At 38.5% G+C, this 144,179-nt stretch overlaps 1 protein-coding gene and 1 pseudogene across 2 annotated transcripts; one reads left to right on the forward strand and one right to left on the reverse strand.

The window, feature by feature from the left end:
- Window positions 1-611: 611 nt before the first annotated feature.
- Window positions 612-64,679, forward strand: FSIP1 (fibrous sheath interacting protein 1; the record flags this gene model as incomplete). Its single annotated transcript, XM_082617912.1, has 9 exons — window positions 612-737; window positions 8,939-9,125; window positions 12,496-12,650; window positions 16,397-16,490; window positions 30,687-30,785; window positions 32,823-32,947; window positions 34,434-34,544; window positions 42,296-42,454; window positions 64,457-64,679. The coding sequence occupies 9 exons, from the start codon at window positions 612-614 to the stop codon at window positions 64,661-64,663; spliced, it is 1,263 nt and encodes a 420-aa protein (XP_082474038.1). The 3' UTR covers window positions 64,664-64,679.
- A 41,976-nt stretch (window positions 64,680-106,655) lies between these two features.
- LOC309802394 (cyclin-dependent kinase 4-like) lies at window positions 106,656-107,779 on the reverse strand (annotated as a pseudogene). Its single transcript has one exon. The product of its transcript is annotated as a cyclin-dependent kinase 4-like (transcript).
- Window positions 107,780-144,179: the final 36,400 nt, after the last annotated feature.

The following is a 144,179-nucleotide window of genomic DNA, read 5'->3' on the forward strand; positions in this document are numbered from 1 at the left end:
GAAAGCCGGTCCTCTAGTAGAGAGAGTAGGTTCAGTTCTCTGTTGTTTCGAGGCAGAAGTAGAATCATGGGTTTTAGAAGGGGAGGGTTGATAGAAGAGTGGTCACCTGGAGATTAAGTACTCCATGAAAATGCAGTACCAAGGAGGAGAGGAAAAATCTGGGCTGAGAGAGAGCCCTGGCTGAAGGCTGAGCTAGAATAAGGAAGGTAAAACCCGAAGAAAGTAGAGGCCTTGGCAGATTATTACGATGAAGCATGAATCTTGGCTGAGGGCTGTGGTGCTCTGTAAGTGTCTTCGTAGGCCAAGGACACAGTAACTGTTTCTCTCGGAGGCACAGAAGGCCATTGAGATGGTGTTCACGTCTGCTTTCTTTTTTAGCCACTTTCAGAATCTGACATCCTGGCAGCATGTTTTTTCCACCTACGGTGACATAAGATGTAATGATCCATAGACACAGACATCTTTTGATGAAATTAGGGTACTGTGACTTTGGTAGTGACATAATCCTTATAACAAAGGCTCTGAGTTCACTGCCTATTAACACTGATGAAACATTTAAACATACAAGTCATAACTTGCTTGAAATTTTGTTTGTTTGTTTCAGGATATCAATGGATATTATAAAGGGAAACTTAGATGGAATTTCAAAACCAGCCTCAAATTCAAGAACACGTCATGGGAACAGAGGTTCAAATGCTTCTTTGGAGGTGCTCTCACCGGAACCAGCATCCTTCAAGGTACTATGCTGTTTAGAAATGATATAAACTACTTCTTCTGATCTATAGCAATTGATAAACCAAGGCTGTTGTTTACATCCCATTCTAAGGTTCATCTTTAAAGGGTGTGTTCTGGGCGCACTCAGATTTCTTGGATTTTACTTTAGATCATTTAATGTGAAAACACTGTTTCCTTCTTTACCTTCTCCTCTTTTTTCTTGGGGGGGAGTTATGGCTTATTTTTTCACGATTGTACTTTGTTAATGCTCATTTATTAACTTTTCTTCTTTTATAAGAAAGCTTTGTATTCCAACATCTACTATGCCACCATTGACTCTTATTATGAAAAAGATTCAGTAATTTAAAAAATAGAGTTTGGATAAAAACCACATTGTATATGTTAATAGGTACATTACCTGGTCTCTTTTTCTTTTCTTAAAATATCTAAACTTGATGTTTTTTTTAAAGAATCTGCTTTTCCCTCTGTGATGGGGGATAATTTATTTTAAGGTTGTGGGAAACAAAAATTTTGAAACTTATGGTGAAAAAGTTTCTTGCAAGTTTGTGAATCCTTTCTCACTTTTGACTTACGGACTAGACTCTGCATTATGAAACTCTTAGACTTTTTGTCTATCATGATTTAATGCTGGAAATAGAAAGCCTTCTAGACATTTCCAGCAGAAAGGGATTGAATACAAGAAATTCAGTTCCTCAAAAATCAATGGAAGGCCAGCGAAACCATACGAGGGGACTTCCCTTGGATTATTGGTTCCCAGGTCACACCACCATATCCAAAATCCGGAGATCTAAAAGCTGCTGCTTTTCTGTTGCTGCTTCTGACACTGCTACACATCCCTCAGAACCACAAAACTGGTGACTAGACGTGCAGAGATGACTGCCTTTGATATTTCTTGTCAATTTCGTATCAGGAGCTTAGCAAGATGGCTTCTATCTCATTTCTGTGGTAAAACTTTTGTGCAGATGTACCTATTTGGATGAAACTAATACGCATCCAGAACCCAACCTGCAAGCAGCTTTGTAAAATACAGTTTTTAGCTTAGCTGTCTGTTTTGTTTCATCTAATCCTGCATCATTACTATACTGTGTGTTAACTCTTGTAGCATTGTAATAATTCTTTTTTTGTTTGTTTGCGGTACGCGGGCCTCTCACTGTTGTGGCCTCTCCCGTTGCGGAGCACAGGCTCCAGACGTGCAGGCTCAGCGGCCATGGCTCACGGGCCCCGCCTCTCCACGGCATGTGGGATCTTCCTGGACCGGGGCACGAACCTGTGTCCCCTGCATCGGCAGGCGGACTCTCAACCACTGCGCCACCAGGGAAGCCCTGTAATAATTCTTGATATCTGGTGGGATGGGTCTTCCCATCATATTCTTTTCTAGGACTGTCCTAGCTATTCTTGGCTTTTTGTTGTTTTTATATTTTAGAACAGTTTTTCAAGTCCTGTGAAAAATACTGTTGGGGTTTTGATTAAAATTGCTTTGAATTTTTAGATTAATTTGGAGAAAATTTCTAACTTTATGATATTAAATCTTCCCATCTATTAACATTGTATCTCACTGACTTCTTTGCTTCTAACTTAAAAATTTTACATACTGTAAAATTCACTCTTTTCTGGTGTATAGTTCTGAGTTTGGCAAATGCATAGAGTGATACTATCACAATCAAGATATAGAACAGTTCCATCATTACCTCTCAATTCCCTCATGCTGCCCCTTTATAAACAATCTCTCCTACTCTTAATCCCTGGAAACTCCTGATCTGTTCTCTGTCCCAATAGCTTTTCCTTTTCCAGAAGGTTTAATTCCATTCCACATGAATGGAATTAAAAAAAAATATGTAGCTTTTGCATCTGGCTTTTGTCTGTTGACACAATGCATTTGAGACACATCTATGTTGTTGCTTGTATCAGTAGTTCAAGCCTTTTTAAAAAATTTTTTTTTATTTTTTTATTTTTTATTTTATTAGTTTCTGCTTTATAACAAAGTGAATCAGTCATACATATACATCTGTTCCCACATCCCTTCCCTCATGCATCTCCCTCCCTCCCACCCTCCCCATCCCACCCCTCCAGGCGGTCACAAAGCACCGAGCTGATCTCCCTGTGCTCTGCGGCTGCTTCCCACTATCTATCTACCTTACGTTTGGTAGTGTATATATGTCCATGCCTCTCTTTCGCTTTGTCACAGCTTACCCTTCCCCCTCCCCATATCCTCAAGTCCTTAAAAAACTAAAAATAGAACTACCATATGACCCAGCAATCCCACTACTAGGCATATACCCTGAGAAAACCATAATTCAAAAAGAGACATGTACCAAAATGTTCATTGCAGCTCTATTCACAATAGCCCGGAGCTGGAAACAACCTAAGTGTCCATCATCGGATGAATGGATAAAGAAGATGTGGCACATATATACAATGGAATATTACTCAGCCATAAAAAGAAACGAAACTGAGCTATTTGTAATGAGGTGGATAGACCTAGAGTCTGTCATACAGAGTGAAGTAAGTCAGAAAGAGAAAGACAAATACCGTATGCTAACACATATATACGGAATTTAAAAAAAAAAAAAAGGTCATGAAGAACCTAGGGGTAAAACGGGAATAAAGACACAGTTCAAGCCTTTTTATTGCTAGTACTGTTCCATTGTGTGGGTAAACTACAGGTTGCTTATTCATTCCCCAGTCAGGAACATTTGGGTTGTTTGCAGATTTTGGCGATTATGAGTAAGGCTGCTGTAAATATTTGCATATTGATTTTGGGGGTGTGGTGGGAAATAGGTTTTTACTTCTCTTGGGTAAATGTCTAGGAGTGGGATTGCTGGGTTGTATGGTAAGTGTATGTTTAACTATAAGAAACTGTCAAACTGTTTTCTGTTCTCACCAGAAATGTCTGAGAGTTCCAGCTGCTTTGCATCCTTATCAGCAGTTGATATTGTCAGTTTTTTTTTTTAAGCCATTCTAATAGGTATACAGTAGTATCTCATTGTTGTTTTAACTCGAATTTCCTTGGTGACTAATAATGTTAAGTATATTTTTATGTGCTTATTTGCAATCCACATCTCTTTTTTGGAAAGTGTATGTTCAAAAAAATTTTTTGTAAATTGGGGTATAGTTGTTTTACAATGTTGGGTTAGTTTCTACTGTACAGTGAAGTGGAGTTCCCTGTGCTATACTTCAGGTTCTCATTAGTTATCTATTTTATACATATTAGTGTATATATGTCAATCCCAATCTCCCTGTTGATCCCACCGCCCCCCACTTCCCCCCTTGGTGTCCATAGGTTTGTTTTCTACACCTGTGGCTCTATTTCTGCCTTGCAAACCGGTTCATTTGTACCATCTTTCTAGATTCCACATATATGGGTTAATATACAATATTTGTTTTTCTGACTTACACTCTAAGTTGTGTTTGTTTACTTATTGTTGACTTTTGAGAGTTCTTTATATATTCTAGATAGAGTTTTTTGTCAGATATATGATTTGCAGATATTTTCTCCCAGTCTATAGCTTGACTTTTCATTCTTTTAACGGTCTTTTAAAGAGCATTTAAAATTTTAAGTGCAATTTATCAATTTTTTTTTCTTTTGAGGATTGTGTTTTTTGGTTATATCTAAGAACACTTTGTCTAACCCAAATTCCCAAAGATTTTTTCCTATTTTTTTCTTCTGAAAGTTTTATAGTTTTATGTTTTAGATACTTGTGGCCTCTCTTGTTGCCAGTGAGAAGGCTTTTGTAAACCCAATATTCATTCCAGTGTGGGTTGTCTAGTTTAGATATTTTTCTCTGGTCGCTTTATTTTTTTTTCCCTGTGTCTTTGGTATCTATTATTACTCACCTAGGTATGGACTTATTTATCTTTCTGGAGACTAGTACTTCTTCAATATAATGATTTGTATGTTTCATTTTTTTTTTAAAAACTTCTTAGCCATTGTGTTTTCACATGTTTCAAATATTGCCTGCATTTTTTTTCTGTTTTGTCATCCTCAAAATGCAGTTAAATGTCTGTTGAACCTTTCTCTTCTATCCTTCATGTCTCTTAAAAATTTTTTTTTTAATTCATTTATTTCTCTGTGCTTCATACTGGGGAATTTTTAACATGTATTTTCTAATTTTGGAATTCTTTCTTATACTATGTCAAATCTGCTCTTTAATTCATCCATTGAATTTTTAAGCCTAATCATTTTTTTTTTTTTTTTTTTTTTTTTTTTTTTTTTTGCGATATCCGGGCCTCTCCCTGTTGCGGCCTCTCCCGTCGCGGAGCACAGGCTCCGGACGCGCAGGCCCAGCGGCCACGGCTCACGGGCCCAGCCGCTTCGCAGCATGTAGGATCCTCCCGGACCGGGGCACGAACCCGCGCCCCCTGCACCGGCAGGCGGACCCCCAACAACTGCGCCACCAGGGAAGCCCCTAATGATGTATTTTAAATTTCTTGAAGTTCGTTTTAGTTTATTTTCAAATCCATCTGTTCTTTGTAAAACCTTGATCTTGTGTTTTTGGGGTTCTTTTTTATACCCATTAAAAATATTTATATGATTACCTTTATCAGCTTTTTAATATCTTAAGTTCTTTTGTTTATTCTGATTCTTGCTTATTATTGGTCATGTATTCATGGCTTTTGACCTTTTAGAATGTAAGCTTTAATTTTGGGAATTTTATGAAGCCTGATTTGAAACTATACCGTCCAGAGCAAGTTTCTGTTTGCTTCTACCAAATGCCTCAGAGATATTACTGGCATGAATCTTTTGTGTGTGTGTGTGCTAATTTTTCATCTTTAAGCATTCCAGAACATATGAATGATATAAATTGGAATCCAAACCCACATGAAGCATGACCCTGTGGTTGTACATTCTCAGGGAAGAGATTTCCCACTTGGAACCCAGACACATTTTTTGTTTGTATCCTGTGCTTTTGGATAGATGTATTTTTCTAGTCTACCCTCTCACCAAGGAGGCACCTTTTTGAGGGATCCAGCTTCATGGAGCAGGAGAGGGAAGGTTCCTGTCCATCTTGTCTTGCATGGTCCCAAGGCTTAGTTTCTTAGCTCTGTGTGGGTGTTAAAGCCCAAGCCCATAGCTTTCTGAGGCCAGCACATCCTCATTTGCCTGTCCTTGTTGCTCCTACCCCACCCCCACCAGGGCAGCTACTTGAAGGATTTACAAGCTTCCTATTTCAGCTTTCAGTTTCCTTTTAATTTCTGTTCACTGGCAGTTTCCCCAGGGTTCTTGTGAACTTACCTATGCATTTGTAAGTAGATGGAAGGTTTCAGTTTATTCAGTTTTCCATATAGCCGAAACTGGAATCTAAAAACAATTTTAGATTCTTTAGTCTCAAGCTTTGTGATTATAAGCCTAAACTCTGGAGTCATGGTTCAAAATAGGCTCTGATGACCACATTTTATGTGATTTTGGGCAAACTACTTCAACTCTCTGTGCCAGTTTCCTCATCTGTTCAAAGGCCTAATAATACTATCCACCCCATAGGCATGTTTTGAGGATAAAATGAGATGAAATATCTACAGGTTTTAGAAGTGACTAGCACCTAGTAGGTATTCAGTACATCTTAGCTAATTGGCCTCAATTCTTTAACCTAATTGGTTAGTCCTTCCCATGTTTTTATTCGCAGGATTCAGTGTAAAGTCGGGCACATAGTAGGTATTCACATAATATGTGTTCGACAAATTTAGAATGACAGTTTTACCATTTTATGTAGGTAGGGTAATATACAAAGACCTGACAAATTTTAGGGTAGCAAAGCATTAGTATTTCTGCTTACGTATCCCTGGGTGATGATTTTTTTAAAAGTAGCAACTTCACAATATTGACACACATGTTTTAAAACATAGATTAATATTACTTCATTCAAGGCTTATTTAAAAGTAAAATATCAGCAATCACTTCAAGTCAGATTTTATGTGAACCCACTAAGCTATAGGTCAAACTCTAGCATATTTATTAATCAACAGGGACTTTGATACTTATATCAAAAGCAAGACGTCCTAAAAGTTGTGATTTGTCTTAATCGAATTCATGGAAAATCAGTAAGTTTCACCTTAGGTTGCAGAAGAAAGCCACAGGTATGCCGCAGGTTGACTGCTGACTGCAAATGATTCAATGTCTATAAAACCTTATACATTGTCTAAATAATAAATAAATCCTGGTATTTTGATTAATTTTATTGCTCATTTGTCTTTTATTAATTTCTTACCCCAAATTTCTGTATAGCAGAAAGTAAGTTTAAAATGCTAGAGTTTTAATGAAATTTCTGTAGTGATATATTTCTCACTCTGAGAATTTTGGTTTATTGTTACTTCTGAATATTTTTCTTGAATGAGCCAATAGTTGCAATTGGTGTAAACATCTCATGGCTTTCAGGTAGGGATCTAATTGCTAGGAAGGGTTCTTATAGGCTATTTACCTTTCCTGGACTAACATGGAGGTATGAAGTGGGGGACACAGAGCAATGAAAAATGGAGGTTGAATGTTGCTTTGAGAATGAAGAAGAAAGAAAAATCATACACTTAGGCCACAGGGTAGAAGATCAGGAGGGCTGGGAATAGAGAGGCCAGTGGGCAACAGGATGGGGGAGATGGTTGGTGCTAGTGGGGTGGGGAACTACGGGTAAAATTGTGAAATGGGCAATATTTGCCTTTTGTTCTCTAGTTTCATCTTTTTCTGCCTCATTGCTTCCCGCTCATCCTAAGAGTTAGGGTCATATGGGATGATACATGTGAAAGATCTTTGTGTATCCTGAAGTGTGGTATCCGAGTATGTTGCTAATGTCTACTTATGTTTCCCCTGTTTAAAAACCCATTCTCAGGGAAAGGTCAACTAGATTCATTTATGCCAAGATAGAAATTACTGACAGGGCTCGTGTGACCTCTCCTAGCAATTTCAGCATTTTCACAAAACTATATAGCCTTAAGGATTTACTGGATATTATGGAGTTTTAGGCTTTACCCTGTCTTTGACAGAAGGATATTTTTCAACAGGGAACCTTCTTTAACACCTCCAAGATCGCATAAAGTAAGCATTGTTTTGCTTATTATAAATTGGGTCTCCACTAGTTTCATTCCATACTGGATCTGTTTTCTTCTCTGTTATATCCGGGTAGTAATGCCTGTATCATTGTGAGGCGTGAACGAGGTAGTGTGTCTAAAGTACTTAGCACAGGACCTGGCTAATAGTTAATGCCTCAGTCAATGTCGGCTATGATTTTTATACCACTGGCTCAGCTCATTTCTGCTGGGGCTTATGTCCTAGTTCAGGTGAACATAGATGCTCGTGCAGTCCTGTATCCCTGGCAGTTTAATTCTTAGCACTGTCTACCTTCTGTCCTGGAGATTCACAAGGGGGCACAGATTACAGTGGTGGGGTGTGGACCATGAGCATAAAAGCCTCCAAGGGCTGACCCCTGAAGGGCTGGAGCAGACAGTCCCTCCGTTGGAGGGGAAAGGTACTCATCTCAGCAGTGGCTGACCTGCTGTCCCTGAGGTTTTGCCTCTCCCATGGGCTATGTTCACCTCCACTGTGACTCATTGCCAAGCACAGCCCTCAGGGCCCTATGATGCCTGTTTTTTCCTGGTGCAGCCATGGATGTCTTTTCTTGTTCTCTCTCAGGAAAACACAGCTGCACCAAACTGGTGTATTCAAAATGAACTTTGCTAAAATGGAAAGAAACCAAAATGAAATAGAAAAACTGTAAATAGCGTAAAAATAAATTATTCAGCAAAGCACACGGTTATGATTTGAAGAACTCCATTAGAAGCACGTCCCAGTTCAGCCTGTTCACTTTGCAGCTGTTCAGTAGCCACGTGTGGCGAGTGGCTATTGTATTGGACAGCCCAGCTCTAGACCCTTGACTCTCCATCTGAGGGTAAGCTCAGAGAGCAGGGGCCATCATGCTTCAACCCCCAGAGCTTGGCAGATAGCAGTTCTCTTTGGGACTGATTCCTGACCCTTCTCTGTTATTGCTAGAAATTGCTGGAGAGTGGTGCATATTACTTTGGTGCAAATGTTTTAAAATTTAATTGTGTATTTAAATTACATTTAATTAAGTGTCATATTTGTAGAATCATTTAATGCTACTATATATATATGTCCTCACGTATACTTACATTAGAGTTAAAATAGTCTAGAAATTTAAAATTAAAAAAATATTTTTTTACTTTTACTTTTGAAAACTGTTTCTTTGGAAATAATTTTTAGGTTGATACTGCAATCAATTTGAACTCTGGTAAAGAAGGCCACTCAGAAGGCAGTAATAATACAGAGGAAGGTAGAAACGGTAATGATGATAAAGGGGAAAACTACTCTGAGAAAATAAAACTGGCTGAAGAGGGATCAGATGAAGATTCGAACTTGGTTCAGCATCAGATAATCCCTGAATGTTCAGGTAGGATAATCACTTGGCGATTGGCTAATGATAATTACAGATGCTATAGTTAAAATATTAGAATTACATATTTATTTTATCAGCTAAGTAGAAATAATAAAAAATGAGACTTTTTTTGTGAGCAAGCAAATCACCAGTTTTCGTTTATAAGAATATTAAGAGTTCTTAAATACACTTAGAAAAATAATAAAATATGTCATTTAATAAAATTGTTAGTGTAGTCATTTTACATTAATCAAGTAGGAAGTATTTCTGCATTTTAATGACATTATTTATTGATCTTTTTGAAAATTGTATAATAAAATATATCCTGTAATTTATAAATGCCTTTTAAGGGATAATCCCATTTGATCTTAATAACTTTTGGATTTTAAGAGACTCCATTATTTCATGGGTATTAATACTGGTATTAATTAATACCGGTCAGAGTGGATTAGAACAGCAGTTCTCAAAACATGGACTGAAAGAGCCCTGGACCCTGAGACCCTTTTAGGGACTCTGCAAAGTCATAACTACTTTCATCATAATACTACTGATATATCAGTGATATAATTCATTGTAATATTGAAATAATGCTGTTTGCCTTTTTTCCTATTGAATTGTTGGTTTCACTGATGGTACAAAAGCAATGGTGGGTAAAATTGCTGGTGCTTTAGCATGAATCAAGGCAATGAATGGCACCAAATTGTACTAATAGTCATTGTGTTCTTCAAGACCTGGCATGGGCAGAGAAAAGAAATAGCCAGTGTCACGCAAGAATGTCCTTGATGGAGCAGTAAAAGATTTAAATTCTATTTAATCTTGACCTTTGAATACACATCTTTTTAATATCCTGTGTGGTGAAATGGTAGGTACATATACAGCAGTTCTGCTGTGTGCCAAAATGTGAAGTTTGTGTTGAGGAAAAGTACTGGTGTGATAATTTAAGTTGAGAGCTGAACTGGCCACTTTTTAATGGGACACCAGTTTTACTAGAAAGAATGAGTGACAGATCATCTATTATCATTCAGACTTAGGTATTTGGCAGACATTTTTAAAAAAATGAACTGGGCCTGTTATTTCAAGGAAAACAACTGACAGTATTTTATGTCAATGATAAAATTTCAGCTTTCAAGTGAAAAATTAGAGTCTTGGAAAATTTGTGTATGTCAACGTGAGCTTTACAGCTTCCCAATACTTAGACTTTTCTGATAAAAATTGGTGACAATATTAACAGATGTGATTTTTTTCATATTGTATACTGAAATGCATTAATATTTAAATATTTGAATATTTGAATATTTAATTCAGTGAACCACTATTTTCCAAATAATCAATGCAGGATAAAAGATCCATTCAACATGAAAGATCCATGGATTTATGGAACAAATACAAATACAAAAAGCTCACCGATAGGGTTACATATTTCACATTACAACTAACCTTTAAGAAACTACCCCTTGTCCAGTTTTGATATTAGTATCAAGGAAGAATATCCACAATTATCTGAAAAGAGTATTAAATTTCTCCTCCCCTTTCCAACTACTGTACGAGGCCAGATTTTCTTCATATAGTCAATACTTTAACTGAAGCAACAGATTACAATAGATTGACTTTGAAGCAGAGATGAGAATCCAGCTGTCTTCTATTAATCCAGATACTAGAAATTTAAAATATTGCCATTCTTCTCAATATTTTTTTTGGAAAATTTGGTTGTTATAAAAGTGTTATATTTATGTTAGCATGTAATTAGTAATACCATGTTTATTATTTTAAAATGAATAAATACATATTTATAATATTTTTCAGTTTCGATTTCTAATATGGTAATTATCAATAGATGTAACTCACATAAACAAAAGGTACTTTGAGTTCTCCATAATTTATAAACTGTAAAGGGAAGCTGAGCTCATAAACTTTGTGAACTGTTGAGTTAGAGTATGTTTGGGATGAGATCAGCTCTTGGGCCAGGTGACTCAGGATTACAGTTATTAGGAAACAAGGTATTAGAGTTGAGATTAGCTATTGGCCCCATTTACAGTGTATTTGTTTATACTGTTTCCGTACTGCAAGAGTTACTTCAAAATGCCTGCTGGATAGACCACCCATGTACAATGGGGCCTGAGAATGCTAGGGCTGGTGGTTGGGAATTAGAACTAGAGGCTGTTGCATTTGACGTACACGAGCCATATGATTCATAGGGTCTCCTTATTAGTAAGATTAGTATTGTTTTTGGATAAGCTTATTCCCTCTAAACATATCTCCTTTTCTTTTAAGAGGAAGTGATATACATTATAGGGAAACATCACTGGGCTCTGTATTTACAAAAGTTGCAAAACTTGGCTTTCCTTTGCATAATATGCCATTTCTAATGATCTAAGCTGGGGTGGCTGAGACTTTAGAACTTGAGCATTTATGCTCATTGCCAGATTATCATCTTTCATCAGACCTTACAGAGGAAGTATCTCCTGGTGGTGAAGAGCTTTGGCTCTGCAGTCAGACAGATTGGGTGGAAACTGACTCTGGCATTTACTAGTTATAAGATGATACATCTTGGACATATATGTAACTCAGTTACAATATACCATCTTGCTGGTTTATGGTGAAGATTACATGAGATAATGAATGTAAAAAAGCACTTAAGACTGTGCCTATCAGGTAACTGTAAATGTTAGCTGCTATTATTAATATTATCATTAATCATAATGATAATTATTAATATTATTCATAATGATAAGTTAAAACTTGAATGACAGAAGCTCTAAAGAGTTCCTAATTTCAAATAAGTTACTATCAATTATGCACAATTCAAGAACATTTTTAGGTACTTTAGGAAAATAGAACAAATGGGAGAGGCACAGATTAAAGGTGTTAAGATACACTGTGTACTTTTCTGATTTTGTTTCTAACACGTTGGAATCACTCTGCGTCTCTATGACATGCTACATTTTACTGTAGCTATCTGTGTACATGACTTCTCTTTCAGTTAGTCTGAAGCAGCTTTAGGATAGGGTCTTTGTCTTATTCTTTATTTGTTAGTTATGAATATAGAAAGTATAGCAGAATGAAGGAGAAAGAATTTGGGATTTAAAATCATACGAGATCCACTTCTGAATTCAGTGCTATAATTTATTAGCTATTTGAAAGGACCCAGTTATCTCAACCGTAAAATAGAGGTAAATGTCTATTTCACAGGGTTGTTAGATAATTATGTGAAAAAAATATGTGAAAGCACCTTGTAAACCAAGATAAATGACACCAGTGTTAGTTATTACCATCAGCCATAAACATTTGTTGAATGAAAGAACAAATAGTAAAAACAAAACAAGAAGAAAAAAGCTTTATGATTTCACTAAACTTCAAGCTCATTCCTACTTTCAACATAATGTAGATGAATCCGAATTAAAAGCATTAGATTCTCAACTTCAAGATGCTATTCAGAAGATGAAGAGGCTTGATAAGATATTGTTGAAGAGACAACACAGAGAAAAAGAAATCAAGAAGCAAGGTCTAGAAATGAGAATAAAGCTGTTTGAAAAACTTAAGGTAAGCATTGTATAATCTTATGCTGACATATGAGAAACAACTTCCTCTAAGATGAGTAAGAAAAGCATGGACTCTGGTGGTGTTAGTGTGGTCTGCCTTAATTTATTTGGTGGAGGTTGGGCAGTGGTGTGTATATGTGTGTGTATGGGGCAGGGGGGTAGTGAGGGAGATAGTTTTCTGGAACTGGAGAAGGTGATTTTTCAGGATTCCGGATTTCACGCACTGCACTGGGCATGTTCATTCCCCGTGGACAGTGGACAGGCATCACCATAGGCCTCTGTCACCAGTGTCAGGCCTGGGTCCTCCATCTCTGGAATAGAAAGGGATCTGGTGCCTACCTTCATCAAGTATATATGTCTGCTTTTTCTTCAGTGAGCTTACAATTTGGACATAAGTACACAAATACACAAAAATTTAACCCCCCTGGTTACCATTATTATTTGAGTAAACTTTTGTGACAAACAAGCAGGAAGTTGACTATTTCACATGCTGGTCAGGCTGTCTTTGGGGAGCTGTAAAATACTTGTGGCCTGTGACCACGCTCTATCTGCTTATGTCTCAATGAACTCTCCTTGGCCTTCTTGGACCTTTTATTCTCTGTGGTATTGAGGGGCGGAAGTTGACCACATGTTGGCACTGACTTGATGCATAGCCATTGGCTCATATTTGAACTTTGCCCCTCAAAGGAGAGCACTTTTAAGGTAAGGAACATTATAATAACAGATTGGTTTTTTTATTTTGAGTGGACATTTATTTATTGCAGAAGTGGGATTACAACAAATGGATGGGCTAATTAAATAGTGCAGGGACATAAGATAAATTTAGCTTACTATCTCACATTAAAGTCAAAATTAAACTCCAGGTGGGGTCACTGAATGTGCAAGCCAAAACTATAAATGCTTTTTTTTTTTTTTTTTTTTTTTGCGGTACGCGGACCTCTCTCACCATTGTGGCCTCTCCCGTTGCGGAGCACAGGCTCCGACGTGCAGGCTTAGTGGCCATGGCTCACGGACCCAGCCGCTCCGTGGCATGTGGGACCCTCCCGGACAGGGGCACAAACCCGTATCCCCTGCATCGGCAGGTGGACTCTCAGCCACTGCGCCACCAGGGAAGCCCCTATTTTTAGTTTTTTAAGGAACCTCCATACTGGTCTCCTTAGTGGCTGTATCAATTTACATTCCCACCAACAGTGCAAGAGGGTTCCCTTTCTCCACACCCTCTCCAGCATTTGTTGTTTGTAGATTTTCTGATGATGGCCGTTCTAACTGGTGTGAGGTGATACCTCATTGTAGTTTTGATTTGCATTTCTCTAATAATTAGTGATGTTGAGCAGCTTTTCATGTGCTTCTTGGCCATCTGTATGTCCTCTTTGGAGAAATGTCTATTTAGGTCTTCTGCCCATTTTTTTTTTTTTTACATCTTTTCTGCCCATTTTTTGATTGGGTTGTTTGTTTTTTAATATTGAGCTGCATGAGCTGTTTATATATTTTAGAGATTAATCCTTTGTCCGTTGATTCATTTGCAAATATTTTTTCCCATTCTGAGGGTTGTCTTTTTGTCTTAATTGTAGTTTCCTTTGCTTTACAAAAGCTTTTAAGTTTCATTAGGTCCCATTTGTTTATTTTTGTTTTTATTTCCATTACTCTAGGAGATGGATCTAAAAAGATCTTGCTGTAATTTATGTCAAAGAGTGTTCTTCCTATGTTTTCCTCTAAGAGTTTGACAGTGTCTGATGTACATTTAGGTCTTCAATCCATTTTGAGTTTATTTTTGTGTATAGTGTTAGGGAGTGTTCTAATTTCATTCTTTTACATGTAACTGTCCAGTTTTCCCAGCACCACTTATTGAAGAGACTGTCTTTTCTCCATTATATATCCTTGCCTCCTTTGTCATAGATTAGTTGACTGTAGGTGTGTGAGTTTATCTCTGGGCTTTCTATCCTATTCCATTGATGGATATTTCTGTTTTTGTGCCAGTACCATAATGTCTTGATTACTGTAGCTTTGTAGTATAGTCTGAAGTCAAGGAGCCTGATTCCTCCAGCTCTGTTTTTTTTCCCTCAAGACTGCTTTGGCTGTTCAGGGTCTTTTGTGTCTCCATACAAATTTTAAGATTTTTTGTTCTAGTTCTGTAAAAAGTGCCATTGGTAGTTTGATAGGGATTGCATTGAATCTGTAGATTGCTTTGGGTAGTATATTCATTTTCACAATATTGATTCTTCCAATCCAAGAACATGGAATATCTCTCCATCTGTCAGTATCATCTTTAATTTCTTTCAACAGTGTCTTATAGTTTTCTGCATACAGATCTTTTGTCTTCCTAGGTAGGTTTATTCCTAGGTATTTTATTCTTTTTGTTACAATGGTAAATGGGCGTGTTTCCTTAATTTCTCTTTCAGATTTTTCATCATTAGTGTATAGGAATGCAAGAGATTTCTGTGCATTAATTTTGTATCCTGCTACTTTACCAAATTTATTGATTAGCTCTAGTAGTTTTCTGGTAGCATCTTTAGGATTCTCTATGTATAGTATCATGTCATCTGCAAACAGTGACTACTTTACTTCTTTTCCGATTTGGATTCCTTTTATTTATTTTTCTTCTCTGATTGCTGTGGCTAAAGCTTCCAAAACAATGTTGAATAATAGTGGTGACAGTGGGCAACCTTGGCTTGTTCCTGATCTTAGTGGGAATGGATTCAGTTTTTCACCATTGAGGATGATGTTGGCTGTGGGTTTGTCATATATGGCCTTTATTATATTGAGGAAAGTTCCCTCTATACCTACTTTCAGATGGGCTGTTTTTGAAAAATTCCTCCTTGTTTAGTTGACTGACTTCCTAGGAGATTTCCCAGGCAATGATATGAATTAATAATAAAGTGATTAAGAATACATTTTTACAAGGTTCCCAGGAAAACCACTGGGATGGAAAAAAGCAATGTATAAAATGCAGTGCTGCGGCTTCCCTTGTGGGAAGAATACGCCTGCCCATGCAGGGGACGTGGGTTCTAGCCCCGGTCCCAGAAGATCCCACATGCTGCGGAGCAACTAAGCCTGTGTGCCACAACCACTGAGCCTGTGCTGTGGAGCCCATGAGTGACAACTACTGAAGCTCACGAGCTTAGAGCACATGTTCCACAACAAAGAGAAGCCACCGCAATGAGAAGCCCGCATACCGCAACGAAGAGTGGCCCTGGCTCACCACAACTAGAGAAAGCACATGCACAGCAACGAAGACCCAATGCAGCCAAAAATAAATAAATAAATTTATTTTAAAAAATTCAGTGCTTTAAGTTAGAGAAATAATTTGTTTAAATTTTAGCAGGAAAAGTTAGTCTGTCAGTTATTTCTGTTGGATCTCTAAGCAAATTTTTACTTGCTTGGAAATATAAATTATAACTGGAATCATAATAAAATACAGTATCAATTTTAAAATATCTGAAACTGTAATTTGATGATGTATCTTTAGGTTACTCATTACTTATAGAAACATTAAACAGAAACTTAAGAAACTTTAAACAAGGTAATTATATAATGATAGACATAGTCCAACTCTATCTGGGAATACTCATTGACAGAATTTTGAGTGAACAAGAAACATTAACAGATTCCCTAATTAAAGGAATAAAAATGATCTGACTTTCTTGTTCGTATGTACAGGATTGGAAACCATATTGGAATTTTAAAAAATATCGATGAATATAGTTGCCTTCATTTCCCATGTTTAAACTTTTACTTCTCTTTTATTAGTCTGCAAAAAATGGTGAAGCTTTACAAAGTAATGAGGAGATGGAAAGTACAAAAAACTTTCTGGCTTTAACTGCTGTATCAGAAGAAACTGTTGGTGAGTAAAATTGATTCATCTTTATTTTTATCTCAGGGTCATAGAATATTTGGATTAAAGTAAAAGTCCCAATTCAGTTATCTTTTCTTTTTCTTTGTGAGTTTAATTCTTCTTTAGAGGAAATGATGACATTGGATAGGACTATATGGAACTACTCTGAAGTTAGGTATGTTTCAGAGTCTTCTAGTGTTTGTGTCTGCTCAAGGGTGAGGAGGACAAGGCAGTGAAAAATCAGGAAATAGACAAAGTGTATCTTTGCCTTTACTTCCTGACTCTTAGATGCCTCTACACACCCAGTTTGTGCAGTCCCCTAACTGCCTGGGATTGTCCCATGAGGTGTCTCACTCAGGCCTCTGCAACCTTTCATAAAAATCCATTACTGATTTGTCCTTTCCCTGTTCTCTCATAGTCTTGGTTTATGAGACCAGCCAGTTAATTCCGTGCATATGTTTCTGCTTCCCCCACTTGTGTGTATGTAACAGTTGACCCTTGAACAACGTGGTGGTTAGGGGCACTACCCCTGTGCAGTTGAAAATCCAGGTATAACTTTATAGTTGGCCCGCTGTACCTGCAGTTCTGCATCCATGGATTCAACCAACCAAGGATTGTGTAGTACTATAGTACGCATTTATTGAAAAAAATCTGTGTATAAGTGAACCTGTGAAATTCAAACTTATGTTGTTTAAGGGTCAGCTGTATATTTGTGATTCACCTCCTCCTCCTCCTTCTTCTTTCCTTCTTTTCTTTCTTTTTCTTCTTCTACAGAAGTACTGTGGAATCATATAACTTATTTTAACTTACTTACTTAGTAATGAATGTTTTAGTGATTGGGAAGAGTTGGATTTTTGGCAGGACACTTTTGATATCCTTTAACCAACATCATCTAAATGGTCATATAGTATCACTTGGGCATTAGACTGGCTCTAAGTAGGGGTCCCAGGAGTGGGATTGCTGGATCATATGGTAGCTCTGTTTTTAGTGGGGTTTTTTTTTTTTTTTTTTTTTTTTTTTTTTTTGCGGTACGCAGACCTCTCACTGCTGTGGCCTCTCCCGTTGCGGAGCACAAGCTCCGGACGCGCAGGTTCAGCGGCCATGGCTCACGGGCCCAGCCGCTCAGTGGCATGTGGGATCTTCCTGGACTGGGGCACAAACCCGTGTCCCCTGCATTGGCAGGTGGACTCTCAACCACTGTGCCACCAGGGAAGCCCCTGTTTTTAGTTTTTCAAGGAACCTCCATACTGTTCTCCATAGTGGCTGCACCAATTTACATCCCCACCAACAGTGTAGGAGAGTTCCCTTTTCTCCACGCCCTCTTCAGCATTTATTATTTGTAGACTTTTTGATGATGGCCATTCTGAATGGTGTGAGGTGATACCTTGTTGTGGTTTTGATTTGCATTTCCCTAATAATTAGCTATGTGGAGCATCTTTTCATGTGCCTGTTGGCCATCTGTATGTCTGCTTCAGAGAAATGTTTATTTACGTCTTCTGCCCATTTTTTGATTGGTTTGTTTGTTTTTTTGTTATTGAGTTGTATAAGCTATTCCTTTATTTTGGAAATTAAGCCCTTCTTGGTCACATTATTTGCAAATATGTTCTCCTAGTCTGTATGTAGGTTGTCTTTTCGTTTTGTTGATGGTTTCCTTTGCCGTTCAGCATCTGTATTTTAGAATGCAGGAGCTAAATGCTGATTTCACCACTGAGGCATTTCTAAGAGGCCACACTTGCTGTGCTTGACTCTGGAGCAAGGACTGTAAAACAGGCCACTCTGTAAAGGGATCCATGGTGGCCTTTTGACATTAGCCTTTTGGTCACAGAGTTCACTACTGAGTGAACTTTCGGCCTTAGAAGGCAAGACTTGTTTTCAGCTGGCCTTTCTTCATGAACAAATCTGAACTATCCTATACATTTAATTTTAAAAGCCCATGGCAGGTCCATTTGGTTAAATCTATGGAGCTCACAGTTGTGTCTCTGGAGTCACGTGACTACTGTAGGCCCTGTAGACATTTACAGTCATGCTAGATTAGTACTGATATTCTAACATGGAAACTTCTTAGACTTCATGATCTGAAAGCTGTAGTTACCAGAGGCTTGGAAGCTATGGCCAGAGAGAGTCATTGCTTTAAACATTACCATGTCAGAGTTTCAATTTTTAGATTTCGAATTCTTAGTCAATTATTGTGTACTGGCAGTGTTTATCGTGTGCAGAGCAGATAAGGTGTGAGAGTAGGATCAGTGTGAAAGGAAATGGGGATCAAAGACGCTTTTGGGTAAATCAAGTGTCTGTCGCCCTTCATTCTTGCTGCCGTCTGTCTTGATTAGCTCACGCTTGACTAGTTCACCAGAATGAAGAGACAACACTATTGTACTCCTGGTTCTTCAGATTTAATTAGACTTTTTTGGTGGCTGGCCTTTCATAGAAGACAGGTTCCTTAATGGAGTGTCTTGCTGGCTCTTCACATCCTAGGCATGACAGCAGTCACATATATCTGGTCTTTAAAGATCTTAAAACCCAAAAGAGATAGCATTTACTATAAACTCCATTATTAGCCTAATTATACATTTTTTTTAACATTTGACATAACATAATTATTACCTTATTCCAAAAGAGGTAACGTTTGGAATCTTCAGTTTATGAAATGTGTTATTAGCAAGTAGGAAAGAAATGTATGAAAGAAATGCATAGAAATGAAAGAGTCCAATTTTACCACCTAGCACTGATTTTTGATAGTCTCATATTTCTACTATTACAACATAGCTGCATATCATGAAATGGTGTGACCCTGCTTATTATATCTGTTGCGTCCTGAGATTAGTTTCTTTCCCAGGTTATTCACTGAACTTCAACTACCCCTTTTAATTAAAAATGTAAAAATTTTAAAAATTAAAAAATTATTTTGATCAAGCCTATGGATAGCCATAAATTTTAAAGTAAAGTGTTTCTTATAAGGCTTATTATGAAAACAGAAATCTTTTGTTCTCCTTTCCTCCATGATCATTTTTTTCTTTGTTCCCAGGAAAGCTCAAAGTCCTGGTAAATTGTCCAGTAGGTGGCGGCATCTAGTTAAAATAGTATTTTAAAAGCATCTCTTGAAGAATTTAGAGCCAGGCTTATTTGGACTTGAATTTTAAACACAAATCTATAAATACCCAAACCTACTTTTTGCTGTTCTTATTTTTTCCCTTTAAATGAAGGTAGAAATCTTAGGATGAGTGTTCTTCTTTATTTCTCCCAGTCATTTCCTTAACTTTCTTAAGAGTAACTGGAGGGACTTTGGGCTAGTGGCAGAATGGCAATTTCCAATCTGTTTTCCCACCCCCTAAACACAAAATGCATCCTTTGGGGATGTTATAGTCCCTTTATAACATCACAAATAAACAATACCAAAAAAAAAAAAAAGAAAAGATACTTGTTGTGTATTTAGTTTTATTTATAGGAACTAAACACAAATGGGGCGTTGACTTTATGAGAAAATGATAAACACCACATTAAATTGATTTCTTTTTAAACCACATTTTGACTTCATAAACCAGAGATAATATCCTCAAGTACTGAGGTTTCAAAGTGGACAGTATTGCACTTGCTAGAGATTTCAGAAGCATTTTAAAAGTCTGTCTCACCACATTTTTGAGGGATCACTTTAAAGCTTTTCTAGAGAAATGTGAAAATCATTTACCGTACCAGGAGTTTTCCCTTAGTTTTTAGCATTTATCTGATGGATAGAGGTAGAATTCACTACTCTCTGAGACAAATATATCTAGTGATAGGATTGCTTGTTATCAGTGTTTTGGATAGAGGTTATTCTTTTTTGCCTTTGTCACTTTTGCCCTTGTGTTTCCAGCTCCAATGTATAAGTACATGTAAGCACAAAACAGTGGCACTTTAATCAATCAGATTTCTCAAAATTTGCAAATACCTCTTTCAAAATGATTTTCTGTGAAATTCAGGAAAACGTTGCTTCTGCTCTTGCATGTTAAGATTAAATATTCCAAGAAAATTTGGTAGTCTCTTTCTGCTGTGATTTGCAGAGGGCTTGGGGAGATAATCATGTAATTGTGCTGACTGGTACAGCTAAGGATTTTTTTTTTTTCCGCTTGCGGTACGTGGGCCTCTCACTGTTGTGGCCTCTCCCGTTGCGGAGCACAGGCTCCGGACGCGCAGGCTCAGCGGCCATGGCTCACGGGCCCAGCCGCTTCGCAGCATGTGGGATCCTCCCGGACCAGGGCACGAACCCACGTCCCCTGCATCGGTAGGCGGACTCTCAACCACTGCGCCACCACGGAAGCCCCAGGATTTTTGGGTTTTAACCTCTGTTATGTTCTCAGTATTGCTTAGCAATTTCTCTTACATTCTCCAAAGCGGCTCTTCCAAATTGTTACTGTGTATTTAACCTCCCATCCTCTTATGCAAGTCCTTTACCCTGGCAGTCTTAGGGTTCAGAGAAAATGCACCAACTGGTTCGGAGTCCCTTCCAAATTCTTGCTTTCTGTCTCCAAATTGCACACTGACTGTGCTCCTCTACCCTCCTCCCTCTTCCCTTAGAGGGAGGGTAGGTGCTCTTCTTCTCCAAAGCCAAAGTCAATAATGTCCCATCCCCTTCACTCTACTCCTGCCTCCTGATCCATCAAGTTTTCTGTCTCTTACCTAGAGCTTCATTCTCTTGTCTCCTCTGGGTCCTTCCCTTCAGCTAACCAGGCTTAAATGTTCTGGCCCTAAAACAGAATCAAAGAGCCATCAAACCAACAAAACGTACAAATAAAACCTCCTCCCTCGGTTCGTCCCCCTACTCCCAAACAGGTACCATTCGGTTTCCCTCCTCTCCTTAAAGGTCAGACTTCTTGAGAGAATAGTCCACACCTACTAGTGCTACTTGGTCAACTTCCATTTACTTCCCAACTGTATTTTCTCCTATCACACACACTACAGAAACTATTTCATCAGTGGTCCTCCTAAGTTCTAAATCTAGTGACATCCTCCCAATTTTCATCCTATTTGATATCTCTGTCGCATCTGACACAGTTGACCACTCATAGAATAGTAACTTTTTTTTTTTTTTTTTACTGGATTCATTATTTCCTGCTGGTTCTCCTCTCCCCCTCCTTATTTCCCATGGTTGAAACCTATTTCTTTTGTATATTTTCGCTATCTTGGTTAATGGTTTCATCATCCACCCAGTCTTTGTGATGGCTAATTGTATGTGTCATTTTGACTGGATCACAGGATGCCCAGATGTCTGGTTAAACATTATTTCTGGGCGTATCTGTGAGGGTGTTTCTGGAAGAGACTAGCATTTGAATTGGTAGACTGAGTGAAGTGAATACTGTCCTGATTGTGGGTGGGCATCATCCAATCCTTTGAAGGCTTGAATAGAACTAAAATGTAGAGGGGGGAGGGATTTGCCCTCTCTCTGCCTGACTGAGTTGGGACATTGATCTCCCCTGGCCCTCAGTAATAATTATTTTATTTATTCTAATTATCTTTAGTTGTTTGCTTTGAGTCTTGTTAGTTTATGATCACCTGGAAATAATATTAATTTTAAACACTTATTCCTATTCTGAGAACTTTATAAGGACACAGTGTTGAAATTTATTCAATGTATTTCAATATCTATTTAAAGTATTGTAAAGCTTTTTCTTCTTGACAAACTTAATTAATGTTTCAAAATTAATAGATTTAAATACCAAATTAGTCTTTTATTCCTAGGTTAATGTATTTCTTGGTTATGGGGGATTATTATTTTAATTTAGTACCAGATTTGAATGGCTGAATTTATTCAGAATTTTTGCATCTGTATTTATAAGTGAAATTAGCTGTGTGTGTGTGTGTGTGTGTGCGCATGTGCGCCCATGTGCATATATGTCATGGTGTAGCAGGTAGAGGTGGGGTTGGTGGTGATTGTGTGTATGCTTTGTCAGTCTGTGTTAGCTTCATAAAATGAATGGGGCTAGCTGTCCATTTATTTCTAAGCTTTGAAACAGTTTATATAACATGGGGATTATCTGTTCCCCCCAAATTTGAAAGATTTCACTGGAAAAGCCATCTGGTTCAAATAATTTCTTGGAGGCGATTCTCTGATTCTTTTCTCAGCTTCTTTCATATTTACTATTGTATTACAGTTTACTAGTCTTCTGGAGTCAATTTTGGCAATATGTCCATGTCATTGAGATTTTAAAGTATCCATTGCACTGAGATTTAAAATTTTACTAATAAAACTTCATATAGCATTCAAAAATGATAATTCTCCTTCTTATTGTTTATATGTCCCATTTCTTATTTCTAATTTTGTTAATTGTTTGTTTCTCTTTTTAATCTGGAATTTTTGTAAAGTTAATTTTTAATTTTAGCACAGTTTTAAATTTACAGGAAGAATGTGAAGAAAGTACAGAGATTTTCCATATACCTACAATGAGTTTCCCTTTTATTAAGATTAATATGGTACATTTGTTACAATTAATGAACCAATATTGATACATTATTATTAACTAAAGTCCATACTTTATTCAGGCTTTCAGTTTTTACCTCATGTTCTTTTCCTGTTCCAAGATCCCATCCAGTATACCACATTACGTTTACTCATGTCTCCTTAAGCTACTCTTGGCTACGCACTTTCTCAGACTTCCCTTGTCTTTGATGACCTTGGCAGTTTTGAGGAGTACTGGTCAGGTATTTTGTAGAATTTCCAGCAGTTATGACTTATGTCATGGTTTTCACATGATTAGATTTGTATTGTATGTTCTTGGGAGGAAGACCATAGAGTTAAAGTGCCATTTTCATTACATCCCATCATACTATCAATATAACTTATCACTGTTGATGTTAACTTTGATCACCTGGCTGAGGAAGTATTTGTCAGGTTTCTCCACTGTAAATTTTCTCAATAGTTCACCTTTTCCATACTGTCTTCTTCAGAAGAAAGTTACTATGCGCAGCCCATACTTAAGGAGTGGGGAGTTATGCATCACTTCCTTGATGGCAGAGCATTTACATAAGTTATTGTGAATTATTCTTTATTTTTATTTTTAAATTTTATTTATTTATTTTTAAAATTTGGCTGCTCTGGGTCTTTGTTGTGGCTGGTGGGCTTCTCTAGCTGTGGCGCGGTCTCAGTAGTTGTGGTGCGCAGGCTTAGTTGCCCCGCGGCATGTGGGATCTTAGTTCCCCGACCAGGGATTGAACCCCTGTCCCCTGCATTGGAAGGCAGATTCTTAACCACTGGACCACCAGGGCAGTCCCATTGTGAATTATTCTGCATGGGAGATTCATCTAGTCTCCTTATTTATTTATTTCACCATTGACTTGTGGATATTTGTTTACACTTTGGATTATTTTATTGCTCAAAATTTTACAGCTTTGACCACTGGGAGCTTGTTCAGTTGGCTCTTGTGTCCTTTTGTCATATTTCCTCCATTGTGAGTTTTGTTTTGCTGTTGCTGTGAGCACTTCCTCACTTTCTGGCTTCAGACTCATCTTCTATATTTCTTACCTGAGTCCTAGAATCAGCCGTTTGTCCAGTCAGCTGGTTCCACTTATTGGAGAATGATACTAGAAACCAGATCTGGATGCTAGGTGTGCTTGCTGTTATTGGGGAGTTGTTAACTCTAGGCCTTCTGAGAAAGGAAGTATTTGTGTGTATGCTAACCTGTTACACACTTACCTATAAATATTTCTATGTGTAACCATCTGTATCTGTATTAGGTTAAACATAGGTTCATACTTATGTCTCTGACTTTATTACCCCATGGATCATTCTAGCCTTTTCTCTTGCTTATCTGTAACCACCACTCCAACAGTGAAACACCTGGCTCTCATCAAAGGCCATCCATTTACTTAATTGTTCAATTCTACTGTATGTGTGTAGTGATATCAGAATTGTTGACCTGTACTCCACAGGACATAACCTCATCAACTGGAGTACAGAGCTCATGTGCAGTTTCTGTTGCCTTTAGTCTTGCAAATTCTACTCATTTCCACAGTTACTTAAAGTGAGCATTTTTCCCTTCACCCCCTCCAGTGAAATTATTTCATACATTGATAACACAGATTGTTTTATCAAATTCTGTATTTTTTTTTTCTTTTTTTGGTACGCAGGCCTCTCACTGTTGTGGCCTCTCCCGTTGCAGAGCACAGGCTCCGGACGCACAGGCTCAGTGGCCATGGCTCACGGGCCCAGCCGCTCCGTGGCATGTGGGATCTTCCTGGACCGGGCACGAACCCGTGTCCCCTGCATCGGCAGGCAGACTCTCAACCACTGAGCCACCAGGGAAGCCCTCAAATTCTGTATTTTATCCTGGGATTCTGTGACGTCCTAAATAATCTTTTGAAAATTGCATACATTAAGGTTCACTCTCTGTGCTGTGAAGTTATAGGTTTCCAAAAATGTATAGTGTCGTGTAACCACTGTTACGGTATAATACAGAATAGTTTTACCACACTTAAAGATCCCCTGTGTGGATGAATGGATAAAGAAGATGTGGCACATACATACAATGGAATATTACTCAGCCATAAAAAGGAATGAAATTGAGTTATCTGTAGTGAGGTGGATGGATCTAGAGTCTGTCATACAGAGTGAAGTAAGTCAGAAAGAGAAAAACAAACACTGTATACTAACACATATATATGGAATCTAAAAAAAAAAGAAAGAATGGTCATGAAGAACCTAGGGGCAGGGAATAAAGATGCAGATCTACTAGAGAATAGACTTGAGGACACGGGGAGGGGGAAGGGTAAGCTGGGACAAAGTGAGAGAGTGACATGGACATATGGACACTACCGAATGTAAAACAGATAGCTAGTGGAAAGCAGCCACATAGCACAGGGAGATCAGCTTGGTGCTTTGTGACCACCTAGAGGGGTGGGATAGGGAGGGTGAGAGGGAGGGAGATGCAAGAGGGAAGAGATACAGGGATATATGTATATGTATAGCTGACTCACTTTGTTATAAAGCAGAAACTAACACACCATTGTAAAGCAATTATACTCCAATAAAGATGTTAAAACAAACAAACAAACGTCCCCTATGTGAATCACCATTCAACTCTCCCTTCTTCCCCCAAACCTCTAGCCACCACCGATTTTTTTACTGTCTCTAGTTTTGCCTTTTCCAAATGTTGTATAATTGGAATCATTCCGTATGTAGCCTTTTTCAGAGTGGGTTTTTTAACTTAGCAATATACAGTTAAGATTCATCCATGTCTTTTTGTGACTTGATGGCTGATTTCTTTTTGTCACTAAATATTTTTCTATGGACGTACCACTGTTTGTTTTTCCCTTCATCTATTGAAAGATATCTTGATTGCTTCCAGTTTTTGATGATTACGAATAAAGCTGCTTTAAACATTAGTGTGAAGATTTTGGTGTGGACATAAAATTTCCATTTTGGGGGTAAATATGTAGGAGCAGGATTGCTGGATCATACAATAAGTGTTTAACTTTGTAAGAAACTGCCTGTCTTCCAAAATGGCTGTACCATTTCATATTCCCACCAGCAAAAATGAAAGTTCCTATTGTTCTGCATCCTTGCCAGCAGTTGGTATTGTCAGTTTTTTGGATTTTAGCCATTCTAATAGATATATATTGATATCTCGTTGTTTTAATTTGCCTTTACATTTCCCTAATGACAAAGGATGTTGAGTATCTTTTCAGGTGCTTGTTTGTCATATATATATTTTCTTTACTGAGTTGTCTGTTTAGATCTTTTGCCCATTTAAAAAAATTGGATTGGTTGTTTTCTTGTTGAGTTTTAAGAGTTCTTTGTATATTTTGGATACAACTCCTTTATCAGATATGTGTTTTGCAAATATTTTCTCCCAGCCTGTGGCTTGTAATTTCCTTCTCTTAACAGTATCTTTTGCAGAGCAGATGTTTTAAATTTTAATAAGCTTAACTTACCAATTTTTTCTTTCATGGATCATGTTTGTGGTGTTGTATACAAAAACTTAACACTAAATTGAAGCTCATATAGATTTTTATCCTGTGTTTTCTTTTAGAAGTTTTATAGTTTTGCATTTTACATTTAGGTTTATAATCCAGTTTGATTTAACTTTTGTGAAAAGTATAAGGTCTGTATCTGTGTTCTTCTTTTTTTATTTTTATTTTTTGCATATGGACATCCAATTGTTCCAGCACCATTTGTTTAAGAGATTATCCTCTCTCTATTCAACTGTTTTGCTCTTTTGCTAAAGATTAGTTGACTATATTTTTGCAGGTCTATTTCTGAACCCTCTATTCTGTTGCATTGATCTATGTGGCTCTTCTTTTGCCAATACCATGCTATCTTGATTACAGTGAGTGTTTTCTCTTTTTAAAATTATACTTGAGGATTTTTCTTTTTATACCTTTGTGAACCAGTTTTGAATTTCTTTGCTAATTCTAGCAATTATCTTTATTTCTTTTCTGAACTTGTTATTGTTTTCTCTAGCTTCTTCAGTTAAACTAGTTAAGCTCATTTTATTTTCTCTTAAAATATGTGTCTGCTAGGGTTGCCATAAAAAAAATACCACAGACTGGGTGGCTTAAACAGCAGAAACTTATTTTCTTACAGTTTTGGAGGCTAGAAGTCTAAGATCAAGGTATTGGAAAATTCGTTTTTTGGTGAGGTCTCTCTTCCTGGCTTACAGACGGCCACATTCTCACTGTGTCCTCACATGACCTTTTCTCTGTGCACAAGGGAAGAAGAGGAGCGGGGTGAAGATATCTCTGGTGCCTCTTCCTCTTCTTGTAAGGACACCAGTTCTATTGGATTAGTACCCCACCTAATAACCTCATTCAACTTTAATTACCTCCGTAAAATACAGCCACACTGGGGGTTAGGGCTTCAACGTATGAATTTTGGGGGGTTGCAGTTCAGTCCATAACAATATGATAAAAGCCCCATTGCTATGAATTTGTTTCTGCATATAGATTTAGCTCTGTACTACATTCTTTGGTGTATGGTATCATCATTATTCTCTACAGGTTGTTATTGTACTCTTATTTCTTCATTGACCTTATAGTTAATTAGAAAGTTAATTGCTTTTCCCTTGTTCTCCAGGGATTTTTTTAAGCCCTCTGTTTTAAAAGCCAATGTGGAAATCTATAACACTGTGGGCATTGTTCTGATATTTTGAGTTTATTGAAATTTTCTCTGTAGTCTAATAGAGTGGTTCTTAATTGTAGGGGACATTTGGATGTGTGCATTTTTGGTTGGTGTCATCATGTGCAGTGGGAAGAGGTCTGTTTCTACCTAATTGGGGCAAGTGAGAACTTCTGGTTCTCTTCTATGCCACAGGCCAGCCATGCCATTGTGTGTCATATATTTCTCTGTGTGTGTGTGTTGGGGTCGGGGGGGAGAGAGAGAGGGAGGGAGGAAGAAAGGGTGAATATATTAGGCCCTGTCTTCCTCTAAATATGCCACACTGCCATTGCTGCTTTGGAGCTGTCAGGGATAGGTGTGGAGCACTGTGTGTGGAGTCTCTTCCCAAGTTCCAGGTATGCAGTGGGGCAGAGCCCATAGGGCTCTGGTTTTCCCATTCTCTTTGGTGATCTCTATCCAACTCCAGGATTTCACCTCCAATGGGATGAGTGCCAGGGAGCAGCCTCATGTGTGTGTCACTTGTGTCTTCTGCAAACTCATCCCCTCTGATGTTCTTCTAGGTCCTTCCCATTGTCTGGGATGGGCTTTCTTCTCTAGGTGGCAGGAAGCAACTTAAATCAATCCTGCAATCTTCCTCTTTTAAGACTCTTGTTAAAAATTGCACTCAAAACTTCTGAAGATTGTAAAGCACTATAAAATTGAAAGAGTCTTTCATTCAATAAAAAAAAGTTAATAAAAAAATTGTGCTCAGTCTTTCAAGGTCTGGCCCTTGGTCTCTCAAGGGAGATTTTTTCCCCCCAGATCAATGTTTGTAGTGAGGAAATGTGAAAATTTTCCTATTAACTTCTAATTTTGATATAATTTCAGACTTAAAGTCTGAAAAGTATGAAGAATTCTCAAATACCCTTTACGCAGATTCTCCAAGTGTTAACATTTACCACATCCTCTGTCTTCCTGTCCACAAGAGGACACACAGATGCACACAAATCAGGAAATAAGTATCGATACAATACTATTATCCAATTGACAGGCTTTCTTCATGTTTTGCCAATTGTCACACTAAAATCCTTTCTAGCAAAAGAATATTCAAGATAATGCATTGCATTTAATTGTCATGTCTCTTTAGTCATTCTTTGTGTTTTATGACATTAGTATTTTGGAAGATTATAGGCCTGTTATTTTGTAGACTGTTGCCCAGTTTGGGTTTGTTTATGTTTCCATATATTGGGTTCAAGTTATGCATTTTTGGCAGAAATCCCACAGAAGTGGTACTGTGTTTTTCTCCATGAATCATATAAGGAAATGCATGATGTTGATTGTTCCGTCACTGATGATGCTAACTTTGATCATTTGGTTAAGGTGGTGTCTGCCAGGTTTCTGCACTGTAAAGTTACCATTTTTCTTTTTGTACTGAATAAGTTATCTCATGGAAGGATACCCTGAGGCTATTATCCTGTTATTCTTCAAACTTTCACCCATGAGTTTTATTATCCATTGATGATTCCTACCTGAATCAGTTATTATTATGATGGTCACCAAATGGTTATTTTCTAATTCCATCATTTCTTCTACATTAATTAGAATGTTTTTTTACTCTAAGGAAGAGCTTTCTAATGGAGGACTTTTGGAATTTAGAAAATTCCTTTTCTCTCTCAAGGAGTTGAGCTCCTGCAGTTGAATGTCTGCCTTTTACAACTGTTGTCTTTTAAACTCAAGACTGAGCTATGAGGCCTTTGTTCTAGGCTGTACCCATCTTCTGTCTGAGGCAATGACTACCCTGCGACTATGGGTGAAGAGCCACAGGGTCACACGAATGATTTCAGCCTAGGAAAAACCCCTGGGTTTAAAAGCTTCAGTGTCACCTTGCTGTAATAGTTTTTAGCATTGCAAATTTTCATATTTTTGTGTCTTTCTAGGTACTTTAGTTTAAAATTGAGTGAAACTGCTATTAAAGAGGAATTATGTGATCAAAAATAAATATATTACCATTTTGGATATGTGATGCAACTTAAACCAATAACAGAATGTTGCCAAATTGCTGACTTGATGAGCCTGCTTTAATGAATATTTTAAGACCCCTAATCGTAGTGGTTGCAAAACAAAGTTTGAAAAGAACTTTAAACCTTTTTGCTTTTTGAGTAGCTTACCCCTCTCCCTGCAAGGCTTATACCACTAATTTGCTAGATTAACTCATCAAAGATTATACAAGGATTATGGTTGTAATGTCAATCCTGGTGATGCCAGATTATTATGAATTCCAAATTAGGGAATTGGATTGATGAATTTGTTTTTACTGTCAGAAGTTGTATGTTATGAATTTGGTGGTGTTTGTGTGTTAGGGTGAATGTATCTTGCCTGTATTGTGTCCGAGTAGATGCTTGAATCAGGTTTGTTTCAGAGGTAGGTGATGAATCCTGTAATGTCTTCAAGACTTGTCATGTTTTCTTAAGCAAAAACATTTCTATGCCATAACCTGGCAGATTCTCTCATATTAAGACAAAATGATATTTATTTATGTTAGCAGTTTCTTGTAAATATACAGTGTCTGAAATAGCTAGTAGAACATGAAACAAATTACATTAAACAAAAAGAGTTAAAAACTACAATTTCCTAATTTCTTTATGGGTATTATCCCAAGAGAATAAATAAAATAAAAGAAAGCTAACTGCTAAGTGTCTCCCCAGTTTTCTCTCTCAAACACATTCTGTCATTTTAATGACTGACCATATATCTGAAATCTTCACCTTGGGGATCTAAAATAAAAAATAAAAACACAAAGTTATGCAGTGTGCACATTCTCCGTATTAAGAATATTAGACTTTGGGTACATTATCTCCAGATAATTAATGTGATATTTTAGTGCGCCCTTGTACATCCTCTTTGCACAGAAGTTCTAGGGAAATTCTGTTGATTATCTTGATTGCTCTGTTTTGAGTGGCTCATGTGTACAAAGATGATTATCATTTCTACCTGAAAGTGACATTGTCTTAAGAAACATGCGTGGAGGGAATTGAGGAATATTGCAGAGAACATTAGATCTTATCTTTTTTAAAACAACTGTTCACATAAACAATTTCTTGTTTATTTTGTGTGTATTGAACCCGTGATTTTTAAATCAATAGATCCTTCTTGTTACGAGCACGAAGATACCTTTTTCTCTGTGTTTCACACTCAAGTCCCTCCAGAAGACTATGAAAACTGTATACAGAATGTCAATAAAGGTATGTGATTTTACATACTGTCGCAAGAAGATACTAGCAGTATGTAGAAATATTCACAGATGAAACGATTTGATGTGATTTAATTCAGTGGTGAGTGGAAGTAGGTGAGGTTATAGATGAAACAAGATTGGTCATTATTGAAGTTAGTTGTTGAGGGTTCATTATACCAGTCTTTCTACTTTTGGATTGAAATTTTGTATAATAAAGAGCTAAAGAAGGTCTGGGTGCAAGTAATGGAAACCTAGCTTTAAGTGAAAAAGAAAATTTATGGAAAGAATCCTGCTGGTAGACAGCTTCTTTAATTCCCAAGAGCATATCCTGTGGCTAGTCATTGAGAGGGCAATTCAATTCCAAAATCCTAGAGAAGAGACCAACTGATCTGTCTTGGGTTAGGTGCCCACCCTTGGTTCAACCAACTCATCCAACCTAGCAAGGGTTGGGGTCACTATAGGAACATGGCAGCTTCTACCCTGGATCACTACCAGGATGGAGAGGAGAAGAGGACATTTCTAGGGAGATAATCCCTACCAGACAATCTAAGGTTTTCTCCTACAATTTTTTAAAAGTATACTTTAAAGAAACTATTATAAATGTAGACAGAGATGCATTTAATTTGATTTATTTTAATGTTGTATTGTTTAAGAGAATATGAAACTTCAGCTGAATGAATAGACCAACTTATAGACTTAAAAGACTATATACAATTTGGATTATGGGAAAAAGTTATATATTTTATATCTAAGAAGGCCACTCACCAAAGAAGTAACTCATACTTTAACTATTGATAGTTTATTAAAAAAATCATGTTATTGATTAAAGAATAAAACCCCAATTATAAAGGATAGAAAAGTAAAACTTTTCTTTTGTCTGAAAAGAAATTAAATCTGGAGATCTCACCATTTTCCTTGTTCTTTTCAGCTAGTGTTATCAAAATTTATTCTTTAATTATTAAATTTGTACTGAATCTTTGATAATAAGCTGTAAATATACCAATTGACTAGCTCCCTTAATCCTTTTTATTGAGGTAACCTCTCTTACAAAACAAAGGTAACTTTTAAGTAAGCCTTGTCTGCATTGAGCTACTGACTAGTGTTTTTTTCTGTTGGACTTTAATATGGCAATTTATCCTATTTTGTAAGGTGGACTCCATTTGTCATTTAAGAAGACTCTTCTTTATGTGTAATTTTAGAGCTTTAATGAAGGATTCACATAATTTTTTAAAAAATGCTTTAAATGTGACTACAATGAAAACAAGATATTTTATAAAGGGGATAAGAGTCCACAAGTATTTTTCTGACTCTTGTCTTGAGTACTCAGAGTCTGAACAACTCAGAGGCTGACTCAAATCTCTTTTCAAAGGTTGAGAAAAACTGATAAACTGAAATGTGTTTTAGGGGTTTGTGCAGATAGGATGTGGAACATCCAGGACACTTATGCCCAGACTTTGCTTAAAAGACAGGTTTGAACAAAAAGTTTATTGTTCTGAGAGGGTGATGGCAAATTAATAGAGTAGCGGGTAATGACTCTAGTCTTTAGGGAAAGTTTTATTTCATATAAAGACTAAAATAAAATATATTTTAAAATTCCCATGACATCAGAGATTTCTCCTTTACATATATAACTTGAAGTTCTTTTTGTGTTTCCCATGATTCCAAAGGAATCAGCATAAGAAGTTTGATACAAGATAATGAATAACAAAAGAAGTTTTATGAGAACTTCATGGCAAATTATGGGTGCACATTTATCTTTTTAAGATTAAATCTCTGGGGAATTCCCTGGTGGTCCAGTGGTTAGGGCTCTGCGCTTCCATTGCAGGGGGCACGGGTTCGATCCCTGGTCGGGATCCTGAAAGGCGTGTGGCACAGCCAAAAAAAAAAAAAAAAAAATCTCTGTATGTATTAAGTTTCTGGATCTGGAATTTAGAAGTACGTCTATGTGTGTTTTATTTCTTATATATTCTAATATATGCTTAAGGTAAAATTTTAGCATACTGGACAATTATAATTCTCAAAAAATTTTGAACTTTCTTAATATTAGATTTTACGTATGGTGTGGAAAGAAATGAGTCATTGATCAAAGCAGAAAAGAAACCTTTCTCAAATACAGAAAAGATTGAGCTCAGGGGTAAACACAGCCAGGATTTTATTAAACGAAACATTGAGGTATGTACTTAGAAATTTAGAAGCCAGAATGTGGGATGAAGTGAGCTTCAAGCATGGAAATAGTTCTGTTCATTGTCTTTAAATATTTTTTTTGACCATGATGCAAGTGTATGTAATTGAAACACCGTATACAACTGATAGAAAAGTTTTATGAGCCAGTACTTAACTTCACTATTTTCTACTCCATCCTATCCTATTCTATCCCATCCTACCCCTTTTAAAATTGCTAGCTGCAACTTACTACATTTGTTTCATTATGCAGAAATGAATCTGGTTCCTGCAGTTTGAAAAACATTTATTTAGAAAATAGTTTTGGACAGTGTTTCCCAGATTTTAAATTGCATATTTAAAATCAATTTTAAAATTGTTTTATTAAAGTAATGAGACTGATTTTATAACTGGTGCATTTAGAAATTTGAATGGAAAATTCTCCTGGCAGAGTTGGAGAGGCCAACTGATTGCCCACTGCCCCTGCCCCTGCCGCCCAACTCCAGCTGAGCTTCCTGGCAGCCCATCACTTGTCTCTTGCTCTGATTAGCTCCCTGATTTAGGGGCTCAACCTTGGTCTTACAGGCCCTGCGGTCTCACTTGGTTTGTCCTTAAGGCAGACTTAGACTAACTAAGGGCACAGGAACTCCTGTATTAGACCAGAATGAGAATTAATTTATAGCAAGAAATGTAAGTATGGTGGACAGAAGGCTCATGGCAAACCACTCAGGCAGTTAAGTCACTAGAAAGCTACATTGGTGAGTATGAAGTATTAAGAGGAGAGAGTTAAGTAATTCTTCATAGTTCAAGCCTGATGCTTTTCCCACAATTAGCACGTCTTTTCCAGGCAGACTGGATTCATGGGTCAGCCTGCTGCTGTCAGGGCTGACCTTTGGGACTCTCGATTTTTCTGTGCTCCATTTTCATATGATCTGAAGGAGACCTTCTCCAGCTTGCTCTGTCTCTTTGTGCTGGCTCATTGTATGTTGATTTAGTGTTTAAGTTTCCAAGAGCAGTAAGGTTTTCCCCATATCCAAGTTCTTGCTGACACAGACAGCTGCTCCACCATATATTTCCCTTTTCCCTTTTAACAATAGTAACTGAATCTTATTTAAACTCCTGATATGATATTCTTGAAATTTAAAAGCAGTTTCATTTAGTGAATATATGTCACATAGGAAGTGGTAAGATTCCTTCCACATGTCTCAGCAAATATGTTTTTGCATTGATACATATTATATAAAGAGAGGTTTGCAAACTGCCCATGTTTTAATTTTAAACAAAATGTTTGTTGAAATGGTTGAATATCTTTGCTTGGAGAATGGACCTCTATCAAAAATTTGGCATAACGTAAAATTACCTAGCAAATGAAAATGCCTAATCTCACAAATTTTACCTTAGTGTTTCTGTATTGTAGAAGCCTCAGGTCCCATTTTTATTTTTCCTGAACTATGAATTCCTTTGAGTATTTAATATTTTCCATTCATACATTCTGTAGTTGGCCAAGAATTCAGGACAACCAGTAGTTATGATTGACAGAGAGAAGAAAAGGCTGGTTGAACTTTTGAAGGACTTGGATAACAGTGATTTGGAGCTGTCCAGTTCTGAGGTAAGTAAACTCTGATATTCCACAAGCTCTACACTTCTTAATTTTTATTTCTTTAACCATGTTATTGACCCATTAGCATAAATTTATAGTAATTTTTCAAATTATGGTGCAATATTTCTGACTTTAAAAAATCCCGTTTTGGGCTTCCCTGGTGGCGCAGTGGTTGAGAGTCCGCCTGCCGATGCAGGGGACACGGGTTCGTGCCCCAGTCCGGGAAGATCCCACATACCGTGGAGCGGCTGGGCCTGTGAGCCATGGCCGCTGAGCCTGCGCATCTGGAGCCTGTGCTCCGCAATGGCAGAGGCCGCAACAGTGAGAGGCCCACGTACTGCAAAAAAAAAAAAAAATCCCATTTTACAAGTTTATTCTTATCTAAATTTTCCAATTTATTCTTGCTGATTCATTATTGACTCTCCTATGTCATTATAAGAGTGACTACAATTGGCTTTCACAATAATAACCTCTGCCTGTGATGTGATGGGCTTGGTCATTGATGACATACAATTGTGTTTCTCTGGATCCTTTTATTTTGGACATTTCTTATTATCCCTAAACTGGTTCCATGATATTTTAGTGTAGTCTTCAGTAATCCTGAAGAGCACCATCCTGCTCCTGCCCAGGTACCACTGGGCATCTAGTTCCCTGAAGAGTCTGGGGCGAGCACAGACTGAGTCTAAGGAGGGGAAAAGCATGAATCCAGGGTGTGAATGTGGGTATTTATAGGGCCCAGACAGGTCACATAAGGAGTGTAGTGGCTCAGTGTTTGTGCTTGTTTGCATACTAAACTTATAGCCATATTCTTTTTATTTATTTATTTATTTATTAAAGTTATTTCTGAGATATACATTTTAAAGTAATAACTAGAATTATTACTTATAACATTATATGAGAACATATAAGATTTTTAGAAATTTCATGTAATGTGTGAAACATTTATATTAACATACTTCCATACAAATAACCAAAAGAAAGTTTAGTATTAGTTGTTTTTTTGTTTTTTTGCTTTTTTATACTGCAGGTTCTTATTAGTCATCAATTTTATACACTTCAGTGTACACATGTCAATTACAATCGCCCAATTCAGCACACCACCATCCCCACCCCACTGCGGTTTTCTTCCCTTGGTGTCCATACATTTGTTCTCTACATCTTTGTCTCTATTTCTGCCCTGCAAACTGGTTCATCTGTACCATTTTTCTAGGTTCCACATACATACATTAATATACGATATTTGTTTTTCTCTTTCTGACTTACTTCACTCTGTATGACAGTCTCTAGGTCCATCCACATCTCAACAAATGACTCAATTTCGTTCCTTTTTATGGCTGAGTAATATTCCATTGTATATATGTACCACAACTTCTTTATCCATTCGTCTGTCGATGGGCATTTAGGTTGCTTCCATGACCTGGCTATTGTAATATTCTTACTTCTACAAAGAAATACATTCTCCTGTGTGCCTTGAAGCTCTTAGCCTTGTTGTCTAGTTTTTAATCCCCTATGTTTAATAGAGATGATGTGGTAAATGCTGCTGGCACCCTGCCCGGATCCCTTTTACCTGCCACATGTGTGCATCCATCCCCCTGCCCTGTGCCAAGGGTGCACAGCTGCCTCCTTCCCTGGAGAATTGCCCTGGGCTAAAGGGGAGCTGACCATCCCAGGACAGCAGCCCCCGCCTCCCCTCACATCCCCTCACCTTGAGATGGGATTAGCTGTGCCCTGCAGTTTGTCCTCCACCTCTTCCCCAGGGGTCACCCAGTCTTCAGCTGAGACCACATCCTCGCCTAGCTTTGTTCCCTTGTCCTAGCCTGCTCCCCTCACACCCCTAATCCTGAAAGCATCCCCCCACTAAGTCACTTAAACAAGAATCTCTGCCTCAGGTTCCAGATCTAGGGAACCCAGCCTAAGACATGTAGGTTCAGAGGGTACTTTTTGCTCTGGGTAAAAAGCAGAGCATGTGCAGCAGTATCTGTAGCCAGTGGGGGAGAGCGTGCCAGTCCGTGGCTGCTGCTGCATGGAAATCCTGCCCAGGGCTGCCTGGATCCTCCAATTTGTCAAGAGAAGCTAGAAATTCAGATAAAAAGAAAAAAAATAACAGTTCTCCATCATTCCCACTCCAGGAAAGGCCAGTGTTGTACTGGTATATATTCCTCCAGGTTATGTATTCACAGCTGACACTGTGGTCTGTAGAAATGGAGTCTCCAGACACTGCAGGTGGTAGCAGAGAGTGGTTGTGTGTTCTGGTTTTGGCAGTCTGTTGTCACCCAGGCTATAACGCAGGATCCATCATTTCTCAGTTCTGTCACCTTGGGAAGTTATTTCTTTTCACCTCAGTTTCCCCCTAGTTCTGGAGAGAAATCTGAAGTGGTCTCACTGGCCTAGAATCAGTGTTGGCAGGGGGCTGCATTCTTCTCTGGAGGTCCTTCAATAATTAATAAGTCTCTAAAATCTTATATCTTGACAGGATCTTGGTATGCTTTTATTTCCCTCTTCTCCCCTTTCCTCTCCTCCAGAATGTATTGAAATCACCTGGAATTTTAGTTCCAGGATGTTAGAAGTTTTTCCCTTTATTTAATAAATAAATAAATAAATAAATAAATAAATAAATTTATTTATGGCTGTGTTGGGTCTTCGTTGCTGCGCGCGGGCTTTCTCTAGCTGTGGTGAGCGGGGGCTACTCTTTGTTGGGGTGCACGGGCTTCTCATTGTGGTGGCTTCTCTTGCTGTGGAGCATGGGCTCTAGGCGCACGGGCTTCAGTAGTTGTGGCACGTGGGCTCAGTAGTTGTAGCTCGTGGGCTCTAGAGCTCAGGCTCAGCAGCTGTGGTGCATGGGCTTAGTTGCTCCATGGCATGTGGGATCCTCCTGGGCCAGGGCTCGAACCTGTGTCCCTTGCATTGGCAGGCAGATTCCTAACCACTGCACCACCAGGGAAGCCCAGAAGTTTTTCCTTTTTTTTTTTTTTTTTGCGATATGCGGGCCTCTCCTGTTGCGGAGCACAGGCTCCGGATGCGCAGGCTCAGCGGCCATGGCTCACGGGCCTAGCCACTCTGCGGCATTTGGGATCTTCCCGGACCAGGGCACGAACCCGTGTCCCCTGCATCGGCAGGCAGACTCTCAACCACTGCACCACCAGGGAAGCCCCCAAGTTCTTCCTTTTAAAAATAGTATGCTTCTTATATTTTAGGAATCTTTCTCAATAGTAGCCAAATTTTTAAATCACGTCATTACCTGTGTATTTAAGCTCAACTAATTGTTTATTTGTACAAATCGTTTTTCCTGAGTTATTCTTCTGGAATTAAAAAAAAAATTCCCTGAAATAATGATGGTGTGTAGATAATCTTTTGAGTGTTTGCCTATTCAAAAATTTATTTTTTCCTCATTTGAATGATAGCTTCAAATGGTGGTAGCTAAATCCTAGATGCAAAATCCTTTCTTTCTGGAAGCATCTAGGATTTTCTCTTTATTTTTGAGTTCACAGATTTTATCAGAATGTATTTTATGTGTGTCTTTAAAAACATTTTTGTTCCTGCATGGTACCTTGTAGGTAGGCCCTTTTTATCTGAAGGTTCAAGTCTTTTTTCTGTGCAGAAAATTATCTTATTTCTTCCCTCTATCATCTCTTTTTCTTTCCTTTTGGGCTTCCTGTAAAGTGGGATATCAGTTGGGAATGGGATTGACTTCAGGTAACAGAAAACTTTATAAACAGTGACTTCAGCAAGAAGTTTTTTTTTTTTAATATTTTTTATTAGTTTCTGCTTTATAACAAAGCAAGAAGTTTATTTATTTTTTTCAGTAACAAGAAATCCAGGTATAAGTAGCTTATGTCTTCTGATCTTCTTGACCCATTTTTGTAGTGTGGTTTTGTTTTTAGGTGTGCAAGATTGCTGCTATATCTGTATGTAATGTGTTAATTTTCCAGGCAGAAAGAAAGGGGGAAAGGGAAGGAGAAAAGAGACTCCTCTGAAGTTTTGCCTCTTCCTTTGGGAAGATGTGGTGTCCCCACGACTTCCACCTGCATCTCACTGGCCAAGCTGTCATGTAGTCATTTGTTTCATACAGCTCTGCAAGCGAGCCTGGGGATTCAATTATTTCATTTTCTCTTTTTTTGTTGCAGAGGAAGGCAAGAAAGGAGGAGATTGGAAAAGGGGACTAGGTCAGTCAATGTACCAGCCCACAGATGGGTATAGAATCTCCTGGATCTCTCCTCCAGGTCTTAAAATATTTTTCTCATAATTTTTATCTTTTTTGTCATTTTGCTCATATAAGTTCATTTTACGGTTTTCCTAGTTGGGTTTCAAACATCTCTATTCTGCTACTTAGCTATGCAGCCCTCTTTTGAGATTGTTGTTATTTTTACAGTTACTATTGTTTTTAAACTAATATTTGCTGAGAGTTCTTTCTGTAAGTCCTCTGAGGAGAAAGTGTCCTTTCTTATTACCTGATGTGGGAGATAGACATTTTATACGGAGATTCTATGAAGCCATATAGGTGGTGGCACATGTTGGAATAGAGATGTAGTGGAGGAAGATGTGAATGTGGCAGGAAGCATTTAGGAACACTTTGAGGAAGGGACCGATCTACTGTTTTCTCAAACTGTACAAAACTTCTTGCCATGCTTCACATTTGCTGTAGTCTTTCAAGCGTCTGTGTGCTCATCTCTTTATGGAGTGCCCTGCCACTTCGTCTCTGACAGATCCAACCTAAAGAGGATGACTAACATGATAATTATGTTTGAATTCCACAGAACTCATGCCCGCTGGTTGTTCCTTACAGTGGTGTGTTTGACCGTATGGATGTAATATTCTCTTAAATTTCTCTAGGATAGGTAGAATTTTTAAAAGATTTCCTCCTAGGTAGGGAACTCACACTTGCAACTAATGGCTCTCCCCAACGCTGGAAGCCTTTACTGTCACCCTTCCCAACAAAATGTATTTTGCATCAGATCTTAAATTACTCACGTCTAAATCAATATTGAATGGGTGAGTCTGATTGAGGACCCTCATTACTGGTGTGAACCCTAGCTGTAAAGCAGGGTGGTACAGAGCATTTCTTGGGTTCTGTCTTAGGGAGACAAGACTCCTACACATTGCAAGTCTAGACACACACATACCATCTACTACATGTTACACATAATTTCCTTCTGTAACAGCATAAAGCATGAAACATTTAAATTTCTGTTGAATTTAATCTGCCATGTTCTTTTACCTCCAGTGTCATTAAAAAAGAATTCCATTCAAACAAGAATTTAAAATTTATTAACCAATATTTAGTCATTGATTCCATAGCTTTTTTTTCTTCGTCTGATTCTTTTTTTCTCTTTTAGGTCATACAGTATTTATATCACTTTTATTTAGGAAAACTTAATCAGAGTTTCTTATTTGTGAGTAGTTAAGTATTTTTTTAAATAATTATTTATAACTTTCATATGCCAACTTGCAAGTATATTTAAAATGTTTATTACTGTATCATTTCCTTATATGGATATAGTGTAGTCTCACTTTCTCCCTATTTTCAGACATTTGGACTTTTTGCAGTTACTCTTTTTTGTAAGTAACATGGCAAAAAACATTTTAGTCAGGGTTCTAGGTTGCAAGAAACAGAGGCAGATTTTGGTTAAAAAAACAGAAAACGAATTTATTGGAAGACTTGAGTAGCTTACAGACACAGTGGGAAGTTTGGAGGACCGGGCTTGTAAACCAGGCAGATACCAAGGTAGGCAGAAAAATGGCCCTAGAAACTCCTGAGAATCAGTCTGGTTCGGGGCTGCACCGAGGCCACCAGACACCCCCCGATAATGATCAGTGCTGCCACCTTCACTGCTATCAACACTGGATCCTCACTTCTACTGCGGTCACCATCAATCACTTCCCCACTTTCCCTGCATCTTTGAATCTCTCTCTCTCTCTCTCTCTCTCTCTCTCTCTCGCTCGCTCGCTCAAGAGTCAAAGTCCAGGGTGTTCCCTTCTGATTGGCTGAATCTAGGTCATTTGCTTGTCTTCTTGATGCCAGTGGGTAGGGAGAAGGAGTATCTGGTGGGTACCTGTTCCCTAGAGAGACTTATGCAGTATTTGGTTTCACTGAAGCAGAAGGGGAGATTGGATGCTGGGGCCAGGAAGAGACAGTGTAAGTCTTTCTGTGTAAGTTTTTGCATGTACTTCTTCTGGTTACCACTTAGGGTTTGATCCCTGGTATTAGAGTCATGAAACCAAAGTGTGTGTTGCCCTCCATCTGCCCCTTTATTCTTAGTGTTCTTCATGATTCTTCTGTCCTTGTGCTACATGCTTCCCTTTGTGACCTCACCCATTCCCATGATCTAAGGGTTTGAACCATTATAGAATTATGGGTGAGTCCAAAATACTTATTTCCAATCCAGGTCTCTATCTTGAACTTCAGACAAACATATTTAACTACCTAACATAATCTCTGGATATCCTAGGGACATCTGTGAATATCAGAAGGCCCCAAACAATTCATCATCATCATTTTCCTCCTCAAACCTACCACGTCTCTGATATTCCCTAGTTTGGTCCTTATGACCACCATCCCCCTAGCTGATAAAATCAGGAATTTGGTTTTTATCCTTGATCCTTACTCCTCCCTTCATTCTTCCATCAAATTGTCTCCAGATTCTGTAAACTCTGCTTCCTAAGTTTCTCTGGAATTGGTCCTGTGTGCTTCATTCCCAGGAAACATTCCGAGTTCAGGCGCTCATCACTTTTCTTGTAGGTTATGGCTTTTGCTTTTTAACTGGATTTTCTGCCTCCAGTCCCACCCTCACCTGCTCCAGTTTTAAAGTGCACAGCCGATTGTGTTGTTTCTCTAAGCTGCTACTAAGATTATTTCCTTTAGGAAGCATTCTCCAAACATGTTTTCTCCTTGCCCCTTCCTGTTAACAGAGGTTAGTTGACCCTCCCTGTTCTCCATGGAGCCCTGGGTTTACCAGCACTTTTCACACCTTGTTAAAATCTTTGCTGTCAAGAGACTGAGAACTCCTGAGGGCAGGAACGTGTGAGATTCATATTGAACCACCAGTGCCCAATGTAATGCCTCCCCATAGGAGGCACTCAGTACGAGGTTTTTGAATGAATGTTATGAATGGCTTTTAACCTGTTAAGAAACTAATGTTAGTTCAATAATGAGTTAGATGAACAGTTTTTTTTTCAAATATTTATTTATTTGGCTGCATCGTGTCTAAGTTGTGGCACGCAGGATCTTTAGTTGCGGCGTGTGGGATCTAGCTCCCTGACCAGAGATCGAACCTGGGCCCCCTGCATTGGGAGTATGGAGTCTTAGCCACAGGACCACCAGGGAAGTCCCTAGATGACCAGTTATGATCATGAAACCCAAACAACCGAGTCTATGTTACTTTTCAGGGACAAATTTTGAAAATAACATCTCTGTTATAGGGTAAACATGATTTCTTCCTTATTCAACATGTCACAGACCACTTTTTTCAGAGTGGAGAAATGAGAATGTTATGAGACCCAGACTGTGAGGCTAAGAGAGTTATTCCATAGGGTAGAACGGCCACAAAATGTAAGCAGATACTTTACACAGAGTTGGCAGATAATGAAACCTTAAACTATTTAATTTTTTTGCTTGCACTATCCCAAGTTAATTCTGATTTTTTAATATTTGTTTTTTTTTTGTTTTTGTTTTTGTGAGGAGCACTGATGTAGCGGTCTGAAAGGTATATTTTGGAAAAAAAATGTAGCATAAGAATGAACTGGTGATCCTTGTTTCCTTTTAGGGAGATCAGTCTGGCTGGCTGGTCCCGGGAGAAGGATACACACCTGCAGTCACCCAGCATGAGCAGCTTGCTAAAATTGATAAAAAACTCCAAGAACTTTCTGCCATTTATTCAACAATTTCCAGCTCTTCTCCAAGACCTGAACATCAGAATGATGAGGTATGTTTAACTCTAGAGCCCATAGGCTGTTCAGGTTTATGTGTGCTAAAGCTAGTTCACATAATATGACAATCTGCTTGTTAACTAAAGAGGTTTCTTCCCAGTTGCCTTTTACGTGACTGCAACTGCAGTGAAAGTGATTTCTACAACAGTGTCTATTTTCCTTTGCCAGTTTCTACTTTCTGTTCATTTTTTTTTTCAGTTGGTAATTTGCTGAGATGGGGTGAAATCTTTATTTTAATATTGTTATATCTTTATGATATAAGCTAATTTTTGATCATGATCAGGAGAGAGGAGAGGGAAGAGAATAGATACAGCACCTTAATCCTTTGAGAGCTTTACTTCTTTTTGTTCCTTTGGTTCTAGGTGTTAGCAGTGGCAGTCACCTGTCCCTTACTCTGGCACATTCTTCTAGCTCCTTTGATTTACCAGCAAGCAGTGAAGCTCACTCTGTTGATAACTTCTCTCCTGTGAGAATTTTGAAATGAGTATGTTTCCTTTCTTGATAGTTCCCTCAAATATTCTTTTACAAAGCTAACAGAGGGTGAAGAAAAACGGAAGGGTAACCACAGCTTTGGAGCAGTAAAATTCCTGTCTCCCCCTTATATTTCAGTACTTCGTGGGATCTAGTTTGGGGTTGGGTGGTAGTTTTTGCCTTAAGAGAAAATGGCTGGTCTTTTGTTATTCCACTAACCCTCTGCCGGTTTTGTAAACATATCACCAAATCATTTTCTGTACAATATTAGATGCATGTGATTTTCCTGGTTTTTAAGAAGATTTAAATAATATCAGTATTCTATAGGTAATAATTCTGCTTTATAGTCAGTCTTTTCTCCAACCTGTCAATTGAAGATTAGGGATCTGGCTTTGGGCCAGTTGAAGCTACTTCAGAGGAAAGGAGCAGTGTTAAGATGTTCCAAAGAAAGTTTGGTCGTGATGGAACCTTACAGACCCATCGCAGCTTCCTTAAATTATGTTCCTAAGGGCCAGGCACAGCTGCCTCTGAGCCCTTTACACAGCAATATGGTGGTAGTGGGAACCACTGTTTTCTGGATTGGCATCAGAGTTTTTGGAAGACAGAGAATTGGAATCTCTGTCCCTACCCAAATATACCCCAGGACTTTGACACATCAACAGGTATGCTGCTAGTTTATTTATGTTACTGGGTGCCATTTCCCAAACGGAGGAAGCCAGGATAGGGGAGTAAACTTGTTCAGGGATATTCTGTGTTCTTTTTGTGTTACAGCTGATTTCTGTTGTTGCTCTTGTTATTGTTGTTAGATATCACGGGTCGCTGAGATCTCAAAGCTGGATAATGGTCCTAAAGATAGAAAATGTCTTTTTCGTGACCATCAAATGTTATTCCTGAAAGAGAGACTGAGAATTTAGAGATTTGTTTAGCCATTAGGACTTCAGATAAAGTATGACTGTGGTCACTGTCATCTCTCTCACATTTTCAGAGTTCACATTTATGGTTTAAATAAAATATTTAAAAAATAATAAAAGGGAAAACCAGTATATTACTTAGTTGTTACATACTGATATTATATATTTTTGTGTGAAACAGTATATTTAGAGAAGAGAGAAAACTGCATTTTGGGACTCTCACTGGCTGCAGAAACAGAAATGTAACATCATAGTTGTTGAAAAGAAATAATTAGTGCTTCTTGTATGCAAAAAAGAGTATATTTTGAGGTTTCATTCAATTTCCTGTTGGCATTTCCTCATTCCTAACTAAAACCAGCATTGCACATTGAATTTTCAAGCCAAAAATGAAAACATGGCAAATTATTTTACGGATATTGTTATTATTATTTTTTAACATCTTTATTGGAGTATAATTGCTCTACAATGGTGTGTTAGTTTCTGCTGTATAACAAAGTGAATCAGCTATACATAAACATATATTCCCATATCTCCTCCCTCTTGCATCTCCCTCCCACCCTCCCTAGGTGGACACAAAGCACCGAGCTGATCTCCCTGTGCTATGTGGCTGCTTCCCACTAGCTATCTATTTTACATTTGGTAGTGTATATATGTCCATGCCACTCTCTCACTTCATCCCAGCTTACCCTTCCCCCTTCCCATATCCTCAAGTCCATTCTCTACATCTGCATCTTTATTTCTGTCCTGCCCCTAGGTTCTTCAGAACCATTTTTTTTTTAGATTCCATATATTTGTGTTAGCACACGGTATTTGTTTTTTTCTTTCTGACTTACTTCACTCTGTATGACAGACTCTAGATCCACCTACCTCAATACAAATAACTCAATTTCGTTTCTTTTTATGGCTGAGTAATATTCCATTGTGTATATGTGCCACATCTTCTTTATCCATTCATCTGTCAATGAACACTTAGGTTGCTTCTGTGTCCTGGCTATTGTAAATAGAGCGGCAGTGAACATTGTGGTACATGACTCTTTTTGAATTATAGTTTTCTCAGGGTATATGCCCCTTAGTGGGATTGCTGGGTTGTATGGTAGTTCTACTTTTAGTTTTTATTCTTTTACATCTTTATTGGGGTATAATTGCTTTACAATGGTGTGTTAGTTTCTGCTTCATAACAAAGTGAATCAGTTATACATATACATATGTTCCCATATCTCTTCCCTCTTGCGTCTCCCTCCCTCCCACCCTCCCTATCCCACCCCTCTAGGTGGTCACAAAGCACTGAGCTGATCTCCCTGTGCTATGTGACTGCTTCCCACTAGCTATCTATTTTACGTTTGGTAGTGGATATATGTCCATGCCACTCTCTCACTTTGTCACAGATTACCCTTCCCCCTCCCCATATCCTCAAGTCCATTCTCTAGTAGGTCTGTGTCTTTATTCCTGTCTTACCCCTAGGTTCTTCATGACTTTTTTTTTTTCTTAAATTCCATATATATGTGTTAGCATATGGTATTTGTCTTTCTCTTTCTGACTTACTGCACTCTGTATGACAGACTCTAGGTCCATCCACATCATTACAAATAGCTCAATTTCGTTTCTTTTTATGGCTGAGTAATATTCCATTGTATATATGTGCCTTATCTTCTTTAGCCATTCATCCGATGATGGACACCTAGGTTGTTTCCATCTCCTGCCTATTGTAAATAGAACTGCAATGAGCATTGTGATACATGATTCTTCTTGAATTATGGTTTTCTCAGGGTATACGCCCAGTAGTTGGATTGCTGGGTTGTATGGTAGTTCTATTTTTAGCTTTTTTTTTTTCCGGTATGCGGGCCTCTCACTGTTGCGGCCTCTCCCGTTGCGGAGCACAGGCTCAGCGGCCATGGCTAACGGGCCCAGCTGCTCCACGGCATGTGGGATCTTCCCAGACCGGGGCACGAAACCGTGTCCCCTGCATCGGCAGGCAGACTCTCAACCACTACGCCACCAGGGAAGCCCTATTTTTAGTTTTTTAAGGAACCTCCATACTGTTCTCCATAGTGGCTGTACCAATTTACATTCCCACCAACAGTGCAAGAGGGTTCCCTTGTCTTCACACCCTCTCCAGCATTTATTGTTTGTAGATTTTTTGATGATGGCCATTCTGGCTAGTGTGAGATGATATCTCATTGTAGTTTTGATTTGCATTTCTCTAATGATTAATAATGTTGAGCATTCTTTCATGTGTTTGTTGGCAATCTGTATATCTTTGGAGAAATGTCTATTTAAGTCATCTGCCCATTTTTGGATTGCGGTTTTGTTTTGTTTTTTTTTTTGATATTGAGCTGCATGTGCTGCTTGTAAATCTTGGAGGTTATCTTTGTCAGTTGCTTCATTTGCAAATATTTTCTCCCAGTTTGAGGGTTGTCTTTTCGTCTTGTTTATAGGTTCCTTTGCTGTGCAAAAGCTTTTAAGTTTCATTAGGTCCCGTTCGTTTATTTTTGTTTTTATTTCCATTTCTCTAGGAGGTGGGTCAAAAAGGATCTTGCTGTGATTTATGTCACAGAGTGTTCTGCCTGAGTATTCCTCTAAGAGTTTGATAGTGTCTGGCCTTAAATTTAGGTCTTTAATCCATTTTGAGTTTACTTATGTGTATGGTGTTAGGGAGTGTTCTAATTTCATTCTTTTACATGTAGTTGTCCAGCTTTCCCAGCACCACTTATTGAAGAGGCTGTCTTTTCTCCATTGTATTTTCTTGCCTCCTTTAGCAAAGATAAGGTGACCATATGTGTGTGTCTGTTTTTGTGCCAGTACCATACTGTCTTGATTACTGGAGCTTTGTAGTACAGTCTGAAGTCTGGGAGCCTGATTCCTCCAGCTCCGTTTTTCTTTCTCAAGATTGCTTTGGCAATTCGGGGTCTTCTGTGTTTCCATTCAAATTGTGAAATTTTTTGTTCTAGTTCTGTGAAAAATGCCACTGATAGTTTGATACGGATTGCACTGAAAGTGGAAGATTGCTTTGGGTAGTATAGTCATTTTCACAGTGTTGATTCTTCCAATCCAAGAACATGGTATATCTCTCCATCTATTTGTATCATCTCTCTTTCATCAGTGTCTTATAATTTTCTGCATACAGGTCTTTTGTCTCCTTAGGTAAGTTTATTCCTAGGTATTTTATTCTCTTTTATTGCAGTGGTTTCAGATTTTTTAAACTGTTGCAAGAAATGGTTTCAAAAGTGATCTGAAAATCACTTTCAGATTTTTCATCATTATGGATAGGAATGCAAGAGATTTCTGTGCATTAATTTTGTATCCTGCTACTTTACCAAATTCATTGATTAGCTCTAGTAGTTCTCTGGTAGCATCTTTAGGATTCTCTATGTATAGTATCATGTCATTTGCAAATAGTGACAGCTTTACTTCTTCTTTTCCGATTTGGATTCCTTTTATTTCTTTTTCTTCTCTGATTGATGTGGCTAAAACTTCCAAAACTATGTTGAATAATAATGGTGAGAGTGGGCAACCTTGTCTTGTTCCTGATCTTAGTGGAAGTGGTTTCAGTTTTTCACCATTGAGGATGATGTTGGCTTTGGGTTTGTAATATATGGCCATTATTATGTTGAGGTAAGTTCCCTCTATGCCTTCTTTCTGGAGTGTTTTTATCATAAATGGGTGTTGATTTTGTCGAAAGCTTTCTCTGCATCTATTGAGATGATCATATGGTTTTTCTCCTTCAATTTGTTAATATGGTGCATCACATTGATTGATTTGCATGTATTGAAGAATCCTTGCATTCCTGGGATAAACTCTACTTGATCATGGTGTATGATCCTTTTAATGTGCTCTTGGATTCTGTTTGCTAGCATTTTGTTGAGGATTTTTGCATCTATGTTCATCAGTGGTATTGGTCTGTACTTTTCTGTTTTTGTGACACCTTTGTATAGTTTTGGTATCAGGGTGATGGTGGCCTTTTAGAATGAGTTTGGGAGTGTTCCTCCGTCTGCTATATTTTGGAAGAGTTTGAGAAGGGTAGGTGTTAGCTCTTCTCTAAATGTTTGATAGAATTCCCCTGTGAAGCCATCTGGTTCTGGGCTTTTGTTTGTTGGAAGATTTTTAATCACAGTTCCAATTTCTGTGCTTGTGATTGGTCTGTTCATAATTTCTATTTCTTTCTGGTTCAGTCTCGGAAGGTTGTGCATTTCTAAGAATTTGTCCATTTTTTCCAGGTTGTCCATTTTAGTGGCATAGAGCTGCTTGTAGTAATCTCTCATGATCCTTTGTAATTCTGCAGTGTCAGTTGTTACTTCCCCTTTTTCATTTCTAATTCTGTTGCTTTGAGTCTTCTCCCTTTTTCTCTTGATGAGTCTGGCTAATGGTTTATCAGTTTTGTTTATCTTCTCCAAGAACCAGCTTTTAGTTTTATTGATCGTTGCTATCATTTCCTTCATTTCTTTTTCATTTATTTCTGATCTGATCTTTATGATTTCTTTCCTTCTGCTAACTTTGGGGTTTTTTTGTTCTTCTTTCTCTAATTGCTTTAGGTGTAAGGTTAGGTTGTTTATTTGAGATGTTTCTTTTTTCTTGAGGTAGGATTGTATTGCTATAAACTTCCCTCTTAGAAGTGCTTTTGCTGCATGCCATAGGTTTTGGGTCATCGTGTTTTCATTGTCATTTGTTTCTAGGTATCTTTTGATTTCCTCTTTGATTTCTTCAGTGATCTCTTGGTTATTACGTAGTGTATTTTTTGTCCTCCGTGTGTTTGTATTTTTTACAGATTTTTTCCCTGTAATTGATATCTAGTCGCATAGTGTTGTGGTCAGAAAAGATACTTGATATGATTTCAAATTTCTTAAATTTACCAAGTCTTGACTTGTGACCTAAGATATGATCTCTGCTAGAGAATGTTCCATGAGCACTTGAGAAGAAAGTGTATTCTGTTGTTTTTGGATGGAATGTCCTATAAATATCAATTAAGTCCATCTTGTTTAATGTATCATTTAAAGCTTGTGCTTCCTTTTTTATTTTCATTTTGGATGATCTGTCCATTGGTGAAAGTGGGGTGTTAAAGTCCCCTACCATGATTGTGTTACTGTCAATTTCCCCTTTTATGGCTGTTAGTATTTGCCTTATGTATTGAGGTGCTCCTATGTTGGGTACATAAATATTTACAATTGTTATATCTTCTTCTTGGATTGATCCCTTGATCATTATGTAGTGTCCTTCTTTGTCTCTTGTGATGGTCTTTGTTTTAAAGTCTATTTTGTCTGATATGAGAATTGCTACTCCAGCTTTCTTTTGATTTCCATTTGCATGGAATATCTTTTTCCATCCCCTCACTTTCAGTCTGTATGTGTCCCTAGGTCTAAAGTGGGTCTCTTGCAAAGAGCATATATACGGGTCTTGTTTTTGTATCCATTCAGCCTGTCTATGTCTATTGGTTGGAGCATTTAATCCATTTACATTTAAGGTAATTATCAATATGTATGTTCCTATTCCCATTTCCTTAATTGTTTTGGGTTTGTTATTGTAGATCTTCTCCTTCTCTTGTGTTTCCTGCCTAGAGAAGTTCCTTTAGCGTTTGTTGTAAAGCTGGTTTGGTGGTGCTGAATTCTCTTAGCTTTGGCTTGTCTGTAAAGGTTTTAATTTCTCTGTCAAATCTGAATGAGTTCTTTTCTGGGTAGAGTAATCTTGGCTGTAGGTTTTTCTCTTTCATCACTTTAAATATGTCCTGCCACTTCCTTCTGGTTGCAGAGTTTCTGCTGAAAGATAGCTTTTAACCTTATTGGGATTCCGTTGTATGTTATGTGTTGTTTCTCCCTTGCTGCTTTTAATATTATTTCTTTGTATTTAATTTTGGATCGTTTTATTAATATGTGTCTTGGCATGTTTCTCCTTGGATTTATCCTGTATGGGACTCTCTGTGCTTCCTGGACTTGATTGACTATTTCCTTTCCTATAATAGGGAAGTTTTTCAACTGTAATCTCTTCAAATATTTTCTCAGTCCCTTTCTTTTTCTCTTCTTCTTCTGGGACCCCTATAATTTGAATGTCGCTGCGTTTAATGTTGTCCCAGAGGTCTCTGAGACTGTCCTCAATTCTTTTCATTCTTTTTTCTTTATTCTGCTCTGTGAAAGTTATTTCCACTATTTTATCTTCCAGGTCACTTATCCATTCTTCTGCCTCAGTTATTCTGCTATTGATCCCATCTAGAGAATTTTTAATTTCATCATTTGTGTTGTTCATCATTGTTTGTTTGCTCTTTAGTTCTTCTAGATCCTTGTTAAACATTTCTTGTATTTTCTCCATTCTATTTCCAAGATTTTGGATCATGTTTACTGTCATTACTCTGAATTATTTTTCAGGTAGATTGCCTATTTCCTCTTCATTTGTTTGGTCTGGTGGGTTTTTATCTTGCTCCGTCATCTGCTGTGTATTTCTCTGTCTTCTCATTTTGCTTAACTTACTGTGTTTGAGGTCTCCTATTCTCAGGCTGCAGGTTTGTAGTTCCCGTTGTTTTTGGTGTCTGCGCCCAGTGGGTAAGGTTAGTTCAGTGGGTTGTGTAGGCTTCCTGGTGGAGGGTGCTCGTGCCTGTGTTCTGGTGGATGAGGCTGGATCTTGTTTTTCTGGTGGGCAGGACCGTGTCTGGTGGTGTGTTTTGAGGTGTCTGTGAACTTAGTATGATTTTAGGCAGCCTCTCTGCTAATGGATGGGGCTGTGTTCCCGTCTTGCTAGTTGTTTGACGTAGGGCATCCAGCACTGTAGCTTGCTGGTCATTGAGTGGAGCTGGGTCTTAGTGTTGAGATGGAGATCTCTGAGAAAACTTTCGTTGTTTGATATTACGTGGAGCTGGGAGGTCTCTGGTGGACCAGTGTCCTGAACTTGGCTCCTCCACCTCAGAGGCTGAGGCCTGACACTTGGCTGGAGCACCAAGACCCTGTCAGCCACACGGCTCAGAAGAAAAGGGAGAAAAAGAAAGAAAGAAAGAAAGAGAAAAACTAAAATAAAGTTATTAAAATAAAAAAATAATTAAAAATAAAAAAGTAATTGAAAAGAAAAAAGGAAGAGAGAGCAACCAAACCAAGAAACAAATCCACCAATGATTACAAGCACTAAAAACTATAGTAAAACAAACAAACAAAATGGACAGACAGAACCCTAGGGCTCATGGTAAAGGCAAAGGTATACAGACAGAATCACACAAAGAAACATACACATACACACTCACAAAAGGAGAAAAAGGAAAAAAATATATATATTAAAAAAAAAAAGGAAGAGAGCAGCCAAATCAATAAAGTAACATACCAGTGATGGTAAGGTATAAATACTTAACTAAGATAAACATAAAACCAGAAACAAATTAGATGCAGAAAGCAACCCCCAAGTCTACAGTTGCCGCCAAAGTCCACCGCCTCAGTTTTGGGATGATTTGTTGTCTCTTCAGGTATTCCACAGAAGCAGGGTACATCAATTTGATTGGGGAGATTTAATCCGCTGCTCCTGAGGCTGCTGGGAGAGATTTCCCTTTCTCTTCTTTGTTCTCCCAGTTCCTGGGATTCAGCTTTGGATTTGGCCTCTGCGTGCAGGTTGCCTGAGGGCATCTGTTCCCTGCCCAGACAGGATGGGGTTAAAGTAGCAGGTGATTAGGGGGCTCTGGCTCACTCAGGCGGTGGTGGCGGGGGGAGGGAGGGGTATCGAATGCAGGGTGAGCCTGCGGCAGCAGAGGCCAGCATGACATTGCAACAGCCTGAGGCATACCATGTGTTCTCCTGGGGAAGTTGTCCCTGGATCATGGGACTCTGGCAATGGCGGGCTGCACAGGCTCCCGGGAAGGGGAGGTGTGCATAGTGACCTGTGCTTGCACACAGGCTTCGTGGTGACTGCAGTAGCAGCCTTAGCATCTCATGCCCGTCTCTGTCGCTGATAGCCGCGGCTCACGCCAGTCTCTGGAGCTTGTTTAGGCGGTGCTCTGAATCCCCTCTCCTCGTGCACCCTGAAACAATGGTCTCTTGCCTCTTAGGCAGTTCCAGACATTTTCCCGGACTCCCTCCCGGCTAGCTGTGGTGCACTAGACCCCTTCAGTCTGTGTTCACGCAGCCAACCCCAGTCCTCTCCCTGGGGTCTGACCTCCGAAGCCTGAGCCTCAGCTCCCAGCCCCTATCTGCCCCAGCGGGTGAGCAGACAAGTGTCTCAGGCTGGTGAGTGCTGGTCAGCAGTGATCCTCTGTGTGGGAATCTCTCCACTTCGCCCTCTGCACCCCTGTTGCTGCGCTCTCCTCCATGGCTCCGAGGCCTCCCCCCTGCCACCCCCCATCTGTGCCAGTGAAGGGGCTTCCTAGTGTGTGAAAACTTTTCCTCCTTAACAGCTCCTTCCCAGAGGTGCAGGTCCTGTCCCTATTCTTTTGTCTGTTTTTTCTTTTTTCTTTTGCCCTACCCAGGTACGTGGGGACTTTCTTGCCTTTTGGCAAGTCTGAGGTCTTCTGCCAGCATTCAGTAGGTGTTCTGTAGGAGCTGTTCCACATGTAGATGTATTTTTGATGTATTTTGGGGGAGGAAGGTGATCTCCACATCTTACTCCTCCACCATCTTGAAGCTATCCCCCGATATTATTTTTGGATTGGAATTCTTTTTGAATAATACACTGAAAGTATCTCGGATAAACCCTGCATATCTATTCACTTGACAAATGGCCTCCAGTCTATTGCTGAACCACAAATATTCATAATGCATAGTCATTTTTAAAAATTTTTAACCTTTCTGCAAACCATTAACTCACCAGTAGCTTTTCTCCATGCTCCCTTAGAAAGAATGTCTTTTAAATGGAATATAAATTTCTGTTTTTCAGCAATCAATCCCACAAATATTAATCAAGTGCTCACTGCATGCAGGGAATTGTAGGTCATTTAAAGATGAGTCGGTGGCTTCACAGGCAAATTCTATCAAACATTTAGAGAAGAGCTAACACCTATCTTTCTCAAACTCTTCCAAAATATAGCAGAGGGAGGAACACTCCCAAACTCATTCTACGAGGCCACCATCACACTGATACCAAAACCAGACAAAGATGTCACAAGGAAAGAATACTACAGACCAATACCACTGATGAACATAGATGCAAATATCCTCAACAAAATACTAGCAAACAGAATCCAACAGCACATTAAAAGGATCATACACCATGATCAACTGGGGTTTATCCCAGGAATGCAAGGATTTTTCAATATACGCAAATCAATCAATGTGATACACCATATTAACAAACTGAAGGAGAAAAACCATATGATCATCTCAATAGATGCAGAAAAAGCTTTAGACAAATTTCAACACCCATTTATGATAAAAACTCCCCAGAAAGTAGGCAGAGAGGAACCTACCTCAACGTAATAAAGACCTATATGACAAACCCACAGCCAGCATCATTCTCAGTGGTGAAAAACTGAAACCATTTCCTCTAAGATCAGGAACAAGACAAGGTTGCCCACTCTTGCCACTGTTATTCAACATAGCTTTGGAAGTTTTAGCCACATAAGTCAGAGAAGAAAAAGAAATAAAAGGAATCCAAATTGGAAAAAAAGAAGTAAAACTGTCATTATTTGCAGATGACATGATACTATACATAGAGAATTGTAAAGATGCTACCAGAGAACTACTAGAACTAATCAATGAATTTGGTAAAGTAGCAGGATACAAAATTAATGCACAGAAATTTCTTGCATTCCTATACACTAATGATGAAAAATTTGAAAGAGAAATTAAGGAAACACTCCCATTTACCACTGCAGCAAAAAGAATAAAATACCAAGGAATAAACCTACCTAAGGAGACAAAAGACCTGCATGCAGAAAATTATAAGACACTGATGAAAGAAATTAAAGATGATACAAACAGATGGAGAGATATACCATGTTCTTGGATTGGAAGACTCAACATTGTGAAAATGACTACCCAAAGCAATCTATAGATTCAGTGCAATCCCTATCAAACTACCACTGGCATTTCTCACAGAACTAGAACAAAAAATTTCACAATTTGTATGAAAACACAGAAGACCCCGAATTGCCAAAGCAATCTTGAGAAAGAAAAACAGAGCTGGAGGAATCAGGCTCCCAGACTTCAGACTGTACTACAAAGCTCCAGTAATCAAGACAGTATGGTACTGGCACAAAAACAGACACACATATATGGTCACCTTATCTTTGATAAGGAGGCAAGAATATACAATGGAGAAAAGACAGCCTCTTCAATAAGTGGTGCTGGGAAAATTGGACAGGTACATGTAAAAGAATGAAATTAGAACACTCCCTAACCCCGTACACAAAAATAACCTCAAAATGGATTAAGGACCTAAATGTAAGGCCAGACACTATCAAACTCTTAGGAAAAAACGTAGGCAGAACACTCTGTGACATAAATCACAGGAAGATCCTTTTTGACCCACCTCCTAGAGAAATGAAAATAAAAACCAAAATAAACAAATGAAATCTAATCAAACTTAAAAGCTTTTGCACAGCAAAGGAAACCATAAACAGGGCAATAAGACAACCCTCAAACTGGGAGAAAATATTTGCAAATGAAGCAACTGACAAAGGATTAATCTCCAAAATTTACAAGCAGCTCATGCAGCTCAATATCAAAAAAACAAACAACTCAATCCAAAAACTGGCAGAAGACCAAGTAGACATTTCTCCAAAGAAGATATACAGATTGCCAACAAACACATGAAAGGATGCTCAACATCACTAATCATTAGAGAAATGCAAATCAAAACTACAATGAGGTATCACCTCACAGCAGTCAAAATGACCATCATCAAAAAATCTACAAACAATAAATGCTGGAGAGGGTGTGGAGAAAAGGGAACCCTCTGGCACTGTTGGTGGTAATATAAGTTGATACAGCCACTATGGAGAACAGTATGGAGGTTCCTTAAAAAACAAACTAGAACTACCATACGACCCAGCAATCCCACTATGGGGCATATACCTGGAGAAAACCATAATTCAAAAAGAGTCATGTACCAAAATGTTCATTGCAGCTCTATTTACAATAGCCAGGACATGGTAGCAACCTAAGTGTCCATCAACAGATGAATGGATAAAGAAAATGTGGTACATATATGCAGTGGAATATTACTGAGCCATAAAAAGAAATGAAATTGAGTTATTTGTAGTGAGGTGGATGGACCTAGAGTATGTCATACAGAGTGAAGTAAGTCAGAAAGAGAAAAACAAATACTGCATGCTAACATATATGTATGGAATCTAAAAAAAAAAAAAAAAAAGAAGGTTCTGAAGACCCTAGGGGCAGGGCAGGAATAAAGACGCAGATGTAGAGAATGGACTTGAGGACATGGGGAGGGGGAAGGGTAAACTGTGACAAAGTGAGAAAGTGGCATGGACATATATACACTACTAAACGTAAAATAGATAGCTAGTGGGAAGCAACCGCATAGCACAGGGAGATCAGCTCAGTGCTTTGTGATCACCTAGAGGGGTGTGATAGGGAAGGTGGGAGGGAGACGCAAGAGGGAGGAGATATGGGGATATATGTATACATATAGCTGATTCACTTTGTTATAAAGCAGAAAGTAACACACCATTGTAAAGCAATTATACTCCAATAAAGATGTTTAAAAAATAAATAACGACGCGTCAGGCACATATATAACTGTGGAGTCAGACAGCCTCGCTTCAGGTTCTGACCCTTCCACTTATTGGCTCTGAGGACTTGGGCATTAATTAGAAGCACTCTAAACCCCAGTTGCCGCATCTGTAAAACAGTAATGATAATATTATTCTTTAGTGTTCTTTTAAAGTGTAGATGAGTTAATATGTGTAAAGTGCTTAGCATGGTATCTGACTCAAAACTCAACCCAAGATGTTATTATAATAAGTGACTTAAGGAACTTATTTCTTATGAGAGACACAGAATGCACATAGATAACTGTGGTACAAGACGTTATAGGTAAGAACAGGAGAAGGCTATGAGCAAAGTGCTGTGCTGGTTCAGAGGAGAGAGAGAAAGCACATCCAGAAGGAATATCAAGAAAGTTCATTTCTACAAGTGAGGGATAGGAGGAGGAAGAGAAACCAGTGAGTGAGGCAGAGGGGGTCCAAGGCCCTGAGAAGGCTGCCATCATACAGCATGAGGTTGAAAACTGGTGGTCTGCAGGGCAAATTGGGTTCACAGGTAGGGTTCCTTTAGGGTTTACAATTTTTTTTTTTTAGCAAACATTTAAAAATTGGGTGAACTTATATAAAAACCCAAATTTCTAGTTTCTTTTGAAACATTAGAACATCTGGCAAATTAGGCTTGAAGCCTTGCTTGGCAAACTGCAGGACTGAGCTAAGTAGCAGCTGCTGCTTTCTATGGAGCACAGATTCTCCAGCTTGCTGTGCCATCCTTCATGCCATATTGTATTGCCTACAATACATGGGGCTACTTCATGCATTTGTGTAACTTGCCCAGCCCCTGCACAGGTCATCAAAATATCTTTGAATTCCTGCTTATTTCACAAGAGGCGGTGTGGTGGTTGATGTTGAGTATCCAGATTAATATGTGGCTTCACCTCTGACCTGAAAGCAGCTCATAGGATACTGGAGGATAGGATGTAAACATAGACCAGGTTGTGCCATGACCGACCATACAAGGAAACCAGAAGTACCACAATATGGGAACTGATTTTATGAGAAGTACAGAAAACATATGCTGGGGGAGCACAGAGAAAGGAAAGGTTATATAATGAAGGAGTGATATTTTTAAAATTCCTTTGGAAGTTTTAAAATTTTGGTCAAGAAAATAGTTTCCCAAACAAGTTGAAACATTCAGGCTTTCTGACTTACCTGACTATGGCAACTCTAAGATGATAAACTAGTAGGCATGTAAGCCTGGGATGATAAATGTACCTGAGTCAGAATAATTTGAGGGACTCCAGAGAGGTCACTCAGATTCAGGAAGTATTGATTGTTGTGAAAGCGGCAGATAAGAAATCTTTTCCTTATGAGCTTGCTGATTACAATGTTCTCATGAGGTGCCGTCACTCTTAACTTCATAGCGATGTTTTAAAAGCAGCATTTGGCTTTTATATATCTGATTTCTTTAGCGTAAAACAAAGCATGTGGTCACGTTCAGAAGAAAGAATGGCACGTTACTGCTATTGCTGTAACGTGAGTAATGTCATGTGGTTGCCGTTTTACATCTGCTTTTTATTTTCATTTCATCTTAGCGAAAGAGAACTAATTGAAGCAATTTTTTTCTTAGGATCTGTGGTTTAACTGTGCATACCTTTCTGTATCCATCCCCTAACCCTCCAACAAATCAGGTAGTTCTTTCCACGTATTGTAAATCCCACCATAAAATTGAGTGATGTTCTATAATCTAGTTACCGTATTTCTTATTTGCAGCTGTGTTAGATTCCAGCTTTCGCCAGAAATATCCAGGATATAGATAGGAGTTATGTAAGCACTCAGTTGCGTAAATCCTTAGCAACTGGATTCAATAATAAATTCTATTCGGTTTGGCTCTTATAAAGAAGTATAATTTATTCATCTCTCATGCAATCAGTCTTACTAAATCTAGAATTCCAGTTCATCATTAGATGTTGTTTTCCTGGTTGGGAGAGAGTCTTCAGAAATGGCTCTTATCGTCATGAGGCATTTCTTTGTTAAGTCAACTAGTTTAATTGACTATAAAAGTCCTTCTCACTTGATGTATTTTCTTGTTCTTAAAATATTGATTTAGTTGTATACGATTTGGTAAGACCAACAAAAATTAACGAACATTTGAGGAAAATTGTAGGTGTATTAATCCCTTTTCTTGCCAAGAGAATACCGACCAACAATTAACTGTGTTTTGGTCTCTTGTTTCAATGTTAGCTAAACTTGAGGAAATATAAAACATGGTTTGACATGTAATCTTCAAAGATGTTTTACTATTGAGTTCAGGGATTTGTAGAGTTCCAATAACGGCCATGCTGTTCACTTGATCTCAGGTTACTTACTATGCTGGTCAAGGGCAGGAACTGAGGAATCTTTTATGTATGCTAGTCACAAGCACAGAAATCTTATTGACCATCTGTTCATTTCAAGAAACTACAGAAGTATGCCACAAGAGCATGGATTTCTGAATTGAGGAATAGACAGGAAGTTACTTCAGACATCCTTGCCTCTGATGCTAACCTGGCAAATGTTCCCAGCTAAATCTGGGGAATTCTTCTTGCCACCTATGTTTTACAGATTACTTTGAAGTTTTTGTTTATATTTCTTGGTTTTTCTATGTTAAGCCTCCTGTGTAGTCAAGATTTCTTTCATTTCATGGAAGTATTTCAAAATGATAAAAACAATCTGGCTGAAAGATTTTTTTTCTTTACTTTTAGTACTGCCAGGCAAATGATCCATCTGATGCCAGGAAATAGCAGTAGCCTATGGAAAAGTATACCATTAGCTTGAAAACACAGGGCACGCTGGCTTTATTTAGGCAGGTTTGTGTTTTTCTGGCCCTTAACTCATGCCTTATTTTCATATCAGATAACTTATGGAGGCGTGAGTAATTTCCTCTGTATTTGGCTTTTAGAAATGAGTTTACTTAGCTTCAAAGACACCTGTTGGCTCAGTCAACACCACAGATATTTTTTTAAGGATGAACTTAGAATCCCTTGGCAATCAATTAGTCAAATCAACAAATACCTCTTGACCTCAGCGTCTGTTCTCTTCTTGTCGCTCCTTAGATATTCTGTGTATATCATGGAGAGCTTTTACTGAACTGAATTTTACTTTAACTGAATAAAAGCATTTCTGTATGACTCAGAAATATATAAACAATATGGATGGTCAGAGAATCTGCTCAAAACTTTCTACCAGAGGAAATCAAGCTGCTTCTTCTGATCAGGAAAACAGATGGTACTGATTGGCACTTTGATGTGACAATAGAACCTCTCCTGGCACCACGGAGCTTCTTGAATGTACCAATGAGCAATCTTTGCCAGAACCAGTGATTGCCTTTTCTTGCTCCCTCTTGGCCTCTGTTTTCATCACATGCTGTCCTTCAAATATTTGTACTATATGGTTATGCTATCAGAGACTGAGACTGAGGAAAGACGTTATATATCCTTGGATTTAATTGTGGAGAATTGCAGACTCATAAGCTTTCAGAGTTGAAAGAAACTTTCTTAGAAGAAATTGAGACCCAGAAAGAAAAAGTGACTTGCTTAATTAAAAGTACCCAGCTGCTTATACCAGCAGAACTGGGGCTAAAATCTCACCTTTAGACCAGTATCTTTTGGGTACAGAGAGTCACATTGTCAAAGCAGAATGAAAATAGCCTTGGTAGAATAATTTTTTGTTTTCTTAAAAATAAGAAATGACTTTTTATGCTTATGAAATCATTACATGTTTACTGTAGAAATTCAGGAAATACAAAAAACATCTAAGAAAAATAAGATAAAATCATCAAGGTTTTTACCATCAGGTTAAATTTCCTTCCAGTCTGTTTCTCTACAGGTGCATGCACATACACACATACATACACAGTATACCAGTTAGAGTTCTGGGCAAGGAACAGAAAAAACACCCAACTTGGATTTTGAAGATAATGAGATGAAGGAACTATTTACAGATTTAAAGGAGCCAGTAAGAGATGTTGGGACACGTAGGACTAGCAACAGTGGGTAGGGAGAAGAAAAAGTGTATTGGAGCTTAGGGAGAGCTAGAGCTGTGGTAGAAGAATCTTCCAGGGTAGCTTCCTTGCCCCTTGTACCTATACAGTTATGACATGGACTGCAGCAAAAACTCCCACTGAAGAGGGATACCTGACACTGCTCTGCTGTGTTTCCTGTCTTACATCCTTCTGAGTAGACTGGCTCCAAGTGTGGCCTCTGTTTGCCTTTGAACATGAATATTCAGTTGAATCTAAGAAAAATCCCCTTAATGGGCACCTCAGGGATACATTGCTGCCCAAACCATAATGCCAAAGCAGTGAGGGGAAGGGGAAGATACCTCAAACTCTTCTTCCTGCGCTCCAATCTCCTAACACTCCTCCCCTCTCATTGACTAAACCTAACCACAAGACAGAGGTCAAGGAGAAAGAGTAATTGTCCCAGCTTGCATCAGATGTTCATGACAGTTTATCATTCTTGTCTCGGTGGGCATTTGGCTCTGTGCATGAAGCTGTTCTGAACATTCATATACAAAGTTTGAGTCATACATTTTCATTTCTCTTGGATAGATTCACAGGAGTGGAACTTCTGAGTCATAGGATAGACAAGCATTTAACTTTTTTTTTCATTTTTATTTCTTTTTATTAAGACTAAGAAAATGAAATGAATAGGAAACATTGACAACCAGGAACATGAAGGCTTTGGCTGTTTGTTTTTTTTTTTAACAACTTTATTGGAGTATAATTGCTTTACAGTGTTATGTTAGTTTCTGCTTTATAACAAAGTGAATCAGCTATACGTATACATATATCCCCATATCCCCTCCCTGTTGCGTCTCCCTCCCACCCTCCCTATCCCACCCCTCTAGGTGGTCACAAAGCACGGAGCTGATCTCCCTGTGCTATGTGGCTGCTTCCCACTAGCTATCTATTTTACGTTTGGTAGTGTATATATGTCCATGCCACTCTCTCACTTCGTCCCAGCTTACCCTTCCCCCTCCCTGTGTCCTCAAGTTCATTCTCTATGTCTGCGTCTTTATTCCTGTCCTGCCCCTAGGTTCTTCAGGGCCATTTTTTTTTTTTTTTAGATTCCATATATATGTGTTAGCATACGGTATTTGTTTTTCTCTTTCTGACTTACCTCACTCTGTATGACAGTCTCTAGGTCCATCCACCTCACTACAAATAACTCAATTTCATTTCTTTTTTATGGCTGAGTAATATTCCATTGCATGTATGTGCCACATCTTCTTTATCCATTCATCTGTCAATGGACACTTAGATTGCTTCCATGTCCTGGCTATTGTAAATAGTGCTGCAATGAACATTTTGGTACATGACTCTTTTTTTTTTTTTTTTTTTTTTCTTTTTGCGGTACGCGGGCCTCTCACTGTTGTGGCCTCTCCCGTTGCGGAGCACAGGCTCCGGATGCGCAGGCCCAGCGGCCATGGCTCACGGGCCCAGCCGCTCCGCGGCATAGGTACATGACTCTTTTTGAGTTATGGTTTTCTCCGGGTATATGCCCAGTAGTGGGATCGCTGGGTTGTATGGTAGTTCTAGTTTTAGTTTTTTAAAGAACTTCCATACTGTTCTCCATAGTGGCTGTATCAATTTACATTCCCACCAACAGTGCAAGAGGGTTCCCTTTTCTCCACATCCTCTCCAGCATTTATTGTCTGTAGATTTTTTGACGATGGTCATTCTGACTGGTGTGAGGTGATACCTCACTGTAGTTTTGATTTGCATTTCTCTAGTGATTAGTGATGTTGAGCATCCTTTCATGTGTTTGTTGGCAATCTGTATATCTTCTTTGGAGAAATGTCTATTTAGGTCTTCTGCCCATTTTTCGGATTGGGTTGTTTGTTTTTTTGATATTGAGCTACATGAACAAACATTTAACTTTTTAAGAAACTGTCAAACAGTTTTCCAAAGTGGTTGTGCCATTGTATACTGACACCAACAACATGTGAGAGTTTGCTTTTTCTATACTTCTCCAACGTTTAGTTTTACATGTGGGTCATTCTAGTGGCTAGTGATACGTCATTGGGATTTTAATTTGCATTTCCCTGATGACTTAATGATGTTGAGGACTTTTTCATGTACTTATTTATCACTTATATTATCATCTTTATAAAATATCTGTTCAAGTCATTTTAGAACTAGATTTTTAAATATTATTGATTTTTAGTGAACTAAGTGAACTGTGTGAGTTCCTTGTATATACTGGATACAAGTCCTGTGTCAGATTTGTGTGTTTTATTTTTCTCTCTGTCTGTGGCTTTTCTATTTTCTTAGTGGTGGCTTTGGATAAGTAAAATTTAAAAATATTGATGAAGTCTGGTTTACAAATTTTTTCTTTCTGTTTTTCTTTTTTTTTGCCTAGCCAGTGATTTAAAAAAACATAGTTGTAGATTATTTAAAATGTCCTTTTAAAAAAAAGATTTCTATTTAAAAATGAAATACAATTTGAGTGTTTTTCAGGCACTATATTCCATAGACTGAATGTATGCTTACCAAATTCCTATGTTGGAATCTAATCCCCAGTGTGATTGTGTTTGGAGGGGAGGCCTTTGGGAGTAATTTGGTCATGGAGATGGAGCCCTCATAAATGGTTTAAGTGCCCTTATAAAAGAGACCCAGAGGGCTTCTTTGTCCTTTTTATTATGTGAGGACACAGCCAGAAGATGGCCGTTTAGGAACTAGGAAGCAGGCCTTCACTAGATACAGAATCAGCCTGAGCCTTGATCTTGGATTTCCAAGCCTTCAGAACTGTCAGAAATACATGTCTGTTGTCTATAAGTCACCCTGTCTGTGGTATTCTGTAATAGCAGCTCAAACAGACTGAGACAATGTGTATCCTACTTCAAAGTGGGCCATAAAATACTGGATGCTTCAAGCTGCAAGGAGACCTTGATACCATCTATTCCAAACTCCTCCCTAACATTAGGTTTCCTTCTTAAAGATATTGCCGATCATAATTCACCCTCTGGTTGCTTCTAGAGATTGAGGGCTACAGAAGTGAGTCCCCTTGTGGGGAAAATAAGATGTAAAAGAGTCACTTCTTGAAATTGAGATACTCTTTTTAATAGTCTCCTCAGTAGAATTTTATACAATATGAATTTCATTGGTGTGATCACTGAGAACCAAAATTACAGTCTATTGGCCAGTGCTTATCCAGCTTCAGGATTGTAGTTTGTGTTGGGATACAGGGTGGGACCAGTCCGGGTCCATGTCTGGGCCGTGACAGTGTGGTAAGTGCAGTGAGGGAACATGCGGCATGACTGCAGAATAATTGCCCTTCTTGGGTATGTCAGGAAATATTTTATAGTGAAAACGTGTTTGTGCTGAGCTCAAAAAAGAGTAGGAGTCTCTATGAGGAGCTGGAAGGAGGAAGTGTAGAGGGTGGAGAACTAGCAGTGGTGAGTATTGCCGAGGCTTTGGGTCAGAGACCCAAGTAATGGGAGATGAGCCTGAAGGGCCGGGAAGGGGTGAGAACTTTGCACTTCAAGTTGATAGTTCTCAAATTTTCGAACAGTTGTGCTTCAGGTGGTCAGTCCTCAGTCCTTACCTATTGAGTCAGAGTCTCCAGGGTGGAGGCTGGGCCTTTGAATATTATCACAGACTCTGTATGTGAGACTGAAGCCCACTGGAGTTTGAAAACTACTAGCTGAAGTGAATGATGAAGCAGTGAGAAAGAGAGAAGGGCCTTGATTAAAGAGGTATTAAAAGTGAAATGGTGACTATTCTTGATCAACTCTATGTAAGGAATGAGAATGTGGGAGGATTCTGCTTAAGCAACTGTAAAAATGTCATTTATACCAGTTACCTCATAGCAACACAGAGTAAGAAATCTGTGGAGGAAATGTAAGAAGTTTAGTTACAGATACAGGGCCAGCTTACTGTCAAGAAATACCCATTTAAATCACCTAGAAATAATACTAACTTTGGGAGGATATGGGTCTGTCAATTCAAATATTGCTGATAATAATGAGATGCTTTCCTCTTATAGTGCTTATTCTTTTCAAAGGACATATTCAGCTCATATATTTTTTTTTAAATTAATTAATTAACTTGGCTGCGTTGGGTCTCCATTGCTGCACGCAGGCTTTCTCTAGTTGCAGCGAGCGGGGGCTACTCTTTGTTGTGGTGCGCGGGCTTCTCATTGCAGTGGCTTCTCTTGTTGCGGAGCATGAGCTCTAGGCGTGTGGGCTTCCGAAGTTGGGGCACGTGGGCTCAGTAGTTGCGGCTTGCAGGCTCTAGAGTGCAGGCTCAGTAGTTGTGGCATGCGGGCTTAGTTGCCCCATGGCATGTGGGACCTTCCTGGACCAGGGCTCAAACCTGTGTCCCCTGCATTGGCAGGTGGATTCTTAACCACTGTGCCACCAGGGAAGTCCCTCATATTTGTTAGGTACTAAGATTTGCTGCATGCCTGCGATGTACTGTGATGACTTTTGGGCTAGATATTATTATTATCATTTTGCTGATGAAACTGAAGTTCAGAGAGGTTCATTGATTCCCCTAAGGCCGTCTCAGTCAGGAACCAGGTACAGCCAGGGTTCAAAACTCCTGACTTTACCAAGCTCAGTTCTCTTTTCACTGTTACATAGCTGCCTCTCATAACATAGATGGGCATTTTTTTATAATTTATTTATGATGAACTTGAAGTCCAGAAAAGCTGATTTGCCCAAGATTCCAAGCTGATAAGTACAGAGCAGGGATCAGAGCCGAGGTCCCTGCTTCCCAGCCACTGCTCTTTTCACTCTAACTTCCTGCTTTCCAGGTGATTGAGTTTATTTCCTTACTTGTTTAGTATAGTCGGACCTTTTCTCCCTCAAGTAGGAAGAGTTTAGAGAATTATAAATATTGAAGGGAAGAAATATTGTTTGAGAAGCAAAGCCAGCATTCAGGACTCAGTTGCTCTGGAACAATGTGTGATGGTATAGTTTCAGCCTGTGCATGAAATTTTTTTTTTTTAAATTAGGAACCTGACCTTAATGGTGATGATGGAAATACAGAAATAACTCCAGGAGAAAAGGTACTTCGGAATACCAAAGAGCAACGGGATCAGCAGAATCGGTTGAGAGAGATAGATGAAAAGCTAAGAAAGATGAAGGAAAATGTGGTAAAACTTTTTTTATTTAAAGTAACCAGTGATTGTGTTAAAAATGTTCCAGTTTTCTTTGACTGATTTATGACTGTTTTTATGTGTTACATCAGGCAAGAAAGCTAACATGGGTATTTGTCAGTAAGGATTTGAATAAAGGCTAAAAGTAGAACTCATAGAACTTAAAGTAGTATTATAATTAATTTATATGACATAATAAACCTGTGAAAGGTGATCTGAAGTCAGAATAATCATCCATATGCCTAATATCCTGTGTCTGAAAGACATATGTTCTTTGTGTGGAAAAATTTGGTAGTTATTCTCTATAAAATCATCTTTATATGTTGGTCTTAAAGCTTAAATACTCCCATTTTTGGTTCATAATTCATAATATATTATTACTCAATATTAATACATTCTAAATCCATCTTGAGCCTATTTCATGTTTTAATTGCTTGCCATTTAAAGACGTATTATTGCTGATGAGAGAAAACTCTCAAATCAACTAAATTGTGAGCTGGTTGATATTCTGAACCTATTAGAAATGCTCTATAATATTACGATTTTCCAGCTACCCAGAGAATGTTTCTAAATTTTGGCTACATATTTAATTTTGGCGTTTACCTAAAATTAAACATGATGAGGCTGACCTTGTGATTCTACCTACATCCTCTCTCCTTGGGCTGGTCTTATCATAATTGCAGTCCCTACTTTCTGTCTCCTACTAAATCCTGTTCTCTTGCGTGATCTTCAGGCCTCATGAAGTTTTAACCAGTACTTCTGATTTGTGGCCATATCTTACCACTGTTCCTTATGACTCTTTGAAAATCTTTTCTTTCTTGTCCCTACTTGTATCACCCTCTCTCAGCATTGTCACCTCCTGTCCAGCTGCTTATAACCTGGTCACTCTCTTCTCTCATTATTCCATTTTGTATGCTGCCCCATGAGAGTTAGCATCAGGTAAGTACTTTTGATTAAATTCTGGTCTCCTCAGAGCTCTCTACGAGTGTCCATCATTCCTCACTGAGGTTCTTCACCCCTCATGGTCACGTCCAGCTGAATTGCTCTTCCCATTTGCCAGCCATGGACAACAGCACTGACTCGGACCTAAAGGGTATCTAGGTCTACCTAATGAGAGTCAGGCAACAGATCTAGAGGGAATGAATGCATTGTGCTTCCCTTTATCATTCATTTTTGCTTACTTTTCATGGGAAATTTAATGGAATTATATTTCAGGGAGACCTCTATTCTTATTTTCTCAGGGTTTTTTTTTTTTTTTTTTTTTTTCTCCTTGAGTGTGATGATATGGGGAAGAAGTAAAAGAAGTAGGAATGGTTAGGAAGTGCATAGGGGTTCTTTGCCCTTGGCCAGTAGTTGTGGGGTGGTTGGTGAGGCATTGAAAACTTGATGCGGTAAATACAATGTTTGTGGTTTGACTGGTTTTGAAAACTGTTGGCACTTCTCATCCCAGACCTACCAATCCCAGGTAGGCAAAGCCTGTCATTCTCCATAATTCAGTTCTCCTGATTTCTGACCATTTGTCCTATGCCTTGGACACGTATCCATTCTTTTCTACCATGTCTCTATAAATTTAATTTTTGACTCAAAAGCTGGGTCCTTTAGAAAATCTTACATTTTATTCCAGTGTCATATGATGGTTGGCTAGACTTAAAGAGATATGATAAATATCAAGAGTTGGTTGTTGTCTAAGTGGAAAAGAATAATATAAATACAGAAGAGCAAACAAAAAAAAAAGAACAATTATTGTGTATCTACTATGTGCCAAACACTGTTGCAAATAGTTTACAATTTATTGACTTACCTAATCTTTACAACCACTCTGTGAGGTAAACACTCCTATCCTCATTTTATGGATGAGGAGATGGAGACACAGAGAGGTTGAGTAACTTCCTCAGGGTTGTAGAGCTAGTGAGAGGAAGAGATAGGGGTTAAATGATTAGCTTTTAACAGCCATGCTATACTGCCTTTCTGGTACTTACTGGCTTTTCCTTTCTGATTAATATTGTCTTTTCATTAAAGTGTGGTACATTTGTTATAACCAGTAATATTCATTGGCAAATGTTTGGAATCCCTTGTATAAATGATAATTCCACATTTTTGTGTGTCAGCACTTTCAGAAACTGGTATCTGGTAGATACAGGCCCATGAGTAATGATCTGTATTGTCTTTATGTTTTAATTGCTTATTGTTTCATAATGGCCTATGGAATAGACTGTGTACTGTGTGTGTACTTTTGAGGGATGATCCTGTGTCTGCTTCAAACTCTGTAAAGCTCTTTGTACCTCATAGAATTCTAGGTACTTTGTGGATGAGAAATCTGGAGACCCCAGTCTTAGTTTCAGTGGTATCAGTAGCCTGCTCTGTTACCTTGAATAAGTCACTCAGTCTCTTAGACACTTAGTTTTATAACTTTAAAATCAAGGGAGTGAGGCTAGATGACCTCTGTCCTTTTGCTTGTGATTCTGGCGTACTTATTTTTGGTGAGAGATGGTGTTACTTATAGTATCTAAGGCTCAGTTTGTGTGCTTCCTAAATATTTAGTATTAATTGGTTTAAATTTTCTGTTGAAAGTTGCTTTTGGAAATTTAGTAACACTTTTCAGGAGAATATGACATTGTCTTTTATATATACAGAAAAGTTAGCCTGTTGCCTACAGACCAAAGACTATGTTTTCTGACTGATATAGCTTCTAGAAATGGCTAATTTTGTCTTATTCTCCCTATTGCAATGGAACATTGTTTCCAGATCAATGATTTGGGTGAAAGAAGTAATCTGTGGCCATTGAATTGGTGATTAAAGGATCAAATCTAAGTACAACTACTCTTAGGGATAGAAGGGGGAAAGAGTGAGCTAAGGGGCAATGCAGGAGCCCTGTGGGGTGCTCCTGGAGCCACCTGGATCCCAGGATTGATTTGTGAGTAAAGGCTGGAAAAGTGACTTAATCCTATGTTTCCGATTGTAGCCTGAGGCTGTGGATGCACATTTACATTGGTCAAGATTGGTGGAGGAAGTGGATTTGATTTAATCTGGAGGTGGTGGTGGTGGTATTGGTATCAGTGGATCCTGCTTTTAGGAGCTAGGGGAAGTAGGCACAATGAAATGCGGGTGAGGTTCAAAATATACTATGAAATTCAGTGAGCATTCAGGGGCCTGAGCATCAGCTGTATAAGTAGAGGCAGAATGAGTAATGGCTACTAGAAGCAGCATATGTGAAACAAATCTTTTGGATTCACTCAGAATGAGTCAGCACTATAATGTAGCTGCTGTGCTACACATGAAGGAAGAGGTGAGCAAAGCTGATCATACTTGGATAGTAGAGGGACAAGGATAAAGAAGGTATGAAAACCAGCTCATGTGAAGGGTTGTTGAGGAGGCTGAGTGTGTTTATTCAGCCTGGTGAAGAAAAGACATGCAAGTGTGTATGTGTGAGAGAGAGAGTGTGTGTGTGTGTGTGTGTGTGTGTGTGTGTGTTGTGGGGAAGGAGGGGATGGATGGTTTGGTAGGAAAATCACTCATGAAAACTTCCCGAAGAGATTTGAAGGACTAACATTTGAAGTATTATTTTTATTCTTTAGAGTATAGGGAAAAAAGCATGGTGATTGGGAAGCTAAAAAGCAACAGATTTCTGCTAAATACTAAGGAAGAAAGTTAGAATGATCTCAGTGGGAGTGATTTTTCAAAGGGCAAGGATTTCAAATTAGGCTGGAGTGACACTTGCTAGGTAGCTGTAGGGAGGGTTTAAGTATTAAGTCCCATTCCTGGGCACATGTCTGGAAAAGATGAAAACTCTAATTTGAAAAGATACAGGCACCCCAATGTTCATAGCGCACTATTTACAATAGCCAAGACATGGAAGCAGCTTAAATGTCCATCAACAGTTGAATAGGTAAAGACGATGCAGTACATATATACAATGGAATATTACTCAGCTGTGAAAAAGAATGAAATAATGCCATTTGGAGCAATATGGATGGACCTAGAGATTATCATCCTAAATAAGTAAGTATTAGTCAGAAGTAATATTAGTTAATATTAATTTGCAATATTAGTAATTAAGAAGTATTAGTCTAAGTCAGACAGAGAAAGACAAATATCATATGATATTACTTACATGTGGAATCTAAAAAATGATATGAAGGAACTTATTTACAAAACAGAACTAGACTCACAGACAGAGAAAACAAACTATGGGGAAAGGGAGGGGGGAGGAAGGTATAAATTAGGAGTTTGGGATTAACGTATACACACTACTATATATAAAATAGATAAACAACGAGGACCTACTGTATAGCACAGGGAACTATATTCATATCTTGTAATAAGCTATAATGGAAAAGAATATGAAAAAGAATATATATATATATATATATATATATATATATATATATATATGAATCATTTTTTTGTACACCTGAAACTAACACAACATTGTAAATCAGCTATACTCCAAAAAAAAAAACAAGTGGCTGGATGGTAGGCCAGTTTCTCCAGCACAGGTATGCAGCTTGTGTATGGTGAGCATGTGAAGGTGCTGTGCTTTGAGCTGTTTTTCACATGTTGGGGGAGGATTTGTGCTGAGCCATTCACCTCTCACCTAGTTGGTTCCCATGGGGTTAGGAGTATTGGCTTTGACCATGATCTGTCAGGCTAACTACTTGTGTGGAGATAATTTGAGATAATAGAATTAGGAGAAAATGGAAGTAGCCATATTCATAGAGTAGGCAACAAACCCCACAAATACCCTCTCCATCATTTGCCATACAGTACCCTCTGGTACCTCTAATCCCATCTAGCTCTGAGAGTCACTTTCCCTTGTTTTGGTGCTCTATAGGCTTCTCTGCCCACTCAGTCTTCTAACCCCACTCTGCTTTTTATGACCTCCCTGGGTTATAGTTCCATTATGTAAGCTTCTATACATGGGACATAGTGGTTAAGAGCCAAACTGCTTGGGTTTGAATCTCAACTCTGTAGTTACTCTCTGTGTGACCTTGGGCAGGTCTCCTGACCTCTCTGTGCTTCAGTTCCTAGATCTGAAAAATGGGGAGAGTTGTAATTAATACCTACCTCATAGGCTGATATGAGGATTAAATTAGTTAACATACATAAAGTGTTTTGAACAGGGTCTGACACATTTTAAGTGCTATGTAAATTGCACTTAAATTGTTATTATTGTTATTAACATTATTAATATGGCATTTACATAAGCTTGTTTCTGTGATAAGGAAGGGGAAGGGTATAGTATAGAGGATGAAATGGAAGACAGAGGGATAAGCCTTGGAGAAGAATCAAGATGCCCTTTTCCTGACTCAGGATGAAAAAAAGGAAGGATGGCCTAGAAGGTTCAGAGATGAAGAGAAGGTGAGAGAGGTCATGTCTGAATGTTCTCTATTTACTCTGTAAATTAGAGGTCAAGCCATATGATCAGAATGAGAGGTAGAGTGGGGATAGGGCCTTGAAGCAGGGTAGGAGAGGACGGGAATAGACCTTGTGAGGGTTAGAAAGAAACAGTGGTAAACAATGAAGACTGCCCAGCTGAGGCTGGAAACCCCTGCTATAAAATGGTGCCAGCCAGTAAGGTTTGGAGTCTTCTCTAACGGCCCTCAGCAGTCCACCAAAAATGGAGAAAATGGGTTGTGAGTTGAGGCAGGGATGAGAAGAGGAAGGGTGATTGCAGTGGAAGATCAAAGAGGCAAGGGAATTGGTGGTACGTATGAGACCATAAATAAAATTAAAAAAAGAACAAATGTCATACGTATACCCCAGATAGCAGCTGGGACCCCTTTGCCCTTCTTTGACCTGGCTTCGTAACATATATACCATAATAGAATCCCATGCTGCCATCAAAAGAATGAGGTAGATCTGTGTAACTTGGAAAGATGTCTGTGATATCATATTAAGGAAAAAGTGCCTTTTGCGTAAGACAATGATCAGTATTATACCATTTTTATAAACAAAAAAAGTCATAGAAAAATCCTGGAATATATGTACCAAATGCTTAAGAGTGCTTACTTTTAGTGGGGATAGGATGGATGGGAAGGTGAAAAAGGAAATTCACTTTTTTTTTTTTTTTTTTCCGTACGCGGGCCTCTCACTGTTGTGGCCTCTCCCGTTGCGGAGCACAGGCTCCGGATGCGCAGGCTCAGCGGCCATGGCTCACGGGCCCAGCCGCTCCGCGGCATATGGGATCCTCCCAGACCGGGGCACGAACCCGTATCCCCTGCATCGGCAGGCGGACTCTCAACCACTGCGCCACCAGGGAGGCCCAGGAAATTCACTTTTTATAACATACTCTATTTAAAGGGAAAAGTGTGTTGGGATTATGGGTGATATTTATATTATTTCTGATACTTTTCTTTATCTTCTAACTTTCAGTAATCTACATGTATTGCATTTGTAAACAGAATTAATGTTTAAATATATGGAATGCATTGATGCATACAAAAGATCGCTACTTATTGTCTCTCAGTAAGTGGTGTTTATGCATTTAGAAAAATAGAGTGGGTCACAAGGAATAATGTTCAGCTTCACCAGACCAGTGATTAAAATTCATATTCAAGCAACGTTTAGGCACTCTGTACATTTACCAGACCAGCAAAAACAATGATAAATGTGATATATGTTAGTAGGAGAGGTGTGGACAGTGATATGTGAACATTATTGGTAGCTCTTTAAATTGGTTATCTTTCCCTCTGGAAAGCAACGGGTCAATTGTTATAGCAACAGCTCTTACGCTTTTTATATTTTATATTTATATTTTTATATTCCAAAGAATATTTTAGGAATATTTCCAAAGAAATAACACCCAAGCAAAACCAAACCAAACCAAACCAAACAAGAAACAACTTAAATGCTCTCAAATAGAATGTCAAAGCATTTATAGCATCTTAACCCATTTAATACTATGATGGGATAGTAAAAGTGACAAGTATATGAATTTTGTCAAGAAAGGACTTTTAATTGGGAATGAGTGATACAAAACATAAAAATAAAAATTCTAGATAGATTCTAAGTATCAACTATAACTGTGTAATGTATTTATATATATATACTGACAACAACCTGAAGGGAAGTAGAATATGTATTAATAGCTTAGCTTTATTTTTCTACTTTCTATTAAAATTCCCTTATTCCTAAAGAAAGGGGAGTCATAACTGAGGCAATTCTATTATTTCTTTGTTTTATTTATACACATTTTAATCCTTTAGTGTAATGATGAACTTTTTGGGTAATGTAAAGAAATAATAATTCATGTTTGGTCTAATTTTTCTGAGGTATTGAGTATTCCATTGCGATAATAAAACTAAGGGGATTTTTTAAAAAACAAAGAACATCTTTAACTTCTTGGATTATGTAAAAATGCCATTAATGAAGTTGCATAATAATTCTAGCTTTCACAAATCAAAAGAATTCAATTTTAGTTTTTTCATTTTCCAAGAAAGAATCGTCAGTATGATCTATCTCATTGACTCCTTTAATGATAAAATATTCTCAAAGATGTTTTGTTAGTATTGGTGGGAAAAGCTTTCCACAGTTCCATTCATTCTAAATGCACTGACCGTACTTTTTAGGTCTTTATTGATTCTCTTCTCTCTTTTTGATTCTCTGTTTGAACTTAATTCATTTTTTTCATCATTTGAAGTCTCTACTATTTCTTTCTACATTCTTTCCCTTTTCGGTTTCCTGGAAACCACTGAGCTTGGCCTTGTTTGGTGAACTGCATTGTCATGATTGCATCAAAACGTTTAGCACTCGAAGCCTGTTGCTGAGCATTGTGGATAAGAATGTGGTTCACAAAGGATGATAAATCCTTGTGTTCTGATTCTTATTTTGACATGCTCTTGCCATTTAACCTAGTATAAGAATACATGGACCCCAATCAGAAGACTGGAGGGTTTCTTCTGCTCAGTGAATGGATGGAGGGTCTACCTTCAATTGCTAAACATGCCAGAATTGGAATTGGAATTATAGAATGTGAGAGCTGAAGGGGCCTTAGAGGTCACGTGAGCCAGTTCCATGGATCAGAAACCAAAGTCTTGAACAGCTAAGTGACTTTTCAAGGACTCACAATTAGTTATTGATAGACTTGGGCCAATCCCCAATGCTTTTGACACTTCAACCTGTGGATGTTTCATTAAATCCAACCTCTCTAGGTCACACCTGTATAGTTCAGCCAATTTTCAGCTAAGATTTGGGGCTACTCACAAATGTGGGCTTTATTCTAAAACTGTTAAGCTGTTACTAACAGTTATAAATCTCTTCCAAATTCAACAGAACTCCAAACAAACCTGACATGTTTGTGGTTAAACTGGAAGACTAACTAGTATCCTTAAGTTTTCATAATTTAACTAAGGCCTGAGTTGGAAAAGTAATTGTACTCTTTCTTTGGTGCCATTGTTCAGAACTGTAGGAGTTATTTAACCTTATTTTTTCATTTGTAACAGCTTTTAGGAAGCTGGATAAAATAACATTGACACCTAAAATTGGTATTTTTTTATAGAGTATACAAAGACCTCTTTATTTTTCTTCTGTAGGTGATGGCAGATGTGTGCAATAATGATGAAAAATATTTGGTTGTGAAATTTTGAGAGTGAGATTTACACATTGATAGGTAAACAGACCTTACAAAATGTGTTCTCTTAGTCATAGGCAAAGAAACACATTTTGAAACAAGTAAGTAGAACATTAAAATTTCACATGTATGTATATATATATATGTATAATTTGATGCAGAAGTTTGACAAAACTTCTTGCAACTGAATAGTATCATTTAATGGTTGAGAAACAGCATGTAGCAGTTACAGGTACATGGCTGGTGTTCAGGAGTTATTGTGGAATGAATGAATGAGCCAGTAACCTTTTAAAAGTTATTGGTTACATGTGACATTTGAATATAGTGTAGGATAAATTGAAAACACAGCTAGCTATAGTGCTTTGGAAATAAGATGTTAAGGATAATTAGATGTTTTTTCATTGACTTATGTTGTTTCCACTATCATTTTTAATCCATTTATAAAATATGTTAGTAGATTTCAGCTTTAAATCCAATTTGGAATAAAAGGAGATATAAATATACCTTGTATTCTGCTTACACAATAAAAATGTTTTTATGAGTATTAAGGATATTTTCTTCTGGATTATGATTCTTCACATGTATTATGATAATGCGGACCTGATATTGTTATTGGGTGTAGTATTGGGCTGTTTCTGAATGATAATGTGCCATATCTTGAAAGTCATCTTCAAAATGAGAATTTTGATGACAATTTTGTTTCATAATACTACTTGTTTTTCCTCAAAGCTTTATTGTTGAGCAGAGGCTCTAGAAATATATAATAAAGCTAGTTAGATTTTAACATAACTCAAATTTTGCTCTTTGAATTGATTTTCAGAGTTCATTGGTTGAGGCCATGTGCCATGGATGTGATTACCTGGAACAAGTGCATGGACATGCTTCAAGAAATAAGCAAATAATAGCACACTGAAGAATATAATTATATAAAGTAAAAGAAGTATTATAAAAATTATAATGCATATACATAAAACACATTTAACCATTATAGCATTTATCAACATAAAATTAGAATGCATAGATAAAAATTATGACAATTTTAGAGGTTGAAATTAAGCCTATTATTTGGATGTTAACATGGGGTAGGAATACTGTTTAATTTCTTTTTCAACACCTAAGGTCATTGTTAGCATCATTCTTTTAGTATATTAATTTTTTTTTTTTTTTTTTTGCGGTACATGGGCCTCTCACTGTTGTGGCCTCTCCTGTTGTGGAGCACAGGCTCCGGACACGCAGGCTCAGCGGCCATGGCTCACGGGCCTAGCTGCTTTGCGGCATGTGGGGTCTTCCTGGACCGGGGCACAAACCCGTGTCCCCTGCATCAGCAGGCGGACTCTCAACCACTCTGCCACCAGGGAAGCCCCCTGTATATTAAATTCTTGAATGATTCTTTCCCAATGGAAATGTTAGTTATTAATATTCATATGTAGTCTTTAATCCTTTTATTACCTCTTCAACCAGCTACAGTCAGTTTTTTTTAACTAGACCTTCAGACCCTAGATCTGCTTCTGGTTACCATCTCAGGCTCCCTCTGGCCAAAGCAGGGATTATCTAAAGCAGTGATATCAACACAGATGGTCAGAGAACTGTTTGTTACCGGTGGCATAAGGAAATGCGACCAAAACATAAATCCATACACTCTTTACTTCATCAAGAAAAGCTTGCTTAATGTTGTGGCTGATTTAAATTCTGGCATGGCTCTTTATCTCATAGTAGACCAGTAACAATCAGTTTGAGGCCTGGCATTGCCAGCAGGCCACTCTTGGAGGAGCACTGAGTGCGGGTCCATTCCTCACCTCTGCTGGTGAGGCCAGAGTGACTTATGTCAGGTTGGGGACCAGACCACATTCATTGTGTGAAACTGGGGCCAGAGTGGGACCAGTTGGGCCATGTGGAACATGGCCATGAAAGGAAGTTGAAAAAGCTGAAACAAAATGAAAAATACTACCTGGAATTATGAATCATATAAAGTTTCATACTTAGAAATAAGAGAAAACAGTGGCCTTTCAGCCAGCCCTTGTGCCAGGTCTCTAAGTAAATGGGTTCTACTTCTAGCTATAGGGCCAACTAGAGTTTAGAGAAACTTCTCTTAGTAAGGAAAACCTAAATATGTTGGATAAAATGTGTTTTTTGAAAAGTAATTTTTAAAGCGTGGCTGAGCTGGCAGAAACATAAGGGAATCTCTTGGAGGACAGAGATGAAAAGGCAAAGGCAGTATGAATCAGGAGGAGTAAGTAGCCACTGGAGCCAGCTTTTGTCCCTGAGGTATCTAATGATCTCCAATGGCCCCAAGCCTGGGCTTTAACAGGCTGTGTGTGGCGGGCTCAGGCAATAGAGCCTGAGACTGAGGAGTTGGCAACCATATGATTAAAACCTCAGTGGATGAGGAAAAACCTGCTCTGGAGAGGGAGTGGTAGAAACCTTGTGCTCTCATGTATGTATGTATGTATATATGTATGTATGTATATGTGTGTATGTGTGCATGTATGTTCCTATGTATGCATTTATGTAAGTATGTGTATATCTATCTATGTATCTATCTGCTTTGATTGTGGGTGAAATGGGAAAAAAAAGTCTCCCATGAGAATTTCTAACTACAAGTCTGCATGAAGGTAGGTTTTGGGTTTGAATTCACACTCCTTGCAGAGCCTGAGAAACCCCAGGTTGAATGTTTAGTTGAACGTGGTCTTAGAGAACTTAGAGTACTCCTGACTCCTGATAGAAGGAAAGGGAAATCTCTTCTAGAAGAAGACAATTTAAATCCTTATAGAATTCCCACAAATAAAGTTTAAGGACCATGAATTCACAGTAAAGATCCCCTTTCCCCCTCAAAACAACCATAAGAAAATAAGCCACCATAAGCAAGAGTTAATAGAAAAAACACACTGCAGAATCAGTTCCACATAGACTGCAGTTTGGAACAGTATATTTCAGAGTGTAAAATAAGTCTGCCTAATATATTTAAAGAAATCAAAGGGGATTTTGAGATTTGAAATGGAACCAATTAGAACTCATAGAAATGAAAGTATAAAGTGGAAATTCTTGGAATTAGACCTTCCTTGATCTCTGCACAGGATCCTGGAACTTACATTTATTTTCCCCACATCTTTCTGTAACTTTTCTAAATCTTTGCATCATCCCTCTAGTGAGAACACCAGTATTTTCATATCAGCCAGAGAAAAGTTATGTAGTTTTTCTAGAATAGCACATCAGTGTCTGAACTCCAGGGCAGAAGAAGGAAAAAGGTATATTATAATCACACACAACCTACATTTGTAAGAATACACCACTGTTATTTTTTTTCCCTAGTAAAATGGATTTTTTCCAATTGCTTATCTGCCTTTCTTACTGCCTCTCTTAGCTTTAGCTTTTACAGTGTTAGCTCTTTATACTTGAACTTTTTACATTGAACAGTTTTAATTGGGACATGTACCAGATTTAATAAAGAAATGAACTCCCTGATTCATTAAAACATTTAAAAATGACTTTATTTTTCAGGACAGTTTTAGGTTTACAGAAAATTGTGCAGAAAGTGTACTCATATACCCACTCTCAGTTTTCCCTTTTACTATCATCTGGCTTTCGTGTGGTACATTTACTACAACTGATGAACAAATATCGATGCATTATTAATGTTCATAATATACATCAGGGTTCGTGCTTTGTGTTGTATAGTCTATAGATTTTTTCTTTATAAACTTATTTATTTTTGGCTGCATTGGGTCTTTGTTGCTGTGCATGGGCTTTCTCTAGTTGCGGAGAGCCGGGGCTACTCTTTGTTGTGGTGCGTGGGCTTTTCATTGCAGTGGCTTCTCGTTGCGGAGCACAGGCTCTAGGTTTGCAGGCTTCAGTAGTTGTGGCACATGGGCTCAGTAGTTGTGGCTCGCGGGCTCTAGAGCACAGGCTCAGTAGTTGTGGCTCACGGGCTTTGTTGCTCCGTGGCATGTAGGATCTTCCGGACCAGGGATTGAACTCGTGTCCCCTGCATTGGCAGGCAGATTCTTAACCACTGTGTCCCCAGGGAAGTCCCTAGATTTTTTAAAAAGATTTTTTGATGTGGACCATTTTTAATGTCTTTATTGAATTTGTTACAATATCGCTTTTGTTTTATGTTTTGGTTTTTTGTTCCTGAGGCATGTGGGATCTTATCTCCCTGACCAGGGATTGAACCTTCACCCCCTGCACTGGAAGGCGAAGTCTTAACCACTGGACCGCCAGGGAAGTCTCCAGTCTATAGATTTTAATAAACGCATGAAGTCATATTTCTACCATTACAATATCATGCAGAATAATTTCACTCCCTAAAAATCCTATTCTGATTCATTCCTCCTCCTATTCCTCTGAACCCCTCGCAACCACTGATCTTTCTTCTATGGTTTTGCCTTTTCCAGAATGTCGTGTACTTGGAATCATGTGGTATATAGACTTTAAAACATAATAGATAATTTTTTGAGCAGTTTTAGGTTTACAGAAAAAAAGTGAGCAAAAAGCACAGAGTTCCCATGTATCTTTTCACCACTATTGGGGCCCCGAAATTTCCCCTATTATTAATGTCTTGCATTAGTGTGGTGTGTTTCTTACAATTGATAAGACAATCTTGATACATGATTTTTTTTAATAAGTTTATTTTATTTATTTATTTTTGGCTGCGTTGGGTCTTTGTTGCTGTGCGTGGGCTTTCTCTAGTTGTGGCGAGCGGGGGCTACTCTTCGTTGCGGGGTGCGGGCTTCTCATTTCGGTGGCTTCTCTTGTTGTGGTGCAGGGGCTCTAGGTGCCTGGGCTTCAGTAGTTGTGGCACGAGGGCTCAGTAGTTGTGGCTCGTGGGATCTAGAACGCAGACTCAGTAGTTGTGGCGCACGGACTTAGTTGCTCCATGGCATGTGGGGTCCTCCCGGACCAGGGCTCAAACCCGTGTCCCCTGCATTGGCAGGCGGATTCTCAACCACTGTGCCACCAGGGAAGCCCCCTGATACATTATGATTAACTAAAGTCAATAGTTGTGTTGTACAGTCTGTGAGTTTTAACAAGTGTGTTACATGTACCCATGATTACAGTATCATACAGAATAATAGCTTCATTGTCCTAAAAATCCCATGTGTACCACCAGTTCATCCCTCCCTCTCCCCCCGAATCCCTGGCCACCACTGATCTTTTTACTGTCTTCATAGTTTTCCAAAATGTCGTATATTTACTGTCATTTAGTTTTCGGAATGTCATATAGTTGGAATAATACAGTGTATAGAATTTTCAGATTGATCTCTTTCACTTAGCAATATGTATTTAAAATTTATTCATGTCTTTTTTGTGGATGGACCTAGAGACTGTTATACAGAGTGAAGTAAGTCAGAAAGAGAAAAACAAATATTGTATATTAATGCATATATGTGGAATCTGGAAAAATGGTATAGATGAACCGGTTTGCAAGGCAGAAATAGAGGCACAGATGTAGAGAACAAACGTATGGACACCAAAGGGGGAAAGCAGGGGTGGGGGGCTGGTGTAATGAATTGGGAGATTGGGATTGACATGTATACACGGATGTGTATAAAATAGATAACTAATAAGGACCTGCTGTATAAAATAAATAAATAAAATTCAAAAAAAAGAAAAAAATAAAATTTATTCATGTCTTTTTGTGGCTTAATAGCTCATTTCTTTTTATCGATGAAAAATATTCCATTCTGTGGATCTACCACATTCATCTACCAAAGCACATTTTGGTTGCTTCCAAGTTTTGGCAATTATGAATAAAGCTACTACAAACATTTGGATGCAGGTTTTTGTGTGGCCATAAAATTTCAGGTTATTTAGGTAAATACCAGGAGAGCGATTGTTGAATCTTATGGCAGCCTATGTTTAAATTTGTAAGAAATTGTCAAACTGTCTTCCAAAGTGGCTATACCATTGCATTTCTACCACCGAGGAATGAGAGTTCTTATTGGTCCACATCCTTGTCAGCATTTGGTGGAGTATAGATTCAAGCTTTCAATCTAGCGGGAGAGGATAGGACTGGTAAACAAATATGATAATATAAAGCAGAAGAAACAACGGACATGAGAGAAGTACAAAGAAAGTGCTATAATTTGTTCAAAATAGAGAAGGATTATAGCAGAGGGATCTGGGAAGGCTATGTGGAAAATGTGAAATCTGAGTTGAATCTTGGGAAATGTGTAGGGCTTTCCTTTGTGTAGATGGGAGTGGGTATTATAGAAAGAAGATACTTTGTAGAAAAGGGCTAGATACGGGAAAGCTTGGGCCATTTTAGGGAATAGTAGGCAAGATCAGTGGCTTCTATGGATTAATACAAAGGTTTGAGTTCATGCTAATGACACAGAGATACATGACGTTTTGGAAACTTGAACTTTTCTGAAGTAAGAATGTGAACCAGGCTTTCTGTAGTGCTCTTGTTTGGGAGAGGGTCACTTAGTGAGTGTGCACCCCAGCTGCCAGCCCAGCATCTACTGCCAACCCAGCTCTCCTAGTCTCAACTTGACATCACATGGACCTTAACACTTGTGGGTATTAAAAGCTATGTTTCTATGTTTTTTTATTATTATTTAAAAAGCTCTTCTGGTGGTGGTGATTGAGATTTGCAAAGAGGGAAAAGACATTGGTTCTTAGTAACAATGACAGTTGCTTCAGATAAATGTAGAAGTGGAACGCTGAATTAGTTATGCGATCAGATTGGTGACAGGAGTTTGGAATTTTGCAAATGACGTGGGACAGAGCCTTTCTATGATCAAGGGTCTGCTTATATCCAGTTTGACTGGAAGAGAACAGAGGAAAATAAAATTGTAAAAGTAGAATAGGGTCATATTTAATGGCAGGATATGGCAGGCTGATAAAGTTGTATGAGCAGCTGTTTGATATGATCTGAACTGAACTTAGAGAAAAGTTTTTACTGGTGTGTTAATTAAACTTATCCTATCAACAAAAGCGATGCTGAATGTTACTATAAGGACTGTTCAAATAAGTAGAAGTTCAGTAAAATGAAATGATTCACATAATAGATGTTTTATTCTCAAGGCTTCTGTTCTCCCAGTTTTGTACCTTGCATGAAGATTGTAGGTTGTGTTGGATTTTTCTGTAATCTCCATCTCTCTAGGTAGTTTTTCTGTCTCTCTAGAAGAACTGCAATCATATTTGTTATAAAATGATTATAACATGTCTTTGGTAGACATTACCGATTGCCTACCCCATTTACCCTTCTTCCTTACTGATAAAACTCTGGGACAGCCATATGCCTAGTTTACAATACTCACAGTCTCAGATTCCCTTATATCTAGGGGTGGCCCTGTGCACCAGCTCTGGCCAATGGGGTAGAAGCAGGCATGTTCTGATAAAAAGAGAAAGACTCAGCTGACATTTGCCCTTTGCCCTTCATCCTTTCTCTTCTTCTTGGTTGGAGCATAGAAATATTTCTTGAACCTTCAGGAGGCATCTTGAGAACACGAGGGCAGAGCAGAAAGATAAAGGAGGATGGGGCAGTGATGCCATCATGAAGCCACGCATCACCCCTTATCTGCTGACCTCTGACCTATCTCTCTCTTTTTTTAAATTAATTAATTTATTTTTGGCTGCGTTTTGTCTTCGTTGCTGCACGCGGGCTTTCTCTAGTTAAGGCGAGCGGGGGCTACTCTTTGTTGCGGTGCACGGGCTTCTCATTGCAGTGACTTTTGTTACGGAGTTTGGGCTCTAGGAGCGCAGGCTTCAGTAGTTGTGACTCACGGGCTCTAGAGCACAGGCTCAGTAGTTGTGGTGCACAGGCTTAATTGCTCCACAGCACGTGGGATCTTCCTGGACCAGGGCTCTATCCTGTGTTCCCTGCACTGGCAGGCGGATTCTTAACCACTGTGCCATCAGGGAAGCCCTGACCTATCTCTTAAGTTAGAAAAACCAACCTTGGCTATGTCAGGCAGGTCTTGTGGTTTTTTTTTTTTTTTTTTTTTTTTTTTTAGTGAAAGTAATACTCATTGATACGGTAGCCTACTTCCAGTCAGATATAAAATGTTTAACATTTCACGCTAGTGCATCAGTGGGATTAAGGGCGTTAATGAGTCTTGCAGGGGAATTTCTGTGGCACTTCAGTGTGTCTGCCTTGTGAGATGTGAGTTTCAACCCCAAACTGAAAGTTACACCTTCCCCCAGTGGAAGCAGGTTATAACCTCTCCCTGTTGCTAAAGTGAATACAGATGGCACATAGGGCAAACATCAAGGGAAAGAACTCTGATCACGAGGAGCACAGAGTGCTCAAAGTAGTGCAGGAACTTCCAGTAGACACAGAAGTCACTTTGCGGGTAAGCGAGTGATTAGCGACAGGCATTTCGCAGGCTGTAATGGAGGGAGCAAGCCTCCTGCAAAATGCCACTGGTGATGGCCCAGAGAGTATTTGCAGAGTAAATAGAAATGGTAATAAGAATCCTGGCACGATAGACTAACATTCTAGATCAGCACCATCCAAAGAAATACAGTACAACCAACATATATATCAGTAACTTCAAGTCTTGCAATAGTCACTTTAAAAAGGTAAAAACAAACAGGTGAAGTTTTATTTAACCCAACACATTGCCTATTATTGTTTTAATGTGTAATCAATATAAAATTATTAATGAACTAATATATATATGTATCACATCTTGGTCTGGACTAGTCACATTTTTAGGTGCTCAGTATCCACATGTGGCTAGTGACTACTGTATTGGACAGGGCAGTTTTAGAGAAGAACAAAGTGATTTATATGCTATACAGATACATTGGTTTATTCTAAAAACAAAAAAAGTAAAAATTTTCACCAAAATTCTAATTGTCTAGGGTTGTAGAAGAAATATGCATAAGTTAACTTCTAGGAGAATCTAACAATGGTGAGGAAAAAGTCCTATGGAAAATGTCCAGCCATCTTTTTAAAGTGTCACTTTTTAAAGTGAGCCTGACCTGGGTTGTTAGATATGATCTAAAAAAAAAAAGATGGCCAAGAAATGAAAATTAAAAGATTTATTGAAACCACATGTATAATCTTGGAAACAGAAAAAATACTCTCAATTTCACCTCTTGAGTATATTAAGAAGTAAGAAACTATTTGTGTCTTTTGGGGATTATTCACAATGTCTAGCTAAAATGTTGGGAATTTATTTAACTTGTTCTACCATTCTGCTGTTACAGCCTTTTCCTTCCTTAAATTGGGAGGGATGAGAGAAGACAAATTTCAGGAACACAGAAAAGGCTTTGTTACTTCATTGTTATAGTCATTGAGATTCATATCAACTCAGTTTGTATTTGATTCCTGAAGTTAGAATATCTCAACCATTTTTATTTGGTCATAATATTTGCTAATGTAATTGTTGTTTATCTCAGTTCATTTAATGAATCAAATATTCCGAAGGGTATTTAACTCTACTTTCTTTTTGGTCAACCAGCATCAGATACTGTTTACCAGTAGCAAAGAGTCTGATGTCTCAGCAGGTCCCACCTCCACCAAAGTGCCTCTTGCTGATAGTACTAGAGAACATTTAAAAAGGTTTCTGCAGACATGCACGAAGTTTTTTAGTTTGTTTTGTTTTGGTATGACTAGAGACACACTTTGTGAAGACAAAGGATTCTCTTGTGCCCAACTAGAAATAATAGATGACTGCTTCTATTTTATTTTTATTTTTTTAATTGACGTATAGTTGATTTACCATGTTGTGTTAGTTTCTGCTGTACAGCAGTGATTCAGTTATATACATATATATATTCTTTTTTAATATTCTTTTCCATTATGGTTTATCACAAGATATTGAATACAGTTCCTTGTGCTATACAGTAGGACCTTGTTGTTTATCCATTCTATATATAACAGTTGACATCTGCTAATCCCAAATTCCCAATCCACCTCTCCCCCAGCCCCTTCCTCCCTTGGCAACCATAAGGCTGTTCTCTGTGTCTGTGAGAGATAACTGCTTCTAAAGATGAAGAAGGAGACTTTGTTGAAAGATTTTTTATTATAAAGTAATTATGTAAACCTGATTAGCAAAAATGACTTTTTAGAGAATTCAGGCAACCCAGAAGAGTATAAAGAAGAAAGGAAAAATCACCCATAATGTCACTTCTTGGAAAGGTGACCTATAATACAGCCATAGTTAACCTGTGGCCATTATCCTTCTGGACATTTTTCCTATTCAAATGCTCCTCTCTACCACCACACACATCCCCTCCCCCCTTGTCTCCTTCCTTTCCTTCTGGTTTTCTTTGTCTTTTTACAAAACTGAGGCCATATTCTACAGATATTTCATAGTCTGCTCTTTCCTTTAACATTCATTATGGGCACATTCCTATGTTAATAAAGTATATACCCACCTCATCATCTTAAATAGTATGCTACTATGATGAGTATATGAGTGTGTCTATTGAGCCAGTCCTGTAATTGTTCATGTCTAGTTATGGTCAGTATTTTTGTTGTTGTAAACCATGATGAAGTGAGCATCCTTGTCTATGCATTTGTTGAATTATTTTCTTAGGATAAAGTCCTAAGTGGAATTGCCGAGTCAGAGTATATGTAGAAAGAGTTTGGCTCTACTGTTGCCAAATTACCCTCCAAAGATGATGTTTAATTTATACATGCACTAACAGTGTTCTGGAGTGCTAGATCTATGCCTATAGTGTTACCATTAAAAAAATTTGCTGCCAGTCTGTTAGTTTAAAATGGTGTCATTGCTTTAGTTTGCATGTTTTGGTTACTAGTGAATTTGGACATGTTTTCAAATGTTTACTGGCAGTTTGTATTTCTTCTTTGGTGAATTTTCTATTTATATATTTGTTCATTTTTAAGAATTAAGGTATTTTTCTTTTCTTTTTAATATGTAGCTATCTTTATATATTTAGAACGCATACTCTTTGTTACATGTTATAGACCTATTTCCAAAATGTTAAATTATACTTACTGTTTTCCAGTTTTTAAAAAAGTTTGCAAGGTGCTGTTTTTCTAGCTTATTATCATGTGGAGTCATTTGTGAGAAGTATATGTGGGTTGTTGCAACTTGCTTTGTGTTTCTTGAAATGATACATCAAAAGTATTTATATCCTTTCATGTTGAAGCCCTGCATCTTTTCTAGAGTATGTTTTGAGTACGTTGTGTCAAGGAAATCACCATCTAATTATGTTCCTGCTAAAGCGTCTGTTATTGACTTTGAAGTTTGCTGCTAATCTCTTCTTAGCTACATTTCTTTGGATCTAAGTTTTAGATAAGCAGTGGCAAGTGAAAACATAGAAGAATGTAATTTCTTTTCTTGAGGGAGTGTACTTTTAATATTTTAATTTAATGTTAAAAACGGAATTAGCCAACACCATTTTGATTTTTATTTATTCTATCTCTACATTATATGAAAACACACATAATCAACATCAATGGTCTGAGATTATCCTTCAGAATATTTTCTGAGCTGGTTATTCAAGCAATGTACAGCAGTTAGTAAAGTCTTTAACAACGTATTAAGATTTGACAGACCTGTTAACCGATGCTATATCACGTACTTGAATGTTGAATGGTCTCATGCAAAAAAGAAATGGTAACTAGGTGATGGGATGGAGGTAGTAGCTAATGCTATGGTTGGAACCATTTTGCAACATATATCGATCAACACGTTTGTGTACCTTAAACATATACAATGTTATATGTCAATTATATCTCAGTAAAGTTGGGGGGCCAAAAACTTTTGAAATACTTAGTAAAAAATAGGGCTTTTCATAGTTTGGAAAGTCTACCCCCTAATTGCTGTTTTTAGCTACTGTTACACTTTTGGGTATGAAAGTAACATGGTAATATTAAATTTGACTATGAAAGCTACTAATATATTAAATTCATGTCTCTAAGAATTTTAAATAGGGGACACAAGGCAAATAAATACATAAATAGTGGGAGAATATAAACAATAATTTCAAGATTTTGAAGAATACAGTATAGAAGCTACTTTGATTTGATACTTTGGCAAATAGGAAAGAAAGCTTTATAGGTAGGGCTTGAGTTACTCAGAGAGAAGGAGGGGAATGGGACAAGTGGAGGAGGAACAATTGGATGCCACAAGGATACGGATGAGGATTGGCAGCCATGGAGGGCAGGCTCCAGGAATGGATCCTGATGTAGGGGTCAAGGACTAACCTTAGGTAGTCAGCTAGAACCTTATCAAAGTAGTGGGCTTGCATGACAAGATTGCATGCAATCTTTTTTCTTAGATTGCAGGCAATCTAAGAAAATGGGTAAAATGCTGAGATATGCAAACATGAGAGGGGACAACATATGTGAAAGCAAGACAGAGAGCTCTAAAACCCTATGGTTCTATGAGTCTGTATGCTGGGAAAATGTAACCCTCACTGACAGTGAATCTCTACTACAAATTTAAGGGAGAAGAGTTGGGCTAAGAAAGAGAGATTGTGTAATTCATTATGATTTTTCTATGGTACCTAACTCACATTACGTATATTTTTAATTATTTGATTAGTTGACTAAAAATACCTTTGAAAACTGGGTCATGGTGTAATTCAAACTTTGTACATAATGTATTAAGACATAAACTTATGTAGTTTTTGAGAATTTTGTGTATATAATTTGGATCTTTTAAAAGTTGGCTTTGTTTTATAATGCTTGCTGGGTTTTAGCCATCCATTTTTAACCATATATTCCATTTAGACAAATTTCATAATTCTTAAAACTTTGATATTCTGACTTCTATATTCTTGACACTGGGTTAGTGAAGTCATGATGATAACTCAGAGTAAATAGGATGAGATCACAAGGCCTCAGTGGTCAAGATGGCTACATATTAAAATCTTTGAATCAGAGTGAAAAACAAAAAGACCACTCAGTGTCATTTGCAGAGCATCATTATTCTCCTTGCTTTTGTAGTGCATTGTAGTTTGGAAAGTATTACTTTCCAAGGGACAAATAATACTTGTCCCTGCTGTTTGACTTGATCTTCATGACAGCCTTGGAGGTAGGTATAGTCATTACTACCTCTACTGTTACAGGTGAGGACACCAAGACATGGGGCTTAGGTGACTTGCTTGTAACCCATATCTCCTGACTTCCGAGAAAGTTCTTTAAACATATAGAGCTTCTGTCATTATTATTTGATCATAGCTCCCTAATTGGATGGTATTGGAAGGCAGTACTTTTGATTTTCGTCTTCTTTGTATGTGTCATACCATTTCAGGCTTAGTGGAATAGGTATTCAAATATTTGAATGAATTCTTTTTCCCAAGAAAGGTAATAATACAGCCCTACCTTAAATAGATTGTTAAAACCTGCCTTACTCTGGCAGATGTTTTGAAAAAAATTAGATATAGGGGTAGATCAACAGCCACACACTTAGCTTGATTCCTTTGGAGAGATTTATTGCAGCGGTTAAGCGTGCAGAATCAAGTGGGCAGACAAATCTTTTAATTAGCCCTTGATCATGGAGCTTACCTCATTCATTTCCTGGATCTGCAAGGGCACAAAGAGAGGTTGTTTCAAATAATTTTCATACTGTTTTTGTGGCTCATATACTTGACTGTTCAGGAGCTACTAGACCATAAAATCCAGCCAGTGAGAGCATTGGAAGTCCCAGAGCTCAAAGGTTTATTAAGTGCTGTGAAGCTCTATTGTTTTGTGCATGTGTTAAATAATTGCTGTCAGTGCAAGACTGTTAAAAATTCCCAGCTAGTAATAACACGAATAGTACTTTATGGCTTCAAAAGGAGATAAAAGAAATTTCTTATTCAGCATTTTGGCGGCATCACAGCAGATGTCAGTTTTGTTATTGTGAGGACTTTACTTTTGGCAGATGCTCTCCCTTCTGGCAGCAGAGCTCTAATTACCATATAAATTAAGCTGGGAAATGAGCGGAGGGCACAAAGCCCGGCCCCTTCTGCTTATACCCACTTTGCGAGGGCTGCAGTGCCAAGCAGGCAGAATGGGGGCCCATGCGATGGAGAGGGCTCCACCTCCCCTTTCTTTCCATTCAGATTGATTAGAGGAACATAAAGCTGCTTAGCTGCTGTGCAAACACAAGGATCATTCTTTCTTTTTTTCTCTCTTTTTTTTTTCTTTTTAACCCAGTGTCGTCTCTCCAACAGTATTCCATGAATTAGCCTAATCTATCCTGCTTTAATTCAGAGGCACTAATTATATTTCAGCATACATTCTTACACACTAAATTATAAGTATCCTTACTTTAATCAGTTGTAACTAGTCCTTAAATTGAGGGTTTAATACTTTCCTTTTATGGGATAACAGGCTTTGCTGTGTTATGTGATGGGGTTAGACCTTTTAGGACTTGAAGATGTGGATGATGCATTATTATTATTATTATTTTTTTTTTTTCCTAAAGAGCTCAGTATTTTCTTCTAGCCAGAGTGTAATTCAAAACTTTATAATGTCCTTTTAAAATGTGTAAAATGGTGTTTGATGCTTAGGTAGATTTGGGATGTGAACAAATAACCACAATTTGTAGGGACATAATTATAATACAGATGAATAATGGTTTATAACTGCAAAGCATTTCCCATGTAAATTATCTTGTTTGTTGTTTAAATTACCCTCAACATGGGTGATTTAGGGATTCATATGAGGTGAGTGCTGCAGGCCACACAGTTAGTTGGTAGCATAGAATGGAAGACTCATCGGGCTTTGGGGAGCTCTTTCCTCCCACTGTATGCTGCTTATTGACTGGAGGTTCCCCCCACTGTTAAGCTTACATACTTATAAAGTTCCTGATGAAATGATCCTTCCTGTCAGCGTTCTTTATTTGTATTTTTATCAGGCTTGGTAGAAAATCATCACAATTTGTACCACTTAAAGAGAACCACCTTTGAACATTCTGCAAAATTTTACATTTTACTCACACCATAAAGTAAGAAACCATAGTTTTTATTCTTCGGCTATTCTGGTTTCTTAAAGCAATTATGCTTTAAAAAATATGTATCATAGGGTTTTAAGCATCATTAGAAAATTATAAAGAAGATAGTCTGATGACTATCCTCTTGAGAACCGGCTATTCAGAGTGGTTAATAGAACTACAGAGACTTTCTGTCTTCACAGTAGGGCTGGGTAAGAACCACAGCAGTTGAGAGATATATCAACTTCCTGTCCAGTATCCCCCCCTCCCCCCATGAAAAAACTGTACACCGGTTGATCCTTTCTGCTATCTTACCTCATTGGGATTTCTCCTCTTTAATAGATGAGACTGGGTGGAAATGACCTTGACTTGTCAAGGTCAGAGACTCATCCTGGAACTAAACTTCTTGAAGGAGAGTGTTCAACCATGGCAATCTCAGGCAGAGCTACTTGGTCACTGGGCACTGCTCAGAGATCACTGGCTAAGGGACAGGAAGGGGCTGAAATCCACTGGGCTCCATTTGCTAAGTCCTTCTCATTGGCACCTGCTGAGTTCACCTGGAGGAAGGGGAGACTTTCTCTCTCTCTTTTTCTTCCAGTTTTATTGAGATATAATTGACATACAGCACTGTATACGTTTAAGGTGTGCAGCATAGTGATTTGGTTTGCATACATCGTGAAATGATTACCACAAGAAGTTTAGTGAACATCCATTATCTCATATAGACACAAAAGAAAAAGAAAAAATATTGTTTCCTTGTGATGAGAACTCTTAGGATTTACTCACTTAAAAACCTTCATATATAATATGCAGCAGTGTTAATTGTATTTGTCATGTTGTTACAACCCTAGTACTTCTTTATCTTATAACTGGAAGTTTGTACCTTTTGACTGCCTTCATCCAGTCCCCCCTCTCCCCCCAGTCCACCTCTGGTAACTACAAGTCTGATCTCTTTTTCTCTGAGTTTGTTTGTTTTTGAAGTATAATTGATCTACAACACTGTGTTAGTTCCTGGTGCACAAGATAGTGTTTCAATATTTCCATACATCACACAATGATCACCATGATAAGGGAGAGACTTTCTCTTTACGTGAAAGGCTCTAGTCACTGGCCAAGCACCTCAGTGAGGTTGCTTCTTCCTGGAGGGGCACCTTTTCCAATTTGTCCAAAGGCATCCTGTGTAGGTGCTGCTTGTTGATGAGACTCAGGGCAGGGGCAGTTGAACACCGTCTACCTAGTCACCAAGGCTAGACACTTCACATCTTCTACTCTTTCTTTTCTTTTTTAACTTGGGTGAATTGTTCAGGCACATTGCTCTTTAGGTGGACGTAGAAAGTCTCCCTTTCCTAAACACTTGACTGGACCCTATTAATTATGCAAAGATAAGGCAAATAAGTAACCACTATTCTGGGAGAAGAGTGACAGGAAATTTGTGGCTGGACAACATCGCCACTGTTAGTATCCCTTCGTGTGCACTGCAGATGGCCGGCACAGGGACCAGCGAGTGTCCGGGAGGGAAGGGAACCAGACTCTAACCCCTTTCTCTTTCGATTCACTTTTACCAAAACCTCTCTGATGGATTGATGTTGCCCCAGGTGAGGTCCCTCGTGAGGAAAGAATTCCGGGGGGTCCAAAGGGAAACTCAGCACGGAGGAAGGAGGAGGTTGACTTGGTGACCCAGGCTTAACGTTAGGGCTTTTGGAAGCTCGTGGGGGAGGTTCTGATGGCTGAGCTTGGGTCCGTGGCACAGCACCGGTCCTTGGACAGAGTATGTGAGTGAAGGTAAAACAGCAACGCCCTGGGGTCCCTTGTGTGAGGCACTGCTGTACTCTGTGCAGGGATCTACATTAGGGTTCATGGCAACAGTGAACAAAAATGGCACATTTGTGGCTTTACCAGGAGCCATGGCAGCTAGAAATCTGGACCCGTCTTAAACTGATTAGACTTTCCAGTTTCTTTCAGGCTGTCATTTGGAAGCAGGACAGGCCACAAACGTTCTGAACAATTTGGGGTTAGGGATTGGGGAGTAGCTTCTAGAGGGAGATAGTGAAGTTGCTGCTAATACTGTGGCTGATGGGATATCAGAAACAATGAATGGAAAAGTAAGAGATGGGACTGTATTCTTTACCCACAGTTGTGAAGGGAGCCATATCAGGAGATTCTTCCTCCTCGTTTTCTTTCCAGTCCTTCTTCTCTGCTTCACCACATTAAATGGCCAGTCTCTCCAGGCCATTTCCACACTGCTACAAGAATGATCTTTCTAGGGCTTCCCTGGTGGCGCAGTGGTTGAGAGTCCGTCTGCCGATGCAGGGGACGCGGGTTTGTGCCCCAGTCCGGGAAGAACCCACATGCTGCGGAGCGGCTGGGCCTGTGTGAGCCGTGTCCGCTGAGCCTGTGTGTCCGGAGCCTGTGCTCTGCAACGGGAGAGGCCACAACAGTGACAGCCCCGTGTACCGCCCCCCCCCCCAAAAAAGATCTTTCTAGAGTGCAAATATGGTATGTTACGTTCCTGCTTAACATCTTTTTTTAAAAAAATATTTATTTATTTATCTGACTGCACCAGGTCTTAGTTCTGGCATGTGGGATCTAGTTCCCCTACCAGGGATTGAACCCGGGCCCCCTGCATTGGGAGCTTGGAGTCTTAACCACTGGACCACCAGGGAAGTCCCCTGCATAACATCTTATAGTGGCCCTGTAACCTTTACGATAAAATCCAGATTCTTTGGCTGGGTGTGTATGGACCTTCACTCCCTGCTCAGAGCCTCTCTTCCGGCTCATCTCTTGCAGTAGCTCCCTGTCTTTCCAGTGTACCCACTGCTATGAACTCCTAGCCATTTTCCAAACATACAAAGCTTTTTCATGTGAGTGCTTAGCACAGTTTATTCTTCCCGCTTCTTTTCACTTTCTCATCCTTAAAGGCTTATTGAAATGTCACATGCTTTGTCAAGCTTTTCTCTCCACATGTCTGTTTTTCCCATGAGGCTGTGGACAGGGACTATGTCTTACTTATTCATTTCAGAATGAATTTACCTGATACCTGGCCCATGCCTGGCAATGGTAGAGTCTATTAATTTTGTGAAATGAAGAATGAATTTGGAGGCTAAGTGTTTGGTAGGAATGAAACCTCCCCAAGGACCTCTGAAATCATGCTAGATAGATTTGTCCTCAAGGCTGAATTCAAGGCCTCTTGCCTGCTCCATCTTGCAATCTAGGGCAAGTTACTCCATTCCCAAAGAGAAGAAATGCTGTTTTACTTTGAAACCCTGACTAGGCCACATTTTCTAGGGCTGAAGCTTTCATGTGTGACTGTATGCCGTTTTTCTCTTTCTTTCTTCCACTGGCTGGAGATGTGTGGGAGTGACTTATTTGGCATGGGAAGAGGCCTGGCCGGGTCCCTCCTCCTTCCTCTTTCTCACTGTTTCATCCATCTTTCTCATCAGGAGGCAGGTAGATTCAGGAGCTCTGTTCTCTCCACAGGTGGCCTGAAGTGAGTGGCAGTGGGCTTTGGATAACTCTTCTCTTGCCTGTGGTCTGGCTCTATGGTACCCTTTCCTGCCCTGCTGATGAGCATGTCCTTCTGTCCTCATGCAGTGCAGCTCTCCTGGGGCTTGGATTAAGGCATGGCAGAACAATAGGGCAGGATTGTGCCCTGTTCTGTTTAGAAAAAGGCCTTTTTCATGGATACGTTCAAGTCTCAGCTAACATGAAATTGTGCCCTTTGCACATGGTAACTTCCTCCAAGGATCTCTTAGATTGGACCAAGACAGGAATTTCTAAATCATCGGAAAAACTCTACTGCAAACCATCTGAATCCAACCCTGAGAGCCTAATGTAATGCTGGGTTTTTGTTTGTTTGTTTTTTTGTTTTGGAGGTGAAGTAGAAAAGGATAGCATTATTGCTTTGCCAGGCAAAAGGGGACACAGCAGGCTCCTGCCTCGAAAAACTATGTGTCCCAACCAGGGAGGATTTTTTTTTTTTTTGCATATTAAATTTGTTTATTTCTTATCATACTTGACATCTCATAGTATATACCAAAACTGTCAGACTAAAATGTCTTTTGTAAATCATTGCACTCTTTTGGAGTTAAGATACCTAAAGTAAGAAATATTAATCTAGAATGGGTCAGGTCCTAACAGTCTAAGTAAATGATCTTTTTTTTTTTTTTGAATTTTTGAGTTTTATTTTATTTTTTACACAGCAGGTTCTTATTAGTTATCCATTTTATACATATTAGTGTATATATGTCAATCGCAATCTCCCAATTCATCCCACCATCACACCTCTGCCACTTTCCCCCCTTGGTGTCCATACGTTTGTTCTCTACATCTGTGTCTCAATTTCTGCCCTGCAAACCGGTTCATCTGTACCTTTTCTAGATCCCACATATATGCATTAATATACGATATTTGTTTTTCTCTTTCTGGCTTACTTTACTCTGTATGATAGTCTCTAGATCCATCCATGTCTCTACAAATAACCCAATTTCATTCCTTTTTATGGCTGAGTAATATTCCACTGTATATATGTACCACATCTTCTTTATCCATTCGTCTGTTGATGGGCGTTTAGGTTGCTTCCATGACCTAGCTGTTGTAAATAGCACTGCAGTGAACATTGGGGTGCATGTGTCTTTTTGAATTATGGTTTTCTCAGGGTATACGCCCAGTAGTGGGATTGCTGGGTCATATGGTAGTTCTATTTTTAGTTTTTTAAGGAACCTCCATACTGTTCTCCATAGTGGCTGTATCAATTTACATTCTCACCAACAGTGCAAGAGGGTTCCCTTTTCTCCACACCCTCTCCAGCATTTATTGTTTCTAGATTTTTTGATGATGGCCATTCTGACTGGTGTGAGCTGATATCTCATTGTAGTTTTGATTTGAATTTCTCTAATAATTAGTGATGTTGAGCAGCTTTTCATGTGCTTCTTGGCCATCTGTATATCTTCTTTGGAGAAATGTCTATTTAGGTCTTCTGCCCATTTTTGGATTGGGTTGTTTGTTTTTTTAATATTGAGCTGAATGAGGTGTTTATATATTTTGGAGATTAATCCTTTGTCTGCTGATTCATTTGCAAATATTTTCTCCCGTTCTGATGGTTGTCTTTTCATCTTATTTGTAGTTTCCTTTGCTGTGCAAAAGATTTTAAGCTTCATTAGGTCCCATCTGTTTATTTTAGTTTTTATTTCCATTACTCTAAGAGGTGGATCAAAAAAGATCTTGCTGTGATTTATGTCAAAGAGTGTTCTTCCTATGTTTTCCTCTAAGAGTTTTATAGTGTCCAGTCTTACATTTAGGTCTCTAATCCATTTTGAGTTTATTTTTGTGTATGGTGTTAGGGAGTGTTCTAATTTCATTCTTTTACACATAGCTGTCCAGTTTTCCCAGCAACAGTTATTGAAGAGACTGTCTTTTCTCCATTGTATATCCTTGCCTCCTTTGTCACAGATTAGTTGACCATAGGTGAGTGAGTTTATCTCTGGGCTTTCTATCCTGTTCCATTGATCTATATTTCTGTTTTTGTGCCAGTACCATATTGTCTGATTACTGTAGCTGTGTAGTATAGTCTGAAGTCAGGGAGTCTGATTCCTCCAGCTCTGCTTTTTTCCCTCGAGACTGCTTTGGCTGTTTGGGGTCTTCTGTGTCTCCATACACATTTTAAGATTTTTTTGTTCTTGTTCTGTAAAAAAATGCCATTGGCAATTTGATAGGGGTTAAATTGAATCTGTAGATTGCTCTGGGTAGTATAGTCATTTTCACAATATTGATTCTTCCAATCCAAGAACATGGTATATTTCCCATCTGTTAGTATCATCTTTAATTTCTTTCACAGTGTCTTATAGTTTTCTGCATACAGGTCTTTTGTCTCACTAGGTAGGTTTATTCCTAAGTATTTTATTCTTTTCGTTGCATTGGTAAATGGGAGTGTTTCCTTAAATTCCCTTCAGATTTTTCATCATTAGTATATAGGAATGCAAGATTTCTGTGCATTAATTTTGTATCCTGCAACTTTACCAAATTCATTGATTAGCTCTAGTAGTTTTCTGGTGGCATCTTTAGGATTCTCTGTGTATAGTATCATGTCATCTGCAAACAGTGACAGTTTTACTTCTTTTCCAATTTGTATTCCTTTTATTTCTTTTTCTCTTCTGATTGCCATGTCTAGGACTTCCAAAACTATGTTGAATAATAGTGGTGAGAGTGGACATCCTTGTCTTGTTCCTGTCCTTAGAGGAAATGCTTTCAGTTTTTCACTGTTGAGAATGATGTTTGCTGTGAGTTTGTCATATATGGCCTTTATTATGTTGAGGTAGGTTACTTCTATGCCCACTTTCTGGAGAGTTTTTATCATAAATTGTTGTTGAATTTTGTCAAAAGCTTTTTCTGCATCTGTTGAGATGATCATATGGTTTTTCTTCTTCAATTTGTTAATATGGTGTATCACAATGATTGATTTGCATATACTGAAGAATCCTTGCATCCCTGGGATAAATCTCATTTGATCATGGTGTATGATCCTTTCAATGTGTTGTTGGACTCTGTTTGCTAGTATTTTGTTGAGGATATTTGCATCTATATCATCAGTGATATTGGTCTATAACTTTCTTTTTTTGTAGTATCTTTATGTGGTTTTGGTATCAGGGTGATGGTGGCCTCATAGAATGAGTTTGGGAGTGTTCCTTCCTCTGCAATTTTTTGGAAGAGTTTGAGAAGGCTGGTGGTAGCTGTTCTCTAAATGTTAGGTAGAATTCACCTGCGAAGCCATCTGGTCCTGGACTTTTGTTTGTTGGAAGATTCTTAGTCACAGTTTCAATTTTATTACTTGTGATTGGTCTGTTCATATTTTCTATTTCTTCCTGGTTCAGTCTTGGAAGGTTATACCTTTTTAAGAATTTGTCAATTTCTTCCATGTTGTCCATTTTTTTGGCATAGAGCTGCTTGTAGTAGTCTCCTAGGATGCTTTGTATTTCTTCAGTGTCTGTTGTAACTTGTCCTATTTGATTTCTAATTTTATTGATTAGAGTCCTCTCCCTCTTTGATGAGTCTGGCTAATGTTTTATCAATTTTGTTTATCTTCTCAAAGAACCAGCTTTTGCTTTTCTTGATCTTTGCTATTGTTTTCTTTGTTTCTGTTGCATTTATTTCTGCTCTGATCTTTATGATTTATTTCCTTCTACTAACTTTGGATTTTGTTTGTTCTTCTTTCTCTAGTTCCTTTAGGTGTAAGTTTAGATTGTTTATTTGAGATTTTTCTTGTTTCTTGAGGTAGGCTTGTATTGCTATAAATTTCCCTCTTAGAAGTGCTTTTGCTGCATCGCATAGGTTTTGGATCATCGTGTTTTCTTTGTCAGTTGTCTCTAGGTATTTTTTGATTTCCTCTTTGATTTCTTCAGTGATCTCTTGGTTATTTAGTAACATATTGTTTAGCTTCCATGTGTTTGTGTTTTTTTGTTTCTTTCCCTGTAACTGATTTCTAATCTTGTAGCGTTGTGGTCAGAAAAGATGCTAGATATGATTTCAGTTTTCTTAAATTTACTGAGCCTTGATTTGTGACCCACAATGTGATCTATCCTGGAGAATGTTCCATGTGCACTTGAGAAGAAAGTGTAATCTGCTGTTTTTGGATGGAATGTCCTATAAGTACCAATTAAATCTATCTGGTCTATTGTGTCATTTAAAGCTTCTGTTTCCTTATTAATTTTCTTTTTGAGTGATCTGTCCATTGGTGTAAGTGAGGTGTTAAAGTCCCCCACACAATTATTGTGTTACTGTCAATTTCCTCTTTTATAGCACTTAGCAGTTGCCTTATGTATTGAGGTGCTCCTATGTTGGGTGCATATATATTTACAATTGTTATATCTTCTTGGATGATCCCTTAATCATTATGTAGTGTCCTTCCTTGTCTCTTGTAACATTCTTTATTTTAAAGTCTATTTTATCTGATATGAGTATTACTACTCCAGCTTTCTTTTGTTTTCCATTTGCATGGAATATCTTTTTTCCATCCCCTCACTTTCAGTCTGTATGTGTCCCTAGGTCTGAAGTGGGTCTCTTGTAGACAGCATATATATGGGTCTTGTTTTTGTATCCATTCAGCAAGCCTGTGTCTTTTGGTTGGAGCATTTAATCCATTCACATTTAAGGTAATTATCGATATTTATGTTCCTATTACCGTTTTCTTAATTGTTTTGAGTTTGTTTTTGTAGGTCCTTTTCTTCTCTTGTGTTTCCCACTTAGAGAAGTTCCTTTAGCATTTGTTGTAGAGCTGGTTTGGTAGTGCTGAATTCTCTTAGCTTTTGTTTGGCTATAAAGCTTTTGATTTTTCCATCGAATCTGAATGAGATCCTTGCTGGGTAGAGTAATCTTGGTTGTAGGTTCTTCTCTTTCATCACTTTACATATATCATGCCACTCCCTTCTGGCTTGTAGAGTTTCTGCTGAGAAATCAGCTGTTAACCTTATGGGAGTTCCCTTGTATGTTATTTGTTGTTTTTTCCTTGCTGCTTTCAATAATTTTTCTTTAATTTTTGTCAATTTGATTACTATGTGTCTTGGTGTGTTTCTCCTTGGATTTATCCTGCCTGGGACTGTCTGCGCTTCCTGGACTTGGGTGGCTATTTCCTTTTACATGTTAGGAAAGTTTTCAACTATAATCTCTTCAAATATTTTCTCCGTCCCTTTCTTTTTCTCTACTTCTTCTGGGACCCCTATAATTTGAATGTTGTTATGTTTAATGTTGTCCCAGAGGTCTCTTAGGCTGTCTTCATTTCTTTTCATTTTTTTTCTTTATTCTATTCCACGGCAGAGAATTGCACCATTCTGTCTTCCAGGTCACTTATCTGTTCTTCTGCCTCAGTTATTCTGCTATTGATTCCTTCTAGTGTATCTTTCAATTCATTTATTATATTGTTCATCTGTTTGTTTGTACTTTAATTCTTCTAGGTGTTTGTTCTTTAATTCTTCTAGGTCTTTGTTAAACATTTCTTGCACCTTCTCGATCTTTGCCTCCATTCTTTTTCTGAGGTCCTGGATCATCTTCACTATCATTACTCTGAATTCTTTTTCTGGAAGATTACCTATCTCCTTTTCATTTAGTTGTTTTTCTGGGGTTTTATCTTGTTCCTTCATCTGGTACATAGCCCTCTGCCTTTTCATCTTGTCTATCTTTCTGTTAATGTGGTTTTTGTTCCACAAGCTGCAGGATTGTAGTTCTTCTTGTTCTGCTGTCTGCCCTCTGGTGGATGAGGCTGTCTATGAGGCTTGTGCACGTTTCCTGATGGGAGTGACTGGTGGTGGGTAGAGCTGGCTGTTGCTGTGGTGGACAGAGCTCAGTAAAACTTTAATCTGCTTGTCTGCTGGTGGGTTGGGCTGGGTTCCCTCCCTGTTGATTGTTTGGCCTGAGGCAACCCAACACTGGAGCCTACCTGGGTTCTTTGGTGGGCTAATGGGAGACTCTGGGAGGGCTCACGCCAAGGAGTACTTCCCAGAACTTCTGCTGCCAGTGTCCTTGTCCTCACGGTGACACACAGCCACCCCCATCCCTGCAGGAGACCCTCCAACGCTAGCAGGTAGGTCTGGTTTGGTCTCCTATAGGGTCACTGCTCCTTCCCCTGGGTCCTGATGTGCACACTACTTTGTGTGTGCCCTCCAAGAGTGGAGTTTCTGTTTCCCCCAGTCCTGTCAAAGTCCTGCGGTCAAATCCCGCTAGTCTTCAAAGTCTGATTCTGTAGGAATTCCTCCTCTCGTTGCCAGACCCCCAGGTTGGGAAGCCTGACGTGAGGCTCAGAACCTTCACTCCAGTGGGTGGACTTCTGTGGTATAAGTGTTCTCCAGTTTGTGAGTCACCCACCCAGCAGTTATGGGATTTGATTTTATTGTGATTGTGCCCCTCCTACCGTCTCATTGTGACTTCTCCTTTGTCTTTGGATGTGGGGTATCTTTTTTGGTGAGTTCCAGTGTCTTCCTGTCGATGAATTTTCAGCAGTTAGTTGTGATTCTGGTGCTCTCACAGAGGGAGTGAGCGCACGTCTTTCTAATCCACCATATTGAACCGATCGATAATCTCCCACACAGGGATTTTTATGCAGAAGTTTGCCTTAAAAGGTATTTATGGAAAAAAAGAAAAGAAATTCATCCCAATTCTATATTGTGATATTGGAATGATACGTTACCAAAGAGAGAGGGATACAGAATACTAATTCATATTTACAGTTGTGTGAGATAGTCTTTGATGACTGTAAACCAAAGCATTATATGTATAAAGTTACAGGAAGCATTTTTAATTAAAAATGTGCTTTCTAAATTTGTTTTTGTCTGTTTTCTTTATTGAAGTAAGGCACCTGATTTTGTATTTTGCACTGCTAATATTTTGTGAAAGCCATAATAACGGAGGAAATAAGGTTTTGAGATGAAAGAAACGGTGTGGAGGTGCCACCTAGTGGTCACATCCTCGTGTCTGTATTCTCTTTCTTGCCAGAGGTAATTGGAAGTCAGTGGAGGGTTGCTTGGTAGAGTTAGGGTTTCCTTGAGAATCCCTTTAAGATGTAAGTGGTGAATCGATTAGCATATTGTTGTCTTGATAGGATAATGTTTTTCCCTTTGTTTTATGGTCACTAAAATTATCCTGCTCCAAATTCATTATTTAAAATAACTTTTATTAGCTGGATGGTTTTTGTTATCCTTTTTGCTAGTGTTAACTAATCATGCCAGCAAGATTTGAGTTATACTTGAAAATCATAGCTTCGTGATTTTTTACCGTTTCGTTGAAATGATCTTACATGTGAACATACAGAAGACATGTAGTGTGTCTGGAGTGTATTGTGGGACCTAACCGAAGTCTGCATGATGGCCAGGTGCAGTGAAATTTCATTAAAAGTCTTTCTTCTTCTTTTAGGATTAATCTGTCTTTAGAATAATTCCATAGAAGAAAAAGATCAACGGGAAAACTCATCTTTTAGAATTTTTTTTTCAGATTAGCTGTGTTCAGCAAGCACACACCTCATTAGAATGATAGCCTGTACTATTAGACAGCTGACTGTACTAATTTCTTTTCTTTACCCTTAAACCACAGGTAATCCAGAATCGTGTCAAATATTGAAGTTTTTCAAAACAAAGTGCTAGTGATAGAGATCTTAAGAATGATCAAAATTCCCAGAGGTGTATTTTATCTCCTCAGTGACGAGTAATCTTTGAAAGTTCCTCTGTTCGTGTGTATAATGGGGGGAGGGAGTTAGGGGTTGGGGAGGAACGTTTGCAGTAAAGGACTTTTACTGGGTTATAAAATAAATTTTCTCAGGATGATTTTTACTTTATTAGTATTGTTTTGGTATCTATTTTGGGCAGTATTTGCACAAAGAATCTTAACATCTGATTAGGTACTAACATTTTGTCTTTATTACACATGAATAGTCGGTTGTTTTTTTTTTTTTTTGTCAAGGAAATTCTCATGGTGGAATTAAATAAAACATTAAAGAAAGAACAGGAGAGCTCTTCAGAGCAACGCAGACTTTAGCTAAAAACTTCCCGAAAGATGCTCTCTGAGATTTGCAAAGACAGCCCAGATAATACACCAGTCAGTTAGATTGTAAAATGTCTACTGCATGGGGGTCATTGCTGAGAAGAATACAAAAGTACGTATGATGGAATCTGTATTCTCAAGGTCCTAGTAAGAGGCAGTATTGAGACAAGTGTGGAGCCAAATTGTCTGTGTTTGAGTCCCTGCTCTGCCCCTTACTAGTAGTGTGACTTTTGAGGAGTTACTTGACCTCTCTCTGTCTCAGTTTCTTCCTCTGTGAGTGGAGATAATAAGAACTGACCTTGTAGGGTTGAATGGAAAGTTCTTAGGACAGTGCCTGGGTATATGGGGACTCAGTCCACATCAGGTGTTCTCGTCTCATCATCTGGTGAGGAAGCCAAAGCGTAGGCATCATACACAAGAGGACACTTCCACACTGTATTTTAGCAAGTAGGAAATTGATAGGACCATTTACTAGAATGGTTCACAAAAGACAAACCAGCATGAGCTAGGATATTTTAGAAAGGGAGGAAATAGGAATAGAACTGAGTTTTGAACACTTCAAAAAAAAAAAAAAAGATCTGAAGCCAGTTTTCCTATTCAGATTTCAGTTGTGGAGAATTATGATTCTTTTTTTTTTTAAACAACTTTATTGGAGTATAATTGCTTTACAATTGTGTGTTAGTTTCTGCTTTATAACAAAGTGAATCAGTTATACATATACACATATCCCCATATATCTTCCCTCTTGCATCTCTCTCCCTCCCACCCTCCCTATCCCACCCCTCTAGGTGGTCACAGAGCACCGAGCTGATCTCCCTGTTCTATGCGACTGCTTCCCACTAGCTATCTGTTTTACATTTGATAGTGTATATATGTCCATGCCACTCTCTCACTTTGTCCCAGCTTACCCTTCCCCCTCCCCATGTCCTCAAGTCCATTCTCTAGTAGGTCTGCGTCTTTATTCCCGTCCTTCCCCTAGGTTTTTCATGACCTTTTTTTTTTTAGATTCCATATATATGTGTTAACAGATGGTATTTGTTTTTCTCTTTCTGACTTACTTCACTCTGTATGACAGACTCTAGGTCCATCCACCTCACTACAAATAACTCAATTTCATTTCCTTTTATGGCTCAGTAATATTCCATTGTATATATGTGCCACATCTTCTTTATCCATTCATCTGTTGATGGACATTTAGGTTGCGTCCATGTCCTGGCTATTGTAAATAGAGCTGCAATGAGCATTGGGGTACATGACTCTTTTTGAATTATGGTTTTCTCAGGGTATATGCCCAGTAGTGGGATTGCTGGGTTGTATGGTAGTTCTATTTTTAGTTTTTTAAGGAACCTCCATACTGTTCTCCATAGTGGCTGTATCAATTTACATTCCCACCAACAGTGCAAGAGGGTTCCCTTTTCTCCACACCCTCTCCAGCGTTTATTCTTTGTAGATTTTTTGATGATGGCCATTCTGACTGGTGTGAGCTGATATTTCATTGTAGTTTTGATTTGAATTTCTCTAATGATTAGTGATGTTGAGCATCCTTTCATGTGTTTGTTGGCAATCTGTATATCTTCTTTGGAGAAATGTCTATTTAGGTCTTCTGCCCATTTTTGGATTGGGTTGTTTGTGTTTTTGATATTGAGCTGCATGAGTTGCTTGTATGTTCTGGAGATTAATCCTTTGTCCATTGCTTCATTTGCAAATATTTTCTCCCATTCTGAGGGTTGTCTTATCACCTTGTTTAAGTTTTCCTTTGCTGTGCAAAAGCTTTTAAGTTTCATTAGGTCCCATTTGTTTAGTTTTGTTTTTATTTCCATTTCTCTAGGAGGTGGGTCAAAAAGGATCTTCCTGTGATTTATGTCATAGAGTGTTCTGCCTATGTTTTCTTTAAGAGTTTGATAGTGTCTGGCCTTACATTTAGGTCTTTAATCCATTTTGAGTTTATTTTTGTGTATAGTGTTAGAGCATGTTCTAATTTCATTCTTTTACATGTAGCTCTCCAGTTTTCCCAGCACCACTTATTGAAGAGGCTGTCTTTTCTCCACTGTATATTCTTGCCTCCTTTATCAAAGATAAGGTGACCATATGTGCGTGGGTTTATCTCTGGGCTTTGTATCCTGTTCTGTTGATCTGTATTTCTGTTTTTGTGCCAGTACCATTCTGTCTTGATTACTATGGCTTTGTAGTATAGTCTGAAGTCAGGGAGCCTGATTCCTCCATTTTGGTTTTTCTTTCTCAAGATTGCTTTGGCTATTCAGGGTCTTTTGTGTTTCCATACAAATTGTGAATTTTTTTGTTCTAGTTCTGTGAAAAATGCCAGTGGTAGTTTGGTAGGGATTGCATTGAATCTGTAGATTGCTTTGGGCAGTATAGTCATTTTCACAATGTTGATTCTTCCAATCCAAGAACATGGTATATCTCTCCAGCTGTTTGTATCATCCTTAATTTCTTTCATCAGTGTCTTATAATTTTCTGCATCAGTGGGAGGGAGCTGTGAAGGAGGAAAGGTTTCCACACACCAGGATGCCCCTTTGCGGACAGAGACTGCGGGGCGGAGGGGGGAAGCTTTCGAACCACAGAGGAGAGCACAGCAACTGGGGTGCAGAGGGCCAAGTGGAGACATTCCTGCACAGAGGATCGGTGCCAACCAGCACTCACCAGCCCAAGAGGCTTGTCTGCTCACCCGCCGGGACAAGGTGTGGGCTGGGAGCTGAGGCTCTGGCTTTGGAGGTTGGATCCCAGGGAGAGGACTGGGGTTGGCTGCCAGAAAACGGCCTGAAGGGGCTAATGCGCTACAGCTAGCCGGGAGGGTGTCCAGGAAAAAGTCTGGAGCTGCGGAAGAGGCAAGAGACTTTTTCTTGCCTGTTTGTTTCCTGGTGCGTGAGGAGAGGGGATTAAGAGCGCCGCTTAAAGGAGCTCCAGAGACGGGCTCGAGCCGCAGCTATCAGTGCGGACCCTGGTGATGGGCATGAGACGCTAAGGCTGCTGCTAATGCAGCCACCAAGAAGCCTGTGTGCAAGCACAGGTCACTATCCACACCTCCCCTTCCGGGAGCCTGTGCAGCCCGCCACTGCCAGGGTCCCATGATCCAGGGACAGCTTCCCTGGGAGAAGGCACGGCACACCTCAGGCTGCTGCATTGTCACTTTGGCCTCTGCCGCCGCAGGCTTGCCCCGCACTCTGTACCCCTCCCTCCCCCGGGTCTGAGTGAGCCAGAGCCCCTGAATCAGCTGCTCCTTTAACCCCGTCCTGTCTGAGCGAAGAACAGACGCCCTCCGGCGACCTACACACAGAGGCGGAGCCAAATCCAAAGCTGAACCCCTGGAGCTGTGCAAACAAAGAGAAAGGGAAACCTCTCCCAGCAGCCTCAGGAGCAGCGGAGTAAGTCTTCACAACCAACTTGATGTACCTGCATCTGTGGAATACCTGAATAGACAACGAATCATCCCAAATTGAGGAGGTGGACTTTGGGAGCAATGATATATATATTTTTTTCTCTTTTTGTGAGTGGTATGTGTATGCTTCTGTGTGTGATTTTGTCTGTATAGCTTTGCTTTCACCATTTATCCTGGGGTTCTGTCTGTCCGTTTTTTTATGTGTGTGTGTGTGTATAGTTTTTAGCGCTTGTTATCATTGGTGGATTTGTTTTTTGGTTTGGTTGCTCTCTTCTTTCTTTATTTTTTTAAATTACTTAAAATTTTTTTTAATAATAATTTTTTATTTTAATAACTTTATTTTATTTTATCTTCTTCTTTCTTTCTTTCTTTCTTTTTTTTTCTCCCTTTTATTCTGAGCCGTGTGGATGACAGGCTGTTGGTGCTCCAGCAAGGCATCAGGGCTGTGCCTCTGAGGTGGGAGAGCCACAAATGTCTTGTGGACATTGGTCCACAAGAGACCTCTCCACTCCACATAATATCAAATAGCAAAAATCTTCCAGAGATCTCCATCTCAACGCCAAGACCCAGCTCTACTCAACGACGAGCAAGCTTCAGTGCTGGACACCTCATGCCAAACAACTAGCAAGACAGGAAATAATCCCACCCATTAGCAGAGAAGCTGCCTAAAATCATAATAAGGCCACAGACACCCCAAAACACACCACCAGACGTGGACCTGCCCACCAGAAAGACAAGATCCAGCCTCATCCACCAGAATACAGGCACTAGTCCCCTCCACCAGGAAGCCTACACAACCCACTGAACCAACCTTAGCCACTGGGGCAGACACCAAAAACAAGAGGAACTACGAACCTGCAGCCTGTGAAAAGGAGACCCCAAATACAGTAAGTTAAACAAAATGAAAAGACAGTGAAAAACACAGCAGATGAAGGAGCAAGGTAAAAACCCACCAGAACTAACAAATGAAGAGGAAATAGGCAGTCTACCTGAAAAAGAATTCAGAATAATGATAGTAAAGATGATCCAAAATCTTGGAAATAGAATGGAGAAAATACAAGAAATGTTTAACAAGGACCTAGAAGAACTAAAGAGCAAACAAACAGTGCTGAACAACACAGTAAATGAAATTTAAAATTCTCTAGAAGGGATCAATAGCAGAATAACTGAGGCAGAAGAACGGATAAATGACCTGGAAGATAAAATAGTGGAAATAACTTTCACAGAGCAGAATAAAGAAAAAAGAGTGAAAAGAATTGAGGACAGTCTCAGAGACCTCTGGGACAACATTAAACACACCAACATTCGAATTATAGGGGTCCCAGAAGAAGAAGAGAAAAAGAAAGGGACTGAGAAAATATTTGAAGAGATTATAGTTGAAAACTTCCCTAATATGGGAAAGGAAATAGTCAAGTCCAGGAAGCACAGAGAGTCCCATACAGGATAAATCCAAGGAGAAACATGCCAAGACACATATTAATCAAACTATCAAAAATTAAATACAAAGAATTATGATTCTTGATGCTGTGTCCTTCTATAGGGCTAAGGACAAAAAGTAAGCTCTCCCCTTGTTTGCTCATCATTCATTTTTCATTCATTGAGCAACGATTTATGGACTATGTCCTATGTGCCAGGCACTGTGCTTGGCACTGGGCAATCCAATGGGGAGGGAGGCTGACAAGAATCACTGCTGTAGTTTTTGTTCTCCAGCCTTTTAAATAATTTTCCCCATGTGCCTCAGTGTGCCCTCTGGATTCCTCATGCTCAACATCACAAAATTTTTATGTTAAAAAACCATTGACTGAAAAATTTTAAACACATACAACAACGTAGTCAGAGGAGTCTAATGAAAACCCAGTTACCCATTTCCCATCCTCAGCTTCAACATTTATCATATCTGTGACCCCCTTCCTGACCCTGTGCCTGTAGGAGTTATTTTAAAGCAAATCCAAGACATCATGTCATTTCACCCATAAATACTCAGTATGAGTCTCTAATTGATAAGGGTTTTATAGAAATATAACCACCGTGCCATTATCCACCTAACAAAATTAAGAATAATTCCTTAATATTAAATTATGTCAAAGATATTTATGTTTTTTTAAAGTTTAAATTAACAAACAGAAAAATGGACTTTTTTGGTGTAAGGTCCCACGAATTTTAACACATGTAAGAATACAGAACAGTTCTGTTGCTTCCCCAAACTCTCCATGCTATCCCTTTGTAGTTACACTCTTCCCACATCTGTAGGAGAACACCATATAAATGGAATAATGTGGCATATACTCTTGTGTCTGGTTTCTTTTGCTCAGCATAATGCCTTTGAAATTCATTCAAGTTGCATGTATCTATAGTTCTTTCCCTTTTATTGCTATATTCCATTGTATGAAATACATTGAATAGTTTTCCATTGTATGGATGTACCATAGTTTGTCTGTTTATCTGTTGAAGGATATTTGGGCTATTTCCAATTTTTTTTTTTTTTTTTTTGCGATACGTGGGCCTCTCACTGTTGTGGCCTCTCCCGTTGTGGAGCACAGGCTCCGGACGCACAGGCTCAGCAGCCATGGCTCACGGGCCCAGCCGCTCCGCGGCATGTGGGATCTTCCCGGACCGGGACACGAACCCGTGTCCCCTGCATTGGCAGGCGGACTCTCAACCACTGCGCCACCAGGGAAGCCCTATTTCCAATTTTTGGCAGTAATGAATAGAACTGTTATAAACTTTGTATCCAGGTTTTTGTGTGAACATCAATTTTCATTTCTCCTCAAAAGTGAATTGCTGAGTTGTTTGGTAAGTATATGTTTACCTTTAGAAGAAACTGCAAAAACTGTTTTCCACAGTGGCTATACATTTTGCATTTCCCTTCAGTCATATATGATTGTTTGAATTGTTCCATAGTCTTTCCAGCACTTGGCATTGTTAGAATTTAAAATTTTAGCCATTCTAGTAGGTGTGTAGTGGTATATCATCATTGTTTTAATTTGCATTTTCCTGTGGCTAATGACATTGAATGTATTTTCATGAGCCTATTTGCCATGTATACATCCCCTTTGGTGAAATGTTTGTCTTTTGCCCTTTTTTTTTTTAAGTTGGGCTGTTTATTTTCTTACTGTTGAGGTTTGAGAGTTCTTTAAATATTCTGTTTCCAAGTCCATTATCAGATAAAGGACTGATTTATCTTTTTTGCAAAATATTTTCTTCCACTTTGTTGGCTTGTCTTTTCATTCTCTTAACAGTGTCTTTTGCAGAGCAGAAAATTTTAATTTTGCGGTAGTTTTAATTTATTGTTTTCTTCTTTTGGTGTCATGTCTAGAAATCTTTGCCTAACCCTGGGTCATGAAGATTTTCTTTTATGCTTTCTTTGAAAAGTTTTATAGCTTTACATTTTAACACTAGATATATGATCCATTTTGAGTTAATTTTGTTTTGTTTTGTTTCGTTCTTTTTCCTGTATAAAAAAGGATCCCAATATCAAGGTATAGGGAAAGGGAAAAACAAGGGACATACCCCTTGGTGTAAGGACACAGAGGGGGCAGGAGAAGGATAAGCCTCAAAAGGAGGGGTGGGAGGGGAATGTCATTAAGGCAGCAAAATATTCTCTGTAAAAAGTTGGGGGAGTCTCCATAGCCTCAGAGATGAAGGCAGAGGTTGCCTTCTTAGTGGGGGGCTCTCCACCTCAAATGTTCAAAGGAAGGGAATATTGGCTTCTCTTCTCTTGGTTCTGTTGCAACTATTCCGTGGCTCACTCTGGGTTACCTTCTGCCTTATGTAGATAAGAGTGCTGCAGGGCTCGGAAGGCAGAGATTCACTTGTGTGGGTTAAAAGTCAGCATCTCCAGCAGCAGCCGTGCTCCAGACTCCTCCATCTCAGATACCACTGACTGCACTGCGCGGGGCCCTCTGAGGGAAAAGGCTCCTGAGGGTAGAGACACATCTCGGGGCCAGTCATTCTCTGGGGGCAGTCCCGTCAGGTCAAAGATTTTGTCTAACTGGTCAGCTTCAGAGTTTCCACAGAAGAGAGGCTTTCGACGAAACATCTCTGTGGAGATACAGCCAACGCTCCACATGTCCACAGGGGTTGCATACATAGACTGCAAAAGAACTTCTGGAGCATGGTACCAGAGTGTAATAACCACAGGTGTAAGTGCCATCTGGTAGCTATAGATTCTGGCCAGGCCAAAGTCGGCCAGCTTGACTGTTCCACCACTTGTCACCAGAATGTTCTCTGGCTTCAGGTCTTGGTGAATGATGCAGTTGGCATGAAGGAAATCTAGGCCTCTTAGAAACTGGTGCATCAGATCCTTGATGGTCTCCACTGGCAAGCCTAGTGGGGGTGCCTTGTCCAAATATGTCCTTAGGTCTTGGTCCACATGCTCAAACACCAGGGTCACTTTGGTCTCCCGGTCAGTTCAGGCTGTGGCACAGACGTCCATCAGCCAGACAACACTGGGATGCTTCAAAGCCTCCAGCTGCCACAATAAGCCACCCCATGAACTGTGCTGATGGGAAGGCCTCCTCCAGCACCTCCTCCACTGGGGACTCTTACACTCTTGAGGGCCACAGAGTAGCCACTGTGGGGATCATGGGCCTTATACACCGTCCCATAGGCACCAACACCAATCTCAGCCACTGGCTCATTTCGAGGGGTAGCCATTCTCAGACCAGAGGAGACCCTACAATCACAGAGACTCCTACCACTGAAATTCCTTCCACAGTTCGGGTGGTATGAGCCTCACCCCGTGTCTGGAGCTGCGGGGGCGGCCTGTTATTGGGGCCTTGGAGCCGGCTCTTGTGGCGCCATACACTTGAGCTTGGTCCGGGGCAGCTGGCCGCCATGGGGCCGACCATAGACCTTGAGTTAAATTTTATCAAAGGTATAAGGTTTAGGTCAAGGTTCTTTTGTTTTTGCATATGGGTGTCCATTTGTTCCAACACCATTTGCTGAGGACTGTTTTTTTTTCCATTGAATTATTTTTACACTCTTTTCAAATATAACCTGGCCATATATGTGTGGATCTATTACTGGACTCTTTATTCTGTTCTGTTGCTCTATTGTGTCTATCCCTTTGCCAGTACTGCACTGTCTTAATTACTGCAGCTTTATGGTAAGTCTTCAAATCAGGTCACGTGATTTCCCTAATTTTATTTTTCTTTTACAAAAATTATTTTGGCTATCCTAGTTCTTTTTTGTCTTTTCATATAAATTTTAGAATCAGCTTGTCTATATGTATAGAGAATCATGCTAGGATTTTGATTGAGGTTGCACAAATTTATAGATATTTTGATGAGAACAGACATCTTTATTATGATGAATCTTCCAATCCATCAACATGGTACAGCTTTCTATTTATTTAATTCTTCTTTGATTTCTTTCAGCAGCATTTTGTAGTTTCAGTATATAGATCTTATACATACATTTTTAGATTTATACTTAAGTATTTAGTTTTTTGGAACTATTATAAATGGTATTTTTTGGGGATCTAGTTGTACCATGCTAGTATATATATAAACATGATTAATTTTTGTGTGTTGACTTTTATCCAGTGAACTTGCTAAAAATCACTTATTAGTTCCAGGAGGGTTTTTTTGTTTCCTTCCTGGTACCATGGGGCTTTCTCCATAGTCATTCATCTTGTCTGTGAATAGGAATAGTTTTATTTTTTAATTTCCAATCTTGTATACCTTTTATTTCTTCTTCTTGCCTTTTTTTCTTACACTGGCAAGAACTTCCAGTACAGTTTTGAATAGGGGTGGTGAGAGTGGACATTTCTGCTTTGTTTTTAATTTTGGGATGAAAGCGTTCAATCTTTTACCATTAAGTATGATTTTAGCTGCAGGTTTTATCTGGTTGAAGAAGTTCCCTTTTATTCCTGCTTTGCTGAGAGAGTTTTAAAATCAAGAATGGATGTTAAATTTTTCAAATGCTTTTCTATATCAATTGATGTGATTGTTATTATTATTTTTTTATCATTTTTCCAGTAGACTGCTACTCTGGTAGATTACATTGGTTGGTTTTTGCCTATTGAACTAGTCTTGCGTTCCCATGATAAACCTACTTGGTTGAGGTTTACGTCAAGTTTTGAAGTTCCAACTGGAGATGTCTAATAAGGGATCAACTGGCAGAGAACATGTAGACTTGTGTTTGGGCTGATGTTTATACTGGAAATCAGTTGGCTATTTGGGCTGTTAACCACCCGATTAACTTCTGTTGACCTGCTCCCTGAGAACCCACCCAGTGAGCAACCATGCCTCTGCTGCTTATATACTTTACTTCTACCCCCATCTATGTACATATATTTGGTTTTGTTCTTTTTCCTTGCCTGTACTGGACCAGGACCTTTTATCTCTTGGCCACTTCTAGGCATCTACTTCCTCCATCTGTGCTTGGCATATTTAATTTATAGCAGAAGAGTTTGGGGATAAATTGTATTTTAAGAAACAAACATTTATTTTAATATAAACACATCTGTGATTAGAGTATTCAGATTTAAATGATATTAAGTAATTATTTTCACTAATTTGGTCCTTTCATGAGGCAAGAAAATGATATGGATGTCTTGTCATATGTAGTCCTCTAAGATCTGATTTTAAATTGTAATTTATTTTGGAAGGTCATGGAAACAAACCAGAGAGTAATATAAATGTTTGCATGTGGTTAACATAATTTGCTTGCCTCCCCGGGGGCTAAATTCCAAAGAATTTGTTTCTGTATTCTTGAGTCTGGAGACAGTACAGCGATGCAGAGAACCCTGTGAAAGCAAGCCCTCATCCAGGGAGCCTCGGAGTGCATGGATGGCCTCCCTGCTTGCCCCCTTCCTGGGAAGCAGTGAGGATGCCATGGGTTGTGGTGGGAGCTCAGAGTGCTGCTTTCTGTTGAAACATAGTCTCAGTTTCTTTGAGCAAACCATTAATAGATGTCAAATTCACATTATAGGTTTTAGTTCACAAGCAGTGTTAAAAGCAAACGTGTGGGGTTTTATATTTTTAGCTGCCTTTTTTTTTCAAAGTAAAATATGTAGGTTTTGGTTTTCAGCAGGCCACATTTTTTCTAATAAAAACAGTTGGAACAAAATATGTTTTATAAGCATATAAAAATGTCAGACCATAATGATTTTAGTGCTACATATTTAAAAAATGGGTCACTAATATCTAAGATGTTAGTATCTGCAAAGAAAGTAAATTATGGAAAGTAAATGATAATATATCATTTATATAAAGGAGAAGGTGGTTGGAAACTAGTTCAGCAACCATATTGAGACCATTTTATTTCAGCTTTTATATAATATGCATGTCTTTCAGCTTTAAGTTATTTAAATTTTGGCCTTAAAATGATTAAACCTTTGTACTTGAAACTGGGCCCCAAAGTTTCAAAAATCCCATCTGTGTTTGGAGACATAATTCATTATGTGAAAAAGTACCTTCTTTCCATGGTCTCAGCAGAGAAAGCATCTCAGTAGTTTCTGGTCCCCAAATCAGTTGTGTTTCCTTCTCATAGGTTCATTTCTATCATCTGATTGACATGCTGAGCTCCTTTTGCCCTGTCTGCTAGGAAGCTCAGAAAAAGATTCTTCAGCCCATTTCTAACAAGGCTACAGAACTTTTAGCCTATGCGTTTGGCATACTGTCATTTTCATCTTATTTCTTTCACCTTTATTTCTCTTTTGCCTAATTTTTTTACTTAACTCTCTTCCCTTGTTATGCTGTAGTTAGTGTTGTACGTTACTGTATATCCATATTGGAATTATATAGTTGGAAATAGATTTTTATAAATCTGATTTCTTTTTCTTTGATCACTTCATCCATATCATTACATTTTCCTAGCAGTTTGCCTTTTTTTTGTGTGTAACTTAGACAATTACATATTCTTAAATGATAAAATTCCAAACAGGAAAATTCCTGGGACATATTTTAAGAAATCTTTACTGCCTTTTCAGATAATAAAAGTAATGCTAACTGGTTATAAAAACTTCAGACATCATAGAAATATACAATGTAGCAAATAAAGGTCTTCTAGAATCTCCTCCTTCCAAAACAAAAACAAAAACAAAAAACTCAAAAAGCAAAACCCCAAACTGTTAACTATTTGGTGTATAGCTCTATGGCATGACTTTAAGTTGTATTATATTGGAGTGGCAGTGGGAACTTCTTTTCCTCTGTGAATCTTGGCTATATAACTTTTTCTCATTTCTATGCTGATACATATACATTGTTCCTTCTTCTTCTTCCTCCTCTCCTCCTCCTCCCCCTCCCCTCCCCCTCCTTCATCTTTACAATCTTGAAGATGTGCTAGTCAAATATGAGGATTATACAACTCAGTATTCTAGAAGTGCTTTGTAGGAGGGGTCATGGTTGCTCTCCATACTAAGCAAATGGAATTTTAAAATTTTTTTATTTATTTAATTTATTTGTTTTTGGCTGCATTGGGTCTTTATTGCTGCACGCGGGCTCTCTCTAGTTGCAGCAAGCGGAGGTTACTCTTCATTGCGCGGGCTTCTCATTGTGGTGGCTTTTCTTGTTGTGGAGCACAGGCTCTAGGTACGTGGGCTTCAGTAGTTGTGGCACACGGGCTCAGTAGTTGTGGCACACGGGCTTAGTTGCTCCACAGCATGTGGGATCTTCCTGGACCAGGGCTCAAACCCGTGTCCTCTGCATTGGCAGGTGGATTCTTAACCACTGCGTCACCAAGGAAGCCCTGGGCAAATGGAATTTAAGGTGTAGAGGGTGGCAGTTAACAGCCTGGCCATGGCGTTGGCATTAGAGAGGCCTGTGTTCAAGGCCTGGTAGCTGAGTGACTCCAGGCAAATTATCTCTCCTCTATAAGACCTGGTTTTCTGGGGATAGTAATACTTGTTTTAAAGTGTTGTTGTTATGAACAAATGAAAGATTGTATATAAAGCACTTAGCACAGTGTCTGGTACGTAGTAAAAGCTAAATAAATGTTAGCTGCTGTATTAGTGATGTTTTGACTAATTACTGATTGCTGTTTAATAGAGTAATTCTAAATAATTACGTGCAAACGAGATAGAAGTTTACTTCTTTCCCATATTATGTCTAGATAGAAGGCCCAGGGCTGACTGTGGTTCCACAGTTACTAAGGACCAGGTTCTTTGTACCTTGATGCTTGTATACAGTTGTCCCTTGGTATCCATGGGGAATTGGTTCCAGGACCCCCCACGGATGCCAAAATCTGTGGATGCTCAAGTCCCTTATTTAAAATGATGTAGTACAGTCAGCCCTCTATGTCCACGGGTTCTGCATGGGTTGAATCCATGGATGTGGAAACTGCAGATATGGAGGGCCCCTGTATCTTCCATCTGTCATTTCAGATATAGCAGAACTCTTATTTTTAAATGAGACTTCATGATTGCCTTAGCTGAATAGTAGCTGAGACTATGACCAAAATTTGGATGTTACTTGGGGCAGACATTCTTTTCCCCATGTCAGTTTGCCAGGGCAACAGTTCAGGAAAATGTACATGGACTTACAATATTTGTCCAGATCTGTTTGGTTTCTAAAGCTGGATTTAAGATATTCAGGGTTTTTGGTTGCTTAGCTTTTAGCCTAGTTAGGACTTCTGGGCTACTGCGGTAATTACACTGAACTATTCTCCATCTTTCTTAAAAACCTATAGAACTTCCTAAAACTTCATGAAAATTGATTTAGCTTGTTTTAATAAGGAGAAAAACTGATTCAAAGACATTAAACAGCTTAGTAAACTCAGCTGAAGAATGAACCTGTGTTTATGAATAGCCCAACATCCAGACAAGATCCTCCCTTGCTTTTGGATTCTGTTTTGAGACCTTCGCAGTGAAGACTTTTCCTGGATTGAAAAAAAAAAAAAAGATAACAACAAAACAATACCCAAAGAACTGAAAAACCTAACAGCCTTTTGATCAATCAGTGAATCTGGTTTCTACTGTTTAACATTAGCTGCTTTTAGGGCTTGGTGTGGACAGATTTTACAGGGAGGCAGACTCGGGCTTTGTGATTTCATGTTGCCTTCCTGTAGGGATGCAGCGTTTCCACTGGATGAGTCCAGAATTCTGTTACTGTCATTGACTTTACATAGTGATAACATAAAACAGCGTTAAAGAAAGAAAATCCCACACCCTTGGTAATAGTTGGTAGCAGAATTTTATTTTTAGAAAGCAAAATTTGGAAATAACTGTATTTATTATTTTTAAAGTTTTTAAAGTATTTTTGTAATGTGTGTTTCACTGTTATCATTACTCTACATATGAATGCTTCTATATTTTAAACAAAATATTCACTAATATTTACCTTTCCGATGAGATATTTTATTTGCACGACTATTTTTAAAGCGTGTGCTCGTTTTGGTGGAGTTGCTCTTGTGGTGTTTAAACTATATTTACATATTTTCCTCTTCCTTATGAATGTCTTGTTTCTGACATAAGACTAAATACCAAATGCTTTTTTTGTGTGGTTGTTGGAGAGCTTACAGATAGAACACACGCACAAAAAGAATGTTTATTATTAAATAAATACATTTATATTTCATTTATAAAGAACAGTTTTAGTTATTTTTGTAAGCTTTTAAATATATTGCTGTTTTATTTATTAGTAAAACGTACTTTTAACATTTCAGTGTATTTTCTTTCTACAAGTTCTTTTTCAATGTATACAAATTACCCATACCTATATAATAAATTAGAATCTAAGTGTGTGTGCATAATGTGTTTGTATACATATATATAAAATATATATCATATATAAATATATACTGTGTAAATAATATTATATTGTAAAAATTCCCCTTGTCAATAATTATACTTTGTGAATACGCTTTTAAATAACTGCCTAGTACCATAGTACATTGTGTGATATACCACATCTTACCAATTCCCTTGTTGTTGAACATTTAGATGTTGTGCTATTAGAAAAAATGCTGCAGCAAACATCCCCATATATTTATCTTTGTAGCCCTCATGATTTCCCTAGGATAAATTCCTAGGAATAGAGTTACTGGCTTAAAAGGCTATTAAAAATTTTTTAAGGCTCTTGATACGTAATGCCAAATTCATTCATTCAATCAAAAAATATTTTCTAAGCACCAATAATATGTGGTGCTGTCAGGATACAACAATGAATAAGACAGTCTCTGCTATCAACTCACAGTCTAGTTGGGGGACAGACATAGGTATGATTAAGCTCAAGTCCGTGCTCTCCAGAGAGGTTGTATTAATTTACATGTCACTAACATTGTCAATATATGCAAGTAGTTCTGGAATGTGTATGTGTATTCTTTTGAATTCGGGCATCATGGAATACTTTATAGGAAATAAAATATTTGTGTTTTGATTAGTACATATCCTGAATCACATACCTAATAATTTTTGACATTAGTGATTTAGAAAACCTAATTCATTTCAGTATCCTCATTTCTTTACCAAGGCATTCATCTACATTTGTATTGTGTTCTCATTTCCATAGCTTTACAAGGTCTTTCCTACCTTGTTCTTCCAGTGTCTTGGTACTTTCTGCCGCTGACACTACAGAGTAGAACCCTGCACTTACGCTTGGAATGGTTGATAAAGACTCATTTGCTTAAAACTATCTTACTACGATTTTGTTCTCCTTTTCAAAGGAGAAAGACCCTTATTTTATATGTGTTCTTTATAAATATGGACAAGGCATGTAAGAGTGGAACCTAAATACCTCTAGTAGTGAAAACTCATGGTAATGCTATTATATTTAATTTGCAGATTCTCCAATACCTATTAAGCGCTGCCTTAATAATTCAGGACAAAAACAGCAGATTTCCCAGTTTTCAGGACAGTAGATTGATGGGTTGTATTCATATAACTCGTATATTAAATACCTGGCAATCAAAGGCAATTATTTGTCATCAGAATAGACTAGTGACATTAAGGAGGGGAAAACCCCCATGGTTTTAGTGTTGTCTGAGTTGGGAGACCAAATGTGGTTTTCATGGAGCACTGAGCTGCACTCCCATGTCCAGAATATACAGTCCTTGGGAATAATTATCCTGTTCACCACTCGATAGATTTCCCACATGTGAAGGCTGCCAAGCTCCTCTGGCTTCTAATTTAGGAGCTAAAGAGATTTCCTTACAGGGCTCAACACTGATCTTTGAACAAATGTATGGCCTTCTCCATTCACTCAAAAATGGCTCCAGGTGGGCACTGTACCAAGTGTGGCAAGATAAATTATGTGACTGAGCTGTTTTCCAAAACATACTTTTTCACAGTAATATAGCTAATGTTTTTCTGCTCCACTGTAATTCTCCAAGACTGTCTTTATGACTGCGCGTATGATCTCCGTCCCTAAATGGGTAAACAAACTATTTTAATAAATAATGAGGGATGGTATAACTTCTACCACTTCACACTTATAGTTTTATCCATTTGTATTTCATCTGATCTTGATGAAGTGCATACTTTTATTTAGCAAATAAAATAAGTGAAGTAGATTGCATATTACACCATGGAAATTCTGAAGATTTGTACTTTTAGGACAAGTTTTTAGAGAGGTAGGGGTTTCCGTTTGATTATTATTTGGATTCCTGGTTTAATATATCCTTAAATTTTATATTTGAGTTTATATTTGATAAAAGGTATCTTGGTATTGGTAATCTCTTGGGACTTAAATTTTTCAGGCAATATTATGTTGCCAAGATACATTCTATATTTTTGCATGTATCAGTAGTGCACTCTTTTTGAGGACTGTGTAACATTCCACAGTGGGAATGTACCTACATTTTTTAATACATATTCTTGTAAATAGACATTTGGGTTATTTCCAGACTTTTTTTTTTTTTTACTCTGAAAGCCCTGGTCATGAACATTCTTGTCTATGTCATCTGCTACACATACATAAGAATTCCTCTGGTTTTTACTACTTTGGAGTGGAATTCCTGAGTCATAGGGTATCTGAGTGTTCAGCTTTATAAGATAATGCATTCATGCCTTCCAAAGTGGTTGTAGCAGTTTACATTCCTACCAGCAATACTTAAGAAATCTTGTTTATCCATATTCTCTGTAAACACTTGATAGTATCAGACTTTAAAATTTTTGCTCAGTATGTGAGTTTATAATGGTCTTCATTTGCATTTCTCTGATCACTATTAAGGTTAAATGTTTATTCAAATACTTATTGCATATGTATTCCTTCTTTTGAAAAATGCCTGTCCATGTCTTTTGCCTAGTTTTAAAAATTGGATTGACTGAGCTTTTCTTCTTTTTTTTTTTTTTTTTTAACTTATTTTATTTTTTTGCTTTATAACAAATTTAATCAGTTATACATATACATATGTTTCCATATCCCCTCCCTTTTGCGTCTCCCTCCCACCCTCCCTATCCCACCCCTCCAGGCGGTCACAAAGTACCGAGCTGATCTCCCTGTGCTACGCGGCTGCTTCCCACCAGCTATCTACCTCACGTTTGGTAGCGTATATATGTCCATGCCACTCCCCCACCCCGTCACAGCCTACCCTTCCCCCTCCCCATATCCTCAAGTCCATTCTCTAGTAGGTCTGTGTCTTTATTCCTGTCTTACCCCTATGTTCTTCATGACATTTTTTTTTTCTTAAATTCCATATATATGTGTTAGCATACAGTATTTGTCTTTCTCTTTCTGACTTACTTCACTCTGTATGACAGACTCTAGGTCTATCCACCTCATTACAAATAGCTCAATTTCATTTCTTTTTATGGCTGAGTAATATTCCATTGTATATATGTGCCACATCTTTTTTATCCATTCATCCGATGATGGACACTTAGGTTGTTTCCATCTCCGGGCTATTGTAAATAGGGCTGCTATGAACATTTTGGTACATGTCTCTTTTTGAATTATGGTTTTCTCAGGGTATATGCCCAGTAGTGGGATTGCTGGGTCATATGGTAGTTCTATTTGTAGTTTTTTAAGGAACCTCCATACCGTTCTCCATAGCGGCTGTACCAATTCACATTCCCACCAGCAGTGCAAGAGTGTTCCCTTTTTTCCACACCCTCTCCAGCATTTATTGTTTCTAGATTTTTTGATGATGGCCATTCTGACTGGTGTGAGATGATATCTCATTGTAGTTTTGATTTGCATTTCTCTAATGAGTAAAGATGTTGAGCATCCTTTCATGTGTTTGTTGGCAGTCTGTATATCTTCTGTGGAGAAATGTCTATTTAGGTCTTCTGCCCATTTTTGGATTGGGTTGTTTGTTTTTTTGTTATTGAGCTGCATGAGCTGCTTATAAATTTTGGAGATTAATCCTTTGTCAGTTGCTTCATTTGCAAATATTTTCTCCCATTCTGAGGGTTGTCTGTTGGTCTTGTTTATGGTTTCCTTTGCTGTGCAAAAGCTTTTAAGTTTCATTAGGTCCCATGTGTTTATTTTTGTCTTTATTTCCATTTCTCTAGGAGGTGGGTCAAAAAGGATCTTGCTGTGATTTATGTCATAGAGTGTTCTGCCTATGTTTTCCTCTAAGAGTTTGATAGTGTCTGGCCTTACATTTAGGTCTTTAATCCATTTTGAGCTTATTTTTGTGTATGGTGTTAGGGAGTGATCTAATCTCATACTTTTACATGTCCCTATCCAGTTTTCCCAGCACCACTTATTGAAGAGACTGTCCTTTCTCCACTGTACATTCCTGCCTCCTTTATCAAAGATAAGGTGACCATATGTCCGTGGGTTTAACTCTGGGCTTTCTATCCTGTTCCATTGATCGATCTTTCTGTTTTTGTGCCAGTACCATACTGTCTTGATTACTGTAGCTTTGTAGTATAGTCTGAAGTCAGGGAGCCTGATTCCTCCAGCTCCATTTTTCGTTCTCAAGATTGCTTTGGCTATTCGGGGTCTTTTGTGTTTCCATACAAATTTTGAAATTTTTTGTTCTAGTTCTGTGAAAAATGCCAGTGGTAGTTTGATAGGGATTGCATTGAACCTGTAGATTGCTTTGGGTAGTAGAGTCATTTTCACAATGTTGATTCTTCCAATCCAAGAACATGGTACATCTCTCCATCTATTTGTATCATCTTTAATTTCTTTCATCAGTGTCTTATAATTTTCTGCATACAGGTCTTTTGTCTCCTTAGGTAGGTTTATTCCTAGATATTTTATTCTTTTTGTTGCAATGGTAAATGGGAGTGTTTCCTTGATTTCACTTTCAGATTTTTCATCATCAGTATATAGGAATGCCAGAGATTTCTGTGCATTAATTTTGTATCCTGCAACTTTACCAAATTCATTGATTAACTCTAGTAGTTTTCTGGTAGCATCTTTAGGATTCTCTATGTATAGTATCATGTCATCTGCAAACAGTGACAGCTTTACTTCTTCTTTTCCAATTTGGATTCCTTTTATTTCCTTTTCTTCTCTGATTGCTGTGGCTAAAACTTCCAAAACTAGGTTGAATAAGAGTGGTGAGAGTGGGCAACCTTGTCTTGTTCCTGATCTTAGTGGAAATGGTTTCAGTTTTTCACCATTGAGGACGATGCTGGCTGTGGGTTTGTCATATATGGCCTTTATTATGTTGAGGAAAGTTCCCTCTATGCCTACTTTCTGCAGGGTTTTTATCATAAATGGGTGTTGAATTTTGTCGAAAGCTTTCTCTGCATCTATTGAGATGATCATATGGTTTTTCTCCTTCAATTTGTTAATATGGTGTATCACGTTGATTGATTTGCGTATATTGAAGAATCCTTGCATTCCTGGAATAAACCCCACTTGATCATGGTGTATGATCCTTTTAATGTGCTGTTGGATTCTGTTTGCTAGTATTTTGTTGAGGATTTTTGCATCTATGTTCATCAGTGATATTGGCCTGTAGTTTTCTTTCTTTGTGACATCCTTGCCTGGTTTTGGTATCAAGGTGATGGTGGCCTCGTAGAATGAGTTTGGGAGTGTTCCTCCCTCTGCTATATTTTGGAAGAGTTTCAGAAGGATAGGTGTTAGCTCTTCTCTAAATGCTTGATAGAATTCGCCTGTGAAGCCATCTGGTCCTGGGCTTTTGTTTGTTGGAAGATTTTTTATCACAGTTTCAATTTCAGTGCTTGTGATTGGTCTGTTCATATTTTCTATTTCTTCCTGATTCAGTCTCGGCAGGTTGTGCATTTCTAAGAATTTGTCCATTTCTTCCAGGTTGTCCATTTTATTGGCATAGAGTTGCTTATAGTAATCTCTCATGATCTTTTGTATTTCTGTAGTGTCAGTTGTTACTTCTCCTTTTTCATTTCTAATTCTATTGATTTGAGTCTTCTCCCTTTTTTTCTTGATGAGTCTGGCTAATGGTTTATCAATTTTGTTTATCTTCTCAAAGAACCAGCTTTTAGTTTTATTGATCTTTGCTATCGTTTCCTTCATTTCTTTTTCATTTATTTCTGATCTGATTTTTATGATTTCTTTCCTTCTGCTAACTTTGGGATGTTTTTGTTCTTCTTTCTCTAATTGCTTTAGGTGCAAGGTTAGGTTGTTTATTCGAGATGTTTCCTGTTTCTTAAGGTGGGATTGTATTGCTATAAACTTCCCTCTTAAAACTGCTTTTGCTGCATCCCATAGGTTTTGGGTCGTCGTGTCTCCATTGTCATTTGTTTCTAGGTATTTTTTAATTTCCTCTTTGATTTCTTCAGTGATCACTTCGTTATTAAGTAGTGTATTGTTTAGCCTCCATGTGTTTGTATTTTTTACAGCTCTTTTCCTGTAATTGATATCTAGTCTCATAGCATTGTGGTCGGAAAAGATACTTGATACAATTTCAATTTTCTTAAATTTACCAAGGCTTGATTTGTGACCCAAGATATGATCTATCCTGGAGAATGTTCCATGAGCACTTGAGAAAAATGCGTATTCTGTTGTTTTTGGATGGAATGTCCTATAAATATCAATTAAGTCCATCTTGTTTAATGTATCATTTAAAGCTTGTGTTTCCTTATTTATTTTCATTTTGGATGATCTGTCCATTGGTGAAAGTGGGGTGTTAAATTCCCTTCTATGATTGTGTTACTGTCGATTTCTCCTTTTATGGCTGTTAGTATTTGCCTTATGTATTGAGGTGCTCCTATGTTGGGTGCATAAATATTTACAATTGTTATATCTTCTTCTTGGATCGATCCCTTGATCATTATGTAGTGTCCTTCTTTGTCTCTTCTAGTAGTCCTTATTTTAAAGTCTATTTTGTCTGATATGAGAATTGCTACTCCAGCTTTCTTTTGGTTTCCATTTGCATGGAATATCTTTTTCCCTCCCCTTACTTTCAGTCTGTATGTGTCTCTAGGTCTGAAGTGGGTCTCTTGTAGACAGCATATAGATGGGTCTTGTTTTTGTATCCATTCAGCCACTCTGTGTCTTTTGGTGGGAGCATTTAGTCCATTTACATTTAAGGTAATTATCGATATGTATGTTCCTATTCCCATTTTCTTAATTGTTTTGGGTTCATTATTGTAGGTCTTTTACTTCTGTTGTGTTTCTTGCCTAGAGAAGTTCCTTTAGCATTTGTTGTAAAGCTGGTTTGGTGGTGCTGAACTCTCTCAGCTTTTGCTTGTCTGTAAACGTTTTAATTTCTCCATCAAATCTGAATGAGATCCTTGCTGGGTAGAGTAATCTTGGTTGCAGGTTTTTCTCCTTCATCACTTTAAGTATGTCCTGCCACTCCCTTCTGGCTTGTAGAGTTTCTGCTGAGAGATCAGCTGTTATCCTGATGGGGATTCCCTTGTGTGTTGTTTGTTGTTTTTGCCTTGCTGCTTTTAATATGATTTCTTTGTGTTTAATTTTTGACAGTTTGATTAATATGTGTCTTGGCGTATTTCTCCTTGGATTTATTCTGTATGGGACTCTCTGTGCCTCCTGGACTTGATTAACTATTTCTTTTCCCATATTAGGGAAGTTTTCAACTATAATCTCTTCAAATATTTTCTCAGTCCCTTTCTTTTTCTCTTCTTCTTCTGGAACCCCTATAATTCGAATGTTGGTGCGTTTAATGTTGTCCCAGAGGTCTCTGAGACTGTCCTCTGTTCTTTTCATTCTTTTTTCTTTATTTTGCTCTGCAGCAGTTATTTCCACTATTTTATCTTCCACCTCACTTATCCGTTCTTCTGCCTCAGTTATTCTGCTATTGATCCCATCTAGAGTATTTTTTATTTCATGTATTGTGTTTTTAATCGATGTTTGATTCATCTTTAGTTCTTCTAGGTCCTTGTTAACTGTTTCTTGCATTTTGTCTATTCTATTTCCAAGATTTTGGATCTGGGAAATAGAATCTTGGATCATCTTTACCATCATTATTCTGAATTCTTTTTCAGGTAGACTGCCTATTACCTCTTCATTTGTTAGGTCTGGTGGGTTTTTATCTTGCTCCTTCTCCTGCTGTGTGTTTTTCTGTCTTCTCATTTTGCTTATGTTACTGTGTTTGGGGTCTCCTTTTTGCAGGCTGCAGGTTCGTAGTTCCTGTTGTTTTTGGTGTCTGTCCCCAGTGGCTAAGGTTGGTTTAGTGGGTTGTGTAGGCTTCCTGGTGGAGGGGACTAGTGCCTGTGTTCTGGTGGATGAGGCTGGATCTTGTCTTTCTGGTGGGCAGGTCCACGTCTGGTGGTGTGTTTTGGGGTGTCTGTGGACTTTTTATGATTTTAGGCCACCTCTCTGCTAATGGGTGGCGTTGTGTTCCTGTCTGGCTAGTTGTTTGGCTCAGGGTGTCCAGCACTGTAGCCTGCTGGTCGTTGAGTGAAGCTGGGTGCTGGTGTTGAGATGGAGATCTCTGGAAGATTTTCGCCGTTTGATATTATGTGGAGCTGGGAGGTCTCTTGTGGACCAGTGTCCTGAAGTTGGCTCTCCCACCTCAGAGGCACAGCACTGACTCCGGGCTCCTCAATTTGGGATGATGTGTTGTCTATTCATGTATTCCGCAGATGCAGGATACATCAAGTTGATTGTGGAGCTTTAATCCGCTGCTTCTGAGGCTGCTGGGAGAGGTTTCCCTTTCTCTTCTTTGTTCTCACAGCTCCTGGGTCTCAGCTTTGGATTTGGCCCCGCCTCTGCGTGTAGGTCGCCGGAGGGCGTCTGTTCTTCGCTCAGATAGGACAGGGTTAAAGGAGCAGCCTCTTCGGGGACTCTGGCTCACTCAGGCCGGGCGGGAGGGAGGGGCACGGAGTGCGGGGCAAGCCTGCAGCGGCAGAGGTCGGCGTGACGTTGCACCAGCCCGAGGCGCGCCGTGCGTTCTCCCAGGGATGCCGCCCCTGGATCCCGGGACCCCGGCAGTGGCGGGCTGCACAGGCTCCCGGAAGGGCGGTGTGGGCAGCGACCTGCGCTCGCACACAGGCTTCTTGGCGGCGGCAGCAGCAGCCCCAGCGTCCCACGCCTGTCACTGGGCTCCGCGCTTTCAGTCGCGACTCGCGCCCGTCCGTGGAGCCCCTTTAAGCAGCGCTCTTAATCCCCTCTCCTAGCGCACCAGGAAACCAAGAGGGGAGAAAAAGTCTCTTGCCTCTTCGGCAGCTCCAGAGTTTTCCCGGACTCCCTCCCGGCTAGCTGTGGCACATTAGCCCCCTTCAGGCTGAGTTCTCGCCGCCAGCCCCAGTCCTCTCCCTGCGCTCTGACCGAAGCCCGAGCCTTAGCTTCCAGCGCTGCGCGCCCCGGCGGGCGAGCAGACAAGCCTTTCGGGCTGGTGAGTGCCGCTCGGCACCGATCCTCTGTGTGCGGATCTCTCCGCTTTGCCCTACCCAGGTATGTGGGGAGTTTCTTGCCTTTTGGGAGGTCTGGGGTCTTCTGCCAGCGTTCAGTAGGTGTTCTGTAGGAGTTGTTCCACGTGTAGCTGTATTTCTGGTGTATCCGTGGGGAGGAAGGTGATCTCCGCGTCTTACTCTTCCGCCATCTTACCCGGAAGTCTCTGGGCTTTTCTTCTTATTATTGGAGTTTTTAATATATTCTTGATACTAATCCTTTGGTGATTTTATAGATGGGAGATATCCTCTCCCAGTTTGTAACTTGTTTTTTTCAGTTTTCCTGAGGTGACTTTTAATGGTGAGACATCCTTGATTTTAACAGAGTCAAATTTATTAATATTTTATAATGAACACTTCTCTGTCTTTTAAAGAAAACCTTTCCTTTCAAGGTCAGAAAGAACTAAAATATATTTTCCACTAAAATTAAAAATTTTTGCTTCTGATATTTAGTCCTGATCCATCGGGAATTAGTTTTCATATGATGTGAAGCAGAGGTTCAGTTTTCATTTTTATCACCTAATTCACCATCTCTGTCATATATTAAAGTCATATATGTATGTGGGACTTTTTCCTGAGCTCTCTTCTATTCCATAGGTCAATCTGTTTATCCCTGCCTGGAGTCATGTTCTTTTAATTGGTTCTTAAGAAGAAGTCCTAATATTCGATAGGGCACAACTCCCCTCCTTGCTCTTCTGTTTCAGAAGTGTCTTGGCTGTTTTTGGCTTTTTGTTCTTCCATGAGAATTTTAAAATCAGCTTCTAAAGATCCATGAAGAACCTTCTTAGGATTTTAATTAGCATTGTATTGAATTTTTAGGTCAATTTGGAGAGAATGTCATCTTTATGATATTAGGTCTTCCTAATTATGAACCTGGTATATCTCTCAATCTATTTAGGTATTGTTTAATGTCTCCCAATAAAGTTTAAAACATTCCCGTGTTTGAATCTGGCATCTATTTATTCCTAGTTACTTGATATTTTTAATGCTAATTATAAATCATGTCTTCTAAATTATGTGTTTTAGTAGTTTATTGTTGGTGTACAGAAGTGTGATTAGTTTTGGTATCTTGATCTTATATCCAGCCATCTTGCTAAACTCTTTTTGAAAAAATAATGTTATTTGTAGATTCTTTTGGGATTTCTGTATATACGTCATAGTTGACATTTTTATCTCCTCTTTCCCATTCTTATTACCTTTTTTCCTTGTAGTGTTTAGGAACTCCATGACAATGTTGACTAGAAGTTACAATAATGGGCATTCTTTTCTTGTCCTTGATTTTAAAGGCCATGCTTTTCATGTTTTCCATTAAGTGTGATGTGTATTATAGGGTTTAAAAAATTAAATCAGGTTAAGGATATTCCGTTCTCTATTTCTAATTTACTTAGAGTTTTTATCAAGAATTTACCTCAAATTTTACCAAGAGCTTTTCTGAATCTATTGATATACCAGTTTTTCTCCTTTAAACTTCTAATGTGTTAAAATTTAAAATAACTAAAACTAAACAATATGCTTTTAAGGTATACATATGATAAACTACGTATTAAGAAAACAAGTCAATGATAAGTACATGACTTAGCAGAACAGTTAACCCAGGTGGGATGGGAAAAATCACTTGATAGATGTAAATTGTTGTTAATGTTCTAGTTCTCATGTCAGGTGATAAGTTCATGAGAGTATAGTACATTGTCTAAAAATACAAATATATGCATAAAAACACAAATGATTAAATACAAAGCAGATCATGAATGGACCATTAAGGAAAGATAAGTGTATGTGTTATGAACTAAGAATGATAATTAATACAGTTCTGTGGTTAAAATAATAAATTTACATTTCTTTATGAGACTGTTGCATTTATTCCTGGATTAGTAAGAAGCGTCTTTTAAACATGCCAGTATTCTTCGTTGTTATTGGTTAAGTTCCTCTTCTTTAGAGACCTTTTGAGCAGTTTTTGGTTATGAAACTTAATGTCATGGACTCATATGTACTTTAGGGTCTACACCTCCTAAGAGTGGTAAGTTCTATGACTATTCCTGTGTTCTCCATTGTTTAGTCCCCAAACTGCTCGATGATTAAATGGCCCTCATTTTAGGTTGACACTTTGTACACAATGTTCTGTAGTATATAGAGGGCCTCACTCTTTTCTTTTGGTTTCTTAGGCCACACACTTCTGTATTAAATATGCTGTGAATTTCCATCCTACCCCCATCCCATCCATCTCATCATGTGGTGCTGTTGTATGAGGTTTGTAGTCTATGGGGAGGAAGACTTGGAATGTATTATGGTGATTGTGAACATTTGGAATGAAACAGACCTGAATTTGAACCTTGGCTCTTCTCTTTCCAGCTGTGTGGTCTTTAGAAAATTTAATAACCACTGTGAGCATCAGTTATCTGAAAAATTTGCATGCCATCTTCTCCAAGGTCTTTGTGAGTGTTAAACTGCATCTATTATTATTATTATTGTCATATCACCATCATATATAATTAATTTTTGAACCTCCAAGTAGAGTGGATGCAGTTTCAAGCTACTGGTCTGGTTTTTCCCTTAAGTGTACTAAAAGTGCCAGTTGTTTTACTCCCGAAGTTCTGAAAAGAACCACAGTGCCAAAATATCCTTATCTTTACTTTTCAACCAGTGATTTTTTTCTATTCTGTCTGAGCTAGTTCTGGAGAGAGGGGAGAGACAGGCAATCATGTGGCTTACAGCCAGGCCCTTTCTAAGCATCGCTGATAAATGGAGGTGTTCGGGCTGATCTCAATGCTGGGAACAATACTAACAGCGACTGCTCCTGTACCGAGCATCTCTGCAGCAGCCACTGTACTGAATGCCTTACCCTTAGCATCTCACTAGATTCTCACCCGATCCCCCAAAGCAGATCTTTCACCTTCATCTTAACATGAGGAAGTTGGGGCTTGGAGAGTAACTAGCCCAGTGTCATGCAGTTAGTAATTTTCAAAACCAGGAGCCACCCATGGTCTTCTTGACTCCAAAACCCACACTCATAACCACTGCCTATGCAGATGCTTTTTCCTGGAGAATCTTTATATCCCATTTTCTGGATTCTGACTTGAAAGTGTGTGGAGCCCAGAACTTAGCGGGATCTGCTGAGTGGGTGACAGTTGGATTCTCTGTGCCATTTGGGGGAAGCCAGCCCCTCCTGAGGCAAGAGAGGCTTTGGAAACTTTGGAGGCTAGTTGACCATTTTCTATTAAAAATTCAATCTAAAATGAGTTAATGCTGGGATTGGTAGGTTTGAGAGATTTTGCATTATCCACTTCGGGTAAGAACATTTAGATATGTGACCTTCATGGCTGTATTTTGGATTTTTAACTCAGAAAACTAGAGGGTTTATAAAAGCCTTTGGAAAATATCTGTAGCATGCTGAAATAAACTGAGAGCTTCATAAAAATATGCATTAATGCAGGAATCCACTGCCCTCACACTAAGCACAAGAGATCTCTGTTGAACCTTGGGAAAAATAAACTTACTCCCTTGGCTTTTATGGAGGTGGCACTAAAATTTGGTGGTTATGCCCAGGACTAGGGTAGCGGCATAGAAGGAAAGCAGTCTGCAGGAGCCTTCGGGTTCTTTAAACACAACCAAGTGAAGCATTAACATAGTCTTTACAGAATGAAGCCCTGATTCCTTCATTCCATACTGACAGCCGATTTTTTGAAAAAGAAATTCAACTTAAAACGTTAGTTTGCTCTTCTACTTTTACTAAGTATTTAATTAATCATAATTAACCAAAGCACAAAAGGATAAAAATTTCCACTTAAAAGTCTTTCCTTCTGTAGCACACCAAAAAAGTGACACAAAGTTTTAGGAAGAATTGTTACATTTTATTTTTTGCCCTTTTGCTAGTTCCCTACCTTGATCCAGTTAATATTAAAATACTCAAGAAGCAGTCATCATTCATCTTTCAACTTGATGAACAAGTGTTTTCATTGCAAATGAAGTATGTCCTGTAAATGATTAAACATTAATAAAAACTAGAATCAACCTGATTTGTTTCAACACCTCTGTTTCTCTGCAGGAGGTAACATTTTTCTGTCAGTTTGTCAAAGTGTTATTTTTGCAGCCTCCCTTTTGCTCAAGTAGTGTGTATGTGGCTTGGTTTTGAATTCAGTAAAGAATATGACTGAATTCTAAAGTGAAAAATAATATCATAACTCTCAGATTCTGTTTATAAAAAGGTTGCAAACGTGCTTACAATACATTTAGAAATTTGTGACTCCTGGGAATTTCTATGGCATCCCTCAATATTCAGCATTTATAGTGTATTTAAGTTATTGGTAACATTGAATAAAATGCAGTATAACATGACAATCCTATTAGGATTTCCATTTAAACAGCCTAAGATAGCGGCTGTTTCTGCCTTTGAAAGAAGTTGGGTTCAACATTCCAGTTCAACCAGTTGATCAATTGACCTTTTTTCAGTATTCTTTTGTACATCATTAACAGAGTAATAATCACTACTCTTTAGTTTACATCCTATATACTTCGTTCTTTAATTTACTCCTAACATGTGGAAGTACATTTTCTGCCATTTTTATGTGTTTTGGGGCCAAGTTTGTTTTCTGAATTCCTACTTCTGTTCACCAAGCGAGGTAATTAATCACTATTGGAATAGATTTACTCATCCAAACATTGACTGGCACGTGGTAGGTGCTCAGTAAATAATATTTGAATGAATAAATGCTGGACAGTGAATGCAGGGACCTTTGGGCCTCTCTGCATGTCTAATTCAGTGGTCATGTATTTAGGGGTTTAGAGTGAACTTTTCCTTTCATATCACTGCTATCTATGTAATTTTTTGTTTTGTTTTGTTTTGTTTTGCGGTACGCGGGCCTCTCACTGTTGTGGCCTCTACCGCTGCGGAGCACAGGCTCCGGACGCGCAGGGTCCGCGGCCATGGCTCACGGGCCCAGCCGCTCCGTGGCATGTGGGATCCTCCTGGACTGGGGCACAAACCCGCGTCCCCAGCATCAGCAGGCGGACTCCCAACCACTGTGCCACCAGGGAAGCCCGTAATTTTTGTTTGTTTGTTTTGTTTTTTGCGGTCTCACTGTTGTGGCCTCTCCCGTTGCGGAGCACCGGCTCCGGATGCACAGGCTCAGCGGCCATGGCTCACGGGTGTAGCCGCTCCGCGGCATGTGGGATCTTCCCGGACCGGGGCACAAACCCGTGTCCCCTGCATTGGCAGGTGGACTCTCAACCACTGCGCCACCAGGGAAGCCCATATGTAATGTTTTAAAACTTATCCTTACCTGAATGGTTTAAAGTTCCAGTCTTTAAATATTACCTTCAGACTTAAATAAAAGTAAAATTATGGCATTGGCTATAAGTAAGCAGGGAAATATATTAATTTCTGGTTTCTAAGAGGGTTGGAAAAAAGACTTTCCTAGAACGAGCATGATTCCACTCTAATTAAGAACTAAAATTAAATTAAATGGCTCTGGTTGCATTAGGACTTGGCAGTAACTCATGAGTGGATTATCCCTCCCTTGTTGGTTTTATATACGTGCTTTGCTGGCAAAAATGCTGATTGTTAATTCATTGATACCAAGCAGTTATAGAACCAGTTTTGTGTAATGCATTGAAAACTAGACTGAAGGGTATCACACGTTTGGATTATTGTACTTGTTTTTGTTCTCTTTTACATCATGGAATTGCATGTGCACATATAAAAATAACCCTGTTGATGTTATCAATTCATTTTTTATATTTCAGAATTTACTTTCCGAGATATAGTTGAAAGTTTGTGCTCTGTAAGAGTAAAGTGACAAGTCCTTTGAATGATAACCTGAAATAATCTATTATAATGAGAATACATGTTTTAATGCTTTTTTTGAAGTATACATTTCTGTTTTGATGTGAAGGGAAATGTGCACTTAAATCCCTAAATATATGAATTAGATATGCAGAGAGCAGAGAGGCCAAAAGTTCCCTTCCGTTCTGGTTACAGAAGGAATATCGTCTATATTTAACGTAGTAGATCTCTGCCATATAGTGGTGCTATGGCAGAGTCACTGCAGTGACACTGTCATTCCATTAGACATGTTACTTTAGTTTTACCCTTTTATTTTTAGCTTCATCACTTTCTTCCAAAGTTATTGGAATAAAAAGTCAAGTGTTCAGACTCGGCCTGTGATTCAATTAACTTGAGATTTTATTTTAAAAAGCATCAGCTAGGACTTGATTTACTTAAAATATGAAATGAAAGTATCCTTCTGTTATTTAATAGAGTAATCTCAAATCATGTTACTCAACGGGACTGCTCTTGGCATTTCAAATATGTAGTTAAGTTTTATGTTGACCTAGTTAATATCTCCGAAGTCGGTAGAGTATGGCCGTTTGGATTCTCAGGCAGAGGTGTGCAGATGGAGTTAGGGAGGCAAGATGTTTATTAGGAGCCTTACCTGTAAAAGGGAGGGGGAGGAAGCATATTTGGGCAGAGGGAGAAGCTGAGCTGCCTGCAGACCTGGCGAGCCTCCACCAACTGGTTGCCAGTCAGTAGTGTCCTGTGTTGGCTGAAGTGGCTGGCTTTCTCTCCCCCTTGCTCAGTCACTGAACGCAGGCCATCCAGGAAAATGTGTGACCTCAGGCAAGAGGCTCTGAGCAGCTGAGGCTGCCTGGAGAGCTGTCTGCTGGAGGCTGTCTGCCGACCACACTCGCCACAGCTGGGCAGAAAGTCCTTCTCGAAGGGACTGAGCTCTACCGTGTGGGGCTCTCATAATTATTATTAACAGTAATACTTATCTGTTGTACACTTATATCATTATCTTCATCTGACCAGTGAAAAATAGAGGCAAGACAGTTTGCTTAAGATCTTGTGGATAGGGCTTCCCTGGTGGCGCAGTGGTTGAGAGTCCGCCTGCCGATACAGGGGACACGGGTTCGTGCCCCGGTCTGGGAAGATCCCACATGCCGCGGAGCGGCTGGGCCCGTGAGCCATGGCCGCTGAGCCTGTGCATCCGGAGCCTGTGCTCCGCAACGGGAGAGGCCACAACAGTGAGAGGCCCGCATACCGCAAAAAAAAAAAAGAAAAAAGATCTTTTGGATAATTCTGGGCAAAGCTAGAAAGAGTAACTTGTGTGTCCTGTTCTCTTAGCCTTCAGCAAACTGACCTCATGCTACAATGGACATATTATTTTTAAATGGGTGGTCAGTGTATGTGAGGAAAAAAGCAAGGGGAAGAAATCGTAGCTACTCAAGAGCTGGCATGGTGACTGAGAAAGGGCCAGGGTTTAGATTCCAGCTGACTTGGCCTCCCAGTTCATGCTCTCTCTGGCTCTGTGACAGATAAGTCCCTGGTCACTCTGACCTTTGGGGTTCTGATTGGTTAATAAAAGGAATGAAGTTGGCGCATTGACTAAATAGTGTAGGTGAAAGTACATAGTATTAGTGTTCATAGCAGGGAGTGCACACAGTACACGTTAATTTACTTAAATACCCAAAACAAGTTGAACTGTAAAATGTTGTTAAAGAAATGAAGATTTGAACTTAAAGTCAGAGAGAACTTTTTCTCCCTATTTTTTTTTGTATCTCTCTTATGCCTTTAGTGTTGATGTATTAGGAAATGAATTAACAGATTTTTTTCTTTCTAGAGAAGTTGCTTCTGCAATGTGGAGCCGTTCTAGACAGATGCAACAGGGCACTTTTTTAAAAAAGGAGAGGAAGAAGCATGGAATGAAAAAGATGGGCTGAATCAATAGATACTTGTGGGGATGCTTATTGGGGACCAGGCCTTTTTAAAATTTTAATGATATAGTTCATTAGGAGATTAATGAAAGTAACAGATCTGAGGTCATTAAAGACTGCCCACCTGTCCCTTTCCCACAGCCGCCTGCTGGGTTTAGCCTCCCATTATTATCCTCAGTTTACTGAAGTAGGCTGGCAACAATTTTCCACCTATCTACTGTAGGCCCACCTTCAACCCATTCTTCATGCTACAGAAATTCTGATCCCAGTATTTCCTACTTCCCATTACTTTCATAAAGGCCAAAATATTGGGTTGGCTGAAAAGTTCGTTCGGGTTTTTCCCTAAGATGTCACAGAAAAACCTGAACGAACTTTTTGGCCAAGCCAACTCTTGGCACTGACTGTTGCCTGGAGCCACCAACTTCGCCTCTTACTGTTTACATTTCCAAACCCAAACCTACAACCTGTGCCCCTCCTTCTCCCCATCCTTCTGCCTCACTAGCTCCTCCAACGGGCTCTGCCCCTCTTGGTTCAGGCCTTTGCCCTTACTGGTTCCTAATCTTGGACTGCCCTTTCCCTTTCCTTCTATACCTGGTTAGCTTCTACTCGGTGTACATGTTACTTCCTTTGGTAAAGCTTTCGCTAATACCTAGACTAGATTGGGTCACCCTCTTCCTCTTCTCTAATGCTCTGTTTTAGAACTGATCATAACAGGTAATAACATGTTTGTTGCCAAACCAAATTTGGGTCTGCTCGCCTGCACACATGTGCAGTCAAGCCAATCTACTGACGCCGGGTTGTAGTGAAGGAAGGTGCAAAAGCCTGAACTCCTGGAAGGGTTTCAGCAAAGCATTTTTCTTTTAAAAGCTCTTAAAATTTATTTCAGTTTGAAGACGTAAATTAAATTGTTGCAATTCTGTGGCTTTTTTGCTAAATTCTTTTTTTTTTGCGGTACGCGGGCCTCTCACTGTTGTGGCCTCTCCCGTAGCGGAGCACAGCCTCCGGATGCGCAAGCTCAGCGGCCATGGCTCATGGGCCTAGCCGCTCTGCAGCATGTGAGATCTTCCTGGACCGGGACACAAACCCGTGTTCCCTGCATCAGCAGGTGGACTCTCAACCACTGCGCCACCAGGGAAGCCCCCGTTGAATCTTTTTGAATGAAGCATTTAGAAGGCTCATGTAATCCTCTGCTGACCAGCCTGTGCTTCACACCTCACTTCTGGGGCCATCTAAGGATGAATATGTGCCAGTGTAAATCCCACTCACATTAAGCTGTACATTTGCTACCACAAAGACTAGGAACCAAGGCTTTACTGTGATGTCTACCATTTAAAAAAAAATTCTGATCTTTGCTTAAACCTGGTACTCTTCATATTTTAGTGTATACTGTCATGTCAGGTTAAAAAAAATATGGTACTTTTGATTTATTAAAAATTTATTTTCCTTAAGTCATTGAATTATGAGAAGTGATAATTTTGAATATTATTATTAAAACCAGTTTTTTTTTTTTTTTTAAGGACTCATTTTTTAAGGGGAGGGAAGATCAAGTACTTCATCCACTTTTTCTCCTAAAAACTCTCCTAATCTGATGTTTTTCCTTGGACCCAAAGCTCATCTCTTTACAGCATCCAGTGTCTTGTAAGGAAGAGCTGGGGGAAGAGTAGGATAGAAGTGAAGAGTGGAAATCTGTAGTTTGCTTACAAGAGCTAATGTAAACCTTCTCATAATAAGTGCATTTCTTGGCCATTTTATGCTGGCCTGAGTTCAGGCTGGCCTACTTTAAGATGGACATTTTCTATTTTCATAGGAAACACATGGAATGTCTGGAATTCTGCTGAGAAAAAGGAATCTGCATCCTGCTGTGAAGCAGCCAAATGCTTGCTTTTTGTTAGTTGTGGTCTCAGACTTCAGTTCCAAAGGCATCCTAAAAATCACACACGATTGACCGATGTTCAATACTATATCTTCAACCGAAAATGAGAGAGACTATGTATATTTAGTTTGAAAAATTTGAAAATTTGTGTTTCATTCACTTTGATAGTATGGTTTAACTGGCCATTTTATCTTTTATTTTGAAACCCTTTACTTTATAAAATGTTCCATATGGATATTTACTTTCACTTTGAATAAAGTAAAACAATCGATACTTTAATTGTTGCATCTTTGACATTCCTGTGGCTCCTATATATGAATGCCAGAACTAATGGACTAAAAAATAGTTCGGAATCATTCATGCAAATAACAGTATTGAAATCATAATAACAATAACTTTATTTGGAACTTTTTCTTATCTTTTTTTAATTACTGTTAAAACTACTTCTTGTAAATTGCAAGCTTACAGATTTATAGACAATGTTAGTCTCTCTAAGTCTTGGCCATGTCATTCTACCATACGTGTTAACTGTACCAGGAACAGGGCTGGCTGAATTTTTTAGTCACACAGACATAGCTTTATCTTATTTTACTTTTCAGTGCAACCTGCCATTTTCACTTTGAGGAAACATGAATTGATAGATCAATAGAAATGATTAACACAGAGTTTTGTGTTTCACTGTTTATTCCCTTCATGATTAACCAGAAGCTTCAAACAGCTGATATATTATTTAATTTTTAAGTTTACTGAAGTTAGTAAGTCTGTGTGATTCTTCTAAGAGCATCAGTTTCCACATTGTGAATGTAACCTCTCTTGGGAAACACAAGAATTCAAGAAAAAAGGAAATTAGCTGTTTTTCTTGCATAATCATTATCTTGTAGGAATCCACACAGAAAAATAGCTATTGTGCTTTGAAGGAATTTTTTTAAAAGTGGCTTTTGTTTAGCTCTGTGTGGTATGGCCCAGAAAAAAATCTGGTTTGTTCTTATTAGTAGCTTCCTACCCTGTGTTTTATTTAGTACAATTAATTAGTTAAAACTTTACTCTGCTTTTGTTAGTAGGCAAAATAAAATTATCAACTACCTCCATAAGAACAAAAATCTTGAAATCTAAGGATGTGGATTGGTGGAAAATGAAAGCTCTTTTTCGTGTCGGTGAGATAAAGTGTAGTTAATTGACTTTGCCATGGAGTTAGTCTATGACTTTGGGGGGAAAACATTTTCAGTTTTTAGTTTTGACATTACAGACTTAGACTATCTTTTCATCAAGTTAAGTGGTACTCTACTTGTCAATTTTATGTCTAGATGACTTTTGCAAACAAAGAAAAGTAATGTTTTGGTTCTTCATTAAATAGGTGTTTTATCTTAAATATTTTTTTGTGAAAAAATATGCGATGAAATTTGGAAATTAATTCATAAAGCAATTTTGGACGTTTCCCCCAGTTCAGTTAAAGAAACTTTAGATCAATTGAGGCATTGATTTAGAATCCAGTAAGTGGTACATAATCAGGACGGTCTTTCCTCTTAAATACTTTGTTTTATAGTGTGGAATGAGAGTCAAAATAAGGGAGAATATATTTTTTAAAAGTCCCTCTTATGTTGTAGGAGGGATACAAATGTTATGGGAGCAATTAATTTTCCCTGGATGTAGTTGGGGGGTCATGCTAATTGATTGGGAGTGGTGGTAGAAAAAGATGTAATTTTCAACAAATATTCAAGGAATTTTTATTGCACACCTACTATAGATGAGCACTCTTGCACATGTTAGAGAGCCATTGTGAACAAGACATTTCTGCTCTTAGGAGCTTATATTCAAGTGGGAAGAAATAGCTACTTTTGACAAATAGGTTGTATTTTCAAAGGTAGAGAGGGGGGAAGTATTTTCAAAGATAGAGAGGAGGGAAGTTATTTCTGCACTTTCTCCCCTTGAATGGGTCATAGATGCTTTGTGGAAGGTCAAGAGCACATGTCGGGGACTTAGCCTTGGTTGGAGGAGGGGCACCTCTCTTTGGTAATAGGAAGGGGAAAGGGAAAATGGGAATCGAGGCAGAGGTTTGGAACTTGATGGTGGGATTTTCAAGAGCTCTTTGCTAAAGATGTTAGTTTTCCCAGCCAAGTTGACTGAGGTCATCAGGTGAGGTTGGGGTCCAGGTGTGTGTTGAGGTAGTTGATGGAGAGAGGAGCAGGAGTGAAATAATTGTCTGAGCTGGGAGTGTACACTTAAGAGAAATACAGCAGGATTTCTGGGCAGCATTGAGCTGAGCAATCACAAATCTAAAACAAAATACATCTGCTTGGTTTGATTTTTCCCTATTAATAGTCTAATATTCAGCTCCTTGGCTACAGGTTAATGTCTGAGTTCATCTAGGGCTGAGGTTTTGATTGACTGCAATAAATTAGATGACTAGATGGATTCTTGACCAGTTTTATGTAGATCTGATGGAACCCATATGTTTATTTTAAAAATCCATTAAAATGTGCTCATTTAGCCCAAATTACAACAGATTTCTTAATTCTAATTCTTTTCGAACATAAATAAAGACTTTTGCAAATTGACATTAAATATGGCCCACCCTTTTTTAATTGCTTGCTTTTCTAAATGGAATAAATTGTATCAGGTGAAACTGTTATTGCTGAATGGTTTTTTAGTTTTTGAAGAATAACATAATTTTAGTAATGCAAAAAACCCTGCTTTCTGCCAGCGCTGTCTAAATGTGAAGCCCCTTCCCCTGCCCCAACCCTGGCAGGTTATTTCATGGCTGCACTGCTCTCTGCATTTGTTTCTTTTAACAGCTCTTTAATGTTTTCAATTCAAAAAGCTTTTAGCTACCATTAGGAATGGATCCAAAAATCAGTGACAGAAATTAATAGACAATACGTTTGAACAATGCTTTGTTACATCCCATTGCACAATATCTGTCTCCATAAAATTCTTTTCTTGCCAGTGAAGTAGAGATTAAATAGAGCGTAGGATCAGTGAATAAAGCCTTAAGAAACATTCTTAAAACCTAGTTATCCCTTTAAGACTTCTGTCTGTTTCCTTTCTTATCTCCCCTTGGACAATGTTTTATCGTGGAAATTAATTCTGCAGCCCCTTTTGTTTCATACCTTATTTCTCTCAATACATTGCACATTGTTACTTCTGCTCAAGTTACTTTCAATGAAAATGGTTTAGTCCATTTTCATTCCTAATCTTATAAGGATGTATTATGAGTGTGCCAAGTACAGTTCCTATTGTTTTGATTTGAATATAACTACTTCTACCATAGAGACCTAAGAGTGAATTTTTATTACCTTTCCTTTACTTTATAGCAGAATTTAATTTGGACTGAGTATCAAGTTGGATATATTAATCCCAGATTTGAACACAAATAAGCAGATAGATATAGAGATTATTTGTATCTATTGAGATACAAAGTCAACTGTATATATTTATTTATACACTGGGGAGTGAATTTCTTCTGTTGTGATATCAGTTATTGGTGTATTTAGGATTCATCATGTTAGTGGAACTATAGGTTTTGTTGAAAAACTCTGCACAAGTGGGTGTAGTAGTGTGATCTATGCATTTTCAAGTGGTAAGAGTTCTATTAAATTTAGTCACTATTATATGGCATTTAGGGGATTTGAGAACCACGGTGTAGACCTGTAAGGGATCTTTACACATTATGAATCTTTCAAGTTTTGGGCAGAATTAGTTTTATCAAAGCAAATTTGAACAAGAGAGCTTGCTTGAGTTTAGTAAGGATGTTATCTAAGATTATGTTTTAAATATGTCATTTTGTATTTTTGCTGGATAAGGTTTTTGCCAGTGAGAAAATATACTGAACACGAGACAGTAATCCTTTGGCTGTCTTTTGATTTATGGTCTCTTCTTTTATGCCATTAACCAGATTTGCAATTATCAGGGAGTTGTTTTGCTTTTCTAAGCGCTGTTTAATAGCACTTGCATTTTATTATCAATTAATAGGCTTTTTAAGAAAGTCAATTAATACAAGCATTAATTGTATCAATATTGTATTTTTCCTACAACTTAATGGATTTTTCTTAACCTTACAGTCCAGTGCTGGATATTAAGATAATCATCCCTGTCTAACTGAGGAAGTTGATTTAATTTCCCTGTACTGTTCAGTATGGAAGGCTGGAGAACACCTCACAGCCTATTAATGTATCCACTTCATTTTTCTTCTTTGAGCAATATTATGCAAATTAATTGAGAAAAGAGTCGCAGGGTGTATGACTACACATCTTTAATTTCCAAAACATCTGTTATTTCAAAGCATCTTACCTGCTAAATCTTTCCTTTTCCTTTTTGGGTAGATACTGGGACCCTCATTGATAATACACCTTCTAAAGGACCTTTTAGGTCCTGGGTTTTCAACTTTTCTAAATTTTTAAAAAACTGAAATAGAGTTGATTGAATTTAGTATTTATAGCTAATATTTTAGGATGATTAAATTTATTCTAGGCATGGCACATCTAGACTCCTGCTAACCAGTATAACTATTAAAATTAAAAAATAATGCAACTTGCCTAAATTTTTTGTTTTAGTACATTTGAATAATGACCTTCACCCCTCCTCACACCCTTTTCCCCACCCCCACTCCAGCCAGAAAGAGAGTAAGCAGTTGAACATGAAGTAAAAAGTCTTTTAATGTTATAGTTAGCTGTATTTTTGAAAACTGGATACCACCCTTCTTCCAGTTAGTCCTGTGACTCATTCATTTGGGTTACAGTATCCTTCAGAGGGCGATCTAATAATTTTTCAAAGACATCCTGGCCTAAGACTATAACCTTGACAATGCTTACACTGTATTAGAAGGTGTTAATGGAATGAAGGAGAGCAGGCTTCTGAATGGCTGATTAAATAATATTTTTATAACCTTTAGTAATGTTAAACCAGTCAACCTTAGTGGAAAAAAAAAGAGTGATTTCCAGCTGGGCAGAACTCTACTAGATATGACCTAAAAATTAATATTTATGGTTAAGAAGCTATATCCCTCACAGAGTCAAATTTTCTCTGGTGTGTGACTTGAGGGAAGGAATAAGGTAATAAGTTAATTAGTTCTGACATCTGTAACCAAATCCATAGTGCTCTGAGTCTAGATTGTCACATTTTCAGCAATTTGGGCCAAATGAATTTTCACTGACAGTGCTCAGAAAAAAATATACCATCTTGAAGCTAATGGTGAGTGAGCAAAATCCACTTGGAATTGTCTTCTCATCTTCATATTATTCAGATTTTTCTCAGAGTAATCATGTAAATTAGGTCTTAGTATGAAAAGTATCCAAGTAGTAAGATTGTACAAAACAACCTGGGATTGATTTAAGTAGGAAATTTTTACATTCACTAAACCAGGCTCAAAAGAGTCAAAATTAGTAGCAGAAGCTCAGCTTCCCCGTTATTTAGCCATCTCATCCTTAGATATAGCTTAACTGGAAGTTTACCCTTGTTCTATATGTTGAAAGAGAGTTTGTTAAAATAAATAGGAGAAAAAATTCCAAGGGGAATGTTTAGCTCCTTAGTATTTTGAAGTCCCTAGTTTGCATACCAACAGTCTTGTATGTTTTTCACTAGAGAAGTCTTCATTTTCTCAATTATTGCTTTTGGATTAAGGTGTGTATTTCAAACAGGAAAATTCACTAGGATTTAGGATGCAGATGTTAAAATTTTATGTAAGATTCATTTTCAGCTTTCTTATGCCAAATAAATAAAATTTTACTCTAAGTAAATAATCTTTTGTTTTAAACCAGTAAGTTGTTACTTCTGTACTGTATGTTTTAAAGACTTTTATCAGCCATTTTTCATTTAGATTAGTGTTTTAACTTGCTAAAATATCACCAATGTTACTTTCTGCTAGAAGAAATCTAACTGTAGGATTTAAAATCAAGGAATCAATCCACTGGCTTATATTCCATCAAAACTATTATAATATCATAAATATCCAATAAGCCCTTCTGTCACTCTCTCTCTCTTTTTTTTTTTTTTTCTGATTAGTTTAAACCTTTTCAATGAGTTCAGCTACTTCTTGAAAGTTGTTAAAAGGCCCACAGTAAGCTCCATTTGCCTGGTGTCTGGGGTGAAGAAAATATAAAAATTGCTGACATTTATGAGCACTTCCTTATGTCGGGGAGCAGATTGTCCTCCCTCTATTCCATGCTTAGCAAGAGGGAGGGAACCCAAGGACATTCTGCCCCTCTTTTTACTCCATTTTCCCCTGAGGGAGGTGGGGCTGCTAAGCTGATTGGCCCAAGCTGAGGATAGAAGTGTTGCTGGTTTTTACTTGCTGCTATGCTGTCAGGGCAGATGTGGGCCCCTCCTTCTCTCTTTCCTCTCTTGATTCTGGGGCAGGCTGGTCATTCTTGCCCTTGCAGTTGGTTGGGAGTTGGCCATTTTTCTTTTCCTTATAGATGGGTGCAGGTTCTGTCGGAATGGTGAGCAGGAATGGAAGGAGGAGGTCACAAATAGACTTGTGTTATTTCATGTTTTGAAATAATTTTTGGCCTCAGATACTGTATATTTAGAAGACATTTCAGAATTATGATTAAATTCTTGCTTTCATAAGAGGACCCAATGACGTTGAATTTTCTACACTATAGCATTCCAATTTTGGACATAAACTTGCAGTAAAAATTCCAGAATCAGAATATTATAGCGTTGCATACACTGACAAAGCGTTCAGATTTATTCATGTAATGGATTTTTTTTTTTTTTTTTTTTTTTTCTTTTTGCGGTATGCGGGCCTCTCACTGTTGTGGCCTCTCCCGTTGCGGAGCACAGGCTCCGGATGCGCAGGCCCAGCGGCCATGGCTCACGGGCCCAGCCGCTCCGCGGCATATGGGATCCTCCCAGACCGGGGCACGAACCCGTATCCCCTGCATCGGCAGGCGGACTCTCAACCACTGCGCCACCAGGGAGGCCCCATGTAATGGATTTTTATTTATTATATATGAGGAAATAAACCAGTAGCAAATAAGAAAGAGCAAAGTGAGACAAACAAATTTCAGAAACCGTTTGAAAGGCCCTTGGCTTTTTTTAAAATTAACAGCTTTTTTGAGTTGTAATTCACATAATATAAAGTTCATTCTTTTAAAGTGTACAGTTCAGTAGTTTTTAGTGTATTCACTGAGTTGTGCATCCTTCACTGCTGTCAAATACCAGAAGATTTCTCTTACACCATACACATTAAGTGTCACCAGTCACTCTTACCACCAGCCCCCACCCTAAACCACTAATCTTTCTCTGTCTATGGATTTGCATAGTCTGGATATTTTATATAAATGGAATCATATTATATGTGGCCTTCTGTGTTTGGCTTCTTTCACTTTGCATAGTTTTCACAATTCATCCATTTTGTAGCAAGTATCAGTTTATTTATGGCCAAAAAATATTTCAGTGTATGGAATATTTTGTTTATTCATCAGTTGATGGACATTTGCATTGTTTCCACTTTTTGGCTATTATGAATAATGTTGTTATGAGCATTCATATACAAGTTTTTGTTTGGATTTATTTTCAGTTCTCTTAGATCTATATCTAGAGTTGGAATTTCTAGGTCATAGGGCAGCTCTATGTTGAGCTTTTCGAGGAATCCATTGACTTTTTTAAAAATTAATTTGTTTATTTTATTTAATTTATCTTTGGCTACGTTGGGTCTTCGTTGCTGCACACGGGTTTTCTCTAGTTGCGGCGAGCTGGGGCTACTCTTTGTTGCGGTGCACGGGCCTCTCCTTGCGGTGGTTTCTCTTGTTGCAGAGCACGGGCTCTAGGTGAGTGGGCTTCAGTAGTTGTGGCGCATGGGCTTAGTTGCTCCGTGGCATGTGGGATCTTCCCGGACCAGGGCTTGAACGCGTGTCCCCTGCATTGGCAGGCAGATTCTTAATCACTGTGCCACCAGGGAAGCCCGAAGAATCCATTGACTTTTAATACAGCTCCTGAATAGGAAGCAGTCAAATACAAACAAGATTTTGGAATTAGATTATTTGGGATAAACTAAGTATTGCTATATCTAACTTAAAAATCATACTTTAATGCAACAGATTATTTTGTAATTATAGATAATTTAGGGAGACTTGTTTGGCTGTATAAGGTATGTTGATTAAAGGAATAGATTATCATGTCTGCTGAGGCTGAAAGAAGAATCAAATTTCCATGTAGAATATTGGTTAATTTGCATTGATATTTCATTGCCTAAAATGGTAACCTGATAATTAATGCTAATAGAGTACTCATTTTTTAGTAGGATGGAGTAAAAGAATATAACATAAATATTTAAACAGTGGAAATGTACCCACATGCTTAGTTTTATGTCAAAGTACATAGTCAATACTCTTGCCAAATGGCAAATTAATCAACGTCCCAGCAGCAGTGGGCCCTCAACCTGTCTGCCTTTTCTCTTCTGTACATAAGGGCATGAGATGGAGGAACACAAGATCCCCAGAGTATAAGGAGTTAGAAATAAGTGATTACCTCTTTCCCAGAAAAATGTAAGCTTTGATGATTCTCTGCTTTGTAGATAACAGGGTGCTTTCCTCATATCTCGTTTGATACTCACAAAAGCCATGTGAGGTAGGTTAGTTTGCTTACTTTATAGATGAAGAAATTGAAGTTCATATTGATTAAGAATTTGCCCAAGTTTCCAGCTAGTAAGTGGCAGAGTCAGGATTTGAACCCAGGTCCTCTGCTCCAGGCACCACACCCTCAGAAAATTATTCATTCCCCAGGAAGGGTGTTGGACGTCGTTGAGGTGTGTCCAGTTGCACGAAAGGACAAGCTTTGGAACAAGACTGTCTAGGTTGGTAACTTTGTTATGGTTTTTAGTTTCATAGGAGCTATAGGTGTAAGGGATTTATACCAAATTCTGTGTCTCACACATTTAAGTAACATTATGATAATGATAATTTAATTTGAAAAATCATTTACAAGCAGCCTGTGTAATATACTTAAGCGTGAGAAGCGTTGTGACAAAGCATTGTGCTCTTGAAGTCTTTTCCTTCCTTACATTCCCATCTGAGCTGTTATAACAAACTCTTCACTGGTTCCCCAGCCTCCACGCACTCCCTGCTCTAGTCTGGTCTAACAAAGGCATCTTTTTAGGGTTCAAACTCATTCATGTCCTCCCTTCCTCTGTGTACAGATGTTCTCGCCTGGCATTCAAAGCCCCTTGGAATATGTACAACTGTCCTTTCAGCCTCATCTGATCTGTAGAATATATATCTCTATACTAGACATGGAGTTCTCTACCAAATTCCCCCCAAACACCTTCAGACTAATTACTCAGTGCCTTTGGTGGCACCCTCTCTATCCCCCATTTCCTTCTTTTTGTCCCATGCTCCCCAATCTTTACAGCCAGGTCAAGATCCTTCTTCTATGTCAAGCCTTCCTGTAAGACTCCAGGCAGAAGCAATCTCTCTCCCCTATTGTTGTTGTTGGTGGTTTTTTTTTTATGGTGGTAAAATATATGTAACATAAAATTTATCATTTTAACCATTTTTCAGCTTTGATGAGGTATAATTGACAAATAAAATTGTAAGATATGTGAGGTGATGGATATATTAATTAACTGGATGGTGGGAATCCTTTCACAATATATACATGTATCAAATCACCATGCTGTACCCTTTCAATATCTTAACATTTTAACCATTTTAAGTGCACAGTTCAGTGGTATTAAGCACATTGACGTTGTTATGCAGCCATCATTACCATCCATCTCCAAGACTTTTTCATCTTCCCAAACTGGCACTGAGTACTCATTAAACAATAACTCCTCAATTCTCCCTCCTCCCAGACCCTGGCAACCACCATTCTACTTTCTGTCTCTCTAAATTTGACTACTCTACGTACCCCATGTAAGTGGAAACATACAATGTTTGTCCCTTTGTGTTTGGCTTATTTCACTTACTAATGTGCTCAAGGTCATCCATGTTGTAGCATGTGTCAGAATTTCCTTTCTTTTTAAGGTTAAATCATATCCCACTGTGTGTGTGTATATACATATACCGTACACCACATTTTGTTTATCCAGTCATCCTTCAGTGGATACTTGGGTTGCTTCCACCTTTCAGCTATTGTAAATAATACTGCTATCAACATGGGTATATAAATGTCTGTTCAAGTCCCTGCTTTCAATTCTTTTGGGTATATACCCAGAAGTGGAATTGCTAGATGGTATGTTTAATTTTTTGAGGAACTGCTGTTTTCTGCAGTGGCTGCACCATTTTACATTCCCACCACCAATACACAAGGGTTGCAATTTCTCTACATCCTCACCAACACTTGTTATTTTCTTTCTTTCTTTCTTTTTTTTTTTTAATAATAACCATCCTAATGGGTATGGGAACTGGTATCCTATTGTGGTTTTGATTTGCATTTCCCCAGTGATTAGTGATATTGAGCATCTTTTCATGTGCTTATTAGCCATTTGTATACCTTCTTTGGAGAAATGTCTATTCAAGTCATTTGCCCATTTTTTATTTGGATTGGTGTTTTATTGTCGTTGAGTGTACCTTGTTGTTTTTAAGGGCTTAGTTTGTATTTGTCTTATAACACTTTCCATAGTCTGGCTTGCCTTGGCATTGTTTGTGTGTGTCTTTTTCTCCCTTCTAGGCTGGGTGAGCCTCTAAAAGACAGCCATGTTATTTCAGTAGTATCCAGCACAGGTATTGCTCTATACATAGTATGCCTTAAATACCCACTTGTTAAATGTAGTAGAAGACAGTATAGTATTCATTTAACAAACACTTGAGTACTGACTGTGGTCAAGACTCTTTTCTTGGAGCACTGATCTGAGCATGGGGTGCATGGCCAAAGTAGGTGGAGGGCAGCAGTGGGGGTAGGGGAGGACTGGGGTGCAGTTGTTTGAACAATGTGGTGTGTAGTCTTTCCATGAGATCATGCCCATTTGAAAAAAAAAATACTATTGTGCAATAAGTAGAATCATGACTTATGTTTCAAATTTACATAGCTGATTTGTTGTTCTCCTACTTTTCTACCTTGCTTCTGACATTACTACCCTCAAGCCCCCTTCTCCCATTGGGGCGTAGCTAATTGGAACATTAACTGCAAGGCTCAGATGTCATTGGGAGCAACCATGAAGGTAACCAGCCCTTTTCATCCTCCTCCCTTCAGTAGGAAGCTTAGGTTTTTGAGATCCTGTGGGTATTTTATCTTTGTTCAAAACTGATATTGTTGATATCGCTATCAACTCAAGCTGTGAAAAGTGATAGTTTTAGCAAGCTATTAACAAACTGCTATTCAAGGGTACACCAGATCTTGTATGGCGACTCTTGACCTGGTAGCTGTGACGTCTGATAAGTGAGTCTCCCAGATTTAATTGTGACATGTAAACTCTGACCTGGGTAAGGGTGGGTTGTCAGCTCCAGGCGAGCCACCTATGTCCTAAGTACTGCAGTTTAACTTTGGGTTTCCAAGGTCAGATCTATCAGATTTATTTCATTAGTATTAATGAACTAAATTCTTGAAATTTTGGTAGAGGAATTATAAATTGTGCTGTTGAGCCTCTTTGCTTATTTCCATGACAACTATCTTTTAAATATTAGGAGTGATAGGCATTTATAAGTGTTCTCAAATGCTACCAAATTACTTCAGTTGAATTAACTGAAATCACATTATTCTCTAATATTAGCATTCTTGCTGCAAATCTACAGAGTTTGGACTTCATATAAATTAAACATTTTTAAAAAGTTAGGAGTTGGCTGAACACTTCTTTTGGTCATTTTTTATATGCTGTAAATTTTCTCTGTGACCTGTTTAGACTATATATTTTTCTAAAGTATGAGTCCCCAGGAAAATGGTGTAAAATTCACTTTTCTAGTATGCATTACATTTGTTTTAGGAGGAATATTTAGGAACTAAGAAGAGGTGCTTATGCATATTTTTTTGGTTAGTATCAATTGCCTGCAGATTATCTGTGATAAATTATAAAATTTGGACCTATTGTTCACTCAGGTCTAGCGTACTTTCTTGG

The sequence above is a fragment of the Mesoplodon mirus genome, assembly GCF_964341445.2.
Source record: "Mesoplodon mirus genome assembly, chromosome: 4".
Taxonomy (NCBI): Eukaryota; Metazoa; Chordata; class Mammalia; order Artiodactyla; family Ziphiidae; genus Mesoplodon; species Mesoplodon mirus.